Raw genomic sequence first — 144,179 nt, 5'->3', positions numbered from 1 at the left:
TACAGAACTCAGTGGATGAGTAGCTCTACTCATGATGCAATCTCAAGTGTACAGATGGCAGAAGCCAGCCTTCTCAGTTATCACACTGTAGTGCGGCCATGTGTCCAAATATATCCCAAACAGTGCACTTTCTGAAACAGTGGAAGCAATAAAACTCATTATTTATACCCACATTCTTTTGATTAGATGAACATAAGCAGTTTAAGCGCCATAATAAATGCTAACACATGGAAATGCTTGGATTCCAGGATATTTTGTGCCCGGGAATGAAATGAAATGCCAACCAGAATCCGCTGGGAAATCTTGGCTGAGTGGCGAACCCAGGAACAGTGCTGTCAGGAGCTTATTCACAAACCAAATTTGGAGTTTCCATCCTGCAGACAAAGTGCTGCTTGCTCTACAACTGATAAAAATCATCATAAAATGACTGAGTTTGGAAAACATGTATACACACGTTGCAACTATTAACCATGAACAGGAGAGGTTAACGGTGACTGAAGAACAATTTAAACATGCATTAGTTAATTCATTAGTTATCTGTCTGTGTTGTAAAGAACCCTCGACCTTCCAATGACTTACATTCTATAGAAATTATGTAAAAGAAACCCACCCCTTTTCTCAGACCTAGTGTCTCAAACTGCCTTCATTGAGTTTATAGAGCAGCCTAAAGGTGCAGAAGCAGAGAACTGGATTTACAGTTTTTATTAGTACAATAGTAATTTATGACCAAAACATTTACATTTACATTTACTAAGGTTTAATAAGATTAAAAACTGAGGGGAGCTGAGTGGTCCAGTGGTCTAAAGCACTGGTTTGTATAATTTGTTGGTTCAAATCCCGGTCATGCAGCATGCCATCAGCTGCTTGAGCACAATTGGTCTTGCTCTCTCATCACTCCAAGGGTGATGTCGATTAGCACAAGGCATCTGTGAGCTGATGTATCGGAACTGAGTCTCTGCACTTTTGAAAAGAGGCGGTGGATGACTTCACATGTGAGGACTGGACCAAAGGACCAGAGTTCAGCAGATCCAGACCGAGAACAGCTCATTTGGTCGGACCAAGTTCTGTTTCTTTGGTCCAAAACAAGGTACAGTAGATCTGGGCCGAGAACACCTCTTTTGGTCAGACCAAAACCTAGTTCTTTGATCCAGACTGTGGTCCAGTAGATCCGGACCGAGAACACCTCTTTTGGTTGGACCAAACTCTGGTCCTTTGGTCCAGACGGAGGTTCAGTAGATCTGGACTAAGAACATCTCTTTTGGTTGGACCAAATTCTGGTCCTTCAGACCGGATCATGGTTCAGAAGATCTGCCGGGAATACCTATTTTTGTTGGAATTAAACTTTGGTCCTTTGGTCTGGACCGTGGTTCAGTAGATCTGGGCTGAGAACACCTCATTTGGTCGGACCGATTTCTGTTTCTTTGGTCCGCACTGTGGTTCAGTAAATCCGGGCTGAGAACACCTCTTTTGGTCGGACCAAATTCTGGTTCTTTGGTCCGGATCATGGTTCTGTAGTTTCTAATCCTTTGTTTCAGACCATGGTTCAGCAGATCATTGGTTGGACCAAACGATGATCCTTTGGTCCGGACCATAGTTCAATAGATTCAAAGTGAGAACACATCTTTTGGTTGGAATTAAACTTTGGTTCTTTGGTCCAGATCATGGTTTAATAGATTCTAGTCCTTTTTCCAGACCATGATTCAGTAGATCCATGCCGAGAACATCACTCAAGAGTCCAGAACAGCCAAGACAGATGTGAAAACACCTTAATTTATAGCACTGTTGGGACACTGAAGATGTAAAAACAGTTTGGAGATTTAAAAAATATTGGTGTGGCTGTTTTCTCACTGAAAAATATGAGGATGTGCGGAGCTACACATAATTCTTACTGCATACTGGAACCAGCCAGCAGAGGCGCTATATCTGCAATAGTTCACTTTAGAAGAATGATGTTCTGTCCATGCTTTTCTACAGTCCTTTCCACCATCTCTCAGTACACTCATATTTCCCTCCTGCTGTTGAGATCATGCCGTTTACATCATGCACTGGAGGTCTGCTCTTTACCCACTTAATGGCCTGAGTTTCTCTTTTCAGCGCTTTCATTTTCAGGCTGCAGTTCGGTGTAATTTCCATTGGCCTGCTAAACCTACATTAGTCATCATCCCTAAATACGAGATTCCACCAACACCAATGTTTATGTTCAGTAAAGAAAGAAAGAAAACAGAGTTTTCAGAGAATTACAAGCAACAGAGAATTACAAAGCCTGACTTAGCCCAGATTCCCATAAATGACATGATGCATGACATACACTTTAGGGAGGAAATTTGATTTAAACAATGGTTTGGTCAAAAATCAAATTTACATAATTTTCCTCTTACCCTAAATATAGTCGATCAGCTAAGACACATTTGGTTCTGTAGTTTTGCACCAGATCTGTACTCCCAAAGTAGCTGACAAGTAATAAAAGCTTATTATAATGCTTATATATAAAATAATTATATTATATTATACTTGTATTATGCTGCAGCCCTTAGTATGCCCATATATGTGTAATATAGATTTTCAACATCATAAATAAATATGTTCAAAAGCTAATACATTCTGTTCTGTGTACATCCCCTGAATTATGAATTATCATGTATAAGTCATTATATTAATATTGCTACCTGTAAGCCAATAATACTGCATACTGAACTAATGTAGCTCTTATGTAGGGAGCTGTTAACTTGTGGTTTCTGAGGCTGGTAACTCTAAAAAGCTTATCCTGTGCAACAGAGATAACTCTTGCTTTTCCTTTCCTGGAATGTTCCTGATGAGAGCCAGTTTTATCATTATAATGTTTTTTTTTTCTTTTTTAATCTTTATCCAAATTTTCCCCAATTTACAAGGCCAATTACCCAACCCACTATCACTAGTGATGCCTCAACACCAGGAGGGTGAAGACTAGCACACGCCTCCTCCGATACATGTGAAGTCAGACTCCGCCTCTTTTTGAGCTGCTGCTGATGCAGCATTACTGAGTAGCATCACAGTGCTAACGCTCGGAGGAAAGCGCAGCGACTCGGTTCTGATACATCAGCTCACAGACGGCCTGTGCTGATCCACATCACCCTAGGAGTGATGAGGGAAAAGAGCTCTATCTACCCTTCCAGAGAGAGCAAGGACAATTGTGCTCTCTCAGGGCTCTGGCAGCTGATGGCAAGCTACATAACCGGGATTCGAACCAGCGATCTCCATTATAATGTTTTTGATAGTCTTTGTGGTAGTGCACTTGGGGATACTTTGAAAGTTCTTAAAATTCTTCTTTTTTTAGTATTTTCTTTACTTAGTTGAGTAGTTGTTGCATCTCATAACCTGGATTAGAACATTATTCAAATATTCACTATTCACTGTATACCTGTAACTCTACCTCTTCACTACTTTACTTTAACTGATGAGCTCAAACACTTTATTAAGAGAATGAGAAAATTAAGCTGTTAACTTAAAGCCATTCCAGTTGACTCTACCTCATAAAACTGACTGAACTGACTCTCTCTCTCTCTCAAACAGTCTCTCTCACTCTTTCTCTCTTTTTCTCTCTTACTCTCTCTCTTTTTCTCTAATCTCACTCACTCTTTCTCTCTTTTTCTCTCTTACTTTCTCTCTCCTACTCTCTCTCTTTCTCTCTCTCTCACTCACTCTTTCTCTCTTTTTCTCTCTTACTCTCTCTCTTTCTCTCTCTCACTCACTCTTTCTCTCTTTTTGTCTCTTACTTTCTCTCTCTCTTACTCTCTCTTTCTCTTGTGCCATCTCTTTCTCTTTCTCTCTCTCTCTCTCTCTCTCTCTCACTCTCGCCCTCCAGTAATATGCTTAGAATAAAATATGTGTAGTTTAATCAGTTAAAGTAATGCTGTTGTTTTTGTTTTTCAGGCACACTGTCTTTTCCAACAAGATGTAAAAGATGGATCCTCTCACGATAAGAGTAGGAGAGAACCCTGGTTTCAGCATTTAATAAAAGAGCTCGAGCAACATTACAATATTCCAACCCAAAGAATATTAACAAAACATCATTATAATGAAGATTCATTGTTATTAATAAGAAGTTAATAAAGGTAAGGCTATACCACCAACCGCACCGGAAACAAACCATCCCTTGGGTTTTTTTTTTTTTTTTACAGTTTTTATACATTGTTTACAGACAAAATGTGGAACTATGCACACAAATCCAAAAACATGAAGCTCATGTGTCAACATTTTGACTCCAAACTGCTAAAATCTAAACACAATTCTATATGTTCTCACTCAAATATCATTCTAAACCACAGCTTTGCAAATTACTAAACATAAATTGCATCATTTAGAACACCTTGGTCACCTAAGAATCACTGATCTACAAATACATAAATAATAGATACATTTACAGTACAGTAAAAACAGCTAACATTTGTGTCGCATATACATGTAGTACTGTAATGCTATATTGGGGGTCCTACACTGCAGCAAATAAATATAAAGAACAGAAAGCAAACATATTTCCATGGACTTGTATGCATTTGAATTTGTACAGTGGCGTCATGAAGTCAGAAATACAACCAAATACTTCTAATGAAAGTGCTTTGAATTTATCTTGTCAGTGTTTATTTGATAATTTGAAGAGATGAGCATATAAATAGCTGTGTGTTGTTTTGGTGGAAGGAATCAGTTTTACTAGAGATTTGTGGAGTTTCAACAAAGCAGTTAATCATTTTCAGTTTGTGTTTAGAGTTTTAAAAAACGTTTTAAAAAAAGTTTCTAGAAATGCATTTAAACATTTGGGAAAAAACTGTATACTGAGGCGTGAACCGAACCGTGAATTTTCTTTACCATTACATCCCTAATATAAAGTTCCCTTTTAAATTACTGTAAACTTTCTTCCTCAGCGTTTCCCTCGTTACAGTGAGTGTCTCAGTGACGGGAGATCACTTTGCCCTCCGCGTCTCTTTAACTTTCGCCCAAACAGTGATTACCGAGTTAACGAGTACATGCGCAGCGTGTTTGTTCATTAGCGCATCACTCAGCTGCGCCCGAGACTCCACGGCTATAATTTGAGTCAAGACGCTCGGCGGTAATGTCTCTGGATCTCAGGCAGGGGTTACAGTACACATCCTCTGCTTATGAATACCACCCCTGAGTCGGCCTGCGCTTCCGGACACATTTCTAGAGGCTCGTGAGCGCGGGACCCTGTAATTTCCCCAACAATCACCCTGAGAGCTTCTCGTCCACCCTTCCATTCATAAAACTCAACCCGGCTCTTAGTGGTGCAGTGAGTTTATTGAAAGCTTAAATTTGTATCCCAATCTAGATGCGTTATCTTTAGCACTAACTCACATTCTGCTGTGCGTCTTGCATCAACCGGCAATTACAACTTGTTCGCCTCTTGGGTGTGGGAGATTGCAGCTAACCGGGAAGCAAAACCCGATATTTCATTCCTGAAAAAGTCCTGGAACATAAAATTAGTACAGCCCATCTGGTTTTCAAGGCATTGCTAGATATGCAGCACTTTTTCGGTGAGGTCAAAGATGCAGCGCTGAGGTAAATCTGAAGAGAAGGCCGAAGCGACCCTATCAGAGCTTTATTACGAGCGCAGTATAACAGAGTTACGGCCCCGGCGTGAACTTTACGCAAACTCCTACAGAAGCCACTAAAACAGGATGGCATCTGGGTCGTTCGCTTTTTAATACCGTCCATTACCCCGACCTCTAATGAAGGATAGGTTATTACCAAGGAGAACAGCGACCACAACAAGGAGCTCCAGCACACTAACGACTTCAGCAGACCCACATAAGCCTGAGCTGATTACGCATTTCGCTTAGTTCTGCACGTGAACCTAAAAAAAAAAAAAAAAAAAAAGGAGGCCAAAATCAAACAAGCTCAAAATATCTCACAGCCCCTTTAACCCCTAATATCTTTAAACACAGCGAGCTGCACAATATCTTCCTTATTTTACACAGCAACCATCTAAGAGAACACTAAGAGAGTGTTAGAAACCACTGAGGGCAGACGAAAGACACACAAAGAAACATAAAAAATTAAATTAGAGATGATTAAGTGACTATCGTATAAGATAGAAAGAGACGGACAATGGAAATAATGCTGATTTTCACAGTATCTATACAAATATTCCTGATTTAGGGAACAAAGACTGAAAATAGGGCTGAATTATAGTCTGGCATATGAAAAAAAGGCTGAATTAAGAACAGAATTCAATCTCTCGTTGAGAAACACTGAAAGAGAGATTGACACAGTTATGTTATCAGCATCTTATAGTGCTTTCTAGAGTTTTGATTTGCTGCCCAAGCTCGCCCCATAGTCCAACCCGGACCAGGCCCTGTTAAGTTGATGTATGTCTACGTTTTTTAATGCTATTTTTTAAATTTAATCAAGCTATCACATGGCAATCACAAAATAGCAAAGCAACAAATGTCACTGTTATCATAAAAAAAGCTGCAGAAATTAGAATGTCATAATCACGCAGCTCTGGCCTGTACTTTATAATGATGTTAATGAACAGTGCAGCACTGAAGAAGCATAGAGGAAAGAAATATAAAAAAAAAGTTATAGAAAAAAATATATAGGACAATAACTAATTTGGAAAATACATAATACCTAAAGAACAAAAACTTATTTAGGAAACAATATAGAAAAAAAACTGATTTAGGAAAAAATCTAGAACAAAAATTGATTTGGGAAAAAAAATAGAAAAATAAATTCTTATTTTGGTGCTTTTGGTGATTTTTCAGTTTAAACCCAACCAAAATAGCAGCTGTCAAAGGTGCCATTAGCAAAAGGACCAAATCTGGTGCAAAAACAGAGGTGTTCTCTGTCTGGATAAGCTGAACCATGGCCTGATTTGGGTGCAGTGTGAAACTTTTCAGACTTTTAGATCAATTACAGGAAGTTGAGTCAGGCTTTTTTATTTCATTAAACAATAGAAGAAGAATAGAAGAGGAAAGAAGAGAGAAATCCAACTCTTCTTGACCTGCAGGTGCATCATGCAGCAGTACGGGTACAACAGATTACGGAGCTGCCGATTCTGTATCTACTGTAACTGTAGATTAACCATTCACTGTGTATGTAGCTCTTTAATGCACTCTGTCACTAAACTGCAGTGTAAAACCAAAACTAAAAGGAATAAATAGAATACAATGTAACACACACATTAACCTTGATTAGGATTCTGATTCGGATTTTTTCAGGTGTGAAAACACACTAAAAGAGATATTATATTAGCTCAGCTATGCGGGTCTACGCTGCACATTCACCACACAACAGCTTGCAGTTCAGTCGTCTCGGTACAGCAACAGCACTGAACCCGGGGAAAGCAAGCCGTTTCAGTGCTGTTTGTTTTTCACAGTTTTTCTAAAAGCTAAAGAAAGAGTGAAGAAATGAAGAAGTGAACATTAAAAAGGCAGACTCCACCCGCTCCTGCTCTGTCATTACGCTAAATGCTAGCAGCATTTTCAGACGCAGTCCTCCCCTGTGGGTTATAAACAAACAGAGCTGAGAGGAGGCGCGCTCTGCAGGGGACAGACCTGGCAACCCTCTGAGCAGAGTCTGTTCAGATGAACATATTTAACACCTTTTATACACTCTCATATACACTGTATATCCTAATATCTGAGTTCACCCCTTTTTTAACGCTAATGCTAATGCTTTCTGCTGCTAATTAAAGTTACAGGGTATAATTATGAATCACCTCCAGGCTGGAATGCAATCAAATCCTCACAGCAATGGTCAAAAACATACAGCTAAGGCATTGCTAATGGTTGCTAGGTAGTTGCAATCATATCTGAGATGGTTGCTAAGTGTTACTAAGCAGTAGTTAGGGTACTATGGGTAGTTGCAAAGGTGTTGCTAAGTGTTTAATATCATATCTGTTGTGGTTGCTTAGGTGTTGCTCGGCAGTTGCTGAGATAATACTAGGTCTTTGTTAGGTGGTTTCTATTCTATTTAAAGTGGTTGCTAAGGTGTTGCAAGGCAGTGGCTAAGGCCTTATAGATGGTTGCTATCATATCTGTCGTGGTTACTAAGGTGTTGCTAGGCAGTGGTTACATTACATTACTAAGTCTTTGGCTAGGTGGTTGCTATTCTATTCAAAATGTTTGCTAAAGTGTTGCAAGGTGGTGGCTAGGGTATTCCAAGTGGTTGCTACCATATCTGTTGTGGTTATTAAGGTGTTGCTAGGCAGTGGTTGCAAAGACATTACTAAATATTTGCCATGTGGATGCTATTCTATTTAAAGTTTTTGCTAAGGTGTTGCAAGGCAGTGGCTAAGGCATTATAGGTGGTTGCTATCATATCTGTTGTGGTTACTAAGGTGTTGCTAGGCAGTGGTTGCAAAGACATTACTAAGTTTTTGCTGGGCTGTTGCTATTCTAATCAAAGTATTTGCTAAAGTGTTGCAAGGCGGTGGCTAGGGTATTTCAAGTGTTCAGTATCATATCTGTCATGGTTGCTAAGGTGTTGCAAGGCAGTTCTTAAAGTATTACATCTAGGGTATCCCAAGTGGTTGCTATCCTATCTGTTGTGGTTGCTTAGGTGTAGCTAGGCAGTTGCTAAGGTCTTCCAGGTGGATGCAAATATATTACAAGACTTTGCTAGTTGGTTGCTATGCTATTCAAAGTGTTTGCTAAGGTGTTGCGAGTCAGTTGCTAAAGGTATTCCAAGTGGTTGCTTAGGTGTTGCCAGGGGGTTGCTATCCCATTTAAAGAGTTTGCTAAGGTGTTGTAAGTGATTGCTATCATATCTGTTGTGGCATCTAAGACGTAAGAAGTATTCTATTGTGGTTACTAAGGTGTTGCTAGGAAGAGGTTGCAAAGATGTTACTAGGACTTTGCTACATGGTTGCTATCATATTCAAAGTGTTTGTGAAGGTGTTGCAAGGCAATGGCTAGGGTATTCCAATGGTTGCTATCATGTCTGTCATGGTTGCAAGGGAGTTATTATGGTATTCTAGGTGGTTACTAAGGTGTTGCTAGGCAGTGGTTGCAAAGATATTACTAGGTTTTTGCTAGGTGGTTGCTATTTCATTCAAAGTGTTTGCTAAATTGCTGCGAGGCAGTTGCTAAGGTATTTCAGGTGGTTGCTATCATATCTGTTGTGGTTGCTAAGGTGTTGCAAGGCAGCTGTTATGAAATTCTAATTGGTTACTAAGGTGTTACTGGGCAGTGGTTGCAAAAAAATTATGATATAACAAGGTCCTTTCTAGGTTGTTGCCAACATATTCAAAGTTTTTGCTAAGGTGTTGTAAAGCAGTGGCTAAGGTTTTCCAGGTGGTTGCTAAGATATTACTAGGTCTTAGCTAGGTGGTTGCTATACTATTCAAAGTGTTTGCTAAGGTGTTGCAAGGCAGTGGCTAAGGCAGTACAGGTGGTTGCTATCATATCTGTTGTGGTTACTAAGATGTTGCAAGGCAATTGGTTACTAGGCAGTGGTTGCAAAAAAATACGACATTACTAGGTCTTTGCTAGGTTGTTTACTATCCTATTTAAAGTGTTTGCTAAGGTCTTTCATGGCAGTGGCTAAGGCAGTACAGGTGGTTGCTATCATATCTGTTGTGGTTGCTAAGGTGCTGCAATGCAGTTGTTATGGAATTCTAGTTGGTTACTAAGGTGTTACTAGGCAGTGGTTGCAAAAAAATATACGACATTACTAGGTCTTTGCTTGGTGGTTGCTATTCTATTTAAAGTGTTTGCTAAGGTGTTGCAAGGCAGTGGCTAAGGCATTACAGGTGGTTGCTATCATATCTGTTGTGGTTGTTAAGGTGCTGCAAGGCAGTTTTTATGGAATACTAGTTGGTTACTAAGGTGTGCTAAGGTTACTACGCAGTGGTTACAAAAAATGTATGATATAACAAGGTCCTTTCTAGGTCGTTGCCAACATATTCAAAGTGTTTGCTAAGGTGTTGCAAGGCAGTGGATAAGATATTCCAGGTGGATGTTAAGTGGTTGCTATGGTGTTGCTTTGGTTTATCCAATGATCCAGCAAGATTTTGTGGTTGTATGTTAAAAGCTGTGGGATGAGAACCATAAAAAAATGCAGAGAGAATAAGAATAATAAGAAAAATAAGAAGGCTCTTATCTGTCTTGGTTGCTTAGGTGTTGCTAGGTGGTTGCTATTCTATTCAAAGTATTTGCAAAGGTGTTGCAAGACAGTGGCTAAGGCATTACAGGTGGTTGCTACCCTATCTGCCGTGGTTGCTTAGGTGTTGCTAGGTGGTTGCTAACCTATTCAAAGTGTTTGTTAAGGTGTTGCAAGGCAGTTGTTATGGTATTCTTAGTTGTTACTAAGGTGTTACTAGGCAGTGGTTGTAAAAACATTACTAGGTCTTTGCTTGGTGTTTGCTCTCCTGTTTAAAGTGTTTGCTAAGGGGTTGCATGGCAGTGGCTAAGGTAATTTAAGTGGTTGTTATGGTGTTGCTATGGTTAAGCCAGCAAGATTTTGTAGTTGTATGTCGAAAGCTGTGAGATGAGAAACATAAAAAAATGTTGCAGAGAGAATAAGAATAAGAGGAATAATAATAAGAAGGCTGTACTGCAGGTCTTCACTCTCGTCTGCTGCAGTTATCTTCCCACTCGTTACTGCTGGACAATAAAATCCTGCCTCACATTAACGAGCGCAGCCACAGCTCACAGAAATCAAAGCCGGGGACAGAGAGAACTGCATGTTTCACAAGCAGAGGAGCCTCAACAATACCGCTGCAGCATATTTATATTTCATAACTACAGAGTGTGTTCAGACACCACTTAAGAAAATTGCACTTAATTGGGTCTAATTGTGAAACGTGAGGCTGCTGAAGCAGGTCTGATGCTGAGGGAATGGTTAATAACAGCCTGTGTGACACAAATTCTCCATCATCCCGAACACAGGGAACTTCCACACGGCCTCACTGTCTCTTCCCACACCAGCACATCCAGCAGGTCTCCAACCCTTCCACTGTATCTCAGCTCTGCTATATACGTCTAGTGCAGAAATATGCAAGTGTTTACAGTATGTTCTTAATCTGTGTATCCCGATACGACTCAAATAAACACACACTGAAAGATCAAGGGTTTGCTGATGTTTGCAGTTTAAAGAATAAAGATTTACTTTCTGATTCTGAAATATGACTTAAAAATGATTAAAATACAAATCTGTTCCTGAATGACAAAATACAGAATACAAAAAGATTAAAATGCTGATTAAAAAAATAAACATCTAAAGAAATCACTGATTTATAAAAGAAACATTGAAGAAACAGAAAACAAATATCTAAAGAAATCACATATTTAGGAAAGAAATATAAAAACGTGATTTAAGAAAGATTTATATAAAAAACCCTGATTTAGGAAAGAAATATTTTAAAAAATCTGATTTAGGAAAGCAACTTTTAAAAAAAAAAATCAAAGATTTTGAAAAGAAAAAAAAAAACATTAAAAAAATATTTTAGGAAAGAAACATAAAAAAAAAAAAACCTGATTTAGGATACAAGATTATTAGACATATTGAAAAAAATTTGGATTTACGAACAAAAAAACAATGAAAAAATTCTGGTTTTGGGGAAAAACCGTGACAAGATCCCGATTATCTAAAGAAATCATAGATTTATGAAAGAAACTGTTTTTAAGGAAGAAACATTAAAAAACCCTGATTTAGGAGAAAAACTTAAAAAAAAATCACTGATTTTGGAAAGATATATTGAACAAAATCACTGATTTTGGAAAGATATATTGAACAAAATCACTGATTTTGAAAATAAAAAAAAAACAGAAAAAAATCTGATTTTAGGGAAAAACAAAGAAAAAAATATTTTTTCGAGAAAAACTATGAAAAGATCCCAATTTAGGAAACAAACAACAAAAATATTACTAAATGAATGAACACGTTACTATGTTACTAATATTATTAATACCCAGTGGAAATACAGATAAAAAAAAAAAAATGACGCAATAAGGAAGGGAAATATTACTGATGTATAATAGTACAGGATGGAGCTAGAAAGAATTAGGAAACTATAGTATGAAAATATTCCAGAGAATACAGAAAGGAGATTTTACTTATGAAAAGATCACAGGATAAAAATTAAGATGATTTAGGTCATACAATTAATAAATGATGGAAATCATGCTGATTTAGGAAATAAACACTGATGAAAAGGCTGTAACTGTGAGAGTCTGTTGATGACAGGTTATAAAATCCTCTCCTTTATGCTCCTTTATTTCCCAGTAAAGTGATTTGCGCCACCTGGTGGAGATACAAGGTTTTCCCTCAGCTCGGCCCCCTCACTCTGCAGTGGGTGAAGTGGGCGAGTGGAGTCAGATGTGTTTTCCAGAGCAGCTGTTTATATCTTTATTAGCTGTTTCTAGGCTGAGGAACATACACACACAAATACACGAGTAAAGAACTATAAACTACTCGGCCTGAAATAGACGCTTTAATGAAAGCCTCACTATACACACACACACACTCTCTCTCTCACACACACACACTTTCTCTTAACACACACACACACACACACACAGCACAAGCCCAAAAGCCCCTCTCTGTAAGGCACCTGGGCTGAGGAGGGAGGGGCGGCTGAGGTGAGGGAGTTTATTAGAATCAGTGCTGATTGTTCTGATGTAAAGTGTGTGTGATGGAGGAGAAGAGAAGCAGAACCACTGAAGCCCCTCTACTGAACCACTGAAGCCCCTCCACACTAAAACACCCCCCCACCCCACCCCCCCCACCTGTCTGAAGCTCCTACGGGCATTATTTACCTGTCTGTGGGAGGACCTGAAGTGGAGCAGACGGTCAGGAGGCGGGGCGTTTGTTTATCAGATGGCTGGACCAGGATGAAATTGGAAATGTGGGCTGGAGCTCAGCTGCCAATAATACACTTCTGTCTCCTATCGGCCTATTCCTTTCATCCCATAATACTCTCCCAGCTCTGCACACACACAAGCACAACTAAAATGGTACCACTTTAAAATAAGACTACCTTTATAAAGGGTTTATAAATGGTTTAGAATGCGTTTATTAATGGTTACTAATTAGGTTGTAAATGCCTTAAAAATCATTAATAATCAGTTATAACACATACATAGAAAGGGCAATAATATAGACGGCTGTGGGTTCACTATTTGGTAAACAACAGATCATTGTTGCCCTTCCTACGTATGTGTTATAACTGATTATTAATGATTTTAAGGCATTTACAACCTAATTAGTCACCATTTATAAACTCATTGTAAACCATTTATAAACACTTTATAAAGGTAGTCTTATTTTTTTTAAGTCGTACCCTTAAAATACACATAAATTCATATCTTTTTCATTAATAGCTAAAACATGTTCCTATGAAGTAATACACAGACATACCAGTCCTTCTTAAAACTTTTATAAACCTTTCCTAAGCTTCATAAAAACGCTTTTATTGTAGTTATTATAAGCGAAGATGATTTTCTTTGATTTTACCAAATTGAAATCCTCTGGAATATAATCAAGAGGAAGATAAACTGCTTGAATCTTTGCACCAGGATTAAAGCAGCATAAAGTTATCCAAAAGCAGTGTGTAAGACTGGTGGAGGAGAACATGATGCCAAGATGCATGAAAAAAACTGTGATTAAAAACCAACCAGGGTTATTCCACCAAATATTGATTTCTGAACTCTTAAAACTCCTTTATGAATATGAACTTGTTATTTTCTTTGCATTATTTGAGGTCTGAAAGCTCTGCATCTTTTTTTTCTTGTTTCAGCCATTTCTCTTTTTCTGTAAATAAATGCTCTAAATGAGAATATTTTTATGTGTAATTTGGGAGAAATGTTGTCTGTAGTTTATAGAATAAAACAACAATGTTCATTTTACTCAAACATAAACCTATAAATAGTAAAATCAAAGAAACTGATTCAGAAACTAAAGTGCTCTCTTCATTTTTCCAGAGCTGTATAATAAAGGATTTAAGGATATTTTATTGTCATTTCACATCACATGTGGTACATAAGATGAGATGGAACGAAATGGCAATGAGCATTTTAAAATAGATAATAGTTAAAACAAAATAGAATTGAATAAAATAAAAGAAAATAGATATAAAAATAAACACACAAAATATAAAGCTGTAGCAGCATGGATGATTATGAATGGATATCAGTAATATAGCAATGAAGCATCTCACATCTTGATATCAGAGACACACTGCTGCTGCTGCAGCTCAGCCAATCAGCTCTCCTTCCTGCCCCGCCCCTAAACCCATACATCAACCAGTACTTCTACCATTTTTTAGCATTTTTTTTTATTTTTTCAAATTTGAGGTGAGGGTGGAATCAGCTGAAGTCAGGGGGTTTAGTTACTCATTAACTTTCAGTTTGTTTTTATTAATGCATAGAGATATGCACAGAAAAAAACAGCTATATTTTCAACCAAATTAATCACTAAAAATATATTTTATTGAAGTGCTAAACATTTTATACTTTTATACTCATATTATTATTTACTATATACATGTTTATAACTTATATACAGAATATATGTATATGGATATATGTATAGTATTTTACTGTTTGGATTCATGCACACAAACAAAAACAGCTATTTTGTGGTAATATTTTAACCAATTTCATCACTAATACACTCTTACTGAAGTGATAAACATTTTATACTTTATTATATACTACATACATGTTCATAACTTGTTTTAAACGCTGTTGTTAGAGGTTATGATGATATTTTCAACCAAATTCATCCCTAAAAATCTATTTACCCAAGTGCTAAATATTTTAAATAATATACACATGTTTATGACTTATATGCAGTATCTATTTTAATGTTTGGATTCACACAAAATATACAAAAACAGCTCATTTGACAAATTTTAGAATTAGATTAAATTTAATCTAATTCTTCACTAAAATCCTTTTTACTGAAGTGTTAAATATTTGATACTTTATTATATACTATATACATGTTTATAACTTATTGTAAATGCTGTTGTTTTAGTTTTTGATGATGATATTTTAACGGAATTCCTCACAAAAATCTATTTTACTGAAGTGCTAAACTTTTCTTTGTATACTTTTTTACTCATACTTTATTATATACTATATACGTGTTTCTAACTTACATACAGAATATATGTATATGAATATAGGTATAGTATTTTACTGTTTGGATTCATGCAAAAACAGCTAATGATGCTATTTTAACCAAATTCATTACTAAAACTCTTTTTACTCAAGTGCTAAATATTGTTTTTTACTATATACATGTTTATAACTTGTTGTAAACGCTGGTGTTAGAGGTTATAATGACATTTTTAACCTATTTCATCCCTAGAAATCTATTTTACTGAAGTTCTAAATATTTTATACTTTATTATATACTATATACATGTCAATAACGTACTATACTATATACATATCTATAAAAGCTGTTGTTATAAGTTACAATGACATTTTTAATTGAATTCATTACTAAAACACTATTTACCCATGTTCTAAATATTTTATATACTATATACATGTTTATAACTTACATACAGGACAAAAACAGCTCATTTGTGATGATATTGTAAAAAAGTCATCCCTAAAAATCTATTTTACCTGCTTATAACTTGTTTTAAGTGCTGTTGTTATAAGTTGTGATGATTTTTTTTAACTGAATTCATCAGTAAAACACTGTGTTTAACTCACTCAAGGAAAACTTAGTGAAATCTAATCACGGGTCTGAATGCTGAAAAGCAAACAGGCATCCTGAAGCGACACGCCAAGGCTGGGCAGATCAGCCTCCTAATTACAGTGGAGCTGAGCGAGCGGGGGGAGGATCCAGCAGTGTGGTAGGTGCTTTTTTAATGATGCGAGGGCCAGATAGAGTATAAATACCCTCATCAGAGAGCCAGACAGCAGCAGCAGAGGCTCAAACGTGCTCCTACCTTCAGGATATACAGCCGGGGGAGCCGCTGGCACTGACTTCCTTATTTATTTGGACTCTAAGTATGCTGGTATGTGTCCTGCATGTCTCTCACTCTCTCTATTTCTCTTTTTTCTCTTTTTATTTCTTATTTGCTCTATCTATTTCTCTATTTCTTAGTTGCTCTGTTTTGGGTAAAGCTTAAAACAGGCCTAATTGGGTTCAAAACTTTAAGAGAGAGACAGCACTGTGTGGCAGGTGCAGAGTATTGTGCTGTTTAGATGAATATATCTACTGAATATATATTTTTATTACTTTTCTTATATGTTAATGTTAATGTAGCTGGTTTTAGAGGGTTTAAATCTATATGACATTGTGTACCGAGCATGTTTAGAGCATGCAAAGTGATAATGAAAGGTTTTTTATCCAATTTCTGGTACGATAAATGTCTAAAAAATAATTTTAAACGACTTTTGAATGATTTTCTCTTATTTCTAGCTTGGTTTTTCACTTTTTCCACACAGAGAAACACATAAGCTTTATATATATATACACTATATTTTATATACTGCATCCTCTCTAATCATTTTATTCTCCTCCACAGATATAATCTCAGAAAATGGACCTACGAGTAGCGAGCATCCTGTTCCTCCTGGTGGCCCTGGTTGCTGCCCACGGCGAGAGATACGTTGTGAAGAAACTGGTGAAGGCACCTCAGTACCAGCCATACTCAGTCAAGAGCCATGGTGAGTCAGTGTGATCTCAGCTTTCCATTTCTAAGGGAAATAAAGTTAATTTAAGGTTAATTCAGAGCTTTTCTCCTTTAAAAAATGAGTAAAATAACAAAAAACTAGAAGATCTGAGTCATAAAGTGAAGTTTCTGACCAGTGCAGGAGTTTAGAATGGGACATGCATCAATTCAAGCTGCTGCAAGTGCATTGCTGTGATTGGCTGAGGCGCTGCACTGATTCCACCAATGGTGTTAAGCTTCCTGCCTCTGCATTTAAATAAGAGCACAAGTGTCTTTCTGTAATTCAGAGTTCATAGCAATAATATATTTCACTTTCAGATAAGAAGAAGAAGAAGCAGCAATACTAGTATAGTATGTATAATATGTAATGTATTATGGGTTTTTTATATACAAATATGTTTTAAATATATTTCTCCATTAGTTAGTTCTTAAACACAGAACTGCTAAATAAAACTAGTATAAAACTCCATGTTTCTAAAACCAAATCCAACTTTTTGCAGTTGAAGTAACATGTAGCAATTTATGTAGCAATTTTATTTGAACTATACTCTTTGTATACATTGTTTTATATACATATATATTTTTTAATATGTTATATATTTTACATATAGATAGTTTTAAGACTCTCTATGTTAAATACTTCACCATTAGTTAGTTCTTAAACATGAAATGCTTACAAATGTATTTTTCTATTATTCAATGTTTCTAAAACCAAATCCAACTTTTAGCAGTTAAAGGAAAGTGTAGCAATGCATCTATTTTAATAAGCTTATTTGCATTTTTTGAAATATTTTTCAATATGTGTTATATATTTCACCTTTAATTAGTTCTAAGACTTTAGTTCTCTATTCCTCAGATGCATGTTTACACAGAATCAAATGTGTATTTCACACAATATATTCAGATATATTTATGTATATATTAGAATAATCTTGATTCAGAAATGCTTCTTTACTAAAACAGAACATTCTGAATATCCTCAAACAAGGAAAACTATTAAACTGTTAAAAGATTCATTCATTTCTTCCTAATGATTTGCTTAAGCATTAAATAATCAACAAATGTGAATTATATTACAATATTAAAAATTACATTTATATTTTAGAATATTTTGACAACTTCCATTTAAATAATACATTTATATAACACATTTATCTATGAAAATCTATGTTTAGAGCCAAAACTGGCTAAGTAACATGGCTTATGGCTTATAGATCATATATATATTTATTTATTTTTTTTTTTAAATGCGTTCTTTTTCTTAAATATGTTCTTAATGATTTGTATGCCTAAATTAAAGGTCAAAGTTATGATATTAAGTATTCTTTTTACATTTTGTAGACCCAACATGTCTGTAATGCTGCAAAAGCCTTAGAAGTTATTTAGAGTTATTTAACATAGTAAGATACACATATAAGGAATTTATGTGGGTGCACATATATGTGCAATATTAAATGTATTAAAATAAAGATATTAAGATATAAAATTAAAATAAGTTCTAGACAAATACAAACAGACTGAAAATCTCATAAACTCAATTTTCCCTTTGCTATAAGAGCTATAGCTAATCCTAATAGGATGCATTCTCTTCTACACAACACCAGGCCTTTAGAAAAGTACCAAACAAAGTCAGAAACGTGATTGGTTTGGGTGTGTCACAGTGAAAACCAGGCACAGCTGTTTTAGTCAGAATGACCCGGGGGCTGATGGAGTTTACACACCAGCGAGTGTGACCACATCAAGCCTCCCATAAAACAAGGGCCCTCAATTTCATCCTCGGCTGCCGTAAATAGTTTAATACGTTTGACTTTCTTAGAGAAACCTGCAATATCTGACAGAGGGATATACAAGACATATATACAAGACAGAGTTATTGCAAATATGGGAGAAAATCCATTGCAGAGTGTTTAGTAAGCTTACACATAGCATGACTGCGCTGGAATATCATTTTTCATATGTTTTTTTCTTAGGCTTATTTTAATTTTACAGACTATTTGTTCAGCTAGGTTCCTTTTATTAGCTGTGGTTAAATATGTCATCATTTTAAATGAAAAATATCTTAAGAAAAACAGATTTCACACTGTTTTACAGTAGTTTTATAGTAGTTTTAAAGCCTGTCAGGATCATTTGTTTAAAACAGTGTTTCATTTAACCCTTTATGACACAGGAAAATAACACCCAGCACTGATTTACGATTAATTTTATTTTATTAGCTGTATAAAAACACTGTTTTATTGAGTAAACTAAAAACTAAACGTGATTTTTTTTTAAATATTACAATACTTAAAGAGATGTAGAGGTGTAATATCATGCCATAAATTATTAAATTAAGCTTTATTTATGTAGAACCTTAGCAAAAAATATAATAAAATGTCAGTGTTTGCTTTCAAAAAGAATATCAGAGGTATGAAATAGCTTAAAATAACAATAAAATACAATTTGAGCCATTCCAATGAAAAAACACATATCAACCTTTTCTCTCCAAATAAACATAAAACATGCTTATTTGGACTTTTCTTAGATATTTAACCTTTCATGGCACTGATTTAAATTGATTTTAGGAAGTAAAATAATAACTGCCACCACTGTTTTTATGATTATTTCCAACAAAATATTAGCATTAGCTGCATAAAAAAAACTGTTTTATTGAGTAAACTAAAAACTAAACATGATATTTTGAGATATTACAATAAATAAAGAGATGTAGGAGTGTAAATAATCAGTGATAAAAAAGTGTTTGTTTTTTTATCTGAGGGCAACACCATGCCATTAAGGGGTTAAATGATGTTTTATTTATGTAGGACTTTAATTAAAACTAAAACATGCACTAATTTAGACTTTTAGATGGTTCTTAACTCATAAAAGCATTTAAAACAAAGGAGAAATGGTTCATATATGGTTACTCAATGGAAAATCTCAATTATCACAAATAAGTCTGGAACAATATATCATACAGAAATAAAACAGGTATTGTGTCAGGCCTACAGGCATATACATCTTCTTCTGAAGCAACTTCCTTAGTTTTAAAGCTAAGCATGCAGCGAGGTTGAGTACCTCAGTGTGCATTCGCCTTCCCTTAGCATCCATGCTAATGCACTGGTTAGCATGTTGCATAGCAACAGTGAGGAGAGGAAACCTGCTTTTTAACCTCTTATACTGAATAGATAGACATCATCAGGCCACATTTGGGGCTTGAGCCTGAATCCCATTGACATTTAAAGCATCCAACCAGTGATTGTAGGGGGTGAGTTCTTGAAATGGGGCTTAAAACAATCAAATCCAAGCAGTGAAGTTTGTAAAAATGGTGCATGATGGTTCTACCCAACTGGGAACCGAAGTTTGGTCAATGGGTTCCATGTTGGCCCACATATGGATGCCTACCAGGGTCAGAATTGGGCCCTATTAGAGTTGATGGGTGATGGGACCTGGAGCCCAGACCCAGACATTATGCCTATATGGGATAGGTGGTTTTCATTGGGACCACCCAGTTGGGTTTCCCAAATGGCCCCATCATTACAAACCACCTCAATTTAAAATTTAGACCCAATTTGTAGTGTAAAACCAAGATGGAGCCCATGTTTACCCATCTTGGTCCAATCACTGACATCCATATGTAGGGCCAACATGGACTAACCTGTGGTCAAAAGTCTTAGGGTACTAGAGGGGCTACCCATATATAACTTTTATGATTGATTTTAGTTAATCCATTCAGTTTTGCTGTTCTAAAAAGTCTACTTCTAGGTCTTGACTGGGCATCTCAAATCAATGGTCAATTAAAAAAAACTGCCACTGATATCCCTCTCATTTTCTTCCAGTTGTTTCAGTAGCAGGAGAGCCAGGTGCTCCAGGTGAGCCCGGCCCCGAAGGACCCCCTGGACCTCCCGGACCCCAAGGAGAGACTGGTGAAGGAATCCCTGGACCTCAGGGACCACCCGGACCTCCCGGACCTGCTGGCTATTCTGCACCTGGTAAACCAGGCACTCCAGGTGGACCCGGCAAACCAGGCGCAACAGGTTATCCTGGAGCTAAAGGAGACCCTGGTGCACCTGGTCCTCAGGGAGCAAGGGGCGCACCTGGACCTTCCGGCAGCCCCGGGCCTGCTGGCATTTCTGCAGCTGGCAAACCTGGAGCAGCTGGGTTGCCTGGAGCAATGGGACCAAGAGGAGAGCAAGGTCTTAAGGGACACCCAGGTCTGCCTGGAATCCCTGGGCAGAAAGGAGAGAGGGGTGTTGGCTTTCAGGGACCTCAGGGTGAGACCGGCGCAACTGGACCTGCTGGACCTGCAGGGGCACCTGGCCAGCCTGGAGTTGGTAAACCAGGTAAACCTGGATACCCAGGTGAGCCAGGTAAGTCAGGTGCACCTGGTCAGGATGGTACACCAGGTGCTGTAGGACCACAAGGACCAAAAGGTCAGACTGGAGCACCCGGAATTGGAGTTTCAGGCAAGCCAGGTGAAAACGGTGCTCCAGGTATTCCTGGTCCTACCGGCCCCAAAGGTCCCCAGGGAGCAACTGGAGCACCTGGTGCTCCCGGTGTCCCAGGTTATGGCAAGCCAGGTGCAAATGGTCTGAAGGGTGATACAGGACCAGCAGGTAGCCCCGGTACAACAGGTCAGAAAGGTGAGCCAGGTGCTAGGGGAGCCACCGGATATACAGGTGCCACTGGTTCTCAGGGTCCAGCTGGTCCTCAGGGTCCTAGAGGTTTCCCAGGTGAGAGGGGAGCTCAGGGTGATAAGGGAGACACAGGTTCAGCTGGGCCTCAGGGCATTAAGGGACACAAGGGAGAGCAGGGTCCACAAGGTATTGAGGGAAAACAGGGTTACCCAGGTGCACAAGGCCCACAAGGCCCAAGGGGAGCTACTGGTGCCACAGGAAGCAAGGGAGATACTGGTGCCACTGGTGCTCAGGGGGCTCCAGGTATTCCTGGACCTGCTGGACACAAGGGTCTTACAGGACACACTGGCCCAGCTGGTGAGACAGGACCTGCAGGTGCTCCAGGTGCAAGAGGTCCTACTGGACCTTCTGGCCCAGCTGGTGCCACAGGTGCTAAAGGTCATCCTGGTCTTCCTGGGCCTCCTGGCCCCGCAGGTCTTGCTGCTAAAGGAATTCCCGGACCTCAGGGTCCACCTGGACTTCCTGGGTCTGATGGTGCTCCCGGTGTAAATGGACCACCTGGTCCTCCTGGCCCACCTGGTCCCCCTGGCGAGGTTGTCTTTGAGAAATCTGGTGTCCCCGCTGAAATTGTAATGCCTTACGTCAAGACCCCAATGTCTGCATTTACCGTCGCAACTGTGACCCCATATCCTCCATCTGGTAGCCCCATTAAGTTCGAACAGGTGGTTTACAATGCTGAGCACCACTATGACCCCGAGACAGGTCTCTTTACCTGCCAGGTTCCAGGAATCTATTACTTCTCCTACAGCATGCATGTGAACGGAGCCAATGCTTTGGTGGCACTGTACAAGAACAGTGACCCCATCATGTTCACCTATGATGAGTACAACAAGGGATTCCTGGACCAGATGTCTGGCAGTGCTGTCCTTCAGCTTAACGAGCAGGACACAGTTTACGTTCAGATCCCCGATGATGAGGCTAATGGTGTCTTTGCTGCCGACAACGTCCACTGCTCCTTCAGTGGCTTCCTGATCGCCTCAACGTGATAGGGTAGTAGAACCATTCCTTAACTCCTAAACCCTCTTTCTGTTTCCAAAGCGAGAATAACGACCTGCTCGTCTAGAGAGGTTGTTCTTCGGTTTTGAGAAATAGGGGCATCTCAACTTGAAAATACACCAAGCAGTGGGTGCTAGTAAAAGAAGGAACTAATTTATGCAACAGGTTATCAGGGACAGACAGACAGTTATGAACAAAAGTCATGAGCAGTTATCTTTATTTACTTTCGGGGGTGGAGGAAGCATGTGAAGTTTAATTTTATTATTTCATGTCCTGACAATCACTTTTTTGTCTGTTTGTTTTGTTTTTCCTTTTTCTTTCGATCACAGAGGGTGATTTCATTTCTATGTATTTTTTTTACTTGTTATTGTCAACTTTATTTCTTTATTGATAACACACAAAAAGAATGTTTTTGTTTTCCAGACATCCTTGCATCTGACTTGAATATTGTGAAATGGTCAAATTGATCATAAAGTAACACTCAAAGACGTACAAAACACTTTTTCTACGCATTAAAAAAAACTGTGCATTGTAAACCGTATTGACTACAATAAACTATGTGTTAAAGAACTCAAATGCTTGTTTTGATGGTCTTTTGGCTTGTTTTAATGAGTGACAACAAATGCTAAATGCTAAAGCACATACACTGATCGGCCAAAGCATTAGGACCTGGTGTCTTGTGGTATGTGGAACCAAGACCAATATTAGCATTAGACGTCCTGGAAGGTGTGAGATTGGGCCTCTAGAATTAGAATTAATATGCATTTGGTGCCCATAATGGTTACCATTTATTGAAACAATAATGGCAAATGCATTTCAGGAACACCCAACAAGACCTGCTTGATGTTTTGGAGATATTCTCATCCAGTTGTCAAGCCAGTACAATGTTCACTTGCTGCTTAATATACTACATATAAACACATTGACAGGTGCTACCATACACGTACATTCACTTGAAGTGGTATTAATAGTATGGCTATGTTAACCAATGTTAACTAAAATAATTTTTCCAGAATTACTTGCAATAAAATCTCTTTACACTGACTTCGATTGAAAGCTATAGGCATGTATGCCTTCTTCTGTAAAGAAACTCAAAATCTCAATGGCTGCCTCTTTAGGAAAGAACAAAGAAGCTCTGCATAATGTTAAACCTCTAGTAAAACCTTATAAATTGGTGGAATCTTTATACTATGGGAAACCTTTAAAAGGGTCACACTCAAAATTCCTCTTCAATACCTTGTTCTTTAGGAACCCAAAAGAAGTTGGCCTATGTCCTATGAACCCTTTGTGGCAGAAACTTTAGTTAAATAAGTCTTTACAACTTGTCCTCTTTGAGGATGTTTTCAAATTCAGACAATTGGTCAAGTTTATATGCTTGAGAGTCCCTTGGTTGTTCTCTCAGCGAGTACAAACCAACATTTTTGAGCGAAATTTAGAACTGCCACTGAAATCTGAAGTGCAAAGTTGTTGGAAATACCAAAAAAAAAAACTAAAGCCATAAACACAACTACAGAACAATTTGTTTGTGTTGGTTTAAACCAAAGCGAACACCTCCCGTCTCAACCGTGCAGTGCATGTAAACAGTACAAAAAGCCAAGGAAAGGTTGGGAGGGAGTATCCCTCGGTGAGCGTATCCATTATGTCCCACCACCCTTAAAAAATGCTATTGGTTATGTGGGGAGACAAGTCAAACAGAAGCCACTGGGTGGGGTTTAGACTTTAGTCAAGCGACTGGCAGCCACAAGCCACAGGCAGCTGTAGACCCTGCCATCATCTGAGGAGCTTGTGGTTGGTCTTTGGAGTTAAAAGGCTGGATGTGAGTGGAGGTACAGGCTGGAGCTGTTTCTATCTTAGAACAGTAAAGGGTTCCCATCCTTATTGGAGAAAAACACGAGCACCAGCAGAGGTGGAAGCCACAAGCTTGAGGCGACCATCCAAGAAGCATATGCAGTCAGTGCACAGACCAGGAACAGGAATATTGGGTGAAAACACACCCTTTCTGCGGCCGCTAGATTAGTGGTGGGGTTAATCCGGGAGTGTAGAAACGGCGTGGTTTAAAATAGGGTTTAACTACTGTGGTGCACTAAAAACACCCCAGTGGTGTCTGTTATCATCCCATTTATACTTAGAAAGCCAAGGGTTTTCATGGGTTTTGGAAAGGAAACGTCGTCCAGCGTGTTGAGAGCAATATACCCGTCACTTTGAATTATGGCTGGAACTCATGTTTCTTGGGCATTTTAAAGTCCAAATATAAGCCCGAATAACGAAGTGTACAGGAAGCTGGAAGGTCTCTGAATGTTCCTCGGTTGTAAAATGTTGAAAATTAGCTGCTAGTCGCATGTCAGACTGTCTAGAAAAACAAAATCAAGACACTACTTTTTTCTCTTTTTTTGGGGCTGCCATTGACTATAGAGAATAGCCTACAGCATTTAAACAACAGGGATGGTCTTTATTTTATGCTGTTCTATAAAATATGATATCTATTATATTATAGACATCATTTCATGTAGACCCTGACTAGGAAAGGACTTAAGCCTTGCTTGAAGAGCCTTAAGACGTTGATCATATATTTACTAGGGTTTAAAAACTAATGAGAAGGTAAAGGACCTTATGAACATGGCTTGCGACTCATGCTGGGTTAACTAATGCTGCAACAACGATGCTAATGCCAGAATAACATGCTAACATGCATACTAGAGTTCCGATTCTTTGTCCAAGCACAAATCGATGCCCAACTCAAAATTGTGCCGGATCGACTGAGATTTCTCACTAATTTTCTCAGGTCATGTTGGGTCAGGCACAAGAAAATGGTCTGCTTAAAGTGCGCTTTAGTGTAGTTTTTTGTCCAGTGTTATTAAGATGTCCACAATATGTGCATCAATATGCAAATTATTACATTTCCAATATACTTCAAGTGTATTAAAAATGATGTTTAAAAACACACATACAGCTCTGGAAAAAGCTCTGGAGATCACTTAAAAATTACGAGTTTCTTTGATTTTACCAAATTGTAGACCTCTGAAATATAATCAAGAGGAAGATGGATGATCACAAGCCATCAAACCAAACTGAACTGCTATTTTTTTTTTTTTTTGTACCAGGAGTGAGTAGCATAAAGTTATCCAAAAGCAGTGTGTAAGACTGGTGGAGGAGAACATGATGCCAAGATGCATGACAACTGTGATTAAAAACGGGGTTATTCCACCAAATATTGATTTCTGAACTCTTAAAACTTTATGAATATGAACTTGTTCTCTTTGTATTATTTGCATCTGCATCTTTTTAGTTATTTCAGCCATTTCTCATTTTCTGCAAATAAATGCTCTAAATGACAATATTTTTATTTGGAATTTGGGAGAATGTTAATTTTACTCAAACACATACTTATAAATAGCAAATTCAGAGAAACTGATTCAGAAACTAATGTGGTATCTTTATGTTTTCTATAGCTGTACATAAATCTACTAACGTTTGTAGAAGATATACGAAAAAAGCACTCAAAAGCATAACCTATTGCTTTTCTATTGTATTTAAATATAGCTTAACTACTACTGAAACATAAGTTACTTACGTTGCCACAAGTTGTTTCAAAATAGTGTTTTAGTATGTATTTAACTATGTATTAATTTGCTAATGCTAAAAGTATACTTTTAAAATATGTAGGTACTTGAATACACTTTTCTTTTACAAGGCTAGTGCTAGCTATCTTAGCTAAACTTAAAGTCAAACACAGATATAACAATATTTCAGCATTATTAATGGATACTTTTGTGTAGTTTGTATTTTATAATAGAGTATCTAACCAAAACACAACTGTTTAACAATGAGTAGCAGCATTTATGCTGTATTTGTGACATATTTACACATTATATTGAGTCATATTTAGTTAGCCAGTTAGCTAGCAACAGAAATTACCTCAGAACCACAGTTAAAGTCTCCCAGCTGCGCGCGCTGCTAGAGCTCGGCTGTGGGTGCGTCCGTTTCACTACATGTTCCCTTTTCCCTACACCCTATGTAGTGAACACTGTAGGTAACAACAACTTTTACACATAAACTGTACTTTATATTTGATAAATATCCAAGTGGAACAGATTAACAGACTATAAGACTTACATTTATACATTTACTGCATTAGTTTGTGTAAAAATCAAAGTTTGGAATTTAAATGCTTAAGTGGGCACACCTCAAAGCTTTACTGACATCTAGAGGTGCCCACGTGTTAATGTGGTTCAATGTTATCTATAATTTTAAAGTCAATTTTTACACTCATTATTAAGTCGTTTTCAAACCCCTAGAATGTTTTGTTAACTTTTATATTAAACTTGTCAAGTTCTTTATTTACAAACAAAAATTCTGCCTCTAAACCAAAGCTTAAATCACTTCTCAAATACAAATTATTGGATAGTAATAATTCTCCAAACAAAGAAAATTCAAATATTCTTTCTTATGATTTATTTATGTATTTATTTATTCAAATTATTATTTATTGTATTTTATTTCATTTAATTTCTTTGTCTGGAAAATCATGATGTACACTTCAAGTATTATGACGTACACACAAGTATTATGAGAACAGCTATTATAGTTCTGTAAGTGGTATGCTTGTATAATGTCTACATAATAAAACAATGATATGTTTTGAATTTGCATGTAACTCCAAAAGGTACATTTCAATGAAATGTCCTTATTATAATATATTAATTGGGGAAAGTGTGGTAATTATTTATAAATATTGTATCTAAAATAAAGCAAAAGAAGTCTGTTAACTAAATACTGTGATGTGAGCAAAATTAAGTTTTTAAATGTCAAAATACAGCCTGTTGCTGAATTAAGTTTTTATTGGTGGTCTCATATTAATTTTAACTATTATTTTGACCTAAAAAAAAATTAAATAATATATATATATATATAGCTTGTTAAATTAATAAATAAATTGTTTGTTTGTTCATAAATAAGTGTTGAAATTTAGTAAATTTTATTTTTTGTACATATTTAGTTATTACACAATACATATTTTTAAAGTATAATGCATTGAACGCTTTATAATATGATGACACACTTCCATAGTTATAAACTGTTTGCAGTTTATTTCATAATAGAATTTAAATTTTTTAATAATACATTTTAGCATTTAGCCTTTACTACTGAAACATTTAACAATGAAAAACAGAATTATATATTATATATATATATATATATATATATATATATATTTAATACGAAATCATTGATTTTGATGTTAAGTGATTATTTTAAGGATATGTTATTGAGATACACTCATTATGTTGATAGGTGAAGCTGGTAACAGACTGTAAACTGTTTTAGAGCTGCTACTGCTGCAGTGATCCAGTGTCTCTAAAGCTCAGTTTGATTTGCAGATTTACTGAAAGCCACATGGTGGCGCTGTCGTGCAGATATTAACCTGATGAGTAAAACAAAGACACTGATTTAATGCTGACTGTAAACACATTACAGAGCACTTTACCCACACAGGGATTAAGTCTAGTCCCGGAATATATTTTACTATTTAGATTTTGATTAGAAATTACTTTTTAAACCTACAGTATCAATTAAAGTTTAGACACACCTTAAATTCATAGTTTTTAAATTATTTTAACATGTTCTGCATTGTAGATTAATACTAAACTCATCCAAACTTTGAAGAAAAAACATGAAATTATTAAGTAAACTAAAAAAAAGTGTTAAACCAGAATATGTTTTGTATGTATTATATTTTAACTTATCTTTGATAACAGGTTTGCACATCTCTGCATTTTCAGATTTATGATTTATGAAGTAGAGTCACCTGGAATTCAGGCTTTCAGTTAACAGCTGTGCTGAACTCATCAAGAGTTAATATCTTGAATTTCTTGTCTCTTAATAAAGTGTTTGAGAGCATCAGTTAAAGTAAAGTAGTGAAGAGGTAGAGTTACAGGTATACAGTGAATAGTGAATATGAGTAATGTTCGAATCCAGATTATGAGAAGCAAGAAAGTTTACAAAGAAGAATTTCAAGAGTTTTGAAAGTAACCTCAGGTGCAGTCACCACAAAGACCATCAAAATCATTATAATGAAGAAACTGGCACTCATCAGGACCGCCCCAGGAAAGGATAAGAGCAAGAGTTTCCTCTGTTGTACAGGATAAGTTTATCAGAATTACCAGCCTCAGAAAGCACAAGTTAACAAACAGCTCCCCAGATAAGATAATCTAAATACTTCTTCACAGAGTATTTTAGTTTGTTTAACAGTAATTTAAAGTTTCTACATGATTCTTATGTGTTCCTTCATAGTCTGAATCACTTTACTATTCATTTACTATGTAGGGAAAAATTACAAAAATAAAAAGATTGCATGAGAAAGTGTGTCCAAACTTTTGAATGGTACAGTGTATACATGGCTATCTGCACTACTGTCTCAATTAGTAATTCTTCTGTTCTCTGTATTTCTAGGCCTCATTTAATAATAAATTAGTCTCCACTACAGCACGTTACTGTAAATATACAATTCTGCTTTACAGGTTTACAGGTGTGTATCTATCTATTACTGTAAAATGTCAGTGACTGTTCACTGTCAATTAGACATAATTTTCCAGGAAAACACGGCACTGACTTTAGACTTGATAATAAAACACAGTGGATCAACACCAGCAGATGACAGACGTGTCTCTCCAAACCATCACTGATCATCAGTAAATTTTAGATTTCATTTAAAGGAAATTAAGGGAGCAGAGTCTGGAGGAAGAGTGGAGAGACACACAGTCCAAACTGCTCGAGGTCTAGTGTGAAGTTTCCACCAATCATTGATGGTTTGGAGAGACATGTCATCTGCTGGTGTTGATCCACTGTGTTTTATTATCAAGTCTAAAGTCAGTGCAGTTTTGTTTTCCCACAAAATTTTACAGCACTTCATGCTTCCCTCTGCTACTGACAACTTTTATTCTGTGTTCCAGCGTTTTGAGTCAAATAGATATTTATATATATATATATATATATATATTAAAATGACGATATCATTTGTCGCAATAATTTCTGAGATGATTGTGACAGCCTGTTGTGACAGGCCTTATTAATTATGCACAATTTACTATTTAACGTTTGAACCCCTTTTTCCATTATTTGGAGAAACTATCCAAATAATTGCTATTCAAATTCCATCAAAACCTTTTATTTGGATGAATACCTTAAAAAACTGTGGTTTTCTCCCTCCTTTTTTGAAGTATGACTGCTGCCAATTGTGAACTTTATGAGTTTCTTTTTTGTAAGTTTTTTTTTTCTACTGTTTGCTGCTTTTTGTCTCTCTTTTTCATTTCAGAATTTGCATATGATTGCCAAAACCCCAAAAAACAGATTGTTTATTTTTTTTTTTTTTTATTCAGTCAGGTACACTCAACCTGGACTTAATTTAATTAAGCAATTAAATATTCCAAATGTATTTAAAAAATGCAGATTAAGCTCCAAAACTCTCCACAGCCCTGTTTAATTGAAACATTAATAATAAAAACAACAGCTGCTTGTTTTTTTTTAATCCTTTAATTTTTGTTTTCTGTGCCCCTTGAAGTTGAGTTGAATTCATAATTCTGTACGCAAAGTTACATTCCATTTAAAAATCAAGTAGTGACAGAGCTTGTATTTACAGAAAACCATATTCTATCTGATTGCACTGGCAATTTCACATACTTGCACAGCACTGTAAGAGGAAAGAAAGAAAAAAAAAAAAACTGTATTAGTCATCACAGGTCAAAAATTTTCAAAATCTACATTTCACCATTCTGTTAGAAAGGACGTACGTCCAGGTTCGGGGGAGGAAACTTCATCTACAGCACTGAAAAGTTAAAAAAAAAAAAAATAAAAATTAAAAAGACGACATGACAAAGCCTACAAAAACCACACAGTGCTGCTGGATTCGAGCGGTGCAGCTGGTGAAATCTTCTGAGCACCCATTTCTATATGACTCATGTGATGACACAGACGCGAGACAAACAATAATTGGATCTGTGAATCACCCACAATGCCATGCTTCCTTCGCGGCAGCTCCCTTTTTGTTCCCTATAAGCATACACTGGCAGAACCTAACCGTATGGCACCAATTACTTCATCTAAATGTTTTTTTTTTTTCTTTTTTTTCGGATTTTCCTCATGACACTAAAAATGACTTGTAACATGTATGAAAAAACAAAAACGGTACAAAACAAAATAATAAAAAAAAAAATACTGCATCACACACTTATGCACACATCCACACGCAATACTGTAACAAACACTTATGGAGGAATAAAGCATGGTGCCCCTCATTCTCCAATCAAAGCATCCAAACCCTTCCTTTGGGGGAGCACCACGGTGGCAAACTGGATGTAAAAGGAGGATGAGAAGGAAAAGGTGAAGGAGGAGGAAGAGGAGGAGTGGATGGAATGATTGCAGGTAATAAGACAGCTTTGAAAGGTCATTGGTTTTGTACAAATCCTCCGTGGTTGTGCTCCTTATTACTTCATTAAAAAGAGGCTAGACGCCCCCCGTCGTCGCCGTCATCATCACCATCATCATTGTCGCCATTGCCATTGAACCCTGGTTGAACCCTGTTTACTCTGCAGTAGCAGCGGCAGCATCAGCATCGGCAGCAGGAGCATCGGCAGCCGCCACAGCAGCCTGGGCATCCGAACTCTCAGCAGGCGTGGACTCTTCAGCCGCAGCCTCCGCAGGCTTCTCCTCTGCTGCCACTTCTTCAGACGCTGCTGGCACTGCTGCCGCCTTCTTCTCCTCGCCGCCGGTCACCTCCTCTGCTTTTGGTTCCTCGGACGCTGCCCCCGCCACCGCCTCTGCTTTAGCTCCTTCCTCAGTGGCAGGAGCTTCAGCTTCAGGCTTGGCTTCCTCTCCTTCAGCCTTCTTCTCCTTGTCTTCCTCAGCTGCCGGTGCTGCAGCCTCTCCCTCGGGTTCCTTCTTGGCGTTCTTCTTGAAGGAGAAGCCGCTGAGTTTGAACGGCTTCTTGAAGGAGAAGCGCTTCTTCTGCTTGGCGGGTTCTCCGCTTCCTGACGCGGAACCGTTCTCCTCGGACTTGGCCGGCTCTTCTCCGTTGGCTACTGGAGCGTCGCACTCCGCTGCGCTCTTCTCAGCAGCACCATCTTCGGCCTTCGCTGCCGCCGCCGCCCCGTCCTCCTCGGCTGAGTGCTTGCCATTGGCCTGGACCTCCTCACCGGCGGCGTCTGCTGATGGGGAAGCGTTGCCGTTGGTCTTGGCATGGCCGTTCTCCTGAAAGAAGAGGAAAAAATAGGAAATGTGTTAAATTACAGTGCATGATAGGGCTGCACTTTTTTGGAATTAACTTTCCCAAATTAAAAAAAACCCAATTGGATGGATGGATGGATGGATGGATATTCAAACATAAATTTAAACACCGAACAATAGAAAGATAAGGGTGTAAAAAACTTTCTATACAAGGTAAAGAACTGTTATCTGTAAACAGAGCACTGCAGTAGATCAGTAGATGTTACTACCAGTCATTAAATAAAATTAACAGAGCAAAGTGTAAGCTGCAATGATATTGGTTAAAAAACTCAACTTGGACAGAATTAGTTTTACCTGGGAAGTGTAATGTAAGTGAAATGTATGGGCGATGGGAGCGACTACTCGATTTACACTCTGCAACATTTAATCTATATAATCGTGTTCATTATTTAAATTTGTCGACTCCAAATGTTCATCGTCGACTAATCGTTAATTTGTAACTGTACCACATTTCACATAGTGTTGGGGACAGAAGCGCAATGGGAAATGGGTAATGTTGTGCCCATACACAACAGATTAGACATGTACTCACTAACTCACTAAATACTAGTACTTTCCACGTTTAAACAACATCTCAATGCTTAAAAATGGCTTTTAATTCTCCTGTTCTGCTGTTTTTCTATCGCTTTAAGAAATGAAGAATATAGCAGAAATAATCGTTGACTAATCGACTAATAGAAAAAGTAATCATCAGATTATTTGACTAACAAAATAATTATTAGTTGCACCCCTACACTGCTGTTACTTCCAAAAATGTGACGAAAATTTTGCATATTAAAAACTACTTACAGTAATAATTAAGTTTCAGTTTGAAAACTAAGCAGATAAATGTTCATAACTTTTGTGTGAGTGTTGCTTGAGTACTGTACATTATTCAACAACTGGGGTTTGCAATAGGGCTGCAACGATTAGTCGATATAATTGACAATGTCAATTATAAAAATTTGTCGACTCCAAATGTTCATTAGTCAACTAATCATTAAATTGTAGCACTACACAAAGTACAGGGGACACTCACACAATTTATACTCAGCTCGGCCTACGTCTCCAAACGTGCCCGAACACGAGTTTACATATTTCCTTAATAAATATCAGCACTTTCTACGCATTTTCCAAGGACAATACTTTAGACATTTACAGGTCTTAAAATCCCGTATTTAGCAATTTCTATCTTTTTGAAGTGATAGAGAAAGATAGAAACAGGACCCACAGCAAGCAGAGTTTGAGGGCATGGGGAATTACTTGTTGACTAATCAGAAAAATAATCGCCAAGATTAGTCGATTACCAAAATAATCATTAGTTACAGCCCTAGTTTGCAACAGACTTGAATAACTAGAGAGTTATCTTTACCACTCAATACTAAACTACCTGCTTCCTTGAGCGCCTCCATACTTGAGAAAAGCTGTAGCTAACTTATTTTCCCAATTATTTGACAGAAAATGCAGATTTATTCAAGATTGATATAACCTATAGAAGCAGATGGTTCCCCTATGGTGCCATATAGATATAACTATAGAGTCCTGTCTGAACAGATCTTATGATGTAGTATTTTAATGCTATATTTAATACTATATGTTGTCAAAACTATATGTAATCTGCATTGTGAAAGCTCCCCCTGTTGCTGCTCATAAGTAATGCTGGAGATGGATTTTTGGATGTTTTTTTAGATGTTATTCACTGTGTTATCATAAATGAACACTTAGCAATATCTCAATAAAGATAAAGATAAAAATAAAAATAAAAATTAATCGCACAGTCCTAGCTTTCATAGAAACTGGGGTTCGTTTAATGTTTTAATGGTTTTAACCAGACAAAAGAAATCAAATTCAACATTTAGTATGAATTAATGTACAATACAGTCCAAAACACAGCATAACACCAATGCTGCACTGGTTGCAGTGGGTTTGGACAAAGCTCCAGGGCTCTAGATCTCCAGAGCTGCTGCAATTGTTCGCCACGTGGGTGAAGGAAGCTACTTACTTTGTCTGGCTGGAGCTGGAGCTGTCTGGCTTGGCAACCAATGCAACCCAATGCAAGATGGACGGTGAAAGCACAGCAAGTGAGAGCCCTGAATCGACTTTATTTTAAGGACTTGCGGTAAGTTTTAGACCATCTCAAGCCTGTGGCGTGAACTTAAAACCCTTCTTTTTATTTTCTTTCTTTTTTATCTCAAACACTGCCCAATTATTTTCTGGACTAACACATGCTGGTTGATCTCTAACTGAAGTAACGTTATCCAGCCTGCTAAAGGCGTGGTGGTTTCTATTGATAAGCTGGGCTGCTCTCTCTTTCTCCATCTCATGTCTGCAGACTCAATCCATATCGTGATGATCATCTTCTTCTTCATCATCATCATCTTCTTCCGCATGATGCAGTTTGATAATGAATCAATTAATCAATCATACTTTTAGCTAAAACAAACATCTCAAAAAAACAAACTAAAGCTATTTCTGATTGACATTCAAACTCATTTAAACCCAAATAGTAACGATTGAGCATGAAGAAGAAGATGGTGATGATGATGAAGAAGAAGGCCCAATGTTGGGTAGGTCTGAGCAAGAAAGGGGGGTGCACATTGTAGCCAAATCGTGGCGCTGCAAATATTCTGAAATATTTCCCCCCCTTAGTTGTTTTTACTTTTTGCAATTTGCAATTTCCTAAACAACAATTTGCGCGCATCCTACGCTCAACCCAAAGATTAATTCATTAATTAATTTAGCGGCATTTCAAGCGCCTTTGTTTGGTGGGTGAATTTTCATTGTTTCTTTGTATTGTATCTCCATCTGGTCTAGTCTGGTCTGGTCTACCCTTCCCTCGCATTCATGCATTCATCCCTCCATCCACCAATCTACCAATCTTCTAATCTTCAAATCTTTATCTTACCTGCCCGTTCGCCTTCGCTCCGGCTTCAGCTGGGTTTTCCGCAGCAGTTTCGTCTTTTGCGCCGTTTTTAGCGACTTGCGCTCCCATTGCTTTCCCTCTTCCTCCCCAACAAAGAGACTCCCAGCGGCTGGAATGAATGAACAAAGGCGGCGAGGCGCTGCTGCTGCTGCTTCTTCTTCACCGCGGACTCGGTGCGCACGAGCTCCCTGCGCCCAAACAAAAAAGCCGCAAAAATCCGCGAGCGCAAAACTTCCCGCGCGAGTAATGTTTTCCTATTGATAAAATAATTATAGCGGTATGTAGGATAAAGATAATGAAATTGCCTCTTTTGTTAATGAGATGCCATGTACAACGCCCGAAGTTTCGTCACGGCATGGAAAAGCTACTCGAGCCAATCACAAGTCAGAATCACAGGCGGTGGGCGGAGCCTCGCCCTGACTGAGAGATAGAGGAGGGGGGGAGAGATAGAAACAGTAACTAGCAACTGGTGATAAAGCAAAATAAAATAAGAAAATAATAATAAAACCGCTAAAAAAAATACACATACAGCTCTGGATAAAAGTAAGAGACCAATTAAAAATTGGTTATATTTTATTTTGTTTTACCAAATTGAAAACCAAGGAGTGGCATAAAGTTATCCAAAAGCAATGTCTAAGACTGGTGGAGGAAAACATGCCAAAGTGCATGAAAACTGTAATTAAAAAACAGGGTTATTCCACCAAATATTGATTTTTGAACTTTATTTTCTTTGCATTATTTGAGGTCTGAAATCTCTGATTTTTTTTTTTGTTATTTCAGCCATTTCTCATTTTCTGCAAATAAATGCTCTAAATTACAGTATTTTTATTTTGAATTTGGGAGAAATGTTGTCCGTAGTTTTATAAACAAAACAAAACATGTTAATTTTACTCAAACATAAACCTATAAATAGCAAAATCAGAGAAACTGATTCAGAAACTGAACTGTATATGTTGTTTCATTGTTTATTGTTTTATTCTATAAACTACGGACATCATTTCTCCCAAAAAAACAAATAAAAATATTGTCATTTAGAATTGAGCATTTATTTGCAGAAAAAGATGCAGAACTTTCAGACCTCAAATAATATTAATAATAAAAAAGATTATATTTATAAAGTTCAGAGTTCAGAAATATTTCAACATTTGGTGGAATAACCCTGGTTTTTAATCAGTTTTAATGCATCTCGGCATCTTGTTCTCCTCCACCAGTCTTACACACTGCTTTTGGATAACTTTATGCTGCTTTACTCCTGGTGCAAAAATTCAAGCAGTTCAGTTTGGTTTGATGGTTTGTGATCATCCATCTTCCTCTTGATTATATTCCAGAGGTTTTTAATTTGGTAAAATCAGAGAAACTCATCATTTTTAAGTGCTCTCTTATTTTTTTCCAAAGCAGTTTTTATATATAAATACTTTTTAATAGTATTAGTACAATTCGATACATTTTTATAAAATATTTTATGGGCTTCACAATCAAAATGTTAACGTAATTTGTTGCTCAAAAAACTAAAATAATCAGTTTGATCAGTTTCTTAAAAATATGAATCTTTTTTTTTTTTGTTTGAGGGAAGCCGTAAAAAGCCATTATTTCACATTGGCCTATTGAAGATTAAAAATTCTTAATAAGCTTAAAGCTGTTGTTTGTGCTGAAAGTTAAAAAAAAAAATTGTTTATAACAGCATGTTGTTTTTTTCTAGTTCAATTCCTTGAACAGGAAAAAAACTGGCACACACTGATTTTTGCCTTCAGGGACATCAATGTTTTAAATATTCAATATTTGAACTAAATTTTAAGTTACACAATGTTTATAATTAAAATTAAAATAAGCGAATAATAAGGAAAAAGAGACAGACACCACGAACGTTCGGGACACTTTTCATGGGGAGCTGCACAGAGAACACAAACTCTGTTTACAATAAATTATTAGGTAAGGTAAGGTAAGGTAATATTAAGGGGAATATAGCACCATAGCACCAGCATGCTAACCGCTAGCTAAGGCTAGCTCTGAGCTAACTAACCAAATTGTTAGCCAAAACCATATCCCCAAGATAACATACTAATCTAGAGTTTCAGTCACATTGTTTTTTTGTTGTGCCTTCCATATTTTGGACCAAATTTCTGGCTTTGTCAATGATAAAAAAATGAATGTATAAAATAGGTGATTGTACATACCTTATCCACTCGCCTGCATTGTGTTTGGAGATTCTTCTAAGTAGCTCCTCTTGTTTAGATGATCAGTTTTGAACATCTCTGCTGGATTTTTTCAGTCAGCTTTATGAGGTAGAGTCACCTGGAATTCAGGCTTTCAGTTAACAGCTGTGCTGAACTCATCAAGAGTTAATTACTTGAATTTCTTGTCTCTTAATAAAGTGTTTGAGAGCATCAGTTAAAGTAAAGTAGTGAAGAGGTAGAGTTACAGGTATACAGTGAATAGTGAATATTTGAGTAATGATCTAATCCATAAGAAAGAACTACTTAACTAAGTAAAATTTACTATTTAAAAAAATACTTTAAAAATGCAGTCAATCTGTAATGTTTCCCAAGATTTCCCAAGTGATATATATATATATATATATATATATATATATATATATATATATATATATATATATATATATATATATATATATATATATATATATATTTTTTTTTTTTTTTTTTTTTTTTTTTTTTTTGCGATAACATTACTCTTGGTGATATGACAAAACAATGAATAAAAAAAATACTTCAAGAATAAACTACTGCAACAAAATAAAAATTTAATTTTATTATTGCATACAATATGATATTGCACACCCCTAACTGAGATTTAAAAAAAATGCAAGAATTTTTTATCAGATCTGTAACAGAAATCAAGATAAGAGCACCTAAATACTAAATACTTCATTTACAATGTTGGAAAAATACAAATGTTGAATAAGCAGGAGTGACCAAACGTTTGGCATTTCTCTTCACCTATAATTTGCTATAAGTTTTCCCCATTGGTCCTAACAGTGCCCAACAGTAGTCCCCAACACTGGTGCTGGAGACTTACCATCAAGCCCTCTTTCTGTGATTTCCAAGCTCCCAGAGAACCTGACCTGACCCTGTTACAGTCAATACCAAGGCCTTTCTGAATCACAGTGGGTGTGTCCAATGAAGGAAACACAATAAGTGTGCAGGGCAGTGGGTCTCCAGTGAGCCTCCATAACTAGGGCTTTAACTATCATGATTAGGGTTGAGACAAATAGCGATATATTGTACTGTCGTTGCTTGCAATACATTTATATTGACATATGGCATCAATTATGGATATATACATATTTTAACTCTTTAGCTCTAAACTTTCCAAGACTCACTCCCAATTTGGCTTACTTTATTTAAAGTTGCTGCTTCATTCCTCCATGTGAAACTGACACCAGTAAATTCATAATTTCTGATATTTACTTATTTAGGGGTCTCTTATCCTTTTCAGTAACAGATTCTGTGAAGTATCACAGTTAATAGTTAATAGTTGTGCCGTATTTGCTTTTAAAGGGCGAATAAAATAACACTGGGGGCTGTGTAATATATAGAATCACAGTATTGTGATATCGTGATATTGATACCGTGGGCTAGTGGTGGGTGATATGGCCCTAAAATAATACCTATACTAATATTTCATGCCATTTTTTGCGATAAAGATATTCTTGGCGATATGACTAAACACTGAATTACACTAAATTACAATTTTATTTTTTAAGAATACACTACTGCTACAAAATAAAAATGAAATTTTACTATTGCATACGATATGATATGGCACACCCCTAACTAAGATATTAACAAAAAATACAAGAATTTTATCAGATTTGTTACAGAAGCAAATGATCCAGAATTTTACGATACTAATAATAATGCTCTCCAAATATCTCCATATATCCAGGATTAAAGTAAAATAAATGGTACTGGACAGATATAGATAGTACTCGAAATGAAATTTTTTTTCTTTTGCTAAAAACAGTAAAAAAAAAAAGAAAAAAAAAAGAAAATAGTACCCTGATGTGATAATTAGTTTAAAATGTGGGTGATATTATTGCATACGATACGATATGGCCACACCCCTGCCGTGAGCAGCGTATCCTGATATCACACAATGAAAAAGGTCATATTTCTTTAGGACTAGGCTGTATTAGTTAGTTAGGAGTGTCTGATAATTACTGGGATTAGTACTACAATTGGGATGTTGATGGATGAGAGTAATTGTGCTGGAGATTATTATAAACACCTGCAGTTTATAAAGGAACTCTCAAACCCAAACAATCACTGGAACGATGACGCCTGTGTGAGGAGCCCCTTGACCTGGATTCACTAATGGCTTTACTGTCAGCTCTGGACAGACCTGTTTGGAGTCTATATATGCAGTATGATACACTGTGTGTGTGTGTGTGTGTGTGTGTGTTTGTGTTAGAGTGTGTGTGTGTTAGAGTGTGTGCACACATCCACATTATTGCAAATCACCATGGCAACTGCGTGCACCAGCAACACCAACACAGGCTTAGCGAGAGAGAGAGAGATTTCAACAATCCAATAATAAACACAGAAAAATAAGTAGGCCATCCGCTGTCATGCGTGTTCAGTTGTTATTGTATTAGATTTAACCAGCGTACATGATTACTTTGATAAACCGTGAGTTTTATCGATAAACATGGTTCCCACTGGTTGCTAAGATACGCCAGGTGGTTGCTAACGTGTTGCTTAGTCGTTGCTATGGAGATGCTACCCTGTAGGAACATTATTTTGCTAAAATGTTGATCTCTGATGTCTCAGGAGACTTTGGTCCAATCCCAATTCATCCCTTGACCCTACCCCTTCTTTTCGAGTGTACTCCTATCCTCCTTCTGTTCCACCTTAAATGCTGCAGCCTCTGCCATAGGTTGCACCATTTAAGGTGGAACGGAAAAGTTAGCTAGCTAGTTAGTATTTTAATCTCAGTCTCTTCTTGCGGGAGAGTCACCTGGAATAGTTTTTTTAGCGTCTTAAAGGAAGGAGTTCCTGGAGGTGCTGAATTATACCCAGTTGCTGCTTATATTATGGTTTGTTTAACACTTTGTTTAAATAATTATTGTGTTCCTGTATAGCTTAAACATAGTCTTCAATATTACATTATAAAATATCATAGTGTGTATTATAGTTAATTATTTACGCCCATATTTATTCTAACGATATATATTTATACAAGCTTTAAATTAATAGGTCAAGTCAAGTAGTTTCACTGTCAATACTGCATAAGTACAGGACATAAAAAGGATTGAAATTATGTTACTCTCCTTCCCAAAGTTACAACAAGTACAGAAAGATAAAAATAGAAATAAAATGAGAGACACAACATGAACAAAACAACAAGGTCACAGACATAGACATACATGAGACAGGAGACACAAGACAATAGTGCAATAGTGATGGGGAGATTAAAAGGGAATGATGGTACCAGTTTAAACAGAACCTGTAGAAACAGTAGTGCAAATAAAAAGCTCAAGGCTGGTAAAGTGTCAGAATTATCGATAATAAAAAAAATACAAATAAAATATAATTTAATTAGCTGGTGGAGGGTGGTGTTATTAGGCTTTCTCTCCTTTTCTTTCTTAGTCTCTCACTCAAACATATACTTCAAACATATAAACAAACTTTTCTCTATCACATATTTTCTCTTTTCTCGTTCTTTCTTTTATTCACTTTCACTCTCTCTCTCTTTCTTTTTGTTGCTTTCTCTCTCTTTGTCTCTTTTTTTTCGTAATCTATCTTTCTCTATTCTTTTTAAGTCTCTCACTCACACATGTGCCTGAACTCCTCTCTCTTCGTTTCTCCCTCACTCATTTTCTCTCTCTCTCCTTTCTTTCTGTCGCTTTCTCTCTCTCTTTTTTCTTTCTTTATCTATGTCTCTTTTCTTTTTTAATCTCTCACTCACACATATACCTGAACTCCCTCACTCTTTCTTTTTTCTCAGTCATATCTCTCTTTTTCTTTCTCTGTCTATCTCTCTTGTTCTTTACACTTTTATCTCTCTCCATTTCTTTATTAGTCTCTTATTTACACATACCTGAACTACCTCTCTCTCTCATCCTCCTCTTTCTGTCTCACTCTCTCTTTCTGTCTCTTTTTTTCTTTTAGTATTTTGCTTACACATATACCTGAACTCTCTCATTCTTTCTTCCTTTCTCTCTCTCGTTTTTTTCCTTTTTATCCCTATCTCCATTTCTTTCTTAGTCTCACATACACCGTTTTCTCTCTCAATGTCTCTTTCTTTTGTTGCTTTGTCTCTCTCTTTATTTTTTGTTGCTTTCTCTGCCTCTTTCTCTCTCTATTTTCTTTGTTCCTTTCTATCTCTTTCTTTTTGTTGCTTTCTCTCTCTCTTTCTTTGTCAATTTTGTTCTTTCTCCCTTTTACATCTCTCTCCATTTCTTAGTCTCTCACATGTACCAGCTCTTTCTCTCTCTTTCTCTCTTTCCTTTTGTTGCTTCCTCTCTCTCTTTTTGTAGCTTTCTCTCTTTTTCTTTCTTTGTCTCATTTGTTATTTTCTCTTTATCTCTCTCTTTCTCTCCTTTTCTTTCTTAGTCCCTCACTCACTCATAAACCTGAACTTCTCTCTTTCTCTCTTCCTTAACGTGCGCATGCGTGTTTTGTCCCTCGCGTTCATTGGTTGAGACGGTTGCCAATCACCTGCTCGTACTGCTCGCGTAAGCCCCGCCCCTTTTCCTGCCCAGGCTCCTCCCTCCTCCCGCAGCCGCCTCAGCACCGCCATCGTCTGTTGCGTTAGCTGCGCTGCACTGCCTGTAGCGACCGGAGCCTATTGACCGTCCGGATCCGGATACCAGTTACCCTGCCGCCGTTCCGGCCGCCGTTCCCGCACAGTCCCGGAGTAAAGCGGTAAAAGCGGCTCAGGAGCGGCGGATCGAGGCGCGGACCGGCTCGGGAGCGGCTGGCTGCTGATGCTTCCATCCGTAGGCGCGTGACCCGGTCCGGAGCGGTTGTGGTGCGGGCTGCTGGGGCTGGGTAAGCTACGTGTTTATTATTACTACTACTACTGTTATTATTATCATTATTTTATTATTATGATCATTATAATAAATATTATTATGATCCGGCCGTGTGCGCGCGCGCCTGGCGCAGCCGCTTCTCCCCTCGCGCGTCTCTGTAACGTTAAATCCGTGCTGATTAAAATGCAGAGGGCGGACAGGGACGCTTTAGAGCGGAGCAGCGGATCTGCTGGAGCTCAGAAATGGAGGAAAAACAGCCTTAAATCTCCTGTAAAGCCAGAGAGAGCTTTCAGCAGCAGAAGAGAGGAGGAGGAGGAGGGAGAGCAGGAGGTCTGGGTAGAGGACGCGTGGATGCTGAGGCTCTGCAGCAGCAGCAAGAGGAGGAGGATGGATGGATGGAGGGATGCGCAGACAGACAATCGAAAAGAATAAGGCCTCTGTCGCCAAAAATACAAGAAACTGCACGGCCCTGATCATCTGATTCCCACCCTGTGAATCACAGCACAGCCCTGCGAGGCTTTAACAGCGAGACTCGTGTTTTCCCTCGATTTAACCCTCCAAAAAGGCAATAAATGCCCTTAAAATGCTCTAAATGCTGCAATAAAATAAAAAGCCTCCACTGTGTTGCACTGGGGCATTGTGTGGCGCATGCATGTATGCATGCATGCATGTATGTGTGTGTGTGTATGTATGCAGTGTCTGTGTTGTTGACAGGTACTTTTTGTCTGCTGTAATCCACACACTGAACAGACTGGGGCTGTGGGGAGAAATGGAGCACAAAACGACAAATAAGAGACTGTGGGGATGTCTGCAGCTGTCACTAATTGTTAAAAATGGATGTAATGTGCTGCTGGGCCTGTAGCTTAGGGATATAGTATGTTGTGAGGCCGAGGCTTCACTGCATTATTGAAGTGTGTTGGGTCTGTTTTGAGACTAATATGAGAGGAATTGAGTGTGCATTTAGTTATTTTATTAGCTCTGAAGTGTCAGAAACCGTTTAGATTGTGTTTTATGTGTTTTTATGGGTTTTAGCTGTTAAAGATCTGTCTGAAAATGCTTCTTATAAATTATATACTTCTTTTATTCAGATGTAAATTTGTTACATTCTGACATAGTTATTCTTTATATTATTTATATTGTGTCCAAATTGAATCTTATGTATAGTTTGTCTGTATCTGACACTAATTGTTAAATATGTGCTGTTGTTTTGAAGGTAAAAAAAAAAGCTTAGTACAACTGAATTCAAGTGAGTTTAATGTGAATTTATTGTTAGTGGGTATTTTCTTGTTTTTGATGTGTTTAGGAGATAGTAAATTCTTTTTTTTTAGTTTAGGCCATGTGTAGAGCTTTTAGCTGTTATATCTTGAAAGGCCTCATTTTTTATGTTGTTTTTTATGTTGTGTCCAATATAAACATACATTTTCTTATCTCTGGAGAATAGTAGACTGGAAATAACTAATAGTTTACTTTGTGTGTGTGTTTATGTACATAGAGAAGCCTAAAGTATACCTTTATTATATTAATATTGTTGCTTTCATTCAGAAACCGTAGTTTTTAGTTGTTTGTTTATTAAATTTTCGACATTAGTTGTTATTTATGTTGTATTCAAATATAATCTCCTGTATAGTTTGTCTGTATCTGTCACTAATTGTTAAATATGGATGTAATGTGCTGCTGGGCCTGTAGCTTAGGGATATAGTATGTTGTGAGGCCAAGGCTTTAGTGTGTATTATTAAAGTGTATAGGGGCTGGTTGGGTTGTTTTGAGAGTGGAATAGTCTAATATAAGAGATTTAAATGTGAATTTAGTGTTGTTTCTTAAGCTGAACAGATATTTTTATATATTTTTATAGAATTAAAGACCTGTCTAAGGCTTCTTATACATTATATATTGCTTTTATTCAGTTGTCTGTTCTGTTTATTACATTTTGATATAATGCACATCCAGTATTGTTTCTTTTATATTGTGTCCAAATAGAATCTCCTGTATAGTTTGTCTGTATCAGTCACTAATAGTTAAATATGAACGTAATGTGCTGCTCTATGATTGAAGTGTATAGGGGATGTTTGTGCTGTTTTAAGAGTAGAACAGTCTAATATGAGTAAACAGATATTTTCTTAGATCTGGAGGCTTAAAGACAAGAAAAGTCTTTTTAAAGTATTAGAATAACTAATAGTTTAGTTTGTGTGTGTACAGGTTTTATCTGTTTAAGATGCCCCATATAGATGTTTATCATGTTATACAGTATACTGTCACTTTCATTCAGAAACCTCATTTCTCTGTTGTCTGTTTACTATATTTAGTTGATTTAGTTGTTTTTTTATGTTGTGTCCAAATTAAATTTTATTAGTTTATTATTGAAGTATATTGGGCTGTTTGAGCTTTTTGAGCTTTGTTTTAAAAGTGGAAAAAGCTCAATACCAGGGAATTGAATCTAAATTCATTGTTTACAGATAATTTTAGATGTGTTTAGGAGATAGTAAAATATAATTTATGTAGTTTAGGCCATGTGTAGAACGTTTTAGCTGTTGATATCTTGAGAAGCCTCATTTCTCATTTGTTTATTACAATTTGACAAAATCTGAATCCAGCAGTTGTTCTTTATATTGTGTCCAATTAGAATCTCCTATATAGTTTGTCTGTATCTGCCACTAATTGTTAAAAATGGATGTAATGTGCTGCTGGGCCTGTAGCTTAGAGATATAGTATGTTGTGAGGCCGAGGCTTCACTGTGTATTATTGAAGTGTATAGGGGCTGTTTGGGCTGTTTTGAGAGTGGAAAAGTCTAATATAAGATAATTAAATGTGAATTTAGTTATTTTTTTTAGCTCTGGAGGCTTAAGAGACAGTTTAGATTGTGTTTTATGTGTTTTTACAGGTTCTAGCTGTTAAATATCTGTATGAAGAAGCTTCTTATATTTTATATATCGCTTTTATTCAGTTGTCTGTCTGTTTGTTACATTTTGACATAATGTGAATCCAACAGTTGTTCTTTATGTTGTGTCCAAATATATAATCTCCTAAAAAAATTTGTCTGTATCCGTCACAAAGTTAAGTATGAAAGTAACGTGTTGCTCCATTATTGAAGTGTGTTTAGTGTGTTTGGGCTATTAGTGGGTATTTTCTTGTTTTTGATGTGTTTAGGAGATAGTAAATTCTTTTTTTTTTTAGTTTAGGCCATGTGTAGAGCTTTTAGTTGTTATATCTTGAAAGGCCTCATTTTTTTATGTTGTGTCCAATATAAACATACATTTTCTTATCTCTGGAGAATAGTAGACTGGAAATAACTAATAGTTTACTTTGTGTGTGTGTTCATGTACATAGAGAAGCCTAAAGTATACCTTTATTATATTAATATTGTTGCTTTCATTCAGAAACCGTAGTTTTTAGTTGTTTGTTTATTAAATTTTCGACATTAGTTGTTATTTATGTTGTATTCAAATATAATCTACTGTATAGTTTGTCTGTATCTGTCAGTAATTGTTAAATATGGATGTAATGTGCTGCTGGGCCTGTAGCTTAGGGATATAGTATGTTGTGAGGCCGAGGCTTCACTGTGTATTATTGAAGTGTGTTGGGTCTGTTTGGGCTGTTTTGAGAGTGGAATAGTCTAATATAAGGGAATTTAATGTGAATTAAGTGCTGTTTTCAAGCTTAACAGTTATTTTCTTAACTCTGGAGGATTAAAGACTGGATACAACTAATAGTTCAGTTTGTGTGTACAGGTTTGATCAGTTTAAGATGCCTAATACAGATCATCCAACTTTCTGTTTCTTACATTTTGACATAATGTGAATTCAGCAGTTGTTCTATATGTTGTGTCCAAATAGAATCTCCTGTATAGTCTGTCTGTATCTGTCACTAATAGTTAAATATGGATGTAATGTTCTGCTGGGTCTGTAGTCTAGGGAGAGTGGAAGAGTCTAATATGGGTGAATTTAGTGTTGTTTTCCCGCTAAATCAAAATTCAATAGATCTTTATTATATATTGTCGCTTTCTTTCAGAAACTCTATTTCTCAGTTGTCTGTTACATTTTGACTTAATGTAAATCCAGCAGTTGTTCTTTATGTTGTATCTAAATAGATGTAATGTGCTGCTTTATTATTAAAGTGTATATGGGTCTGTAGCTTAGAGATAGAGTATGTTGGAAGTCCAAGACTTCACTGCGTGTTATTGAAGTATATTGGGCTGTTTGAGCTTTGTTTTAAAAGCGGGAAAAGCTTAATACTAGGGTATTTAATGTAAATTCATTATTTACAGATATGTTCTTGTTTTTGATGTGATAAGAAGATTGTAAACTATAATATATTTAGTTTAGGCCACATGTAGAGCTTCTAGATCTTAAGAATCCTCATTTCTCATTTGTTTTAATAGTTATTCTTTATATTGTGTCCAAATTGAATTTCCTGTATAGTTTGTCTGTATCTGTCACTAATAGTTACATATAGATTTAATGTGCTGCTCTATTATTGAAGTGTATCCTCTATACACTTTAATGATAAATCAGTACATTACATCTATATTTAACTAACTGTTTGGGCTGTTTTGAGAGTGATATAGTCCAATATGAGTGAATTTAGAGTGAATTTAGTGGTGTAGCTAAACTGAACATATATTACCTTATCACTGCAGGGTTAATAACTGGAAATAATACATTAGTGTCTGTATGTGTACAATTTTCAAGACAGATTATTGTTATAGTATACAGCTCTGGAACAAAATAAGTGACCACTTGAAAATAATGAGTTTCTTTGATTTTACTAAATTGAAAACCTCTGGAATATAATCAAGAGAACCAAACTGAACTGCTTGAATTTTTGCACCAGGAGTAAAGCAGCATAAAGTTTTCCAAAAGCAGTGTGTAAGACTGGTGGAGGAGAACATGATGCCAAGATGCATGAAAACTGTGATTAAAAACCAGGGTTATTCCACCAAATATTGATTTCTGAACTCTTAAATCTTTATGAATATAACAGGTTTTTGTAATGTGAGATTCAAAGTTTGAATGCTAGGTGTCAGAAACGGGCCAAAGAGTCTAAAAGCGGAGAGAGTGCGCATTTCTAGCGCAGAAAAACAGGCCAAAGAGTCTAAAAGCGGAGAGAGTGTGCATTTCTAGCACAGAAAAACGGACCAAAGAGTCTAAAAGCGGAGAGGGTGCGCATTTCTAGCACAGAAAAACAAGCCAAAGAGTCTAAAAGCGGAGAGAGTGCGCATTTCTAGCACAGAAAAACGGGCCAAAGAGTCTAAAAGCAGAGAGAGTGCGCATTTCTAGCACAGAAAAACAAGCCAAAGAGTCTAAAAGCGGAGAGAGTGCGCATTTCTAGCACAGAAAAACGGGCCAAAGAGTCTAAAAGCGGAGAGAGTGCGCATTTCTAGCACAGAAAAACGGGCCAAAGAGTCTAAAAGCGGAGAGAGTGCGCATTTCTAGCACAGAAAAACGGGCCAAAGAGTCTAAAAGCGGAGAGAGTGCGCATTTCTAGCACAGAAAAACGGGCCAAAGAGTCTAAAAGTTGCCGTAATTAAGGAGTTTAATATTAAGAGACATCATGAAATGAAACATCAATTTGAAAAATCTTAGTTTACACAACACTGTCAAAGATAGATAAAGATAGTAGTCAAGTAAAATGGTGTGTAAATGAAATAATCAGGAAAAATGTATTATTTAAAGTGGTATATTTCATTATTTGTTTTATTACAGAGTCTGTGGCCCGTGACTTCAAATATATTTCTCCTTCTGGCCCCCAACAAAAAAAGTTTGGACACCCCTGTAGTAGACCATATTACCATTATCACATATTATTGAGTTAATTTCTATTTATTGTATTATAAGTTGATAATGTATTAACAAGTAATTCCTTCTAATTGAATACCAATATCAACCATTTCTCCCTTTTGGGGATTAATCAGTTAATACTATGAGTAATTAAACTCTTGTGAACCGCAGTTCCGGATGATGAAGTGTGACAGTGAGATGTTTACTGACTCTGACAGAGTGTAAATTAAATATACAGCAAATGTGCTGTAATTGAGTACGTTTAAGTACCAACAGAGAACATATGGCGCTCTTACTGACCGTAGATTAGTCAGCAAAAGCTTTATAGCTCCAGAAATCCTGAGATTAGAGCTGCATAAACATCTTCAGCATGAGAAGTTAAACAGAGTTAAACATGCAGCTGATTTAAAACAGCGAACGATGGGTTCTGTACTTTAGAATAATGGTATATTTTAAGGTAGAAAGAAACTGACTGTCTTTCTCTCTTCTTTTCTTTTCTTTTCTTCCTCTCCATTCAGGCCTGGATTTGAACGGAGCCAATCATAGATGTTTTCACTCCATCTTTAATTGAATGGAATGCAAATACTCCAGTGTGGTACCCCAGTGCTCCCTGTGGTATGTTTAATAGACATCTGTTTGCATTTTCTTGCTGCGTGTTTTACGTTTCCATCCGCAGGCTTTGGTGCCGTTTAGCCATAGAATAGAAGCGACTGCCTTTTTCTCACAGTAAAGAGGTTGCTGTACTCATTAACCCGGCCGTTCTGTGCTAAAATTCATAACTAGCTTCTATATATATATATATATATATATAGATAATAAAGAATGATGAATATGACAGACTGGTGTTTTGATTTGGCATCGCTCATTTAAACCGGTTAAGTAGTTTGTTCAGACAAGATAATCTGATTATAGTCTGAGATGATGCTGATACTATACACTGATATGCAGTACTATACAGACATCATGGGACAGGAACTAGTATAGTGTCCCATGACTTTTGTCATATTGCACGGAAGCTCAAAAACTGTGGGATGTGTGGGCGGGGTCTTCTGTATTGAATACAGATGTGAAATCTGGATTTCTGCCAGATTCGTTTGTCTATTCACATGGACAATTCTAGACAGACGCCGCTGGTCACCATTATCAGCCCTCACTACAACTCCCATAATTCACCTGCACCCACTATTATTAGACCTCTCTCCAACTCCCACAATTCACCTGCACCCACTATTATCAGCTCTCACTACAATTCCCATAATTCACCTGCACCCACTATTATCAGCCCTCACTACAACTCCCATAATTCACCTGCACCCACTATTATCAGACCCTCACTACAACTCCCATAATTCACCTGCACCCACTATTATCAGCCCTCACTACAACTCTCATAATTCACCTGCACCCACTATTATCAGCCCTCACTACAACTCCCATAATTCACCTGCACCCACTATTATTAGACCTCTCTCCAACTCCCATAATTCACTTGCACCCACTATTATCAGCCCTCACTACAACTCCCACAATTCACCTGCACCCACTATTATCAGCTCTCACTACAATTCCCATAATTCACCTGCACCCACCATTATCAGCCCTCACTACAACTCCCATAATTCACCTGCACCCACCATTATCAGCCCTTACTACAACTGTAATAAAATTAAACAGCACTCAGCGTGGTCAAGGTAAAATAAAAACATTTTAAAAAGGAGTGTAGAAATTGTATCCTCTATATTGTGTAATACATCAAATATTTAAGTTAATTCAACCTTGAATACACTGTGATTTTAGAATATTATTGATTTTAGCAGATAATTGCTTGGCCAGTATTTCTGACTAGTATTTCAAACTTATAGTCAAGCTTATTAAACCCCTGTATTTATTGCAGTACTGTTTTTTTTATTCATTTTACTTTATCTGAAATTTAAATATGTTTTAAAAATGCTTATGTCAAACCGTCAGCCAACAGTATTTATATCACATTTCTATAGAAGTTTGTGTAGAAGTTGAGAATACTTTCATTTTTACACCCCTATTATAAATTCAATGAGCTGTTCTATAATTAATGGTGGTTTGTTTTGTTCTCTTTCACACTCTCAGAATATAGATAATGGGCTGTGTACAATGTAAGGACAAAGAGGCAACCAAACTGACGGACGAGAGAGAGACCAGTATCTCACAGCACACCGGGTACCGCTATGGGGCCGACCCCACGCCCCAGCACTACCCCAGCTTTGGAGTCACCGCCATCCCCAACTACAACAACTTCCACGCCCCCGTCAGCCAGGGGGTGACCGTGTTCGGCGGAGTCAACTCGTCCTCACACTCTGGAACCCTGCGCTCTCGGGGTGGAACAGGTGATTTTTACCATCACAAGCATTTACTCTACATAGTAAATGAATAGTGAAGGGATCCAGACTATGAAGGAACACATAAAGAATCCTGTACATGCAGCTTGCCATCAGCTGCCGGAGCCCTGAGAGAGCACAATTGTCCTTGCTCTCTCGGGATAGGTACAGTAGATGGCACTCTTTCCTCTCATCACTACTAGGGTGATGTGGATCAGCACAAGGCTGCATCTGTGAGCCGATGTATCAGAACCGAGTCGCTGCGCTTTCCTCCGAGCGTTAGCGCTGTGATGCTACTCAGTAATACTGCATCAACAGCAGTTCAAAAAGGAGCTGGTAACTCTAATGAACTTATCCTGTACAACAGAGGAAACTCTTGCTCTTATCCTTTCCTGGGGTGGTCCTGATGAGTGCCAGTTTCATCATTATAACGTTTTTGATGGTCTTTGTGGTGCGACTGCACTTGAGAATACTTTCAAATTTCTTAAAATTCTTCTTTTCTCAGATTAACTTTCCTTCATTTCTCCTTGAAGTATTTAATTTCTTTACTTAGTTGAGTAGTTCCTGCTTCTCATAATCTGGATTAGAACATTACTCAAATATTCACTATTCACTGTATACCTGTAACTCTACCTCTTCACTACTTTACTTTAACTGATGCTCTCAAACACTTTATTAAGAGACAAGAAATTCAAGTAATTAACTCTTGATGAGTTCAGCACAGCTGTTAACTGAAAGCATTTGGTTTTATTGCTTATTTCTGTATGTGTTCCTTTATAGAAGCTGATTCCTTCAACATTAATCTACAATGTAGGAAATTATAACAGTAAAGAGAAAGGGGGGTTCAAATTCTTAAGTGGATTTATGCACCGAAAATGTTGGTAATTTTTACATTACGAAATCCCAGACTATCCCAAAGAATTATGGTTGTCATTGTAACCGTGCCTTTCTGATTGGCTGTATTGTGCTTAATTGCAAAATGCAATTAAAGCTGAAACGCTCTTTACTGATAATCAGTGATGGTTTGGAGAGACATAGCATCTGCTGGTGTTGATCCACTGTGTTTTATTATCAAGTCTAAAGTCAGTGCAGTTTTATTTTCCCACAAAATCTTACAGCACTTCATATCTTACAGCTTCCCTCTGATACTGACAACTTTTATAGAGATGTGGATTTCATTTTCCAGCAGGACTTGGCGCACTGCCCACACTGCCAAAAGAACCAATTGGTCTTATGTAATATTCTAATTGACTTTTGGGTTTTTTGTTGGCTGTAAGCCATAATCATCAACAATAAAAGACGTAAATGTTTAAAATAGATCACTGTGTGTTTAAAACATCTATATAATATATGAGTTTCACATTTTTAACTGAATTACTGAAATAAAGTAACTTTTCAATTAAACTATTTTTTTTTGATGATGCACTAGTATGAGGCGTTTTATTAAAAAAATATATTTACACATATATGAATTAGAACAACTCTAAAACAGACACTCTAATGATGCTTTAGAAGACTCTCCTCACTATATTATTTCAGTGTTGGGTTAATATGGTACAGTTTAGTGTATCTTTGGGGGTATAATGCTCTCCTGTTCTGACTGTGCTCTCTGTGTTCTCCAGGAGTTACACTCTTTGTAGCACTTTATGATTATGAGGCAAGGACAGAGGATGACCTCAGCTTCAGGAAAGGAGAAAAATTCCAGATTCTCAACAGCACGTGAGTATAAACTTATTATCGTGACCTTCCACAACACCGCACCCCATTAACATTAATTTAATCTTCTTTAATGGAAGATCTTTACTAAAGACCTCAAAACACTTAAACAGAAGAGTTTTGTTCTTATTTTTGGAGACTGGATGCATGATTGGATGATTTAAAAGTTAACGGGTGCAGGAGATATATTTGGCACCTGCTTGTTAAGGAAATATTTTTTGGGTTTATTTGACCCACCCCTATTTTCTTCTTCTTTTTTCTTTCTTTTCCTCTTTGTTTTAGTTTTGTTTGCCTTTGTAATACTTTGTACTTTGGCATATTGTTGTTAATATTAGTTTATCACTAATTCTTGATGTACGGCTATGAGGGGTGTCACGATTTCGATATTTCATCAAAATCGATCGAAATTATGTCATGGTCTCGAGCATCGAAGTCAAAAAGAGGATCGACGATCCCTCCCGCAAATGTTAATAGTTTTGGTACCTTAAGGAGCATCTTTCTCTCAGATAAAGTTAATAATATATCTTTATTAAAGAAAACAACTTCTCATTCTCAGGGACCGAGTCTTATTTTTCATGTTTAACTGTTATAGTAGGATAGAGTTCAGTTTGTTAAGGCTCTAATTGTTCTATTATTTTGTACATGACTGTTCCTGTATTTTATTATTATTTATTTTGTTATGTTGCACATTGCTGTTTTAATAGTGCACACTGCTGCTACTAAAAAAAGCCACTAGATAGCATTACATATATATCTTAATTAAATTATTTAAATTTGACCATTAGTGCCTAATCTGGTGTATTACAGATCACTTGTATCACTTTGCATCACTTATATCTTAAATAAGATGTTGTAAATTTGATAAATCAAACCAATGACTGACCATAGACTAATCTAAAACTGGCATAGGCCTCTCTGCTGTAAAAAAAAGAAAAAAGAAAATCGAGAATTGAATCGAATCGTGATCCTAAAATCGGAAATAAAATCGAATCAAGGATTTAGAGAATCGTGACACCCCCAACAGCTATGCATTTGTACTGTGTAAGTTATGAACATACCTATGTTGTAAAAGCCAAGTACTTTAAAAAACTCAATAAATAATGCTTAAAAAAATATGCTGTAACCTAGTTGACTAAATCCAACAATGATCTGATGGCCTTCACCACTTTTATGGCAAGAAGATTAAGATAAGATCTTGCTTAGATGGAAGTCTTAAAGTCTCAGTTTTAATACCTGCAGTTCCAGAATGAGAACGTTTCTTAAGTCTTAACTCATTTTATTTTATTTTCTTAAAAAAAAGTTTTGTTCTTAATATTGGAGACTGGATGCATGATTGGATGATTGGATGATTGAAAGTTAATGGGTGCAGAAGATATTTGGCACTTGCTTGTTAAGGAAATATTTTTTTTGGTTTAGTTGACCTTTTTCCTCCTTTTTTTTTTTTTTTTTTACCTTTTTCAATTTTGTTTTAGTTTTATTAGACTTTGTAATACTTTGTACTTTGGCCTATTGTTATTAATATTAGTTTATCCCTAATTCTTAAGGAGACTGGATGCATAATTGGATGATTGAAAGTTAATGGGAAAGATATTTGGCACTTGCTTGACCTTTTTCCTCCTTTTTTTTTTTTTTTACCTTTTTCACCTTTGTTTCAGTTTTATTAGCTTTTATAGTACTTTATACTTATTGGCCTATTGTTATTAATATTAGTTTATCACTAATTCTTGATGTATGGCTATGCATTTGTACTGTGCAAGTTATGAACATATATGTGTTATAAATTAAATGCCAAGTACTTTAAATAACTCAATAATAAAAAAAACAAATGCTGTAAGCTGCCTCCCTAAAACTGAGGCAGCAGCGGCAGCAGCAGCAGCTACTCGCCTGTTCTTCTCCTCAACAAACCCAGGCTGACAGACGAATTCTCAGGAGCATATACCAATTAGATGCTCTGTGCTTTTATCGATGTGCAGCCTATTTACGCTGCGGCGTTTCTTTCTCCTCTTTGCTGTGTTACAGGGAAGGAGACTGGTGGGAGGCGCGCTCGCTCACTACAGGTGGAACCGGATATATACCCAGTAATTACGTGGCTCCAGTAGATTCCATTCAGGCGGAAGAGTGAGTTCAATTTGTGTGCCCGAATAGACCAAGATAAATAACAAACCCTGGATAGACGGGCAGGGTGTTCCACGCTATTTTCTACTCTAAGATTATACGCTATTTATACGGCCGCCTCGGCTTCCGTCTTTATTTTTGAGCAGTGTTTTTATAGAGGAATGCAGCCTCGGCTGGGGAACTGAACGGTGAATACCTGTGCTTTTTCGTTTCAGTTGGTACTTCGGTAAACTGGGCCGGAAGGATGCGGAGCGGCAGCTGCTGTCTAATGGAAACCCTAGGGGCACTTTTCTCATCAGGGAGAGTGAAACCACTAAAGGTAACCAGCCTGTGCACAAAGGCACACTACAACAGTTCCACTGCGGGAGCTGTAATGATGCAGCTACTGGAGGAATATAACATATTAACACCACTGACAGGAGAAAATAGTAAAAACATTGATTTATGATCGTCTACAGTGGCTCCTGTAAAGGTGTTAATATTAGGGATGTACAATTTATTTATATAGCGGTGTTCAAAATTCTCAAAGAAGTTTTACATACAAAAATGAGGCAAAAATTTAAAGGCAAAAATTACACCAACAATAATAAGGGACAGTCTTTACTTAATTTCAGTAATTCAGTTCGAAATGTGAAACTCATATATTATATAGATGTATTAAACACACAGAATTATCTATTTTAAGCCTTTATTTGACTACAGTGGCTCCTGTAAAGATGTTAATGTTAGGGATGTACAATGCAGAATTTATTATGTTTTTAATTATATAATAATAATAATAACACATTTTATTTATATAGCGCTTTTCAAAATTCTCAAAGACGCTTTAAATACAAAAATAAGGCACAAATTAAAAGGCAAAAATTACAACAACAAGTATAAGGGACAGTCTTTAAATTGAACACAAAAATAATAATATATGCAGTTAAATTACAATTTATATATAATAAAAATATATATATAAATATATATCGTTTCTACGAGTTTTCGAAATTACATTAAAAAAGGCGCTTTTTGACGCGGAACGCCGTAATGTAAGCACCAGGACGAGAGAAAAGTTAGAGATGCACATTTATATAGTAAATGTTCTTGTTATATTTTTGTCTGCTTGATACAAAAGACAAACATTTAGACTGAAATCATTTCCAATCCATACAGGTGCATCTCAAAAAATGAGAATATCATTGAAACGTTTAGACTTTATTTCAGTAATTCAGTTCGAAATGTGAAACTCATATATTATATAGGTGTATTAAACAAACAGAGTGATCTATTTTAAGCGTTTATTTCTTTTATTGTTGATGATTGAGTATGGCTTACAGCCAATGAAAACCCAAAAATTCGAATATTATATAATAAGACCAATTGCTACTTTTGGCAGTGTGGGCAGTGTGCCAAGTCCTGCTGGAAAATGAAATCATCAACAATAAAATAAACAAGTGCTTAAAATAGATCACTCTGTGTTTAATACATCTATATAATATATGAGTTTCAGATTTTGAACTAAAATTACTGAAAAAAGGCAACTTTTCAATGATATTCTAATTTTTTATGCACCTGTATCTTTACTCCAATATTGAATACATAGTGTTGTGAGGGGTGTGAGGTCAATGGATTTTTTACAGCATCAATGCACAGGTCACAGGTTTCCTTTGCTGAGAAGCAAAGAAGAGCTGCACTATTAAAATAGCAATCCGCCAAAGTCAGAGAGCACCTGGCTCTTAAAGGGAATGATGAGGAAGTGAGCCATGCAAGATGTACTTTTCCTGTCGTTACGATAGCAAAGAGACACTGACACGCCCTAAATCAAGCTGCACAGTGCACGGGTCACAGCTTTCCTATAGATAGCTAAAATTAGGCCCACTTGTCTTTCTTGTTTGGTAAAAAAAAAAGGAAGAGCTAAGTTATACAGAGTTCAGACTGCTGTTCTTATGTCCTGTTTTCCCTCCTCTTTTTTTCAGGAGCATACTCTCTGTCCATACAGGACTGGGACGACATTAAAGGAGATCATGTGAAACACTACAAGATCCGCAAGCTGGACAACGGAGGATATTACATCACCACCAGAGCGCAGTTCGAGACGCTACAGCAGCTCGTGCAGCATTATTCCGGTAAATCTGATAAAAAAAAAAAAAAACGAACAATAGAGTAAAACACACAGTATTAAAGGAGAACTCTGATGTAAAATTGACTTTTGGTGTAGTAAAACATGTTAAAAAGTTCTTACCTTACCTTTGTTGAATAGCCCACCTCCGCTCTCCTACAGCTTTCTGAGATCCAGAAATTTTGTTCTTTTGCACTCTGTACATATTTTGCCCCTGTAAATCGCTTTTCCACCGTTATCCAGGTTTAGAGTATCTCCACACCTCCTTGGTAGAATCCTGAAAGCCCTGACATTTAAAACGAGGCGTTAATAACTTAAAAAGTGCTATTAAAAAGACTGTATGTCCTGTGAAGCTAGTTTTTTGCTCCGGGCGCCTCCATCACTGTACTGATGATGACATAGACATATATATACATAGACAACTCCGCACAGCCTGCCTCCTGTTTAGCACCAGCTGCTAAACAGTGTTTTTTAATAAGCTTCTTGTGCACTTTTTAAGTTATTAAAGCCTCGTTTTAAATGTCAGGGCTCTCCAGATTCTAGCAAAGAGGTGTGAAGCTACTTTGAGCAGGATAACGGTGTAAAAATGAATTATTTATTGAGGCAAATTATGCCCCGATATGACGTTGTACAGAGTGCTGGGCAAAAAGAACAAAATGACTGTATCTCGGAATGCTGTTGGAGAGCAGGGGTGAGCTATTCATCAAAGATAAGAACTTTTTATCATGTTTTACTACAACAAAGTTCTCCTTTAACCAATCAGTTAGTGAGCGCTGTTGATGTGTAATGAGGGTTCTTGGTGTTGTGTCTGTCCGCAGCGAGGGCCGCAGGGCTGTGCTGTCGTTTAATAGTCCCCTGCCACAAAGGCATGCCCCGCCTCGCCGACCTGTCCGTCAAAACCAAAGACGTGTGGGAGATCCCGCGGGAGTCGCTGCAGCTGATCAAGCGTCTGGGGAACGGGCAGTTCGGGGAGGTCTGGATGGGTACGTATCGCTTTAACTGTCTGTTAACAGGTTCAGACTGAGCTAAGAGAGATTTACAGCTGAGGACATTAATCCAGCCTCAGGTTTAAACACAGAACACAAAACCACTTAACTCAATCACTTAACGCCTCGGTGCATTAGTGCAGGTAAATCTTCTAACCTTTTAAATTCAATTTAAGTATAAAGTAAGTAAAATCAGGTATGAATTAAGTTTTGTATAAATATGGAATCAATTGTTTGGGCCAATATAAGTATATTACTGTATTTTTTTGCACTATAATGCGCATATATAATACTTCATTTTTCCCAAAAATCATCAGTGCGTCTTACAATGCGCTCTTTGCACAACTGCTTCCGCATTCTCATCAGTGCTGCTCCAGCGTTTCCTGTTTGGCTTTTCCAACACACTCGCTATGGCAGTATTATCAGCTTCTAAATATGAACCTCAACATTGAGGAGATCAGTAAATCCTACCACTAAAAAGCTAGAGAAAGGCTTTAAACTATATGCATCTTCATACCTACACACTACGAAGATTTTTTTCTTATATTTTACGTTAGCCCACACAGCTCAGCATTAGCTAGTATAGCTAACTAGCTTGCTAGGTGCATTACTGATAGTTGTTAGTTTCTCCTGTTTTCAAATGGAAGTCTAATAAAATGCTAGTAATAATAATAATGCCAACTATAATAATTATCATAAAAATAATTAGACAAATGCTAGCTATAATAATAAAAATGCTAGCTATAATAATGCTAACTATAATAATAATGATAGTATAAATAATAATCACTATAAAAATAATCATACACATGCTAGCTATAATAATAATAATAATAAAAATAATAAGAATAAGAATAAAAATAGTAAAAATAATAATATCTAGCTATAATATTAATAATAATAAAAATGCTAGCTATAATATTAGTAAAAATATAAATACAAATGCTAGCTATAATAATAATAATAATAATATTTAGCTATAATAATAATAATAATAAAAATGCTAGCTATAATAATATTTAGCTATAATAATAATAATAAAAAAAAAAAATAATAATAATAATAATAATAAAAATAATATCTAGCTATAATAATAATAATATTAATAATAATAATAAAAATGCTAGCTATAATAATAATAATAAAAAATAATAAGAATAATAATAAAAATAGTAAAAATAATCATATCTACCTATAATATTAATAATAATAAAAATGCTAGCTATAATATTAGTAAAAAATATAAATATAAATGCTAGCTATAATAATAATAATAATAATAATAATAATAATAATAATAATAATAATAATATCTAGCTATAATAATAATAATAATACTAATAATAATAATAATAATAATAATAATAATAATAATATCTAGCTATAATAATAATAATAATACTAATAATAATAATAATAATAATAATAATATCTAGCTATAATAATAATAATAATACAAATTCTAACTATAATAATAATAATATCTAGCTATAATAATAATAATAATAAAAATGCTAGCTATAATAATATTTAGCTATAATAATATTTAGCTATAATAATAATACAAAAAAATAAAAAAAAATAATAATAATAATAATAATAATAATAATAATAATAATAATATTAAAAATGCTAGCTGGTGGATTATTCAGGCAAGTACGTTTAGCTGATCTCCTCTCCCAAACACGTGGAGCCTGGGTGCTGTAACCTTAATTATTCCATTTAAAAAGCAGTGGCACTGCATGCTTTGCCAGTCGTCTCCAAGCTTCTGACGTTTCTGGTTTAACCAGGTAGTCTGGTATGAAATGTTTGCTACAGACCTTTCATACAGCGAAATGGTAAAGTGGTCCCGACTAATGTTCATTAGCCACTGTTTATTAGATCACTCTGAGCAGGGAAGCTATGAACGCCTAAAGCTTCCATAAAACTTAGCAGACGCCGTGCAAAAAGGAACACAGCAGTGCTGAAAACAGCTTGAAAACGTCACGCTGGATACTCATTTTGACCTCTCGCTAGTAAAAAATGTACGTTTTGCCTATACAGGCGAATGTAAACAATACAACCGGAAACGTCCGAGCCGTATTATTTGAAAACGGAAATGCATCAGAGCCGTGAGTGCAAGGAGCCCATCCGGTGCTCCTTATGTATGAATTCTGTCAGTCAGGTATTAAGGAGCAGTAAAGCCTCTCTACTGATGTACAGAGTTATACAGGAGTTTCAGTTTAGTTCTCCAGCAGCATTAGCTCTAACTGCTCTAAGCCTTTGGCCGTCCAGAGGTGAGTATTATCAGCCTGTAGACTGCTGCTAACCCTAGCTCTACTGGAGCAGCATTAGCATTAGCCAATAAAAGTCTATTTTCTGGTCTATTTGCATACATTAAATGCACCGGATTATAAGTCATGTTATGTGACAGGGGTGTCAGCTGTAAAGCTAAGCAAAGCTAAGTAAACTAAACTGCAATTCTAAAAAAAAAAAAAACATTCCAACAGTCCAATATGCTGGATGTTAATCTACACAAATTTCACTCCTGAAAACTGTTTATTTGGGTGAGTAAAGCTCTTCCGTTTATTTAAGATTTCCAGATTTCCACTAAGACATTAGCAATGCCACCCGAAAGAGCGACACTGAGGAACCCTGGGTGTTCTGGTAATCCAGGGCGATATAAGCTAGCGGTTCATCTAACGTAGTTTGTTTTAACACAGTAAACGCGCAGACTACAGTCCCATAATACTCCCCTCTGAACAGCAAAAGAGTTGGCGCTTAGCTCAGTTAGCAGCTAATGCTAATGCTGCTCCAGCTGTAATAGCCGAAGTCAGTATTTTTGTATGTCGATTTTTTTTTGTCTTTTTCTAACCCTAGTTTTTAATAATTAGTTGCATTATATTTTATTGTTTAATAATTTTTGAAAGCATGTTTTTTGCTTTAACTATGTGTTCACACATTTTGTTTTATTTTATTTTATCCCTGTTTATGTAAAACACTGAATTTTCCACTGTGTATGAAAGGTGCTATACAAATAAACCTGCTTCGCCTAGTGTAAATATAACAGTTTTAAACATTTGCTACTATAAATGTTTGTCTATTTCATAAAAAATAAATTTCCAAGAAGATGATTTTCGATGAATTAAGTGTAACAAAAGAACATTATTACAAAAATAAAGTAACGTAGTAACAAAAATTTACCAGCAGCATATTTAGTGCATTATAAATACAATAAATACCTAAAACAAAAAAGCAATCTATTTTGTATATGGAGTTTTTATTTTTTTTACTTATTTTTTTATTATGTCAATATTTTTTTGAGGTATTGCATACGATATGGTATCGGAGAAATTGGTAATGGTAATGAAGAAAATGCTCATTCACTGAATTTAAAACAATTGCAAGAAGTAATAATACTTAAATATGTTTTGTTCAGAAAGTGATGAGTAATAATTAATATTTAAATTTAGGAATAATTGGCCTATTTGCACATTAGTTGAATGGGGCTGTCCAAATTTTGTAGAGTCAGTGTATAATTTTTCTATTTTTAGTAGGGCATTTTTTTGTAATGGATTAAAAGTGCATTAAAATTACTTCCATAGCTCTGTTTCTGCTGAACATTTTTCGTCCCTGTGCATTAAATTTTTGTATTCCTATTATTCTGCAGGTACTTGGAATGGGACGACTAAAGTGGCAGTGAAGACCCTGAAACCCGGCACCATGTCTCCGGAGTCGTTCCTGGAGGAAGCACAGATAATGAAGAAGCTGAGGCATGATAAGTTAGTGCAGCTGTACGCCGTGGTCTCGGAGGAACCCATCTACATCGTCACAGAGTACATGGGCAAAGGTGAGGACGACTAATCTACAGTAATAAATGAAGAGTAAATGGAGTTTAAACTGGGGTTTATAGGGTCTAATCCATATTAGGGCTGCACATTATATTGTTTCACCATTGATATGAAAAATAACTCTCAAAATGTACAGCCATTAATGTCGAAAAACCTCCGGCAACAAAATTGATACGCCCCTAATAGACTACACTCCTAAATGTCCAAATTGAACACTGCTCGTCATTTTCCCTCCAAAATGTCATGTGACTTGTTAGTGTTACTAGGTCTCAGGTGCGTAGGAAGCAGGTGTGTTCAGTTTTTTAGCACAGCTCTCTCATGCTGAGAGTCACTAAAAAGTTCCAACATGGCACCTCATGTCAAAGAACTCTCTTAGGATCTTAAAAGACAAATTGTTGCGCAACACACAAATTGTTGCGCCAACACCCTGAAACTGAGCTGCAGCACAGTGGCCGAGATCATCCAGCGTTTTAAAGGAGCACAGACCTCACGTTGTTCATCCAAAGCAGTTGAGAAGAAAACCTCTTCTGAAGTCTGTAAACAAGAAAGCCAGCAAACAGTTTGCTGAAGACATGTTAACAAAGGACATGGATTACTGGAACCATGTACCATGGTCTGATGAGACTAAGATTCATTTGTTTGGTTCAAAAATGTACATATATTATTACATAAGCTGCACACAGACTACTTTTCATTGTGTTTAAGTGTCATTTTGTCAGTGTTGTTCCATAAAAAGATATACTTAAATCTTAAAAATCTGCAGAAATGAGGAGTGTACTCACTGTTGTGATACACTGTATATAACATATAATACACATAATTCAGTTAAACAACCTCAGAGTTCAGAGCTCCGTTCAACTCCAACTGAAAAGCTATGCTTATTACACGTTATTTTAACCAGAAAATCAAGAAAACCAGAGTAAAACCAAACTGAAGTGATCCACGATTTGTACCAGCGTTCATTCCCAATCAGTTTAAAATTAAATTTAAATTAAAACAGTGACTTAAAAACGAGAATGAGGTCTATAGTTATGGTGAAGCTGTGTCGCATGGATTGTTTTGCTGGTAGAACCAGAAGTTTAGAGTGGAAATAAACCAGCTTTTAGGGACAATTTTGCCTAAAAATGTATGTCTTTTCATTCAGGGGAGATACGCAGCAACTGATTCAGAGCTTCCAGGCCCTATTTTATTAATCTATAGACGAGCTGTAAACCAGCTTGATTTAGGGCATGTCAGTGTGTCTTCGCTATCATAACGACGGGAATAGTACACCTTGCGCAGCTCGAAACGTGCAGATTCTTGTAGATTGATTTGTGCAAATGAATTCTTTTAATGAACCATGGGTGTGGTTAATTTTGGAAGTAATGTTAAATAAATCAGTCAGAGTGTCACTTGCCTTTACCTTTAAAAGTCAGGTGCTCTCTGACTTTTCCTAAATCTTAAATATCTGCAGAAATGAGGGGTGTACTCACTGTTGTGATACACTGTAAATAACATATAATACACATAAACGAGAATGAGGTCTATAGTTATGGTGAAGTTGTGTTGAATGGATTGTTTTGCTGGTAGAACCACAAGTTTATAGTATGAAAAAAACCAGCTTTTAGGGAGAGTTTTGCCTAAAAATGTATGTCTTTTCATTCTTTTCATGTTTGCTTTCATAACCGACCTCCTCTCTGATCTTCTTTTAGGAAGTTTGCTGGATTTCTTAAAGGATGGTGAAGGACGAGGCCTTAAATTACCAAACCTGGTGGACATGGCAGCTCAGGTAATGGCATCTACAGCGCAGAAGCTGAACTACTGTGTGCTTTTCAGAGAACGAGATTATGTTCTTTCATCCAGAATGATTCAGAGTTATTCAGATCTGTGCTCTCTCTCTCTCTCTCTCTCTCTCTTTTTCAGGTTGCTGCAGGAATGGCTTACATCGAAAGGATGAACTACATCCACAGAGACCTGAGATCAGCCAACATCCTCGTGGGCGACAGCTTAGTATGCAAGATCGCCGACTTCGGATTGGCCAGGCTGATAGAGGATAACGAATACACAGCTCGACAAGGTGAGGACTGACTGGATTGTTTTCTGTTTTAGAATAAGACCGTGGCAATGAACACACACACATACAGGGGTTGGACAATGAAACTGAAACACCTGTCGTCATTTTAGTGCGGGATTTTAGGTTTCATGTCTAAATTGGAGCAGCCTGGTGTTCAATCTTCATTAATTGCACATTGCACCAGTAAGAGCAGAGTGTGAAGGTTCAATTAGCAGGGTAAGAGCACAGTTCTGCTCTAAATACTGCAATGCACACAACATTATGGGTGACATACCAGAGTTCAAAAGAGGACAAATTGTTGGTGCACGTCTTGCTGGAGCATCTGTGACCAAGACAGCAAGTCTTTGTGATGCATCAGGAGCCACGGTATCCAGGGTAATGTCAGCATACCACCAAGAAGCACCAACCACATCCAACAGGATTAACTGTGGACGCTGTAAGAGGAAGCTGTCTGAAAGGGATGTTCGGGTGCTAACCCGGATTGTATCCAAAAAACATAAAACCACGGCTGATCAAATCACGCAGAATTCAATGTGCACCTCAACTCTCCTGTTTCCACCAGAACTGTCCGTCACCACAATCAATTATTGTGCTCTAAAACCAGGTGTTTCAGTTTCATTGTCCAACCCCTGTGCATCATATTTTTCGTGGAAAAAAGGCCAGCTGGAGTATAGAGTTATATAGGAGTTTCAGCTAAGTTTCTTCAGAGCTTAAGGCTGAGTGCAGCTGTATTAGCTTTATCCACATTTAGCCAGTAGCATTAGCCGCAGTTAGTGCCAGTAAATGCCGCCCAATAGCATTTGACAGAGGAACCCTGAGCGTTCCGGTAACTGAAGGCGCTATTAGTTAACGGTTTGTCCGACGTAGCTTGTTTTCTGAACAGTGAAAGATCTAGCGCTGCTGTTAGCAGCTAATGCTAATGCTGCTGAACCCAGCCTTAGTGCTGGAGAAACTTCACTGAAGACTCACCCTTTTTTGACAAAATATTGTAAATCTGTAAAGCTGTAAATAAATGGAAGCACTTTACTCACCCAAATAAACAGTTTTCAGAAGAGAAATCTGTGTAGATTAACATCCAGCACTTGTTTGACTTTGTAAGAAGACAACTTTGTCATTTATTTATTTACCATTTTATTTTTGGTTTACTTAGGTGCCTGACATTTTAGTCAACGAACAAAAACGAGACAAAAATGTTTGGCAGCGGCAACATCCAATCAGAACTGATTTAGGTAGGGACCAGTAGAGAGATCCAATCACTACTACAGTAGTGTAGGTGGAGAGGCAGGACAAGCGGGGTAGTCAACCAATCAGTACCCGATAAAATTAGCTCTTTAAAAGCTGTGTTTTTGCGTCTACAGCTCTGTTCAAACTTAACCATCAAATTTAACCATTTAAATCTTTTAATTAAGGGTTTTATGTTCCATACATCTAATTATGGCCTGATTTCTACAATGTTATTTTTGTATAAGTTTATAGTTAATAATTCAAGGAAACTGATGAATAAGCATTCGCATTTACACCCTTTACATTTTAGTCGACTAAAATAACTAGTTTTAGTCGACTATATTCTTTTGAAAATTAGTCGACTAAAACTAGACTAAATCTAAAAACGTTTCAGAAGACTAAATTATGTCTAAAACTAAATGCCATTTTCATCACAAGATTATGACTAAAACTAAATTTAAAAGTAAACAGTAGCTGGAAGGTGTGTCCACAAATATTTTGATGTACAATGCATATTTCTTATTATTTTGACCAGCGTCACTTGTTCTGGAAAGTGTAAGTTCTTAATCCATCCCAGTGTTCACAGAAACTCATGTGGAAATCTGCAGTTGGTCAGAATTCTCACAGCACACCAATAAAAACCTGCAGTCTGTTAGAACAGTGGTTTCCCAACCTAAACACACAGAGACTCAGGAAGAATGTGGAACATGTGTGGCTCTGGTTTGAGAACCGCTGTGTTTCAGAGCAGCTTTATCCTTCTGCAGGCTTATAGTAAACCAGTATCAACATAAGAAAACATAGATCAAGCATAACATTATGACCACATCCTTTTTTCAGCTCCACTGGTCATATAGGACACTTTGTAGTTATCTGATTAATCACCACAATATTCAGTGATTGAATGCAATAAATCGCACTTGTTCTTCTTAAGTTTTTTAGTGAATATTTAAATGTGAATAAAAAAATGAATGTAGAAAATGTAATTATATTAATACTAATGGTGTTAATTAAAATACTAGTATATACTTGTATGTTTGAGGGGAGATAAAGTCAACGTGGGGTGCTGGAATAACGAATGCATGATAAAATAAAGAATAGATGATTTGAGTATTAAAGAGCATTTTCACACCTGTAGTTCGTTTCTATGTTTCGGATCAGTTGTTGAGTTTGTTTACTTGGAGCGTATTATAATAGATATAATAGATAGAGGAGTTCACACTGCAAAGGTGCATCAGCAGCTAATTGTGATTGTACGAGTGCTGGGTGTGTACAGCGCACCTGCGTTGCCAAGATAGCAATGAACATCTAACTGTTGACTGCTGTCATTGTTGTATTCAGTCAGTGGTGCACCTGTGTTTTCTGTTGCTAAGATATCAATACGCCAGAACACACCTCATTTCAAGACCACCACCCATCAGCATAAGTATATAGCTGTGAAAAAAAAGAGACCACTTAAAAATGATGAGTTTCTTTGGTTTTACCAAATTGAAAACCTCTGGAATATAATCAAGAGGAAGATGGATGATCACAAGCCATCAAACCACCAAACTGAACTGCTTGAATTTCTGCACCAGGAGTAAAGCAGCATAAAGTTATCCAAAAGCAGTGTGTAAGACTGGTGGAGGAGAACATGATGCTAAGATGCATGAAAAAAAACTGTGATTAAAAACCAGGGTTATTCCACCAAATATTGATTTCTGAACTCTTAAAACTTTATGAATATGAACTTGTTTTCTTTCTACCCACCACCCAAATAATAGTCCAGAGTATTAAAGAACAGGGTGAAAAGAGGTTAAAAATAAAGGTCATTATGTTATTCTTGATCTGTATGTACTGCAGTGGTGTGCAGCCCTTTTAACCCTTCAGAGAAGGGGTGACAATAGGTGCATGAAAATAATTACATAATATTTAATTACATTACATTACATTTGGCAGACGCTTTTGTCCAAAGCAGCCTACAATAGGCGGCTCACATCAGGAAATACGTATCGTTGTTGTAAATTGTTAACATATGTTCCATAAATTAACTAAAATAAAAAACAGCAAATAATTCAAAGCATTAGTCTGTGTTTTTCAGTTGCTACAGGACTCTTATCTGACTGACAGCTGTTCTAACCAATCAAAACTGCTTGACCCTTCTGCTGATTTTTGAAGGGTGTAGTAATGAGTCTGTTAGCAAAGTTGTAAGACAATCTAACCCAGGGGTGTCCAAACTACGGTATTTTAGAAATAGAATGAAAGTTGGCCCGCTGTTAAGCAGGTTTTTATAATGTGAGATTCAAAGTTTGAACGCTAGGTGTCAGAAACGGGCCAAAGAGTCTAAAAGCGGAGAGAATGCGCATTTCTAGCGCAGAAAACATGTGCCAAAGAGTCTAAAAGCGGAGAGAGTGCGCATTTCTAGCGCAGAAAATCAGGCCAAAGAGTCTAAAAGCGGAGAGGGTGCACATTTCTAGCTCAGAAAAACGGGCCAAAGAGTCTAAAAGCGGAGAGGGTGAGCATTTCTAGCGCAGAAAAACGGACCAAAGAGTCTAAAAGCGGAGAGGGTGCGCATTTCTAGCGCAGAAAATCAGGCCAAAGAGTCTAAAAGCGGAGAGGGTGCACATTTCTAGCGCAGAAAAACGGACCAAAGAGTCTAAAAGCGGAGAGGGTGCACATTTCTAGCTCAGAAAAATGGGCCAAAGAGTCTAAAAGTTGCCGTAATGAAGGAGTTTAATATTAAGAGACATCATGAAATGAAACATCAATTTGAAAAATCTTAGTTTACACAACACTGTCAAAGATAAAGATAGTAAGTCAAGTAAAATGGTGTGTAAATGAAATAATCAGGAAAAAAGTATTATTTAAAGTGGTATATTTCATTATTTGTTTTATTACAGAGTCTGTGGCCCGTGACAAATATATTTCTCCTTCTGCCCCCCAACAAAAAGTTTGGACACCCCTGATCTAACCAATCAAATTCATGATTTTCACTACGGGGGCGGGTCCCTTCTCAGCAGCGTTCTGATGAAGGTGTTACGCATTGGTTACCAGTAAAACTGTGTGTATACTGGCTTATTTCAATAGTTAGCTAGTTAACTATCATGGAATTAAGACTGTAAATCGGACAAATAATTAAAAAGCCTTTTTAAAGGCTGCCCTTCAATGTGACACTAATTCACAATAATAGGCGGCTTGACTGTTGAGTTTTTGTATGTTTTTAATGTTTTGGCTGCTCTGGTGTAATTACTGTAGTCATACAAACGAGTGATATTTGTTGAACAGCTGTACTTGTAGGAACATTAAGCATTGATTGATTGTTGTGGTCTATTGTATATGGTACTTTTGTAGTTTTTAGTTGTATTTGTGGGCTGTTGATGTGTATTAAGTTTATATAACTAAGTCAAGACAGAGAATATGTAGTTATAGTAATAATTATCTATGTGTAGGTCTGAGGGGGTGGACAGAACTGGTGTACTGCCCAGGCCTAGTCTGGCCTAGTCTAAAAGAAAGCCAGGCTTCATACAGGCTGAGTTGGCTGCTAAAACCAGAGTCTGATGACAGGGTAACGTTTTCAGCTGTTTCCTGATTTATTTAGCAGAATCTCGAGCTGTGCAGGAAACGGTATAATCAGCCTCTGCAGCCGCGGGGTTTTATAGCCTCCCTTTATGGCCAGAAAGTCCCAGAAGGCAGAGCTTCCCGTGCCCTGTGTTCAGATTTATCCATCATTTAAACTGTGTTTAATCCAGCGCACGCTCAGGCTCTTCTGCACACCCTGTCCTAAAACTGCTCTGCTTTAGGTGCAAAGTTCCCCATCAAGTGGACGGCGCCGGAAGCTGCTCTGTACGGACGGTTTACCATCAAATCAGACGTGTGGTCGTTTGGAATACTGCTCACAGAGCTGGTGACCAAAGGACGCGTGCCCTATCCAGGTAAGTGAGAGAGTGTAGTTCAGCAGTACTGAAATACTGAGTAGGTTTCATTCAGGTCTGAGCAGAAATGTTTAAAAATGAAAGAAAATTTAAAGCTAATAATGTTACTGGTAACATCCTTAAGACAGGATGTCTCAAATAAGTATTAATTGACACTAGTTAACCTCTTAAGACCCTGCGTCCTCATATGGGGACATTATATTTCTGCTTTATTGCACCATAATGCTTTTTTTTAAACGTTGACCCTTTGTTTCTATAAAAACACCTCCATCCTTAGCTGTAAATTCTAAATAATCGATAAAATCGATTAGTCGGCCAGCCCTAAATGATTTAAAATATATATTTTACATACAGTATATCGGCATCTGATTGTATAATGTATAATAGGTGTGTAAGAAAATATTGATGTATAGAAATATTTAGTTTTGCAATACTGAATTGATTTTCAAAAATACAGTATCAATATTGAATTATTAGCTAAGATGTGGTTCATTTTGTTTTGTGATAAAACCGTGACCACCAAATAGCACTGTTCTGACTGGATGAAAATTCGTGAACTTTCTTTTATTCAAATTTTATAATTGTGTTTTTTTATATTATTACAAATTTAAAAAATTGAAATGATTGTTTACAGTGTTGCAATATACCGCGATATATTGAATCTTATACAACAGTCAGTTCTGACTGGTTGAGAAGTGTTCTAACTGTGCTGATGTGTGTGATAACAGCACAGCCTTCTCACACTAAATCTGTATCACTTCGAGGATGCGTTGCTGAGTAACTGCCTATACACAAAGAAAATTTTGTATCATCTACTCCACCAGACGCAGCATTAGCTTAGCACAGGCTAGGGCCCAGTCAAGGCACGTTCTCTTACAGCTCGCGGCACGTTGTGCTCGCTTGTCAATCCATCAGTCACCCCGGCTGCAGTCTGACAGCAGTAATGGTAACCAGCCAGGCTAGGCTAAGCTACAGCTAATGCTAAGCTAAAGCAAGCTACGCTAACCTAACCACAGTCCTGCATGTGCAGGTAGCCTTCCAGCTAGCTAACCAACACCACCCAGCACACAGGAAGAAATGCTCACAAACTCAGTGTTATTTCACGCTCCTAATATGTTTAGAAAAATATATTTGTAGTTTAAGAAGTTCTCATTGTTTATTTGTTCCAACAAGATCCAAAAGATGAATCTCTCATGATGACAGCAGAAGAGAAATCTGGTTTCAAGATTTAATAAAAGAGCACGAACCCTATTACAGCATTACATCCCAAAAAACTAAACATGATTATAACTGAAGTTAATAAAGGTGAGGCTATACAGAATGCACAGCCTCTTTATTTTATTCACCAAAAAAACTTGAAAACATACAGAAAATACACCAAGGTTTGAACTAAACAGTGAATTCTCTGTACTGTTACACCCCTAATATACTCTAACATCTTCTGGGTCCTTTTTTTTTCCAGGCATGAATAACCGCGAGGTGCTGGAGCAGGTGGAGCGTGGCTACAGGATGCCCTGCCCGCAGGACTGCCCCATCTCCCTGCATGAGCTCATGCTGCAGTGCTGGAAGCGAGACCCCGAGGAGCGGCCCACCTTCGAGTACCTGCAGGCCTTCCTGGAGGACTACTTCACTGCCACTGAGCCACAGTACCAACCAGGAGACAACCTGTAAACCACAGGAGCCCCGCCCGGGACCACAGGACAGACGGACGGACGGATCAGCAGGACGGACCGCCAAAACACCAAGGAGACTGACTGCCCTACACGAGGACGTTGCCACTGATACGATGCACGTACGACCGACGACTAAAGCTTCCAGAAACCTCGCCATCTCCATGATCTCCATGATCTCCATGATCTCCATGATCTCAAACTCTATCTCCATCCAGCTCTCCTCCACACCTTACCGACACTCTTATCTTCCACCGAGAGGACGCGCCACATTTACATATATCAGTAAAGCCAAATAACGATGAATTATTATAATAATAATAATAATAATAGTGTTTGGGGACCCCAGTCCCGGTCTCCAGTAAGCGTTCGGGGAGGGAGGGAGGGATTTGGGGTTGTGGGATTTGGGATGAATAAGGAATTAAGGAGGAATAAGGAATATTGAATATTCAAAAAAATATGGCCTGTTTGTATGTAGTGTAAATATATATGACCGTGTTTACTTACCTCCCTCTCCCCTGTTTTAGGCTTTATTACTTTTTATAATGCTTAATGTTATACATTTTTATTTTTGATTTTTTTTTTTAGTTTGTTTTTTTTTTGTTTGTTTTTTTCCAAGAGGAGATTCATTGCACAGAGAAAAACGTGAGAAAAACGTGTGAAAACATGAAAAACGTGGAAAATTATGAAAAGCATGATGAAAACTGAGGCCAAAAGTAGTAGTAGTAGAACAAAAAAAAAGAAGAATAGCTATTTTTTTTTCACATGAATGGAATAGAAATGATTCTGGAAATCATTTCTATTTAACTCCAGTAAATTCCAGACGAATATTGAATATTGAATATTAAATATTGGATCAGCCTCTTTAAAAAAAAAAAAAAACTACTGGGACTCTGTATTGTCATTATTAAACTGTCTGATTGCTGTTTAATAATTGATAATTATTAATGATTATTAATATTACAGTATCTACATTCCCTTTTTGATTATTTTAAGTTTATTTGTTTAATTTAAGGACTACTGCAGAGCGTAGAGATACAGTAGATATAGAGCTTTATTAAAAACTGACACTCAACATTGTGACCTTCCACTGAGGGAAGGGTAGGGTGTGTCCACTTTTGGCTTTAGTGACTCTGCTGGGCCTTATTATTATTATAATTATTATGATTATGATTATTATTGATTATTATTATTACTATGATTTGCTCCTGCTTTTAGCAAAAGCTCAGTGTCTCCATTTTTTTTCTTGCTACATAAAAAATGATGATAATAATGAGTGCATTTTCTATTTAATCACTTTTTTGGATTAACGATAGAATAATTATGCATCAATATAGTAATCAGGCTGTGTGGGCATTATGCTTGACTATACCTGCATCTCTCTCTCTCTCTCTCTCTCTCTAGCAAAGAATAAAATAAACGGCTAACATCATCACTGTTGTAAGAGGTATAAAATCCAGTTAAATCCATTTAAATGCATTATAACATGCGCTATGAATTAACATGACTCATAGGGGTGGGAATCGATTACTATCTCACGATTCGATTCGATTCCGATTTTGGGGGCCACGATTCGATTCAAAATCGATTTTTGATTCAAAACGATTTGAATTATAAATATTTCTGCTTCTGGCTAATGAATCGTATTGAAAAAAACCCTCCATAATATACACTGGTCCTGGAGCAAGTAATGTGTTACAAAAACAATAAAATGTGCAGGAATGTGGGTCCTCAGTGACAGAGGAATCACTGGGATATCACAATGACGTTAATGAACAATAAATACATAAATAAATAACACTGCTTTATTACCAGGCTACTAGCGGTGGTGTGTAGGTGACGCTGCTGGGCTGATGTGATGATAGCACTGGAGCGCTAAAGTTCAGGAGCAGCTGCTGATTAACTAGTTAATTTAAGGTGGTTGTATTTCTTCAGAAAGGGGGCAGGAGGTGGAGAAATTAATTCATATTGTCCATTCCTTAATTCCTCTGTGATGAGGAGCTGAAATTAGCTCTGATTAGCTTATTGTTATTTTTCCGTTCCGCCTTAAATGCTGCAGCCCGCTGCCACCTGTAGCGTTATTTAAGGTGGAACTGGAAAGTTAGCTAGTTAGCTAGCTAACAGTTACTGAAACTAACTACTAGCGATCTTTTTTATGCTTGTTATGAAGCATTCTGCCATAAAACATTGAAACTACACGTTAATCTAAGGTAATATAGTGCTTGTTCTGCCATCTTACCGGTGATTCTCAAACACCTACGCTCTGTGTGTGTCTGGAAGATCTCCAAAGGGACAAGCGCTATCCCCAGGGTTGCCAGGTCCAACAAAAATACCCAGCCCAAAATCAGTCTAAAACCCGCCCCTCAGAATCGATTTTGGGACATTTTAAATCGATTCTGAATCGTAGTAAATGAGAATCAAGATTCTTATGTGAATCGATTTTTTGGCACACCTCTAATGACTCAAGTAGAGGGAGGGAAAGGGTTAATAAAAAAAGAGGAAAAGAAAAGAAGAACCAAACCTCCGCTGAGCTCGTCTGCTTCGTTTCCAGCCCTCGTTTCCGTCCCCGAGATTAACAGACATCCAGACGACGCAGACTCAGTCTTCATTTCCGGGTCCATCCTCATCCTCCGGACCTCGTCCAGCTCCTCTGAACCCGAAACCGGATCTGAAAACCTGAACTGAAACCCGGAAAACAGCCGAGCTCTTCGTCATCATCCGCCGCCGTTAGCCCAGACCAGGCCGGGAGTTGAACTTTCACCTCGATTTCCTTTTTTTTTTATTATTATAATTTTTTTTATAGACTATCTTCATTCTGAATCACGTTCTGAAGCTCGTTCTAGTGAAAGGTCTTAGATTTGAATAGCGTGCACCACTATAGTAGGCAGTTACGAGTTCGGGCCGTGAGCTCCGCCCCCCCTCTCTCTCCGTGCCGCGTTTGTATGCTCCAACCTCATGATTTTTTTTTTTTCACGTTTTATTTTTGTATCATCTCTTTGGGATTAATTCATAGATATTGTGTTTTATTTAATTGTTTTTTGTTTCCTTTATGCACAAACATTTGTAGAATAAAGACTCATACCCAAGCTCATTTCTTTCAGGTTCTTTTTCCCCTCAAAAACAGCAAAGGAAAAAAAAATCAAATTTGATTCATTTAGGTTGAAATATAAAGCAGGATTAGCCAGCAGACTTCGCCGGAGGGAGGGATCTGTAGCTACTGTCTGTGGCAAGCCAGCAGATGAAGGAGATGCTACTAGTAAGTACTTTCAAATAATGAAATGAAGTTTTAATAAAGCTGTTTCAGTCATTTTTGTTGAGAACCTCAAGAGAGTACAAAGTAAGGATTAGCCAGGAGACTTCATCTGAGGGACGGATCTGTAGCTACTGTCTATCTGCAAGCCAGCACATAAGGGAGAAGCTAGTAAATACTTTCAAATAATGAAACAAAGTTTTAATAATTTGATTTCAATCTCTTTGGTTGAGAACCTCAAGAGAGTAGGATTAGCAGGACAAAGCAGGATTAGCCCGTAGACTTCGTCTGAGGGAGGAATCTGTACCTACTCTTTTGGCAGGTCAACAGCCAGCCCTGGAAAGCCTGCCAATAAGGAAGATACTAGTAGTGAGTACTTTCAAATAATAACATGAAGTTTTAATAAAGCCATTCAGTAATTTTATTTGAGAACCTCAGGAGAGTACAAAGCAGGATTAGCCAGGAGACTTCGTCTGAGGGAGGGATCTGTAGCTACTGTCTGTTTGAAAGCCACCAGATAAGAGAGAAGCTAGTTAGTACTTTCAAATAATGAAAAAGTTTTAATAAAGCCATTTCAGTCATTTGTTTGAGAACCTCAAGAGAGTACAAAGCAAGGATTAGCCAGCAGACTTTGTCTGAGGGAGGCATCTGTAGATACGGTCTGTGGAATGCCAGCAGATAAGGGAAGATACTACTAGTAAGTACTTTCAAATAATGAAATAAAGTTTTAATAACGTCATTTTGTTTAGGAACCTCAGACAGTACACAGTAGGATTGGCCAGTAGACTTCGCCTGAGGGAGGAATCTGCATCTGTGGCAAGTCAGTAGATGAGGGAGATACTAGTAAGTAAGTAAGTAAGTTCAAATAATGAAATAAAGTTTTAATAAAGCCATTTCAGTCATTTTGATTCAGAACCTCAAGAGAGTACAAAACAGGATTAGCTAGGAGACTTTGTCTGAAGGAGGGATCTGTAGATACTGTCAGTGGAAAGCCAGCAAATAAGGGAGATACTACTACTAAGTACTTTCAAATAATAAAATAAAGTTTTAATAAAGCCATTTCAGTCATTGTGGTTGATAACCTTAAGAGAGTACAAAGCACGATTAGCCAGGAGACTTAGTCTAGAATCTGTAGCTACTGTGTGTGAGCACAAGCTAACACTAACCTGTGGTAAACGCTCATCGTAAACATGAAGCGTTGTCCGGCAACAGCTTTTTATTTGCATAAAAGTGTCAGAGCCCTTAAACGGCTCTTTCTAAAAGGAACTAAAACTGGTAAACAATAGTGCTGGTGAGCTCTTTATCTTTATGCGAGAGTGATTTTGTTTAAAGAACTTCATTAACATGTTTTATATAAAACATAGACCTATTCTAACATGTAAAAAAGGTAGTATGCATCCCCTTTAACTCAAACAGATGCTAAGGCTAAATTAGCTTAGCTAACACTACTATCTAATCTCAGCTAGAAAACAGAAACAGACAGTTTGGGGAAAGGTAGTAAACTGCTAAAGTGATGCTTAAGATTTTATTTCGTTTAATTTATGTGAGTAAAGTAAAAAAATGAACTTAAACTTACTATTTGTTGGCTCTTGCTGCCAGCTCTCTCCCTCACTGTATACAGTAGCATTTAGATATCCAGTGCTGCTGGGTGAGGAGAGGGGGCGGAGTTATATGTCTGTTGCCACTGCTGCTGCTGGAAAAAAAATCCTAACATCAGAAGAAATACTGATCAATTTGTCAATGTTTAGTATAAATTATTCCTTCTTTTCACTTATTTGGTTGCCAAATATTCAGTGCATCATTAGTGAACCGTATATAAAACTTAGTACAAATACTTTTTACCTAACTTAAGTAGAAGTGTAAATTGTCTTTACTTTACTGGATTAATTATTTTACATTTTTACACAATTATCTGAACTTTTTATTCCTTACTCATCGTTCAATAAAATCCCTATCTAGATAAATCTCTCCTCCATCCAGATTGTGATTGGATGTAGAGAAGTATAAACATATATAAACTCCAGTCCAACTAAGCTTCTTTCATATATTTACCTTCTTCTGTATGTAAAATACATTCATTTTAATAAGCATATATGCTTTCACTTCTAGTGCCTATACTCCTGTGTTCACAACCCAATTAGTAATGCAGAGCCTTATTTTAAAGTAGCACTAGGACAGGGGTGTCCAAACTTTTTTTGTTGGGGGCCACAGACTCTATAATAAAACAAATAATGAAATATACCACTTTAAATAACACATTTTCCTGATTATTTCATTTACACACCATTTTACTTGACTTACTATCTTTATCTTTGACAGTGTTGTGTAAACTAAGATTTTTCAAATTGATGTTTAATTTCATGATTTCTCTTAATATAAAACTCCTTGATTACGGCAACTTTTAGACTCTTTGGCCCGTTTTTCTGCGCTAGAAATGCGCACCCTCTCCGCTTTTAGACTCTTTGGCCCATTTTTCTGTGCTAGAAATGCGCATCCTCTCCACTTTTAGACCCTTTGCCCCATTTTTCTGCGCTAGAAATGCGCACTCTCTCCGCTTTTAGACTCTTTGGCCCGTTTTTCTGCACTAATGCGCACTCTCTCTGCTTTTAGACTCTTTGGCCCGATTCTGACACCTACCGTTCAAACTTTGAATCTCACATTATAAAAACCTGCTTAACAGCGGACCAACTTTCATTCTATTTCTAAAATACTTCGCGGGTATACGGCCCGCAGGCTGTAGTTTGGACACCCCTGCCTGCACTAGGATAAAAGTAATAATACAGTATGTCCTCAAATCCAGTAAAACCAGTATTAAATCAATGATCTGCATTTAAGATCTCCCATCAGCTCGGTGCCCCCGGCCTGCTCCAGTGTTCAGAACCACAGATCCATATTTTCACTGAAACATCAATTATTTCAGCCCGTCCTGTTTTTTTTTTCCATGGCTGTGTTTTCCAGTAGTGCAGCTCACAGGCAGCAGAGGGCGCACTGCATTCTGGGAGCAGTGCAGGGTGTAATCTGTGCCGGGCTCAGCTTATTGGCTGGCTGGATATAAATAGGTGGTGCAGCTCTGTGAAGTCCCAGATGGAAATGGATCCTGTGAGATTTGATGGAAGAGTGATAAGTGCTAAAAACAGTCTTTAAATAGGATCAGAGATCTGACTGACGTTAATCTGAGCTGGGAGGAGACCGGCCTCTGGGTTACAGCAGTGTAAAAACAGTGGGTTTTAATTCAGATGGGTAGATTGAGGGGGGAAAAAATTACTAAGAAAAATACCCTGCAAAAAATATAATATACAGTAAATCAATATATAAAGACAAACATATGGAATTATTTAGTAAAGAAAAAAAGTGTTAAACAAACCAGAATATGTTTTATATTTATTTGCATTTTCTCAGTCAGTTTTATGAGGTAGAGTCACCTGGAATTCAGGCTTTCAGTTAACAGCTGTGCTGAACTCATCAAGAGTTAATTACTTGAATTTCTTGTCTCTTAATAAAGTGTTTGAGATCATCAGTTAAAGTAAAGTAGTGAAGAGGTAGAGTTACAGGTATACAGAGAATAGTGAATATTTGAGTAATGTTCTAATCCAGGTTATGAGAAGCAAGAATTACTCAACTTAGTATAGAAAAAAATGAAGAATTTTAAGAACTTTGAAAGTAACCTAAATTGCAGTTGCACCACAAAGACCATCAAAAACATAATAATGATGGAACTGGCACTCATCAGGACCGCCCCAGGAAAGGAAGAGCGAGAGTTTCCTCTGTTGTACAGGAGTATTCCCAAAGTATTTTGGTTTGTTTAACACTTTTAAGTTACTACATGATTCCTTATGTGTTCCCTCATAGTCTGGATCAGTTCACTATTCATTTACTATGTAGAAAAAAAAAAAAAAAAAAAATATATATATATATATATATATATTATAGATAAATATAATCAAGTGAAATCCTGTTAAATGTAGTCAAAACACTGTAAATGATATTTATTATGCTTATGTTGTAAGACTATTATAAAATTAGTGAAATACTTACTAACCTAATAATAATAATAATCTTTATTTCTTCATATGTTTGTTATTTTTTTCATACTGATTAGTTATCGGTTTCCTCTACTTGAAAGTAAAAATATATATATATATATATAGTTTTTATTTGTTATATTTTCTATCTGAAAGTATCTTATTGCAATAGCACATTTTCTAATGAATTTAAGCAAGTTGAAAACACTACATCCACATTTACTGCAGGAGACCCCGCCCACATATCCTACAGGCTGTGGTACATGATACTTAATCCTGTCCCATGACATTTGGCATGTGAGTGTATTTCACTGGCAGATTATTTTGCTTGTTTTGAGCTTTATTTCCTGATAAAACTAAATTATCTGCCATACAATAATCAAATACAGTAGCAAAAGTCAAAAGTTTGGTCACGATAATGCCATTTTCTGTCTGCAATGCACACAAAGGACATCTCTCATATTATAATATAAAATCTATATTAACATTAAATCTTATTCACTAAAATAAGTAACTTTGGTCTATTGCATTGGAAGCCTTTGTTTAACATTTTTATTTTAGATTTGATGTTTTTGACTTTTTGTTAACAAGCCATCCCTAAACACAAAATTAAACATGAAGAAAGTGTTCAAAATTATATACAATTAGTAAAAATTAGCTCTTTTAATTATTTGCCTCTTTGGCTCTTGTGTTATTATTATTATTTTTTCCAGTGCAGTGGGTGGGGCTAAGCTGTTGTTTCATTGGTTTATAAACTTTTTTATTGGCTCGTTTAAAGGCTCTTCTAATTCTATTCTAAGAACAGGTCTTTTATGTTATTTGCAAAAAACATAAAAAAATAAAAAATAAAATACATCATGTTCATTGCAATGCAAGCAGGGTCTTAAAGGGTTAAATCTTATTTTGTGTACATGGTAGGGGTGGGCGATATGTCTTTAAAATAATATCACAATATTTTATGGTATTTTCACAATAACGGTACTCTTGCCGTTATAACAAAACGCTAAATTAAGAACATATATATTTCAAAAATACACTACTGCAACAAAAAAAAAAAAATACTAATATTAATAGGGGTGGGCGATATGGCTCTAAAATAATATCACGATATTTCAGGGTATTTTTGCGATAACTATATACTTGGCGATATGGGAAAATTAAAATAATTCATTCATTTCAGGAATATAGTATAAGAGTATAACAGAATAATCATAATGTGGCAAAATAAATAATATAGCATAAAATAATATAATGCAGCAAAAATAATATTGCAGAATATTTAATGCATGCATATAAACTGCAAACTAAAACAATTATACAATAAATACACCTAAAGCTTCACAGTAAATAATAGACTACTTTTAAGACAGAACAGCCCTATTATCACGATATGGATTTTTAATATCATGATATTTCTGTTTCACGATATATTGTATACGATATAATATTGCCGACCCATAAATAATACTAATAATAATCCAAATATCTCCTTATATCCAGGATTAAAGTAAAATAAATGATAATAGACAGATATAATCTCTGTAGTCTCTAGTAGATATATAATAGGAAATGAGAACAGTGTGAATTTTTATTTTGCTTAAAACAGCAAAAAAGTAGTACCCTGATGTGATAATTAGAGATGGGTAATATGGCACAATATTTCAGGGTATAATATAATATTGTTCACGATATTCAAAAATTTTAACAAGCCATCCTTAAACACAAAATTAAACATGAAATTTTATACAATTAGTAAAAAAAATAGCTCTTTTAATTATTTGCTATTTGGCTCTTGTGCTATTTTTATTTTATTTTTTCCAATGCAATGGGCAGGGCTTAGCTGTAGTTTAATTTTGGTTTATAAACTTTTTCTTTGGCTAGTTTATAGGCTATTCTGATTAAGAACAGGTCTCAAATAGTGTTATGTGCAAAAAAAAAAACATTTTTTAAAAATAAGTAATTCCATATAGTATGTGTCTCTTAACTGTTTTTTATACCTTTAATATTAATCTACAGTGTAGAAAATACATTAAATAAAGAAATAAATAAAGCATAAAAACATTGAATTTCCACTAAATTTAGGAAGATTGCACTAATGTTAATATCATTTTTTTGCAGTGTAATGATCCACACTATTACACCTCCTCTACTTTTACAGGGACACGCCCCCCACCGGCCTAAAAAGGCCAGGCCGAGTGCAGCTGGTGGAAACAGCCCCGGCTAAGAATAAACAGGGGCAACTGTGGCTAAAGTTACCCTACAGCCATCCCATGAATTCCGTCCTGCCCTATACCCATGTGAGGCTTCCCCCCCCCGGTTTAAGCCTGGAGCCTCAGTCCCCCTGCCTAGGTCCCCTCCACCATCTCCCCTCACTGCCCTGCACCATGCTCACCAGCCTCGCCCTCTAAACCCCCAAAAATCCACTTTTACACATGATTTAAACCGGTTTCACCTGTGGATTACACACACGGGGGCGAACAGGATCAGCACCATGCCACACTGAGCGGAACCGGCCCAAGCGGACTACACCGGCTACAGGAACTACAGGACCTACAGGACCAGGGGGATCAATTACATGACTGAACCCAAATCAAGGTACTGCCTGTATAATTCAGTGTACAGATATAGAAGCTGTTCTATATGTAGTACAGTATAGAGGTCCAGCTGTTCAGTGATACAGCGTTTAGTGTTACAGGGTTGAGTTTTAAAGAGTTTAAGGGTTTGTGTTACAATGGAAAATACTTGTTTTATTGCTTGTTTTATTCGTGTACTTAGTACTATGGAACAGGGATGAAACAATAAGCTTAACAACCTTGAAAAAACTGCAAAAAATTGGTAAATTGTGAAACAGGTACATCCTGTTAAATGTAATCTAAATGTATTATTTATTTTTTACCCTAACCCTTACCCTAATATTTTAAATTATAAGAATTTTATAGTAATATTACAAGATAAAAGAACTTATATTTAACATATTTTTACTTATTTTAAGTGATTTTCTCTTCTAACCTTCTTTTGCATGATGTTACCTTCCGGCAACAAACCATTTTCTGGTTAGTACACCATTCCAAACCATGCCTTATTTATTTATTTCATGTTTAATATAATGTTACAAGGCATATCGACATCCAATACAATGAGTTTGGACGTGAACACAAAACAAGTATTTTTTTTATTTGTTGCCTTTGAGCAACATTATGTTGATCATTTACTAGAGCCATCATGATAAAGCAGTGGTGATTCAAATAACCTGCTTGTCGTCTAAATATAAATAATAATCTGAAAAACGTCCCCAAAGAAAAAATCTCCCAAATAGCGGTGTATTTTGTTTCTCTGCAAAAATATAATTCATGCCATAAATGGGTTAGAAATTCCTGTACAACAGATTAATTTACTTGGAATAAGACACTGTCAAAAGCACAAATTAAAATTTGAATAGTTGTGCAACATTTTTACCCAATGTAAAAATGAGAAATTAGTGAAATATCAGAACTGCCAAAACAATCTGCTTAAAAAAGGTTTTGACAAATATTATGAAAACTAAAATACAAAAAAAACGTTTTTAAGTGAAAGTTTAGAACTGTTTAAAAGGCGTAAGCATATAAATCCACTTCATTGACCAACTCCTGGCTCGTCTCATCACAATAACCTTTCAATATTAATGGATTATCTTTTTTATGCTTTTCTTAATGACTGTCTATTTATTATCTTGTCTCTTGAAATGTTTCTAAGTGTTGCACCATCTCCTCAGAGAGAGGACAGTAATGAGACAGGAATGGAAGTCATGCAGAATGCTGGATCGGGTTACGCCCACAGTATATCGTTTCAGTGTAGTTATCAATATGTTATCCTAATATACTAAGAAAAACAACTTTTGCTGTTTAATACAAAAGCAAAATCCATAGCTATCATTTTCCATGACATCAAATATTATTATTTAATTATTATTTTACTACATAATATTAATTACATGACACAATATTGTATTCTGGTAAAATCTGGAGAAAATATACAATAAATATCACCACTAACTAGAAAAAGCAGCCGAGTCTAGTTTTATGGAACTGCCATTGGCTGCGAAGTATCACCAATAGCTGTTTTTTATAAAAAAAAAAAGATACTTTGCTATAAAATATGACATCTGTTATATTTCATGTAACATGTTATATGAGCTTGCTTGCTGATGAACTCTAACCTTGCTCTCAGAGCTTTAAGAAGTGTGGTTGGTGTGGCGTAGTGGATAACACCACCGCGTGCTTATGAGCATGAAACATTTGGCCCGTGAGGTTGTTTGAACTATAGTGAACGATAATGAAATAAATAAGTAAATAAAAAAATGCTTCTCTGGTGAGCTTTTGTTTACACACCTCCCCTGTCTCTCTGTTGCGCTCGGTGTAACTTTAAAAAAGTAAAGGTTTCTGCCTATTTTCGTTTTTCCACGCATTCTCTGGCTCTCCTTATCTCCTTATAAAGGTGTTTTTTTTCCTGGCCGTGTCCCAATTCGCTAGCTGGGGCAGCGGTAGTATATTGGAGCGCAACCCTGACGACACGGGTTGTATCCCGCGTGAGGAGCGGTGTGTTTATTTCTTTATTTTTTCCTTTTTTCTTGGGTTTACCTGCTTTGAGATTAGCTATTCTGCAACTGGGTTCAACAACCCTCTGGGCTGGAGAGCTACTAGTCTGTAGCGCTCCATCCCATTACACTAAATTTTCCAAAACAGCCAAACTTAATTGCTAACCCCTGGTCTACACCAATAGGAGTCCTTGGGCAAGACTCCTAACGCTACATGTTACACTAATGTACATGTAAAAGTAGATCATATATTTATTAGTGTTTATATGTGAAGGACCCTGATCACCATAGGCTAGCCATGCTAATATCACATTGCAGCAGCAGTGATGCTAATAGCATTGCAGCAATGCTATCAGCACAGGTAAGGCTGGCAGCCCACTGCTAACATTGCAGTAGTGGCGCTACGAGAGGCCTGAAACCAGCATGATTTAATGTTCCTGCTGTTAAAGATTTATCCATATACAGAGATAACTAGAGCTTAGATTGGACCCAAAAAATCTAGACCTACCTGAGCTACACCTTGCCCAATAAACTTCATTATGATCATTATGATCCCGATTAAAAGTCAACAGTGTTTTAGTAATTGAGAGTTCAATCTGAACTTTTAACTACAGTTCTGAGCTGTTTGAATGAGTGAAACCTGTTCAGAAGGATGTTAATGTACAGTGCAGCACTGAAGAAGCATAGGCTGTGTACTTAATAACACTGTTTATAAGGGGTGTGACGAGATCTCGAGATTCTCGTCAAGCTTTAACCTGTCTCGCGGGAAAAAAAATAGTTTAGTGTGGACTGTTTAAGCGGGATCTGGCAACACAGCAGGAGTGCAACTACTTTCTGGAGTGCAAACATAGTATCGCCCCCGGGGGGGAGGGGCTGGAGGAGATACGTTCTGTCACGTCATTACTAGCCCTCCGCGCTCAGCAAAACCAGCAAGCTGATTGGCTGTTTCTGCTGAGAAAAAAATTATTATGCATCGCTTAGGCTGCATATCCCCTTTTTAAGTTGTATATCTGGCTGGATTTTGGCTCCAGTGGAAACAATAAACGGTAACAGAGTGACCAACAAGACACAAACCATATATAAATACTGTAAGTAAATCGTTTCATAGGCAGTTGGACTAATCCCTTAGCTCTGTACTGTATTTAAAAACATGTTCTGACTCTGTTTCACTTCAAGCATAGTCTTAATATGACTGGTTATGGTTATGAATAGTTAAATTACAAGAGATTTAGGAGAAAAAAACACAAACCCTAGGCTTAATATGACTGGTTGTGGTTTGCACTTATTGTTTGCACTGTATAACCCTGCGTTCACACTGGAACGCGACGAGTCGCTTGTGTCGCCCAGCGTTTGTCGCTTGTGGGCGTGTCAAGCTCAACGCCCGCGTTTATCATGGTCCAGCCTCCGACAAGAAAAAAGGCACAAAAAAGGAATCGCTTGGCCACTTTATTCTCCAGCTATAACTCCCAAACTTGCTGGACTCTTGGGCGTTACTGTGATTTAACTGCGCTGGAAACGCAGCCGTTCCCACAGACTGATGTGGGTCCACCCCGTTCAACAGAATGAACCGGAAAAAGAAACTAGAAATTTAGAGGACGTCGAACCGCCTTGTTTGTGATTGGTCCAAAGAAAAGCTAGGAGCCAATCGGGTTAGAATGTCGCTTCACCGCGTCATAACTCATTTGCATAGAGTTGAGAAAAATTCAGCTCCGTGTCACTTGTCGCTCTGTCGCTTTGTCGCTTGTTGCCTCTCGCGTGTCGCGGCGACAAATCGCGCCCTGCCATAGGAAATGAATGGTCGCCTGTCGCTTTGTCGCTTTCCAGTGTGAACGCAGGGTAAGAACTAGAAAAGTTTTTTTTTTTTTTTTTTTCTTATTTCTATGTCATATAGAATCAATGTGTGAGAGAAACCAGTCTGTTAAGGTTGCGTTATATGATTTTGTCAAATAAAACTTAAAATTTTAAGCCATTTTTCATTTTTGACGTTTTCTTTAAAATTGTATTTTTAAATATCGTCTCGTCTCGTGAGATTAGTGTCTCGTCACACCCCTACTGTTTATTAAGAATAGAGCTCCACAGTGTAATGCGGATGAGTAGAGGAGCTGGCATGAGGCCAGTGCTGAGTGATTATAACATTCTAATGTCTGCAGCTTTTTTAAGATCACACTGTGATTTGTTACTTTGTGACATTGTGATTATCACACCATAGCTTTATATAAAATAAAAGTGGCCCGAGAAAAGTGGTGGGAAATCTCTGCCCGACCAAGACCAAGGGTGCACCATCATCCAGACTATGAAGGAACACATAATGAATCATGTAGTAACTTAAAAACAGTGTTAAACAAACCAAAATACTCTGTGAAGAAGCATTTAGATACTCTTATCTATGGAGCTGTTAACTTTGTCCTGATGAGGGCCCTTTTCATCAGTTGTTTGTCATGTTTGATGGTCCTTGCCGAGACTACACTTGAGGATACTTTCGAAGTTCTTAAAATTCTTCTTTTCGAATCAACTGATCTTCATTTTTTTCTTAAAGTATTTTTTTCTTTATTTAGTTGAGAAGTTCTTGCTTCTCATAATCTGGATTCGAACATTGCTCGAATAGAGCTATTCACTGTATACCTGTACCTCTACCTCTTCACTACTTTACTTTAACTGATGCTCTCAAATTAATATTAAGAGACAAGAAATTCAAGTAATTAACTCTTGATGAGTTCAGCACAGCTGTTAACTGAAAGACTGAATTCCAGGTGACTTTGCACATCCAGCAGAGATGTGCAAAAAACTGATCATCTAAGCAAGAGGTGCTACTTTAAAAAATGTAAAATATAAAGCATGTTCTGGTTTGTTTAACACTTTTTTGTTTATTAAATAATTCCATATGTTTTTCTTCATAGCTTGGATGATTTTATTATTAATCTGCAATGCAGTATATCCAGACTTTTGACAGGTACTGTATATATGTAGCACGTCTAATAATAAGATACTAATACTAGTCAAACTGTTGTAGAAAAATGGAGAAAAAGACAAACACTTAACTGCATTAATATCACATGCCTATATAATGAGAAAGCTTATTCAGAGCAGTTTCTAAGAACAGTGTTTTGCAGTGCTGTGCTAATTCTGACGCTGTAGGAGGTGTTGTGGGGTTTAGCAGCTGGTGTTAAGTGTCGTCTCTGTCTCTGCCAGTCAGCTGTGACTTTTTGGCCACCGTCTGACTTTGACTAATGCAGCTCCACTTGTGTGGCTATATGCTAACATGATCTGCATCTGCATTTGGGAAAACTCAGACTCTCAGCCTTGCAGTAAAGTCTGCATGTCTACATGTATTTAGGCCAAGTAGTGACAATCATTCAACTGTGTAACAAACCTATTTTAACACACGTTTCAATCAACCAACCTTTATTTTCACTCGGGAAAACACTGAGGGTGACCCTCATTTACAATGTTGCCAAGCATTTATAACATCAAATGGATTGAACACATTTAATAACAATTTAGAAATAATAAGAAATAAAATAGTAAAAAAAATTTGACACATAAAAACTAAAAAATGTATAAAATATAAAATAAGTAATTAGATAATAGTAAAAGTAAACTGTTAAAAATGATCAGAAGTGATTAAATCAATAATAGAACTAAGAACAAGAATGAAAATATAAAACATTAAAATAAAATAAAAACATGTTTTTAAATCAGTTAATTTTTTGAGTCTTTAAATGGTAACTAAACCCCTTGATTTTAGCTGCCTCCACCCTCAGCTCAAATTTGAAAAAGGCTAATAAAATAGCCTCGCGTTTGATAAAATAGCTATTTGTCCACTGCCGCGCACCGTAATTACACTTTGAGCGTGCGTTTCCACGAAGATTCACGTAAAAAACACAACAGCGAGTGGAAATGGAGGAGCTACTGAACGCTGTATTGTCACGTGACCGTGAAAAAGACTAAAAACTCACTGTTCCCCCTATTTTTTTTTTTCAATTGCAGTCTGGATGCAGGCGTTTTATCACTGAGTAGAAGTGTGAAATATTTTTCACAGAATACGTCTGCTATTGGTAGAGACTGCACAACTTCTTTGATAAGATATAGGGAAGTTAGAGGGTTAAGTAATTTAAGTGTTTTAAGTGATTGGACCTAATAAAGCAGATAATTCTGCTTAATAAAAATAATAAGCATTTGTCAAGAAATATGTAAAGTCAGAAACAATTAAATGCACAAGTTGATACATACTGCCACTGACCATGCTAAGCGCTACTAGCTCTTTCACCATTCAGAGGTGAGAATATTGGCCGGTAGCCTGCTGCTAACCCCGGCTAGCACTGCTGGCGCAGCATTAGCATTATCTGCTAACCACACTTACTCTTTAGGTAAGTTTTTTCGGACTGTAGTCTGCGTGTTTACCGTGATAAAACAAGCTACGTGGGATGAACCGCTAGCTAATATCACCCTGTGTAGCACTGTCGGGTGTTGGTTAGCCGCTAACCGTTAGTGGTTAGCCAGCCTAATGCTCCAGCCTTAGTGCTGGAGAAATTCGGTAATCTTAAGCTTACTGTAAATAAACAGAAGTGCTTTACTCAGAAATCTGTATAGATTGACATCCAGTGCTCGTTTGACTTTAAAGTATTTTTTTAAAGTAAATAATGCATATTATAAAAATGTGATCATTTTTGTTATTTGTCATTTTATTACAGTAATTAAAATTCTTTTGTATTTCCTACTCTTGCTTTGTTTTAAAAACTGCAAAAAAGAAAGCTTGTTTTATCACCAATACTGTTATAATAATAATAATTATTATTATTATTATTATTATTATTATTATTATTATTATTATTATTATTATTATTATTATTATTATTATTATTAGTGGTTGTTGTTGTTGTTTTAATATTTAGAAAAGAGTAAAGATATATTTACCACTATTTTGAACTGTGTGATGTCACTTCCTCAAAATGATGCCAGCCAATTGTATTTTGTCCTGTAGAAAAACATAATACTGTAGGTTACTGTACTGTACTGTAAGTAACTTAGCTGTATTAAATCCCTGTACATTTCGAATTAAATTAACAAAATATACACAAATATTAAATACAAATCTTAAAATAATTAAGTTTAGTTTAGGTCAGAATGTCACTTTAATATTGGATTGATTGGATTAGTATTGGATTTATTATTGGTACAACTATTGGTACTGTTAGTTTAAATAATGTATGTTTTCTGTATGTCCTGTAGGTGCAGGAGCAGAGTCCACCCCTAACGCCGCTATGGACCCCCAGAATAAAGAGGCCGTGCAGCCAGGCTCTCCTAAAGCCTCCAGCCATGGTTTTATGAGGGTTTTAAACCGTCCCGCTCAGTGGCTGCTCGTCATCACTCTCCTCGTATCGTGGTCAGCGGCTGCCGTCTACATGTTCGACTTTGTGAGCGAAGAGCAGCTGGCCAGTAAGTGTTTTATTAATACTAATAATAAAATAAAATAAAATAAAATAAAATAATATGAGCATGTATCAGTTCCTCTACTGTAGAGACCTCTGAGCTGCTAAAATCAAAGTTTTTTTGTCTGTATTTTTCGCAGATCTTCAGGATATTGGTTCAGATCCTATAGGAGCTGTAAACAGAGCTGTTGAGGACATTACAGAAAGGATAGACCACATAAATGATATATTTAATGATCCTCAAGGTAAGCTCCACCCACACCTACTCTCATAATACTGAACTTGATTATGTTAAATCACTTATTTTAAAAACACACACATTAAAATTAGCCTTTTTATTATTTAGGATTCAAAAGACAATAATAAGATAATAAAATGTAATTTTAGTTTCTTTAAAGGTAAGAAAAATAAAAATAAGAAATGTATTCCACTTTCATGGTCAGCTACTCAAGTTCCATCTTTTTATTTTTCCAAGTTTTAGTTCCAGTTTCTGATGAACTCTCTTTAAAAAACGCTTTTATTGTGGTAATTTTAGATCAACTAATTTCTTTGATTTTCACTCAAAAATAGTTTATTTTACGTTTAAAATGATTGACTGCATGTTCAAATAATTGATATTTATGACAAAACAAATCACTCCTGTTACTGGACCTCACTCCTGTTATTGGCACTCACGTCTGTTGCTGGAACTCACTCCTGTTACTGGCACTCACTCCTGTTACTGGCACTCACTCCTGTTACTGAAACTAACTCCTGTTACTGGAACTCATTCCTGTTACTGGCACTTACTCACTCCTACTACTGGCACTTACTCACTCCTGCTACTGGCACTTACTCACTCCTGTTACTGGAACTCACTCTTGTTACTAGAACTTATTGCTGTTACTGGAACTAACTCCTACTACTGGAGCTCACTCCTGTTACTGGCACTCATTCCTGTTACTGAAACTCACTCCTGTTACTTGAACTCACTCCTGTTACTGGCACTCATTCCTGTTACTGGAACTAACTCCTGTTACTGGAACTCACTCCTGTTACTGGAAATCCCTACTGATACTGAAACTCACTCCTGTTACTTGAACTCACTCCTGTTACTGGCACTCATTCCTGTTACTGGAACTAACTCCTGTTACTGGAACTAACTCCTGTTACTGGAACTCACTCCTGTTACTGGCACTCACTCCTGTTACTGGCACTCACTACTGTTACTGGAACTCATTCCTCTTACTGGCACTTACTCACTCCTACTACTGGAACTCACTCCTGCTACTGGCACTTACTCACTCCTGTTACTGGAACTCACTCCTGTTACTAGAACTCACTCACTCCTGTTACTAGAACTTATTCCTGTTACTGGAACTAACTCCTACTACTGGAGCTCACTCCTGTTACTGGCACTCATTCCTGTTACTGAAACTCACTCCTGTTACTGGCACTCACTCCTGTTACTGAAACTCACTCCTGTTACTGGCACTCACTCCTGTTACTGGCACTCACTCCTGTTACTGGCACTCACTCCTGTTGATGGCACTCACTCCTGTTAATGGCACTCATTCCTGTTACTTTTTATGTTTTGAATAACAGGAATGAAAGTAACAGGAGTGAGATTTTAGCATAAAATTAGCGAAAACATGAAAAATAGCTTAAATGTGGCTAATAGCATGAGGACACTGAGCACATTCTAGTGATTTTTTTTTCAAAATTTGCATTTTAAAAACAAACCAAAAAGATATAAGAATTAATTTAGGTAACAGGACTGAGTGTTGAGATTGAGCTCCTCAGTCAGAGTTACAATAAGATCAAATATACAGAAAACACTAATGAGGAACTTAATTCTAGTCGTCCCATGATCTTCAGAAGAACCAGCTGATGATGTCACTTCCTGTTGTAGATGTGACTTCCTGTTGTAGAATGTTCCAGATGTTTCAGATGGGGTAATTAATGTGTTACAGTAACAGGACTGAGCGAAACCCAGCAGGGACACAACTAAAATGTGTATTTTAACTTAAATATTATGGATTTATTATGAAAAAAATATTTTTTTAAAGCATAGATGGAATTTGGAGTCACACAACAATGCAAAAAAATATATAATAATATATTTTTGAAATAATATATTTCATGGTAAAGTTTATAGTTAGAGAGTGGGGACAGGTAACAAATGCTATTTTTTCAGTGTTCTAGGTAGTTTTTATTAATGTTTTAAGTTACATATCTTGCTTTTGCAATTAGATCAATGTACAAGACACTATGCTTAATAATAAAATGTATTTTAAAGTTATTTTGTGTGCACATTTATACATGTAAATTTCTTGAGGACAGAAATAGAGTTAAATAAGAGCTGGGAATTATATAATTCTGATTTCCTGCCTCTTTTCTCTTTCCTGTATTTATGTAATTTTCTAGAATACATACCGAATGTGATATCTGATCCAGTGGGTACTGTCCAACAGTGGACGGACTCTTCAGCAACGTTTCTCTCGGAAATGCTCAATTCTGGTGTGTATCTACATTTACAGATTATCATATACATTATCATGGCTGCGAAGGGTGGTTAATAATTTGTACATTGATTTTTATACAAATTTTTTATTTAATTTTTTGTGCACAGCAGACAAGGGAGTTACGGGTTACTTTAAGCTGGGTTCTGGAGTGTTAGATGAAGTGAATGATTGGGTTCGGGCTCCAGCTGTCTACCTCTTCCACACATTTGAAGGTAATCTCACAGACACATCGATTTTCTTTTCTTTATACCACATTTAGCTCTGATCTTGCAATTTGATTGGCTGAGAGACTTTCTAGAAGTGCAAGTATTGCACGGTAATGGCACTCTGACCAAAGCTCTTCTAGTACTACTCCATCACATACATACCCAACCTAGCAACACTACAATACAAGTCTGTTTTATGAAAATGTACTGACAAATACTGTGTAAAAACAGAAAAACACATACAAGTGTATATAAAAAAATTGAATTAGAACACACAGAGTGATCTATTTTAAGAGTTTATTTATTTTATTGTTGATTATTTTGGCTTACAGCCAATGAAAACACAAAAATCAGTGTCTCAGAAAATTAGAATATTATACTACTTCATTTAAGACCAACTGGTACTTTTGGCAGTGTGGGCAGTGTGGGACGTCCTGCTGGAAAATGAAATCCACATCTCCATAAAAGTTGTCAGTAGTAGAGGGAAGCTGTAAGATATGAAGTGCTGTAAGATTTTGTGGGAAAACAAAACTGCACTGACTTTAGACTTGATAATAAAACACAGTGGGTCAAGGGAGCAGAGTCTGGAGGAAGAATGGAGAGACACACAGTCCAAGCTGTCAACTTTTATGGAGATGCGGATTTCATTTTCCAGCAGGACTTGGCACACTGCCAACACTGCCAAAAGTACCAATTAAATAATAATTTTCTGAGATACTGATTTTTGGGTTTTCATTGGCTGTTAGCCATAATTATCAACAATAAAATAAATAAACGCTTAAAATAGATCACTCTGTGTTTAATACAACTATATAATATATGAGTTTTACATTTTGAACTGAACTACTGAAATACAAATTTTTTGAGATGCACCTGTAGGTTGGAAAATCAAGAACTGTTTTGTATGTAAAATCTATCCAGACTGACATTCAGAATTGTTAGTTTTTTTTTCATCCCATGGTGTTGCAATGATTTTGCTCCACTGCACAATATATGACTCTTTATATACAGTTATTGGTTGAACTGGTGGACTACTGAAAAAATTGGGGGAATTGTAAAACGTTTGACTGGTATCTATTGATGAAAGTTTCTCTCTATTATTTTTATCTAGATGTGCTGGATTTGGTGATTTTCCAACCTCTGGAAATAATCAGTGGAGCAGTTGAATTAATTGTAGATCTAACAATGACCGTCCTGAACACTGTCTCAGGCCTGTTCAGGAGTGCTGGAGGTAAGTCCAAATACTTTAGACAGTTCAAATCTGCTGTATATTAATATTATCAGCAGTTTAGCTCAATTTAAAAGAAGGGGGCGGGGCAAATTACAGCGGAAGTTGGGCGTAAACTTGGTGGCATAATTAATATTGTTAAAAAGTTAATAATCCTAATTATTATCAGAAATATTAACAAACATTGCTGAAAAAATATATACTTAATTGTACTTAAAACTAATTGAAAAATATCTAAGTATGCTGTAAATATACTAACAGATTTATGTACTAACTTAAAATATATTAAAAGTACATTAATATTATGCTTTCATCAAATGTTTGAAAGTAAACTTTGATAATACTTTTTAAAAAGTACAATATAGTGTATTTTAAAAAAAAATTAACTACTATGAAGTACACTTTTAGTTTTATGTAATTCAATATACTTCTAAAATACTTATTTCCAAATATACTTTTGTACATTTTTAGCAAAGTGTGTTAAAAAAAAAACAAAAAAAAACAACTGTTACAGCAGTTCACTTAAAGTACAATGTATCATGTAACTTTTTAGAAAATAACTTTTTAGAAAGTTATATTACTACTACTAATTTAAAAAAATAAAGTAAATATGTAACATGCAAAAAATTGCATTACAATTATAGGATAGGAAAATATATTTTTATACCCAACAAAGTATACTAGAAGTGCGCTACTTACAGAAGACAGAAACAAAACGGATATTTGTACTCTAATGTAAAAAGATCACATATATTTAACATCAATTCTTTTTTTACATTTCTAATATACCTGGTGTATAATAAATAGTGATACAGTTGTAATATTCGTTCACTAATGTATTATAATTTTACTGTAAGCATATTTAAAATATGGGGTTACATACATGAAGTAGTTTAAATGTTTAAATGTTACTTATTAAGTATATTTAAAATAGTTCCATTTTAGTACAGTTAAATACACTTAGCACAATTTAAGTAAGACCTGTGTACTATTTTCTTACTGTAATTAATGTATAAAAAGTACAAAAAAGTTGTTTTATTTGAGTACTCTTTAAATATACTGATTAATAATAAAGTGGCTACAAGAACACTTTGGTGCACTATAGCATAATAATGCTTAGTATATTTTAATCTACTTTTTTCCACTAGGGAATATAATGCATTACGATATACTGTTTACAAATAAATAAAGAATTATTCAGTAGTATTATTCAGTATTCAGGTTTTACATGAACATTATTAAAATTACCTAATGCTGCTAACAGTGAAAATACTGTAAATTAATCAATTAAAAAAAAAGTTGCAATTGTGATTTTTATTTAATTCAAACTAATCTTTTTAAGATTCCTTTTTTAAGATTCTGTACTGCATTGCTGAAAGTCCAGTGGGAGCTGTTCACTAGTAGACAGACACATTAGCACCATTCTTCTCAAGACTATTCATTTCTACTGTGTATTTGTACAATTTTCAACAAACAGACACATTATTTTTTATTTCCTGTATCACCTGTTTAGTCTCTTTAAAACTTTTTCATGGCTGCAATACGATTATTCTCTATATCATTCTCTGAATGTGGGTAAATTTACATTTTACATTTACATTACAGATTATTTTAAGCTGGGTTCTGGAGCACTAGATGAAGTGAATGATTGGATTCGGGCTCCAGCCGTCTACCTCTTCCATTTATTTGAAGGTGAGCTCACAAAATATGGGATTTTTTTAAAAACAGGGTTTAGAATACTCCTAATGAATCCGGTTTTACTGTCATGTAAGCACTTTTATCCTGTGAATAACCTGAAATAATACAAGTCCAGTGACATGGTGTGATTAATGTGATTAATCTTGTTCCTATGCCTTAATATGTTGTGGCCACACATTGTTTTTCTTAACATGTCACCTTACTGTAGGCCCGGTAGGATTACAAACTATACACTGAGTGATTCTCTAAAACATTCTCTCTATTATTTCTATTAAGGTCTGCTGGATTTGGTGATTCTCCAACCTCTGGAAATAATCAGTGGAGCAGTTGAATTAATTGTAGATCTAACAATGACCGTCCTGAACACTGTCTCAGGCCTGTTCAGGAGTGCTGGAGGTAAGTCAGTTTATTTAACATACTACATTACTTAAATCTGATGTATAAAATCAGTATAACACACCTTAAATTATGTGCTTTTTTATTATTTTAAAATGTTCTGCATTGTAGATTAATAATAAAATCATCCGAAACTATGAAGAAAAACATATAGAATTATTTAGATGATCAGTTTTGAATATCTCTGCTGGATTTTCTCAGTCAGTTTTATGAGGTAGAGTCTCCTGGAATTCAGTTAAGCTTTCAGTTAACAGCTGTGCTGAACTCATCAAGATTTAATTACTTAAATTTCTTGCCTCTTAATAAAGTGTTTGAGAGCATCAGTTAAAGTAAAGTAGTGAAGAGGTAGAGTTACAGGTATACAGTGAATAGTGAATATTTGAGTAATAATCAAATATAATGGTGAAACTGGCACTCATCAGGATTGGCCCAGGAAAAAAATTAAAATAAAAACATAACATAAGAAGGTTTGTCAAAACGTTTGACTGGTACTGTAAATTGTATTTGTATTTATAAGGCAGTGAAATACTTCAATACTAAATCTGATGTATATTCTTCAGCTTGGATCCCTTCTATCGGCCTGAGTCCAGTGGACTTAGCCAGCAGTGCTCTGGAAGGAGCTGGAAACCTCAAAAGTGCCATCTTCACCCACATATCCAGCCTGTTTTCTGGAGATGAAGGTATGCAAAGCTATTGAAAAATGAGATATAAGTTTTAGAATGGCTTTACCTTCATGAGAACTGTATTTTGGTCCCATTTGGATTCTGAGAGTCCACTATAGATTATTTACTAATGATCAAACTGCCTACTGAAGCTGCTGATTATGTATAATATTGGTTTTAGATGGTTGGTTTCATGGGTATTTTTCCCATAATAATACTCTTCAAAAGCCACATTTAAATCACAGTGACTGCGATGCTCATTGCTATCTTACACTCTGCAGACAATCATTTTCACACCTTTCGCTCTTGCATCGTTTAAATAGCAACAATGCTTGTGAATTTACATATATATATCTACGCTGATGGGCGTGGAGGTCTGGAAATGCGGTGTGTTCAGGTAAATTTCTGGCGATGCCATGTCAGAGAATCTCTATAGAGGAGAATACGCACTTAAAGTGAGTCCAACATGAATTGGTTCATATCAAGCAACTCAGTAAAATCAGAGTTTAAAATGTCTGATCAGTTTTATACTGAAATATGTACTTATGTCCTCAACACAGAACTATATAAAAAATTATAGTCTTAAACTTTAGTTATAAACCTTTTAAACATGCTCTACCTCAGGGGTGTCCAAACTTTTTTTGTTGGGGGGCAGAAGGAGAAATATATTTGAAGTCACGGGTCACAGACTCTGTAATAAAACAAATAATGAAATATACCACTTTAAATAATACTTTTTTCCTGATTATTTTATTTACACACCATTTTACTTGACTTACTCTCTTTATCTTTGACAGTGTTGTGTAAACTAAGATTTTTCAAATCGATGTTTAATTTCATGATGTCTCTTAATATTAAACTCCTTCATTACGCCAACTTTTAGACTCTTTGGCCCGTTTTTCTGCGCTAGAAATGCGCACTCTCTCCGCTTTTAGACTCTTTGGCCCGTTTTTCTGCGCTAGAAATGTGCACTCTCTCCGCTTTTAGACTCTTTGGCCCGTTTTTTTGCACTAGAAATGCGCACTCTCTCCGCTTTTAGACTCTTTGGCCCGTTTTTCTACGCTAGAAATGCTCACCCTCTCCGTTTTTAGACTCTTTTGCCCCGTTTTTCTGCGCTAGAAATGTGCACTCTCTCCGCTTTTAGACTCTTTGGCCCATTTTTTTGCACTAGAAATGCGCACCCTCTCCGTTTTTAGACTCTTTGGCCCGTTTTTCTACGCTAGAAATGCGCACCCTCTCCGCTTTTAGACTCTTTTGCCCCGTTTTTCTGCGCTAGAAATGTGCACTCTCTCCGTTTTTAGACTCTTTGGCCCGTTTTTCTACGCTAGAAATGCGCACTCTCTCCGCTTTTCGACTCTTTGGCCCGTTTTTCTGCGCTAGAAATGCGCACTCTCTCCGCTTTTAGACTCTTTGGCCCGTTTTTCTGCGCTAGAAATGCGCACTCTCTCCGCTTTTAGACTCTTTGGCCCGTTTTTCTGCGCTAGAAATGCGAACTCTCTCCGCTTTTAGACTCTTTGCCCCATTTTTCTGCGCTAGAAATGCGCACTCTCTCCGCTTTTAGACTCTTTGACTCTTTCTGACACCTAGTGTTCAAACTTTGAATCTCACATTATAAAAACCTGCTTAACAGCGGGCCAACTTTCATTCTATTTCTAAAATACCTCGCGGGCCGCTCCAAAACAGGAAACACAGTAGCAGTAATGTAGATAAACTGAAATGTATAGGCATGCTTTCTTTGTTTTTTTTAGTACAATACATTATTCTACTTTATAAAATTAAAGAAAATAATCAGAACACGTAGTTTACTGTTATTTTTAATGTAACGTTTTTAGCTTTTAACTCTATTCACCCCTTTATAGAGAACTCACTCGCGGGCTCCCTCTAGAGTTAAACAATCATTTACTGATATAACAGGGGAAGCAGGAAGTGGTCAGACTCTATATAAATGGCTCTGGTAATGCAGTGGGTCTGTTTTGGACCCGTGGTTCTCTCTCCCTTTCTCTGTAATTCCATTGGCAGTATGTGTAGCTGCTGCTTCTGACTCCCAGTCGACGACTGGGTCAGATATCTAGCATGCCAAATATTTGCCAGGCATCTGTGTGAATTAAGTGGCGAGCATCTTTCAGTAGTTCACACTATGTGACTGTGCGAGCACCGAGAGATCCCCAATTTCCCTCCAAGCAAAGTTTTTGTCTGCGATCAATGAAAAACTATCAGCGACTGAAAAAAGGAAATAAAACAAGATACCAAATAAAAAAAACATCCATTGCTGTTCCCGTAAATGACCTGCTTGCACACCTTCACAGCGTGAACGAGCAGGTCAATATTCTCTGCTGAGAAGCGTTTGTTGGGCACGTCCAGGTAGCTGCACCATTAAAATAGCAATCTGCCAAAGTCAGAGCTCACCTGGCTCTTAAAGGGAATTAAAGGCAAGAGACACGCTGATTGGTTTATTTCATGTTAATTAAGAGAATTAGTAGATGCCTTTTGCATGTTGCGAGCCACGTAAAGTGTACTTTTCCTGTTGTTATGATAGCAAAATCAAGCTGTGCATTTCTCATTTTGCAATCCCATTTTTTCCAGGAGGCATTTCCGACATTAACTTCGATCCCATGAAAGTTGTCACAGACACTGTTGAAGAGTTTGCTGACAGGAGAGACATGGTCCTGTCGTATCTCTCAAATATCATGATGAAGGATAAAGGTAGAAAACTGTCTCATTAAAAATTATTACATTCAAATATTATTTGTATTATTTAAGTACTTTCAATATCTGATCTGCTGCTGTTTCCTGTAGAGGAGGTGCCACACGTGATCCGAAGGAAAGGTGCGTTAATATTCATACTAATATAATCACAATATCAAACAGCCATAACATTAAATATTAAAACCACCTGAATAATACTGTGTAGATATGGCTTTTTACACCGAAACAGCTTTATTACTACTTTATCACTGTTAACACCACTTTATTGTATTATACACAATATATGATTGAAAAAAATCAGCAGTTTTCTGTCTAGAAAGCAGTCTATTATATTTCTATGACACTTTAAGCATTCACTATATATTCTGCACCTGCACCTGTATTGTGGTACCATAGATGTTTTGTACCATAGATATTAATATTTATTGGAAAGTCAGGGTTGTTTATTAAAATTTAGAAGTTTACAAATATTTTTTAGTTTAAACTAAACAAAACTTGGTACAACTTTAAAATAAGGCTCCTTTATAAAGGCTTTATAAACAGTCAATAAGGAAGTTTATTAATGGTTAATAATTATGTTGTAAATACTTTAAAAACCAATAATAAGTAGTTACAACACATAAAACGTATCCTACTTTATTTTTCATCACCAGTCAGCATTAAAATATCTAATAAAATAATAATATGGAAAGTCAGTTTAGTTATTTAATGTTATTTTATGTTGATATTCACCCTATTTTGATTATTGGATACATGAATAATCTGGTAGTATATAGTATATGACAAAGTATATATATGTATGTGTTGTAAATGCTTATTATTGGTTTATAAAGTATTTACAACCTAATTAATAACATTAATAAACTATTTATAAACACTTTATAAAGGCGCCTTATTTTAAAGTGCTACCCAAAACTTGTTGCAGTAGTTCAATATGTAATTTAAGTTTTTTTAAAGAAGTTTTAGCAAAATATTTCTCTGAAAATTTATTTAGTTGCCGTACTACAGTACAATCTTACAATTACCAAAATATTTTTAAGTGTATTTTTATATTGGCAATTTCATTATTACAAAGATACCCTACATTATTCTGATACTATTTCAGAGTCATATCGCTACCAATCTGTGAAAAAGTGCTAAAAGTGTTAAAATTCTTACGCTTTTCAACATATAAACTGTGTTTATGTATATCCACTCTGTTAGAGGAGTTCATCTTTTCACCTGTTGCCTGTCAGTGGTTTTATTGTTATGGCTGATTGGTATACAATACTATATATTCTGTATGTTCTACACTGTATAAATGTAATTAATGATATAATGATAAATTGTTACATTTCTACATTTCAAATATTTACAGGAGAATTTCTGCCGCCTATGGAAAAAGGTAAGTCAGCTATATATATTTATATAATATACAGCTCTAAAAAAAATGAAGAGAGCACTTCAGTTTCTGAATCAGTTTCTGAATCAGTTACTCTGATTTTGCTATTTATAGCTTTATGTTTGAGTAAAATGAACATTGTTGTTTTATTCTATAAACTACAGACAACATTTCTCCCAAATTACAAATAAAAATATTGTCATTTAGAGCATTTATTTGTAAAAAATGAGAAATGTCTGAAATAACAAAAAAGATGCAGAGCTTTCAGACCTCAAATAATGCAAAAAAAACAATTTCATATTCATAAAGTTTTAAGAGCTCAGAAATCAACATTTGGTGGAATAACCCTGGTTGGTTTTTAATCACAGTTTTTTTTCATGCATCTTGGCATCATGTTCTCCTCCACCAGTCTTACACACTGCTTTTGGATAACTTTATGCTGCTTTACTCCTGGTGCAAAAATCAAGCAGTTCATCCATCCTTCTCTTGATTATATTCTAGAGGTTTTCAATTTGGCAAAATCAAAGAAACTCATCAATTTTAGTGGTCTCTTATTTTTTTCTAGAGCTGTATATGTTTCATTCACCATACATTTAATGCTAATATGAATAATATTAATAATATTAATAAGAGCAAACCCTCTGAAACACGAAAATTTGGTTGTTCTGACAGATAATGAGCATGCAATATATAATAGCATACTGAAAGTATTTAACCCTCTAAATTATTTCAATAAAACCTTTCTTAACAAACTCCCAGCATGCACCACATCACATAAGGACCCGCCCACTTTCTTGTAGTTTAGTTTGGCCTTGAGACCCCGGTGTGCTTTTATCATCAAAATACAAATTGTATTTTATCCCGATATAAACAAAAATCCATGCAAACAGTGAATGCTGCTAATTGTGCATGAAAAAAATATATATTTACACAAAGTAACAGAAGATCTATGAGAAGATCTGTGATTGTTTTGTACCTCCTGAAATTCTGAATGATCTTTCGTCTTTCTAATATTGTTAAAAAGAAAAATCCTGTCATTCAACCCTGTCTACATTTTTAGTGTGGCATTAAAATATGCAAAATAACTTTGTATTCTATCTAATTCTATTTGTCTGGAATGATTTTACACACTGCATGAAAAATTCACCAAATAAAATAATAAACCCGTGAAATGTCTTGTGTCCCTGAGTTTATATTTCCATTCACATATTTTTTTTCTTCGTTTTTTTAACAAACATCCAGCATGCACCATTAAATCTCAGGTCCGAATACATGCAATATTAATCCCAAAGTCTCTCATCTCAAATTATGTTTGTTTGTTTATTAAAATTAAATATTTGTACTTTTTACAAAAACTTTTGTGGATGTTAAGTGTGAAAAAGTGAACAAATCTTCTAAGATTTGTCTTTTTTGCACATTTTTGCCCACAAATCATAAAAATACAATATTCTGAAGTCAGGATAGTGTATTTCGGATCCACTTGGAGATTTTTAAGAGGAATCAAGTAATAAAGAACGATTAAGTGGCATAAAGAGAATCATAATTGGTCTGACTTTGTGTTTGTTAGACCTACAGTGGTGCTTGAAAGTTTGTGAATCCTTTAGAATTTTCTATATTTCTGCATAAATATGAACTAAAACATCATCAGATTTTCACATCCTAAAAGTAGATAAAAAAAAAACAGTTGAGACAAAAATGTTATACTTGGCCGTTTATGATTTATGAGACCAAAATAGAACTTTCTGGTTTAAATTAAAAGTATTATGATTGCAGAAAGCATAAAAAACCTTATCCCATCTGTGAAACATGGTGGTGGTAGTATCAGCTTGGCTTGCCTTCATTGATGGAACAAGGAATTCTGAATTTTATTAGAAAATACTCAAGGAAAATATCAGGACATCTGTCCATGAACTGAACCTCAAGAGAAAGAAGGTAATGCAGCAGGACAATTACCCTAAGATTGGTTAAAGAAAAATAAAGTTAATAAGGGCGTTTTTTCCTGGCCGTGTCCCAATTCACTAACCGGGGCAGCAGTAGTGTAATGGACCTGGACCGTGATGACAAGGGTTTAATCCCGCCTGAGGAGCAGTGTGTTTATTTATTTATTCTTTTTTTCTTGGGTTTTCCTGCTTTGAGATCAACTGTTCTGCAATTGGGTTCAACAACCCTCTGGGCTGGAGAGCTACTAGTCTGTAGCCCTCCATCCCGTTACACTTCATTTTCATAAACACATTTTTTTTTTTGTGGCCCGTCACATTATGGCTTGGAAAATGTCTGGCTCGCAGCACTTACTTGTTTTAGTTCATATTTATGCAGAAACATAGAAAATTCTAAAGGGTTCACCAACTTTTCAAGCACCACTGTATTAGTGTACTATGTGAGCTGGATTTGCACTCAACCTCTTTCTTTTATAGTGCATCAATTCAGTATAGAACTGTAGATCCATATCAAAAAGTTCTGTCACCCTTAAATGGGTTTTCTTAGGATAGTAAGTCTGCAATTCCTATTTATTAAACAAATAAATAAAAAATATTTTGCACATACAACGTTTTTTTCACACACAGATTGTTTAAATTAACAGTAATTGTGTATTTATATATGCTAGATATGTTTCTGTAGAGAAGCCCTCCAAAGTTTGGGCAATTTTATGCAATTACCAGTTGACCAAATTACTTGCAAACAACTGAAGACAAATTATTATGGATCCTTAAGCTTTTGGTACAATTGTTAGCTGCGTTCCCAAGCCTAGGCTGCACCAGAAAGGTTTGCTTTGATCTAATGTCTTTACTGCAAATACTGCAAGTAAAGTACTACCACTAAGTAAAGTTCATTGTAGCTTTTATATTAGCTTAGTATTTTAGCTTAAAAACCAGCAAGCTTATTTAGTACCATAAATTACATAAGCAATCAACATTCCTCGATTTAAAGTGTCACAGTGTATCAGTAACATTCTATTAAGAGAGTGTTACCACTCAGAGTGGACAGTGCAGTGGGTGATAATAGACCAGTGAAGCGTTCTTTACAATCCACGGGAATTGTGGGTTAATTGGAAGGATACATCAGCTGTGTCCTTGGAATTTCTCAGACTATTGGCTACATTTCTTGCCTGTATATAAAAGAAAATGCAGCTCATCTCAGCTGCAGCCTAGGCTTTGGAAAGTAGCTCTTACCTGTGTTAAATGTACTTTAATTTTAAGACTAAATGCAGAACATGATGTTTAAATGGCTTCATGAAACAGTTGCAGAGGTGTTGGGCAGAACTCGTGAAGCTGCATACCGAGAAATGAGGAGCAGACTTTTGAAGGAAGCTGTTGCTAAACAAGAGGCGAAGGAGGCTGATATGAAAGATGTGGAGGACCAAAGACAAGCAGAAGCTCCTGGAGCAAAAGCTTTAGACCAGATAGATTCACTTGATGAGATGCCTTCTGAAGATATTATGGAAGATTCTGAAGATGATATTGAGGTTATGGATGAGGAGGAATATGCTACAACTGGTGAAGATATTATTGAGGAGGACACTACACCTGGTGAAGATGATATTGAGGAGGACACTACACCTGGTGAAGATGAAATTGAGGAGGACACTACACCTGGTGAAGATGTTATTAATGAGGACACTACACCTGGTGAAGATGTTATTGAAGAGGACACTACACCTGGTGAAGATGTTATTGAGGTTATGGATAAGAAGGAAGACGCTAAACCTGGTGAAGATGTTATTGAGGAGGACACTACACCTGGTGAAGATGTTATTGAGATTATGGATGAGGAGGAAGATGCTAAACCTGGTGAAGATGTTATTAAAGAGGACTCTACACCTGGTGAAGATGTTATTAAAGAGGACACTACACCTGGTGAAGATGTTATTAAAGAGGACACTACACCTGGTGAAGATGTTATTGAAGAGGACACTACACCTGGTGAAGATGTTATTGAGGTTATGGATAAGAAGGAAGACGCTACACCTGGTGAAGATGTTATTGAGGAGGACACTACACCTGGTGAAGATGTTATTGTGATTATGGATGAGGAAGAAGATGCTAAATTTAGTGAAGATGCTATCGAGATTATAGATAAGAAGGAAGATGCTAAACCTGGCGAAGATGTTATTAAGATTATGAATATGGAGGAAGACACTAAACTTGGTGAAGATGATTCTGTGGTCATAACAGACAAAATGAACTCATTACTTGATGTCATATCTAAAGAGGCCATGTCCGAAACTATTGAGGAATTGTCTGAAGTCGTGGGTGAAGTAGGTGAAGTAAAATTACTTGAAATGACTGATGTGATTTTTGATGATGACACAACTGAAACTGTTGGTGTATCTGATGTTCTGGATATTCTAAATGAAGAAGAACCAACAGAATCATCTGAAACCACTACAGAAACCACTGATGGAGGCCACAGTGAAGTGAGCAATGTAGAGGAGCTCACATCTGAAGCTTTTATCGATGATGAGGAACCAATAAAATCTAATGAAACCAGTGCAGACACCACTGTTCAAGATCAAATCCAAATTGTTTCTTTCCCAGAAGCCGTTCTTGAAGAAGAACCTCGTAATGCAACTCTTAATCTTGATGAAACTGAGATTAAAAGTGGTGTGTTGTTTGAGCATCCTGTGAAAGACGACAAAGAAGCCAATTATGAAGACAGTAAAGAATCAAAGGACCAATCAAAGGCACAAGATGGGCAGTTTGCAATCAGGAAAGAAGAAAGCACTGATAAAAATAGCCAAGATAAATGGATGAGAGCTTCAGAAGACACAGAATTCAGTGTTTATAAAGAGAACGTTGAGTTTCTGTTGGGACACTTAAATATTAGAACTGGCTATGATGAAAATAATAACAACAATGAGTGTAAGAGGCGTACAATCAAAAGTGACCATCTACGACAAAGAGCAATGGCCAAAGCTGAAGACAAGAAGCTTCTTGATCAAGCAGATGACCAAGAAGAACATCTTCTTAAAGAGAACGCCAAAGGTATAAAGTATTTCTTTAATCACTGTGGGTTGTTTGACAAATATTACGTGTTCATTCCCAATGTATTTCATTGATTGTCTGAACAAACATCTTTAAAATTTATTGTTAAAAACTAAGTGGACGGTTTCCTAGATGGGGAATAAGCCTAGTCGTAGACTACATTTTTCTTTTAGTGGAAAAATCTCTATTAAAAATGCTGTGCAGTCCAAGACTCAAGACTATGTTTAATCATAGATAGTGTTTATGAGGAGAGTTCTAGTTAGGGCTGCACGATATATCGTTTAAGCATCGTCATGCAATGTCACTTAAGGCATCATTTTTCACACTAGAAGTAGATACACAGTGCTGTGTCTGTGTCTGTGTGAGTGACAGGCTGCCTCTGCCTGAGAAGTGCAAAAAGCATGAGGACTAAACACGAGATAACCTCACGCATGGCCTCCATCCACATGGTTGGGCACGTGCTTGTAAACGTGAGTACGCGTGGAAAGCTGTACATCTCAGTCCAGCACAGTTTTGCGAATTTGAGCAGATATTTCCAGTTACAGCTGAATTCACGCTTTTAATCCCAGAAAAACAAACGCTCTTATTTACCTTTTAAAAAGCCATTTAAATGCCTGATTAAAGGGCCGATTACTGCTGTTTTGCTGTTTTCCTCGGGTTTTGAGTTGAGCTCTGGGCTGACTCAGCTCTTGATTGGTCCGGACGCGAGATAGCGCACGGGTGGGGGCGGGGCTGGTGATGTTATGGGCCCTGCATTGTTTAATATCATGATATATATCGTCGAAAAAAGAACAACTTCAATGTAAAAGTTTCCCAATACCATGCAACACTAGCTCTTGTAATGCTCAACCCCAGCATCCTTCTTAAGAATAAAGTCCCACCAATCAACAAAAAGAGCCAATCAGCTTTCTGCTTATGCTGAGAGAATGGACATACGTGTTCTGGTGAGGAAGCTCCTACTTAAAAAAGGAGATCAGCGCAAGTGCAGTAGCCAGTATGAGCTTAAAAATCATGTTTTATTGTTCATTATGGAGCCAAAGCTACAAACTGATCAGGATTTTTTTCATTAGATTTTATCAAAGATGTAAAATTTGTTGTAGAAATGGTAATAAGACCTTCAGTTTAGAGTATCTTGGTCTCTCCCCATTGAAACTGAGAGAAGGATGGTCTTACGAGTAGAACTGACTTGCTAATAAGGACATTGGCTTAATCCCTGTCTGGAAAACTTTCCGTAAAGGTCTTTGAGTTCCAAAACCATCTTAAATTTATGTTCTTTCCATTAATTTGCTTTTATGTCATACTGTTTATTTTAACAAAATGATAATGCTGTAATTTTGTGTGCTTTAATGTTCTTGTTGTTTTCTTGCACCATTAGCAAGTATGTTGTTGGGATGCATGGATAAAAAAAAAAATAAATAAATAAATAAATTACATTTTTTTCAGCAAAGAAAATAACGCTGTAAAAATGCACAAACAAATCGTTAAAAATGTTTTAGAAATAAGTAGAATAAGTAGAATAAGACGCTGACACTATGCCCAGAGGATCATAAGATAAAACTCCTGGGTCATGCTGGGTCGTTCACCAGCAGCAGCCAGAGTCAGAGAGAGTACAGTTGGCCATGCTCTCTCTGGATAGGTAGAGTAGAGGACAATCTCAAAGCTTAACAGTTGGAGAGGTGTTCTTTTCATAACATTTTGCACATGGGCTCCCAGAATGCATCAGAATGCATGATTTTTGTGTTTTTTATTTGCAGGAAAGGCTTTCATTTGACGACTGTTCTGTAAAGGTCATATTAGTGCAGTTATCGCTGCACTGTAGAACAGTGCTCCACCACTCCAGAGTCTGATCCATAAACTTTTTAAAATTGGTCTTTTAATTAATGCTATCACTTTTACAAAGTGAATGCACACAATTTATATGGAAACTTTAACATCAACTTAAAAAAAAACACGAAAATTCAATCATTAAAATAAAAAAACTAAAAAAAACAATATCATTGTCACTTTAGATTGCCATAAGACTGCTATACTGTATGCCACTGATTAAATTGTAATATAATAGAATAATAATTCACTCAGCTACAGCATTTTAAAGAGCAATGGATATCTAATTATTAAGAGTATTTGGATAATGGAATTTTAATATATACAGCTAATACAATTAAGAGACCACTCCAATTTTTTAATCAGTATTTTGCTATTTATAGGTTTATGTTTGAGTAAAATGAACATTGTTGTTTTATTCTATAAACTACAGACATTTCTCCCAAATTTCAAATTAAAATATTGAAAACTCAAGATTCAGAAATCAATATTTGGTGGAACAACTCTTTATGCCAGTCCTGGTGCAAAAATTCAAGCAGTTCAGTTTGGTGGTTTGATGGATTATGATCAGCAGTCTTTCTCTTGATTATATTCTAGAGGTTTTTAATTTGGTAAAATCAAAGAAACTTCTCATTTTTAAGTAGTCTCTTATTTTTTTCAGAGCTGTATATAAGTGTGAATAAAACAAAACCTCTAGTAGTGAAGTCAACATATTAACTCATTATTGAACTTGCTGTGTCTGGTAAAATCAAACTAAAATATTAAAAAGTCAGCTGATTCATGTCCATATGTTACATTATAGTACAATAAATCAATAATGTTATTATCATGAAAGGCCTATACAAGCATGTTGTTTAAGTGGAGTAACTGTAACGTAAATATCACTCAAAACTTTCAGTTCTAGAGCAAGACAGGATTGCCAGAGAGAAGAAAGCCAGGGAGGAGGTCTTCAGAGTCCTTCAAGGTAATGCATTTATTTCACTCTTTCCCATGTGGGACTCACCTGGGTGGGTTTCAGATGGGTATGGTCTGTAAGGGCCTTGCACAAGCTGCGCTGCAAATCTACTGCAAAACTTTTAAAATGCACAATACGTAAAGTCCTGATTCTCTAACCCCCGCCCCTCTCTTCCTCCAGAACTGAGAGCAGAGAAAACAAAACAGCAGGAACGAAAAGCAAAGAAAGAGAAGAAAACAGAAAAAGAGAAAGACAAAGAAGAGTTGAAGAAGGAAAAGCCTGAAGAGGACATAAGCATACTGCTGAAACCTAAAGGTGAGAATTTTAACCCTGGGTTAACAAAGAGCATCTATTTATTTATTTATTTATTTGTCAGTTTGTCTTTCTGTCTCTCTTTATTTCTGTCTGTCTGCCTATTTGTCTTTTTTCCTGTCTTTCTATCTGTCTGCCTATTTGTCTTTCTGCTTTCTGTCTGTCTGCCTAGTTGTCTTTGTGTCTCTCTTTCTAACTGTAGATTTGTCTTTCTGTGTATCTGTCTATTTGTCTTTCTGTCTTTCTTTCTATCTGTCTGTGTATTGTCTCTTTTCTATCTCTCCTTCTATCCGTTTGCAGATTTGTCTTTCTACCTGTCTGCCTATTTGTGTTTCTGTCCCTCTTTCTATCTGCAGATTTGTCTTTCTTTCTGTTTTTTGTCTCTCTTTCTACCTGTCTGTCTATTTGTCTTTCTGTCACTCTTTCTATCTGTCTGCAGATTTGTCTTTCTATCTTTCTTTCTGTCTGCCTATTTGTCTTTCTGCCTCTCTTTCTACCTGTCTGTCTGTTTGTCCTTCTGTCTCTCTTTCTATCTGTCTGCAGATTTGTCTTTCTATCTCTCTGCTGATCTCTCTTTCTGTCTGCTTTTTTTTTCTCTTTTTCTTTTTGTCTGGTTATGTACCTGTCTGTCTGTTTGTTTTCTGTCTCTCTTTCTATTTGTCTGCCTGTTTGTCTGTATCTTTAGTTTATGATTTGTGAAGTGGATTAAAATGTTTGTTCAGTAAAATTATACATTTTAATGTTCTGTTTCTGCAGAGGCTGAACTGGTGGAAGGCGTGGTTAATGCCACAGTCAAAGGTATTACAGTACATCGTATATACCTTATATATATTTATACCTTATATGCCCTCCCTGTAGAACCTGTCAGAATACACAGACAGCTCATATATTCATATATTGTTCGATATTGGAATTATATTGTAATGAACATATAAATATTATTTCTAATAAAACTAAACTGAGGGGGGTGTCTTGCTTTCTGTGTATTTCAGAGATAAAGGTCATCACAGGGAAAGCTGAACCAGTAAAGAAAGGTAAGAATACACTTTATCTATTTATGTGTGTGGTGTGTGTGTTTGTGTGTGTTTTTGTGAGTGTGTGTGTGTATAAATGTAGAAATACTTTATAAAAGAAACACCTTAATTATTATTTCAGAAGCTGAAGCTCCCAAAAAGAAGGTTAAACCAGCCCCGGTAAAAGGTATGCATGGTTATTAAATTTTGTTAAAGAATCTGAAACATTTCTTAGCAATAACTAGCTTTATTTTGAATGTTTCAGAGGCTGAGATTTTCAAAGAAAAGGCAGAAAGTGTACCAGTTAAGAAAGGTAGGAATGCTTATAAAATGTGCAACTTTTTCTCATGATTTTGTAACTTTACTTAAGTACAACATTTTAGTATCTAACATAAAATTTACTATAAGCTTACTATGAAGCTTACATGTGTAAAAACAAGAAAAACTAGCATTAACAAGGATATTAATACAAAACTTACTCAGAACTCAAAATCATACTCAGAGTATGCAAAAAAAAAAGGTAAAAACGCTCAATATAATTTGAGGGATGTTGGCAATACTTCGCAAACTGAACAGGTTTATGTAAAAACAGTTCGGATTGGAAACAGGTGAGTGTCACCTGTGCAAACAGTTCAGGATTGGGGTTTAGATGGCGGAGTGACCGTGGCTTCATGTAGAGGTGGATTATGGGAGTTGTAGTTGGAAGATTCGATGGAGGCAGAAGAAAAACCCGGAAGCAACAGATGGGCTGGTTTGTTCTTCTGGGATTTTTCAGGACTACAGTCTTTGAAGTTAATTCAATGGAGGAACAAAAGTAAGACATTCACAACCTTGTTTATGGAAGAAGTCAAGAGGTCATCAGAAATTGGACTTGTTAGAGCTGACAGAAATGCTACAGTAACCCTGTGAACAACTGCTGCTGACCGTGTGCATTACTTCATGACCACAGTTTACCATGTTCTAATGGATACATCCAGGAAGATTATGCACCATATCACAGTTCAGAAGACTTTCAAACTCTTTTCAGCACTGGTTCTTCAGATTAACTGGGTCTTATCCAGTAGAACACCTTTAGGATGTTGTAGAAGAGAAGATTTTGGGAAAATCTTGTTACCATGGACCAGAACCTCATTTTGGATAATGGATGATCACAAGGACCCCCAAAAGTCATCCCAAAAGTATTGGATGGAGCTCCATCTTTCCAGAGGCTTTATACCCCTCTAGGACAAAATCAGACAACTGTTTAGACAAGACATCTTTATCTTTGATTGCAGCACGCATTCGCTGTGGCATTGTTTCAATAAACTTCTGCAAAGTCACAAGATTTATTTCAATCCAGTGTTTCACTAATTTTCACCAAGATCTTGCAGCAGCACTGATGATGGTAGAGTCTGACCACTGCACAAAGCAGCTCTTCTCCGTCCAGCACATCCCAAAGATTCTCAATGAGGTTAAGATCTGGACTCTGTGGTGAACTCTCTCAATCCATGTGTGAAAATGAAAATCTCATGCTCCCTTCATCACTCCACTTACAATTCCAGCACCATGAATCCTGCCATTGTCATCTTGGAATCAGGGGAAGAAAAATCCATTGATGGAATAACCTGGTCTTTATTCAGTATATTTAGGTAGTCAGCTGACCTCATTCTTTCAGCACATACTGTTGCTGAACCTAAACCTGCAGACCAACTGCAGCATCAACCAACCAACCCCACATCATTTACTTACTTAAATCCAACTAATCCATCCCACACAAAAGCTAAAGATGAAGAAAGGAAGAACTTCCACAGCTGGATAATGATCTTAAATACCTCACAATTCACAAAGACTACTTAAAACGGTACAAGCTGAAGGTTTTGCCATGACCCTCGCAGTAAATCAGTGGATAGACTTTAAAGGAGCAGAGCAGTAATATAGACAATGACTTTTATAGCACAAGAAGACTTTTGCAGGAATAATTCAGGTAAAAACCAAGAAACCAATCCAAGAACACAAGATCACTCAGTTGTTACAAATTACCGCTATAATTTGGTGTTATCAACCACACAGGGTTTTGAAACCTCTGCTGCAGACCATTCAGGAAATTACTATTTATAACTGTAAAGAATTTAAATAAAACTAGGAGTGTCCAAAGTTGTGCATACTACCGTATATATATACACACATGTATGCTGTATATATATACATGCATGTGTGTGTGTTTACATATATCAATATGGTACAGTGTACCTAAAGAAAAAGTTGGTAATGGTAGTTGCATGGAATGAAGTTGACAAAATGAAATTGTTTATCATTGTATTTACATCTCTTTAAGTAGATAAGGAACTAATTAGGTTTATCCATATGGAGTGTGTTTACATGCACGTTCATAATTGGATGACTGCAGTTAACTGATTACTCAGGAAGTCAAATAAAACATTTACGCTATTTCTTAGATCGGAGAGAGACCATGGAACTGGAAAAAAGCGAGAAGCGTTTAACACAGCCAACACCTTTTAAAGCGAAGCCGAAACTGGTTAGGTTTTATGTGATGTTTATGTCACATCCTATTCTGTGATTTCATTTGCAAAAATCTAATTATTGGCTTGGGAATACAAAGTTCATTGATTGGACTACAAATTGCACTACAAACTCTGGTTTTCCACAGTAATCAGATTATGACGTGCATGTAAACGCACTCATAGATAAATGTGTGAACATTTTCCTAAGATTTGTAAATAATGCAAATGCAAATAAAGCAGACAATGCTTATTAACAGTTATTGATAAGCAATAAGTTTAAAGTTGACTTTAAAGGCAAAAATCCTTAATATTTCACAGAATCTGAACCTGCTCCCAAGAAAAAGGCAAAACCTGAACTTTCTCCCAAAGAAGTGGCAAAACCTCAACTTGTCCCAAAAGAAAAATCAAAACCTGAACCTGTCCCTAAAGAAGTGGCAGAATCTGAAGTTGTTCCTAAAGAAAAATCAAAACCTGAACCTGTTTCTAAAGAAACAACAAAACCAGTTCCAAAGGAAAAGGCAAACACCAAACCTGTTTCAAGAGAAAAAGAAAAACCTGAACCTGTTCCAAAAGAGAGGGCAAAACCAGAACTTGTTCCAAAAGAAAAGGAAAAGCCTGAACCTGTTCCTAAAGAGAGGGCAAAACCAGAACTTGTTTCAAAAGAAAAGAAAAAGCCTGAACCAGATTCAAAAGAAAAGGTGGAAACTGAACTAGCTCCAAAGGAACAGGTCAAACCTGAACCGGCTCCAGAGAAAAAGGAAAAGCCTGAATCAGTTCTAAAGGTAAAGGAAAAACCTGAACCAGCCTTCAAGGAAAAAGTCAAAACTGAACCAGCTCCAAAGGAACAGGTGAAACCTGAACCAATTGTAATGGAAAAGGAGAAACCTGAACCTGTTCCAAAGGAAAAGGCGAAACCTGAACCAGCTCCAAAGGAAAAGGCGAAACCTGAACCAGCTCCAAAGGAAAAGGCGAAACCTGAACCTGTTCCAAAGGTAAAGGTGAAACCTGAACCTGTTCCAAAGGAAAAGGCGAAACCTGAACCTGTTCCAAAGGAAAAGGCAAAACCTGAACCAGCTCTAAAGGAAAAGGCGAAACCTGAACAAGCTCCAAAGGAAAAGAAGAAACCTGAACCTGTTCCAAAGGAAAAGGAGAAACCTGAACTTGTTTCAAAGGAAAAGGTGAAACCTGAACCTGTTCCAAAGGAAAAGGCGAAACCTGAACCTGTTCCAAAGGTAAAGGCAAAACCGGAACCTGTTATAAAGGAAAAGAAGAAACCTGAACTTGTTTCAAAGGAAAAGGCAAAACCTAAACCAGCTACAAAGGAAAAGGTGAAACCTGAACCTGTTACAGAGGTAAAGGCAAAACCGGAACCTATTGCAAAGGAAAAGGTAATATCTGAAAAAGCTCCAAATGACAAGGCAAAGCCTAAACCAATTCCAAAAGAAAAGCCAAAACCTGAACTGACTCCAAAAGAAAAGACAAAACCTGAACCTGTTCCAAAAGAAAAGACAAAACCTGAACCTGTTCCTAAAGAAAAGGTAAAACCTGAACCTGTTCCTAAAGAAAAGGCAAAACCTGAACCTGTCCCTAAAGAAAAGGCAAAACCTGAACCTGTTCCAAAAGAAAAGACAAAACCTGAACCTGTTCCTAAAGAAAAGGCAAAACCTGAACCTGTTCCTAAAGAAAAGGAAAAGCCTGAACCTGTTCCGAAAGAAAAGCCAAAACCTGAACCTGTTCCAAAAGAAAAGGAAAAGCCTGAACCTGTTCCGAAAGAAAAGCCAAAACCTGAACCTGTTCCGAAAGAAAAGGTAAAACCTGAACCTGTTCCAAAAGAAAAGGAAATGCCCGAACCTGTTCCTAAAGAAAAGGCAAAACCTGAACCTGTTCCTAAAGAAAAGGCAAAACCTGAACCTGTTCCTAAAGAAAAGGCAAAGCCTGAACCTGTTCCTAAAGAAAAGGCAAAACCTGAACCTGTTCCAAAAGAAAAGGTAAAACCTGAACCTGTTCCTAAAGAAAAGGAAAAGCCTGAACCTGTTCCTAAAGAAAAGGCAAAACCTGAACCTGTTCCAAAAGAAAAAGCAAAGCCTGAACCTGTTCCAAAAGAAAAGGCTAAACCTGAACCTGTTCCTAAAGAAAAGGAAAAGCCTGAACCTGTTCCTAAAGAAAAGGCAAAACCTGAACCTGTTCCTAAAGAAAAGGTAAAACCTGAACCTGTTCCTAAAGAAAAGGTAAAACCTGAACCTGTTCCTAAAGAAAAGGAAAAGCCTGAACCTGTTCCTAAAGAAAAGGCAAAGCCTGAACCTGTTCCTCAAGAAAAGGCAAAACCTGAACCTGTTCCAAAAGAAAAGGCAAAGCCTGAACCTGTTCCTAAAGAAAAGGCAAAACCTGAACCTGTTCCTAAAGAAAAGGCAAAACCTGAACCTGTTTCAAAAGAAAAGGCAAAGCCTGAACCTGTTCCTAAAGAAAAGGCAAAACCTGAACCTGTTCCAAAAGAAAAGGAAAAGCATGAACCTGTTCCTAAAGAAAAGGCAATACCTGAACCTGTTCCAAAAGAAAAAGCAAAGCCTGAACCTGTTCCAAAAGAAAAGGAAATGCCTGAACCTGTTCCTAAAGAAAAGGCTAAACCTGAACCTGTTCCTAAAGAAAAGGCAAAACCTGAACCTGTTCCAAAAGAAAAGGAAAAGCCTGAACCTGTTCCTAAAGAAAAGGCAAAACCTGAACCTGTTCCAAAAGAAAAGGCAAAGCCTGAACCTGTTCCTAAAGAAAAGGCAAAACCTGAACCTGTTCCTAAAGAAAAGGCAAAGCCTGAACCTGTTCCTAAAGAAAAGGTAAAACCTGAACCTGTTCCTAAAGAAAAGGAAAAGCATGAACCTGTTCCTAAAGAAAAGGCAAAGCCTGAACCTGTTCCAAAAGAAAAGGCAAAGCCTGAACCTGTTCCTAAAGAAAAGGCAAAACCTGAACCTGTTCCAAAAGAAAAAGCAAAGCCTGAACCTGTTCCAAAAGAAAAGGAAAAGCCTGAACCTGTACCTAAAGAAAAGGCAAAGCCTGAACCTGTTCCTAAAGAAAAGGCAAAACCTGAACCTGTTCCAAAAGAAAAGGCAAAGCCTGAACCTGTTCCTAAAGAAAAGGCAAAGCCTGAACCTGTTCCTAAAGAAAAGGCAAAACCTGAACCTGTTCCAAAAGAAAAGGCAAAACCTGAACCTGTTCCAAAAGAAAAGGCAAAGCCTGAACCTGTTCCCAAAGAAAAGGAAAAGCCTAAACCAGCTCCTAAGGAAAAACCTGAACCTGTTCCCAAAGAAAAGGAAAAGCCTGAACCTGTTCCAAAAGAAAAGGCAAAGCCTGAACCTGTTCCAAAGGAAAAGCCTGAACCTGTTCCTAAAGAAAAGGAAAAGCCTGAACCTGTTCCTAAAGAAAAGGAAAAGCCTGAACCTGTTCCAAAAGAAAAGGCAAAACCTGAACCTGTTCCTAAAGAAAAGGCTAAACCTGAACCTGTTCCTAAAGAAAAGGAAAAGCCTGAACCTGTTCCAAAAGAAAAGGCTAAACCTGAACCTGTTCCAAAGGAAAAGGAAAAGCCTAAACCAGCTCCTAAGGCTAAACCTGTACCTGTTCCTAAAGAAAAGGCAAAACCTGAACCGGCTCCAAAAGAAAAGGAAAAGCCTGAATCTGTTCCTAAAGAAAAGGAAAAGCCTGAACCTGTTCCTAAAGAAAAGGCAAAACCTGAACCTGTTCCAAAAGAAAAGGCAAAACCTGAACCTGTTCCTAAAGAAAAGGCAAAACCTGAACCTGTTCCTATAGAAAAGGCGAAACCTGAACCTGTTCCTAAAGAAAAGGCAAAAGCTGAGCCAAAGCAAGGTAGTTTCATTTAATGTTGTATATGCTACCAACCAAGATAACAACTACTTCTAGAAATAAGACAAGAATACGTGTATTAAATGTAAACAGTTATTACTCCTTGATCTAGACAGTTTGATGGCTAAATCTGATTTATTTATTATTTCTGGGGTTATAACATTAAAAGTCAATTGCTGCCCCAAATATTTTCTTTAACTACAGTTCCACCCTTATTTTAGGACTCAAGTTAAATGGGTCTAAGGTAGGCTTGTGTATCTGAGCACTGGGGTGGGACATTTGGACAACAGATGTTGCAGCAAATTATAATAACCCTTTATGGGCATGCATGCAATGCTGGATTATGGATGCCACATATTATGCTCAGAATAAAGACCTGGAGATACAGTTTTAGCATGTATTTACAGAAAATACTTAAAGATCTTTGACCTCAAATGTAAGCAATGTAAAAGGTATAGCTTTAGTGCAATATTAAAGAATTAATTCAAAATCAAAATTTGGATGCTACATACGCCTTGGGTAATAAAGTACATTTGGGGAAGTGAAAACACAAAACAAGGTTTAAATCTTATACTCAGTATTTTATATTCAGTAAAAGTACTTGATGTGTTGCTGAACATTGTTATTCATGAAATGTGTTAATTCTTATTAACTAATTTTTCTAATTAAATTAACAAATAAGTTATTAACTGATACATATTTCAACTGATATATTTCACCTTTTGCAGAACCTGAACCAGTGGTAAAGGAAAAGGTAAAGCCTGAACCTCTTCCTAAAGAAAAGGTGAAACCTGAAACAGTTGTAAAGGAAAAAGCAAAACCTGAACCTGTGCCAAAGGAAAAGGCAAAATCTGAACCTGTTCCTAAAGAGAAGGCCAAACCTGAACCAGTTGTAAAGGAAAAGGCAAAACCAGAACCAACTCCTAAGGAAAAAGCTAAACCTGAGCCAGCTGTAAAGGAAAAGGCAAAACCTGAACCAGTACCAAAGGAAAAGGCAAAACCTGAACCAGTGGTAAAGGCAAAAGCAAAACCTGAACCAGTTCCCAAAGAGAAGGCCAAACCTGAACCAGCTGTAAAGGAAAAGGCAAAACCCAAGCCAGTTATAAAGGAAAAGGCAAAACTTGAACCAGTGGTAAAGGCAAAGGCAAAACCTGAACCAGTTCCCAAAGAGAAGGCCAAACCTGAACCAGCTGTAAAGGAAAAGGCAAAACCCAAGCCAGTTATAAAGGAAAAGGCAAAACCTGAACTACTTCCTAAAGAGAAGGCTAAACCTGAACCAGCTGTAAAGGCAAAAGCAAAACCTGAACCAGAGGCTAAACCTGAACCAGCTGTAAAGGAAAAAGCAAAACCTGAACCTGTTCCCAAAGAGAAGGCCAAACCTGAACCAGCTGTAAAGGCAAAAGCAAAACCTGAACCAGAGGTAAAGGCAAAACCTGAACCTGTTCCCAAAGAGAAGGCCAAACCTGAACCAGCTGTAAAGGAAAAGGCAAAACCTGAACCTGTTCCCAAAGAAAAGGTCAAACCTGAACCTGTTCCCAAAGAAAAGGCCAAACCTGAACCTGTTCCCAAAGAAAAGGCCAAATCTGAACCTGTTCCCAAAGAGAAGGCCAAACCTGAACCAGCTGTAAAGGAAAAGGCAAAACCTGAACCTGTTCCCAAAGAAAAGGTCAAACCTGAACCTGTTCCCAAAGAAAAGGCCAAACCTGAACCTGTTCCCAAAGAAAAGGCGAAACCTGAACCTGTTCCCAAAGAAAAGGCAAAACCTGAACCAGTTGTAAAAGAAAAGGCTAAACCTGAACCTGTTCCCAAAGAGAAGGCCAAACCTGAACCAGCTGTAAAGGAAAAGGCAAAACCTGAACCTGTTCCCAAAGAAAAGGTCAAACCTGAACCTGTTCCCAAAGAAAAGGCAAAACCTGAACCAGTTGTAAAAGAAAAGGCTAAACCTGAACCAGTTGTAAAGGAAAAGGCAAAACCTGAACCTGTGCCAAAGGAAAAGGCGAAACCTGAACCTGTGCCAAAGGAAAAGGTGAAACCTGAACCTGTGATAAAGGAAAAGGTGAAACGTGAACCTGTGCCAAAGGAAAAGGTGAAACCTGAACCTGTGCCAAAGGAAAAGGCGAAACCTGAACCTGTGCCAAAGGAAAAGGCGAAACCTGAACCTGTGCCAAAGGAAAAGGTGAAACCTGTGCCAAAGGAAAAGGTGAAGCCTGAACCTGTGCCAAAGGAAAAGGTGAAACCTGAACCTGTGCCAAAGGAAAAGGTGAAACCTGAACCTGTGCCAAAGGAAAAGGTGAAACCTGAATCTGCGCCAAAGGAAAAGGTGAAGCCTGAACCTGTGCCAAAGGAAAAGGCGAAACCTGAACCTGTGCCAAAGGAAAAGGCGAAACCTGAACCTGTGCCAAAGGAAAAGGCGAAACCTGAACCTGTGCCAAAGGAAAAGGTGAAACCTGAACCTGTGCCAAAGGAAAAGCTGAAGCCTGAACCTGTGTCAAAGGAAAAGGTGAAGCCTGAACCTGGGCCAAAGGAAAAGGTGAAGCCTGAACCTGGGCCAAAGGAAAAGGTGAAACCTGAACCTGTGCCAAAGGAAAAGGTGAAACCTGAACCTGTGCTAAAGGAAAAGGTGAAGCCTGAACCTGTGCCAAAGGAAAAGGTGAAACCTGAACCTGTTCCAAAGGAAAAGGTGAAACCTGAACCTGTGCCAAAGGAAAAGGTGAAACCTGAACCTGTGCCAAAGGAAAAGGTGAAGCCTGAACCTGTGCCAAAGGAAAAGGTGAAACCTGAACCTGTTCCAAAGGAAAAGGTGAAACCTGAACCTGTGCCAAAGGAAAAGGTGAAGCCTGAACCTGTGCCAAAGGAAAAGGTGAAACCTGAACCTGTTCCAAAGGAAAAGCTGAAGCCTGAACCTGTGTCAAAGGAAAAGGTGAAGCCTGAACCTGGGCCAAAGGAAAAGGTGAAGCCTGAACCTGGGCCAAAGGAAAAGGTGAAACCTGAACCTGTGCCAAAGGAAAAGGTGAAACCTGAATCTGCGCCAAAGGAAAAGGTAAAGCCTGAACCTGTGCCAAAGGAAAAGGCGAAACCTGAACCTGTGCCAAAGGAAAAGGTGAAACCTGAACCTGTTCTAAAGGCGAAGCCGAAACCTGAACCTGTGCCAAAGGAAAAGGTGAAGCCTGAACCTGTGCCAAAGGAAAAGGTGAAGCCTGAACCTGTGCCAAAGGAAAAGGTGAAACCTGAACCTGTGCCAAAGGAAAAGGTGAAACCTGAACCTGTTCCAAAGGAAAAGGTGAAGCCTGAACCTGTGCCAAAGGAAAAGGTGAAGCCTGAACCTGTGCCAAAGGAAAAGGTGAAACCTGAACCTGTGCCAAAGGAAAAGGTGAAACCTGAACCTGTGCCAAAGGAAAAGGTGAAACCTGAACCTGTTCTAAAGGCGAAGCCGAAACCTGAACCAGCTCCAAAGAAAGGTACTTTTGAGTTCATGGCAGTGTTTCCATTCTTGTTGATAACCAACTTCACAAATATGTGTACAATCAGTACCTCCCTGGTACTTAAAACATATTGAGAAATGTCTAAGTATGCTGTAAATATTCTCACAGATGTATGTACTTACTTAAAATATATTAAAAGCACATTAATATTATGCTTTCATCAAATAAAAACAAAAAAGTACAATATAGTGTATTTTAAATAAATAGACTATGATATGTAATTAAATTTTGTAAATACATAATGTAATTCAATATAGTTCTAAAATTCTTATTTACAAATATACTTTTGTACATTTTTACAGTAGTACAGTAGTTCACATAAAGTACTATGTATGATGTAAAAATATATTTAGGTATTACATTAATATACCAATTAAAATGTATTTTGATGCTCTGTAATTATAATCAGGAACATGTAAATATACGCAAATTATAGAATACAGTGTTAAATAACATTTAAATGTGAAATATTACATAAAGTACATTTGTAACACGCTAAAAATTGTACAGTATACTAAAATATATTTTTATACTAGATAGAAGTGTGCTACTTACAAAAGACAGAAACAAGAAGCATATTTGTACTCTAATGTAAATATATTTAACATACATTTTTAGTACATTTCTAATATATCTGGTGTATAATAAATAGTGATACAGTTGCAATACTCATTAAATGTATTATAATTTTACTGTAAGCTTATTTAAAATATGGGGTTACATACATGAAGTAGATTAAATGTTTAAATGTTACTTATTAAGTATATTTAAAATACTTCCATTTTAGGACAGTTAAATACACTTAGCACAATTTAAGTACGACTTTTGTACTATTCTTATACAATTAAAGTATAATAAGCACAAAAAAAAAATTGTTCTATTTTAGCACTGTTTAAATATACTGATTAATAATAATGTGGCTACAAGAACACTTTAGTGCACTATAGCATAATAATGCTTAATATACATTAATCTAATTTTTAACATTTTGCAGAACCTGAACCTGCTCCAAAAGAAAAGGCAAAACCTGAACCTACACCAAAGAAAGGTATTTCGGACTATTTCTTTAATAATATTCATTATTTTATTATAATATATTATTATAATCACATTGTGTAGATTATTGCAAAATAAAATAGTCCAAACAAAATTTAAATAAAATTAATATAGATCTTAATCATTAAAAAAATAATTTATATAGATTATTTATATTTTCTGCACTGGGGCTTTTAATTTATGTATTAATAAAATAAAGCAGCCCTGCTTAAAACACTTGAAAATTAGTTGCAGATATTAACAGAATTTAGATATTTCACCATATTTTGATGAATAGTTTACTTAGTAAAGTCTGAATAACGTAAAATAGTCCAAACTAAATAAAAATTATATTTTAGTATAGCTCTTTTTTATTTCTATTTTCTGGTCCTGGAACTTTTAATTTGAAGCCCAAAATGATGGATTAGCCAATCAGCTAACTGGCCATGCTAACTGTTTTCTGAGCTGAATTAATGGCTGATATATATGATTCTGTTTGTGTTTTCCACATCACAGGGCTATCTTATATCCATTAGTCTTTTAGCTCCATTAAAAATCATTTTCTGATATAAAGTGAGCTGATGAAGGGGTTAAAGCCAGAGCCCAGCTTCGTGAAATGACGTTAAAAGAATAGTTTATCATACAGTCAAGCTGCAGAACCAGCCAGAAACAATCCTGAATATATAATATGTCAATTATTCTGTTTTCTGTTTAGCTTTATATATATATATAGCTGGCTATGTATATATATATATATATATATATATATATATATATATATATATATATATATATATATATATATATACATAGCCAGCTAGCTTTATGGACTTTATGGCTGTTTTACTGCCCAAAAATGCTAACGCTAACTGCTAGCTAATCTAGCAAGCTAACAGGCTAAACACCTCAGAACAGAGCACTAAAACACAGCTCAGAGGGTTAAATCACATTTTGAAGTTAAATCCTGTTATCTGAGAGCACACTGTCGAGTGAATGGTATTAGGAATATTTCCGGCTGTTTTGAGGAGCATCTTGTAGGCTGTTTATTCAGATTTTCAGTTTTTCTGTCGTTTAAATTTAGCATGTCGCTAAAGATGCAGGAAGAGTCAGCATTTCCCGCCCTTTTTCTATTTTCCCCTTAAGCTAAACTACTAAAAACTAATTCATACCAGTTTCTAACTACTCACTATTCTTTTAATAAAAAAAAGTAGAATAAAGTATTTTGCAATAAAAAGGCAACAGTAAACAGCATTATTTCTACTGTGAGCTGATTATGGAGTTACAGCCAGAGCATGTTTAAAAGGTTTAGAACTGGAATTTTAAAGGTTTAAAAATTATGTCTGCAGTACCGAAATAATTATTTAATATTATTTTAGGTTTATACTGTGTTCAGTACAGAAATGATCAAAAGTTTAAAAATTATGATATTTCTGGAAAGCTGCATATTAACTAATTTATTCTAAACTCTGAAGACTTTTGCTTGTTCAAAGCTTTTGGTTTAAATGCAAGTAAATTGTCTGCATTTTAGTCCTAATAAAAAATAATAATAATAATAATAATAATTTCTAAAAATAATAATCGATTCACTTTATTTTTTGCAGTTTTTAAAACAATTGTTATATTATGGTAAAGTTAAAATCATTTAAAATATAAAACTCAAATAATAAAAATGAGAAATAAGACAAAGACCATTAAACATAAACGATAAAAAGATTAAAGAAACATCAGGTACTCATTTTTTTGGCATTATCAATGTTCATATCAGGTTTTTAATTAAAAAAAAAATAATAATAAGATTTTCCACTCTGGGGCATCTTAAATGCATAGAAAGTCATATATGAGTTAATTTGGCCATGTGCTAAATAGACCCAAAAATCACTTACTTTTTTTATATTATTTTATTTTATTAAGTACCGTTCTCATATTTAGATATTGTCATAATGTTTAAATATCACACTATACTATACTAAATTATTTAAATATACTTGACTATCTATGTATATAAGCAAGTCATGTATTATTTTTATTATTAATGTATTATTAAAGTAAATATTTTTTACATAATAATGTGTTTTTCTTTTCCAGAGCCAAAGGTTGCCAAAGAAGCACCGATCCCTGTAGTGCATCCCGCCCCCAAAGGTAAGATGCCCAATATATGTTTAATTTTTTTATTTTATATTTAAGATGCTTTTACAATATTTCTAAATACATAATAAACCTGTAGTATTACAGTGTCACATTTCTTTAAGTGATTAGATTAGAACTTGCAGCATAAAGGGTTTTATTGTATTGCCGTTTATTAGTACTTTGTCTATTTAAATCTGAGATTGTTGAATTTTTATCGGTAAACAGTCGTCAAAAACTCTTATTTTCCAGATTTGGGTGTGGAGCTAGAGCTGCTGAAAGCCATCAACCAAAAACTGTCTATCCTGGATCTGCTGAGGAAAGATATCGGTGAAATAAGGTCTGACCTGGAGGTCACACAGAGCCAGATCGATCAGTTAAAGATGGACAATAGAACCATCAAAGGTATATCAACACTCCGATACATACTGGATTAAAATCACTCTACAACTATACCACTCAAACTGTAAAAGTGATAGACATTGCTGATTCATACTGGATTAAAATCAATCCACAACTATAACTCTCAGATTGTGAAAACTACATAAACTGCAGATTCATCCTGGATTAAAATTACTCAACACTAATAATTTTCAGACTATAAAAATGATAGACATTGCTGATTCATACTGGATTAAAACCAATCCACAATTATAACTCTCACACTGTGAAAACCACGTTCAATGCAGATTCATACTGGATTAAAATCCCTTCACGTTTACTACTGTCTAAATGTGAAATGCACACACTAAGATAAATACTGGATTAAATAAATCCACAATTATAACTCTCACACTGTGTAAACTATGTGCACTGCAGATTCATACCGGATTAGACTACATAGAAGACTGCAGATTCATACTGGATTAAAATCACTCCACAACTATAACTATCAGAGACTGAGAAAACTACACATATTGCACATATTATACTGGATTACACCTTAAAAACAATACACACTACATATTCATACTGGATTAAAATCCTTCCCACGGTTTTTTTTTTTAACAATTTTTAAAACAGTGTTTGGATAATGTTGATGTTAAAAACATGTAAGATGTAAAACAAAAGCAATTTGGAGTACTTTACATAAGTTAAATTTTAAATAAGACAAAAATCAAACAAATTAAAATAAAATTAATTTTAATGTATCGTCTTTATTCATAGATACTGTCAAAAATTTTAAATATCACGGTACACTAAACTATACTATACTATGTAATTTTACATATAATTGACTATTTAAAGTGGTTGGTGTGGCGCAGTGGATAACACCACTACCTGCTAGTGAGCTATCACATCATGTGGGAGATTTATTATAACAATTATTACTGTTCTGGTAAATTGCAAAAATACATACTGGATTACAGAATCACTCAATTATTATAATAATCAGACTTTAAAAACTATACACTTCATATTTATACTGGATTATAGTCATGCTACAAATACTGCTGTCAACGTCTAGTCTCAGACTGTAGAAACTGCACACAGTGCAGATTCATACTGGATTAAAACCCCAAATCTTCAGTGCAATGGATAAGATTAACTATAACTCCTTAAGTAGAACTAATCCGGCTCATATAAGGCTTAAGGTGCAGTTAACCCAGATAACCCAACTGTTGGAAATGCAGATGACCAAACTGTTGAACCAATCATTTAATTAAATATTGTAAAGTAGTTTTTTTACAGTAGATTTTAAAGTATTATTTGTGTAAATCAGCTGAATGTCAGTTACGTCTAGTATCCACTATACATTTAATACATAAATCATATTTCACTCTAAACACTTTTTTCCTTATGATGTTCTGAACATATTTTTTTGTCTGTTTCAGAGCCCCAGGAGATCAAAGAGAAAGCGACAAAGAAAGGTTTGCTATTCATCTACTTATCCATTCAAACAATGGAAACACTTAACAAAGCTTTATATCAGTTTACTAATTATGATAAATGCCTTTGCAGGTTGGAAACTAAGGCAATAGACAAAGGAAACATGTTGTAGAAAAGCTAGCTAACTAGATTTAATACTCGACAAGGGAACAGAGCAAACTGATGGGTATTTATAATAGACTGGCCAGGTGAAAAGAATCAGTAACTGGGAGATTGGGAACACTGTAGCATCACGGTGTGAGTGCATGCTATGAATTGGAGTCTACTGGAGTAGTTCAGAGCCAGTACATGTCGTTAGCAACCACCTAGCAACACCATAGCAACCATTTAGCAATTTAGCAACACCATCACAATCACTAAACAGCACAATAATAACCATCTGAAATACCATAAGGACCAACTAGCAACATCAAAGCAATGCTCTAACAACCATTTACCAACAACACCTTAGCAACAACACCATATCAACCACTTAGACTACAATAACATCCACTTGGGACACTATAGGAACAAGACCATAAAAATCACTATAGCATCTAGCTGAAATGACATAAAATATACATGTTAATCACAGAATTAAAAGGGGTAAAATGTCCAGAATGGTTTGATTGTCCTGCTTTAGGATTTCTGAAATTAAATTTGGTTATCAGCCGGTATTTCAGGCCTCCATACTCTCTCTCACTGTGGCCCAGAACAACCTTCTGACATTTATTCCCTCAGACTGAGGAGAGGAAAAGGTTACGCCTCATTACGAATTCATCTGCATGGTTTCTGCAGCTAAGGAACCAGATTTATTTGTCTGGGGAGTCGAGTTAAACCAGTGCACTGAGTACGTCTACCAGTAATACAACTCAAAACATATAAATATATAATAATATAAAAATATTATACGTCTTTTACAGAGCTGGTTGTTCTATAATTGGCACTGCCTTCAAAATTCAACAAATACCAGACTAACTAGCAGTCTGAGATCATGCAAATACCTTACAACACTATAGCAACCACTAAACGATGCCTTAGCAACTACCTAAAATTTCATTAAGCTATTAACATAGCAATAAACTAGCAATAAAATTGCAACCACAGAGCTACAGCATGGCAACTGCCAAGCAATACGATTGCAACCACAGAGCAACACCGTAGCAACAGCCTAGCAATAAAATTGTAACTACAGATCAACAGCATAGCAACTGCCTAGCAGCACAATTGCAACCACAGGGTAAAAGCATAGCAACTGCCTAGCAATACAATTGTAACTACAGATCAACAGCATAGCAACTGCCTAGCAATACAATTGCAACCACAGAGAAACACCATAGCAACTGCTTGAAAAACAGTTGCAACCACAGAGTAAAGGGGTAGCAACATCCTAGCAATACAATGGTAACTACAGAACAACACTACAGCATCACAATTCGAACCACAGTGCAATAATATAGCAACAGCCTAGCAATAAAATGGTAATTACAGAGAAACACCATAGCAACAGCCTAGCAGTGCAATTGTAACCACAGAGAAACACCATGGCAACAGCGTAGCAGTGCAATTGTAACCACAGAGAAACACCATGGCAACAGCGTAGCAGTGCAATTGCAACCACAGAGCAACACAATATCAACAGTGTAGCAAATCAATGGTAACTACAGAGCAACACCATAGCAACAGACTAGAAATTCAATTGCAACCACAAAGCAATACTACAGCAACACAATTTGAACCACAGTGCAATAGTATAGCAACAGCCTAGCAACACAATTGCAACTGCAGAACAATACCATAGCAACCACTAAGTAACACCATAGCAGCAACAAACATAGAAAGAGAAACCATTTTATAGCACAACCATTCAGGAAATGTGCTTTTTGAGTTCGCTGACTGTAATTTTTCATGCTTTAATTCTACATAAAGTTACTTGAGATTTTTATTATTATTATTATTATTATTATTATTATTATTATTATTATTATTATTATTATTATTATTATTAATAATGCTGTATTTATCCCTACATTAAAACAGGACCCGCTCCTTTGAAAGAGAAGCTTAAAGTCTCCACTGTAGTAAAAGGTAAAAATACATTAACCAGTATCTCACTTATACACTCATCCTGTTTGCTTTTTTTAGCTGTATATAAATGTATGAATTATGTGTGAATTATTTGTTTCTTTCAGGACGCGAGGCTCTGAAAAACATCACTAAAGCAGCGGCTGTGAAGAAAGGTATCAGTACAGAGTGAAATAAATGATCTATCAGTGAATTCCAGCGAACTGCAGCTCAGTCTGTACTGATAATACATCCTCTCCAATTTACAGAACGACCTCTGAGAAATGTCACCAAACCAGCCGTATCCAAGAAAGGTGACTCAGATTCTGCCATTTCTTTTCATTCTGTGAACAGTTTTAACATATTAAAGCAGCAGTTCTTAATAAATGCTCTCTACAGTTTTGACAGTATTTTTTAACAACACAGCCTGTAGAATTCACAACGACAAAACTAGCAAAACTATAGCAACAGCCTAACCACACCATAGCAACAGCCTAGCAATTCATTTGTACAGTTGTGGTCAAAAGTTTACATACACTTGTAAAAAACATAATGTTATGGCTGTCTTAAGTTTTCAATAAGTTCTACAACTCTTATTTTTCTGTGATAGAGTGATCGGAACACATACATGTTTGTCACAAAAAACAGTCATAAAATTTGGTTCTTTCATAAATTTATTATGGGTCTGCTGAAAATGTCACCAAATCTGCTGGGTCAAAAATATACATACAGCAACATTAGTATTTGGTTACATGTCCCTTGGCCATTTTCACGGCAACTAGGCGCTTTTGGTAGCCATCCACAAGCTCCTGGCAAGCTTCAGGTCGAATGTTTGACCACTCTTCTTGACAGAATTGGTGCAGTTCAGCTAAATGTGATGGTTTTCTTGCATGAACCCGTTTCTTTAGCACTGTCCACATGTTCTCAATGGGGTTCAAGTCAGGACTTTGGGAAGGCCATTCTAAAACCTTAATTCTAGCCTGGTTTAGCCATTCCTTTACCACTTTTGATGTGTGTTTTGGGTCATTGTCTTGTTGGAACACCCAACTGCGCCCAAGACCCAACCTTCGGGCTGATGGTTTTAAGTTTTCCTGCAGAATTTGGAGGTAATCCTCCTTCTTCATTATCCCATTTACTTTCTGCAAAGAACCAGTTCCACTGGCAGCAAAACATCCCCAGAGCATAATACTACCACCACCATGCTTGACAGTAGGCATGGTGTTCCTGGGATTAAAGGCCTCACCTTTTCTCCTCCAAACATATTGCTGGGTGTTGTGGCCAAACAGCTCAATTTTTGTTTCGTCTGACCAGAGAACTTTCCTCCAGAAGGTTTTATCTTTGTCCATGTGATCAGCAGCAAACTTCAGCCGAGTCTTAAGGTGCCTTTTCTGGAGCAAGGGCTTCTTTCTTGCACGGCAGCCTCTCAGTCCATGGCGATGTAAAACACGCTTGACTGTGGAGACTGACACCTGTGTTCCATCAGCTTCCAAATCCTTGCAGACCTGCTTCTTGGTGATTCTTGGTTGACTCTTGACCATCCTGACCAATCTCCTCTCGGCAGCATGTGATAGCTTGCGTTTTCTTCCTGATCGTGGCAGTGACACAACTGTTCCATGCACTTTATACTTGCGTATAATTGTCTGCACAGTTGCTCTTGGGACCTGTAGCTGCTTTGAAATGGCTCCAAGTGACTTCCCTGACTTGTTCAAGTCAATAATTCGCTTTTTCAGATCCACACTGAGTTCCTTTGACTTTCCCATTGTAGCTTTTGTAGCTGAGTCTAATCACTGGGTCAAATGAGCCCTATTTAAATGGGCTCATGAGAAGTCAACAGCTGTAGTCAATCAGAATCACTTACAAGAAGTGAAGAGGCCATGACATGAAGCTAATTTGATTGACACAACTCGCTACATCACCAAAATTGACAAATTTTGTTGCTGTATGTATATTTTTGACCCAGCAGATTTGGTGACATTTTCAGCAGACCCATAATAAATTTATGAAAGAACCAAATTTTATGACTGTTTTTTGTGACAAACATGTATGTGTTCTGATCACTCTATCACAGAAAAATAAGAGTTGTAGAACTTATTGAAAACTCAAGACAGCCATAACATTATGTTTTTTTACAAGTGTATGTAAACTTTTGACCACAACTGTAACTACAGAGCAACACTATAGCAACCGCCTAGCAACATAATCGGAATTACAGAGCAACACCATAGCAACAGATAGCAACCACCTAGCAATACAATTGCAACCACAGAGCAACAGAATAGCAACTATCTAGCAATACAATTGCAACCACAGGGTAAAACCATAGCAACAGCCTAGAAACACAATAGCAACAATCTAGCAATTCAATTGTAACTACAGAGCAACACCATAGCAATGGCCTAGGAATACAATTGTAACTACAGGGCAACACCATAGCAACTGCCTAGCAGTTCAATTGGAACCACAATGCAAAACTATACCAGCAGCCTAGCAAACAAAATAGCTAGTCTCTAGCAATACCATTGCAACCACAGAGCAATACTATAGCAACAGCCTAGCAATTAAATTGTAACTAGAGAGCAACACCATAGCAACAGCCTAGTAACACAATTGAAACCACATTGCAACATTATACCAGCAGTCTAGCGGCACAATTGCAACCACAGAGCAATACTATAGCAACAGCCTAGCAACACCATAGCAAGAGCCTAGCAATTCAATTGTCACTACAGAGCATCATCATAGCAACTGCCTAGCAACACAATTGGAATCACAGTGCAACACCATAGCAACGGCCTAGCAACACAATTGCAACCACAGTGCAACACCATAGCAACAGCCTAGCAATTCAATTGTAACTACAGAGCAATACCGTATCAACAGCCTAGCAATATGATTGTAACTACAGAGCAACACCATAGCAACCACCTAGCAACACAATTGAAACCACAGAGCAACACTATAGCAACCACCTAGCAACACATTTTTATGTATTATAAGTACTCTTCCAGATGATATGTGCAATTATACATTCCCACCACATTATCAAAACCTACAGACTGTTGCTTTAAAGATGAAGAGTTTTTTGTGTAAATCTTACATGATTTTTTTCCATTCTAGAAGAGGTTCCAAAGGAAAAGATCAAACCAGAACCTAAGAAGAAAGGTATACCTAGTATTACACACACAATTATGTTCATGCTAACATGTTAACATCAATTAAACCAGGGGTTTTTAACCTTCTTAAACGAGAGTGATGTTCCACAATGGTTCACGTGGCTACCTTAAAACCTTCCGTCTGCATCGATTAAATAGCAACAGTGGTTTTGAATATATCTACACTGATGGGCGTGGTGGTCTGGAAATGAGGTGTGTTCAGGTAACTTTCTGGAGTATTGCTATCTTGGCAACGGAAAACACAGGTGCGCCACTGACTGAATCCAACCTAGACAGATGCCAACAGTCAGACGTTCATTGCTATCTTGACAGTGAATTGTCAGCACATGCACACCCAACTTTTACATCAACAATAAACAGAATAGACGAGCAGGTCAGTTTCCTCTGCTAAGAAGCGTCATACACGTCCAGGTTGCTGCGCTGTTAAAATAGCAATCTGCCAAAGTCAGAGCGGAGTTGTCTGGTAGGTTTGTTGGATGTAATTGCTGTCTACATATTGACAGTATTTAACGAATGAACAAAACAATATTGTACTTACAGTATTTGACACAGAAATGTATTTACAGTAACCTGTATTAAAAGTACTCTTCCAGAAGCTCTGTACAATTACACATTTTCACCAGAGAGGTCACTAAATCCCCACACATCATCAAAACCTACAGACTTTAGCTTTAAAGATGATACATGTTTTTTAAGTAAATCTTACATTAATCTTTTGTCATTCTTGAAGAAGACAGCAATACACCAGAAATGTACCTGAACACACCTCATTTCCAGATCACCTTCAATATTTCACATTACGCCCAAAATTCACCACACCCATGATTAATCAAGATAATAAGTACACACCTTTTGCATGGTTTCAGGCATAGTATTGTATAATATTAAAAAGAGATCACAGCAAAAAAGGTTAAAAACCCCTGAATTAAGCTGTTCCTAAGACTTCAGTGGAAGCTTTGGTTTCCCTGCACCACAACACTGTACACAGTACATCTGTAAAATGATGTGTTAAATTTGTTTTCTTCAACAAGAAATCATAAAAGAAGAAGTCACTCTAGGTAAGAAACCGGATTATGTGGTCAGGAGGCCAAAATATAAATTAGTGTAATATTAGAAATACAGCTCTGGAAAAAATAAGATACCACTTAAAAATTATGAGTTTCTTTGATTTCACCAGAGTAAAAACCTCTGGAATAAAATCAAGAGGAAGATGGATGATCACAAACCATCAAACCACCAAGCTGAACTGCTTGAATGTTTTGCACCAGGAGTAAAGCAGCATAAAGTTATCCAAAAGCAGTGTGTAAGACTGGTGGAGGAGAGGAGAACATAATGACAAGATGCATGAATTAAAACTGTGATTAAAAAACAGGGTTATTCCACCAAATATTGATTATTTCTGAACTCTTAAAACTTTATGAATATGAACTGGTTTTCTTTGCATTATTTGAGGTCTGAAAGCTCTGCACCTTTTTTTGTTATTTCAGTCATTTCTCATTTTCTGTAAATAAATGCTCTAAATGAGAATATTTGTATTTGGAATTTGGGAGAAATGTTGTCTGTAGTTTATAGAATAAAAACAACAATGTTCATTTTACTCAAACATAAACCTATAAATAGCAAAATCAGAGAAACTGATTCAGAAACTGAAGTGGTCGCTTAATTTGTCCCAGAGCTGTAGTCATCATGGCAATTTTATTCAGAACAAAATTATTTTTCTGTCAATCCTTAAATGTTTTATGAATATCGGCCAACTGTTTATTGTTTATCCTAAAAAAAATAATAAGAATCATTTATATTCTTGCTTGCTAATGTCAGATTTTTTTAATTTGCTTTAGAACCAGAGGCAGTCAAAGAGGAAGGTAATAAAAATGATTTGTTTAATGTGTACTGTTGGTTAAAGTGTTGGTTTCATGTTAAATCATCTGGAAATAAAACGATATCAATATAATTCATGTCTACAACATTTATCAATAAACAGATCTACCAACATTCCTCACTTCAGTTAAAACAGGAATGATTATAATTGATTACTAATGATTTTTAATTTTTTTAATCGCCAATAAGCACATTTTAGCCTATTATTAACCTTAACATTATTTTATAATGGTAAAAAGACAAAAATGATTTACTATGAATACTATAACCTGGTCCATGTGTAATTAAGCTTTTTCTCTTTTCCATCATAGAAAAACCCACAGAAAAGGTCGTGACCAAAGAGAAGGAAGTAAAAGGTAAATTATATAATGTAAATAATAAAAGGGTTCAGAATGTTTTTCAGTGAATTGATTGGTTAGTTTATGAATTTTAAACTTAATCTTCTAAATCATCTTCTCATTTTGAACCAGAAGAACCTGTGGTGATCAAGGAGGAACCAGTGGAAGAAGAAGGTCAGTCACAGTGAATCCCCCTTTTTTTTTTTTTAGATAATTTGGATTTGAACATGTTTAGCGTAATATCCAGGGTTTAAACAATAGATGTGTGAGTGCTGCCAGCATTGCTGTAGAGGTTGAAGTAGGAGGTCCAACTGCAGTGCTCAGATCATGCACTCTGCACTCACTGAGGCATCAACTCTGTCTGCATGGCACTGTCCTAAAAGAAAGCCTCTGCTGAAGCTGATGCACAAGAAAGCCTGCAAACAGTTTACTAAAGACAAGAGGTCCTGGAGCTTTGATTATTGGAACCATGTCCTCTGCTTTGGAGAGGGTGTCCAACATGTGTGGTGGTGCCCTGGTGAGGCGAACCAAGACAACTGTCCTCCACTTAAAGTCGAGCATGGTGGGGAAAGCATCATGGTTCGGGGTTGTTATTTTGAGGGCACAACAAATTTACACTGTTATACTGTAGCTGTACACTGACTACTTTACACTGTATCAAAGTGTCATATCTTGGGATGCAAGGGATACAGGGATTCAGTTAATGCTAATGCTGCTCCAACAGTGCTAGCTGGGGTTAGCAGCAGGCTACAGGCTGATAATACTCACCTCTGAACAGTGAAAGAGCTAGCGCTAAGCGCTTAGCGTGGTTAGTGGCTAATGCTGTTCCAGTCTTGAGTCTCGGTGCTGGAGAACTAAACTGAAACTCCTGTATAACTCTGTACTTCAGCAGAGTGACTTTAACAGGGTTTTTGTACCATTTTAAAAGTCAAAATTAATGCTTTTAAAGACCTCTATAGATATAATTTAAGACCCAAAAATGTAGTCCTGTCTGAAAATGTAATTTAAGACATATCAAGTCTTTTTAAGGACCTGCAGGAATCCTGTTTACTGCTCCTTAATACCTGACTGGTAGAATTCATACATAAGGTGCACTAATGATTTTTGGGAGAATTAAAGGTTTTTAGTGCGCCTTATATGGTGCAAATTGGATGAGTGTCAATTCATGTGTGTATTTTTGTTCAATAAATACCAAAAACAAATTATATAAGCATGAAAGAGGCAACATCTCTCAAAAATCCTTTAGGCTCCACTGTAAACTCAATGCAGGCAGTCTGAGACACTGATAACCTTAGTTTGTAAGTTCCTTATTTTGATAGGGTGCTTAATCTCAATGTGCTCCACTGTTTTCTATCAAAATCTAGAAATCAAAATAATGGTTTAAAAGGAGTTTCCTGCATAATCCTTTTAAAACGTATGTTGTATCAGTGATTTAATGGATTATGTAGTTAAATATGTGACAAAAACAAGTGGTAAAATTGTAAGAATTAAATAAGTGAGCTGTTCACGTTGCTCTTCAAAGCCCACAAACACCCTTTAACCCTTGTGTGGTGTTCGGGTCTGTGGGACCCGTTTTCATTTTTCATCAAATGATACTAAAAATATATTTGTTCTAACTCAAACTCATTGGCATTGGCTCAGTTTTTGTGAAAAACATATATCAAAACACATTTTCGATAAACACACACTGTACACCCCCCCCCACCCCCCCCCCCCACACACACACACACATTTATATTACATACAGTATGTTTGGCCAAGGGCTAATAAACATTGCTTCATTTGTAAATTTTAAACTAAACAAATTTTCTACTCATATCTTGAGTTTAATTCATTTTCTTTTACATTTTATTAAAAAAACTAATAAAAAAAGAGTAGCACTTTTTAAAAGAAATGTAACATAAGAAAGGTAAAGGGTAAATATTAACCATGTAAGCTGTTTATATTGCTTGCAGTTTAGGTGAAGCGAGCATGTGTAAAGCATTTTAATGTAGAATTGCTTAATTTACAATACAAGTAACAAAGTAAACGTGTAACAAAAATATGAACACCAAACAAGGGTTAAATAGGGTCACGGCACCATTTGAGCTTAATTTAAGACATTTTAAGACTTTTTAAGGACCTGCAGGAACCCTGTTTACTGCTCCTTAATACCTGACTGGTAGAATTCATAAATAAGGCGCACTGAGACATAAAACTGGAGTTTTTAATAAAAAAATAATCTGTAAAATGTTGGTTTGGGCCTACAGTAGGGTATTATTGTGTTTGTAGAGTGTAAGTAAGTTGCAGTAAAAGTTCTCCTGTTGTGTTACACTCTATTTTTCAGAAGACGTGCCGTACTTCCAGTGTTTCTACGTGGACGAATACGATATGCAGTATCCCTTCTTCCCTTTCTCTCCTCCCTATTTATGACTGCCGCTGCCCAACTGAACACACTGAGCGACAGCGACAGCTACCGCTTCACCTGGTGGCATCATCTGCTGCTGCCATGGCGGTGTCTGGTCCTCTATCTCCACGTGACGGAGTGGAGTGTTGAGGAAAGTTAATTTTAACCCCTGAGACGAGCTTTCACACACAGAGCACAAGAAACCTGATTCCTTTCCCTCTTAAATAGCCAGTGTTTGAGTATGTTTAGTGTCCTGAAGGCCTCGAGCCTCGTGTAGAGTTCCTCACAGGGTTCAGGTGCATTCAGAGCTTCTCCCTGGAGCTTTTAAACCAGTGCCCTCGCTCCGGGAACATCTACAGTTTCTGCTGAGGTAAAATTTCCTTTTGTTTATATTGTGTCCTGTATGTTTTAAAGCTGTGTGTCCAAAAAGGAAAGGAAACTAACAGTGTGTATGTGTTTCCATGAAAGCTCTGACAGGTTTAAGACAAGGTTTCAACAACAAAGCCAAGGTTTTACGCAACGACCAATAACCTTCAACCTTCAAAGTTCCTCATTTTGATAGAGTGCTTAATCTCAAAGCGCTCCACTGTTTTCTATCAAAATCTAGAAACAAAATGATGGTTAAAAAGGAGTTTCCTATATAATCCTTTTATAATCCTTGATTTTATGGATTATGTAGTCGAATATGTGACAAAAACCAGTGGTAATATTCTTTTAGGCTCCACTGTAAACTCAATGAAGGCAGTCTGAGACACTAGTCTCACTGTCCGATAACCTTGATTCGTAAGTTCCTCATTTTGATAGGGTGCTTAATCTCAAAGCACCTCACTGTTTTCTATCAAAATCTAGTATCAAAATGATGGTTTAAAAGGAGTTTCCTATATAATCCTTGATTTAAAGAATTATGTAGTCGAATATGTGACAAAAAACAGTGGTAATATTGTCAGAATTAAATTCGTGAGCTGTTCACGTTGCTCTTCAAAGCCTTCAAACACCCTTTAAATAGGGTCACGGCACCACTTGAAGATGCTAAAACTGAACATTGCTCCAATAATCTTAGTGTTAGTGTCAATTTATGTGTATTTTTGTTCAACAAATACCAAAAATGATATATATTAGCATAGACAGTGATGAAAAAAATGCAATGTCTCTCAAAAATGCACTGTAAACTCAATGAAGGCAGTCTGAGACACACATCTCAATGACCCATAACCTTGCTTCATAAGTTCCTTATTTTGATAGAGTGCTGAACCTCAAAGTGCTCCACTGTTTTCTATCAAAATGATGGTTTAAAAGGAGTTTCCTGCATAATCCTTTTAAAACAGATGTTGTATCAGTGATGTAATGGATTATGTAGTCGAATATGTGACAAAAACCAGTGATAATATTGTAAAAATGAAATTAGTGAGCTGTTCACGTTGCTCTTCAAAGCCTTCAAAACCCCTTTAAAAAGGGTCACGGTACCATTTGAAGATGCTAAAACTGAACATTGCTCCTATTGCTCCAATATTCTTAGTGTTATTCTCAATTTATGTGTATTTTTTCTTCAATAAATGCCAAAAACTATATATAAACATGAACAGCAATGTCCAAAAGATGCAACATCTCTCAAAAATCCTTTACGCTCCACTGTAAACTCAATGAAGGCAGTCTGAGACTCTAGTGCTCCACTGTTTTCTATCAAAATGATGGTTTAAAAGGAGTTTCCTGCATAATCCTTTTAAAAAAGATGTTGTATCAGTGATTTAATGGATTAATTAGTCGAATATATGAAAAAATACAGTGGTAATATTGTAAGAAGGAAATTAGTGAGCTGTTCATGTTGATCTTCAAAGCCTTCAAACACTCTTTAAAGAGGGTCACGGCACCACTTGAAGATGCTAAAACTGAACGTTGCTCCAATAATCTCAATTTTAGAATCAATTTATATATGTTTTGGTCAATACATACCAAAAACTCTCTTTATACGCGTGGACAGTGACTTTTCAAAGGTGCAACGTCTCTCAAAAAGGAAGCCACCACTGGTTTAGCACCTCTGAAGCGCAGTAGCTTCGGTTTGTCACAGCGGTTAATAGAGTAAACAGAGCTGAGTGATGGTAATGTAATTTGTTTTATTTGAGGGAAATGGAAATGTTTTGGTGATAAAAACATGTACTGCTCTTTTACTTTTGGGAAATTAATTACATTAACTGGACAAACCTGATCAAATATGCTGTGCTTCTGATTCTTTAGGCTACACTGTAAACTCAATGAAGGCAGTCTGAGACGCTAGTGAAGGTGATTGAAACCACAGAGTCCATGTTCATATATAGTCATTGGTTTGAACGTATCAGCACAGCCAAAGACTGATGTTTATGAGGAATGAGGGCGTGGCCAGAACAAGACTCCCATCAGTTTGAGTCTAAGGTCTTAACCTATCATTGATTTCTTCAACCCTGCATTGACCAAACTATCGTTTTAATATTTAATCTGAAGTGAAAGGCGATAGCAGTGAAGGAGGAACATAGAGGTAAAGATGTAATGAAGTGATAAGGTGATGTGCATCTCTACGTTTTTTTGTTTTTTTTTTGCAGAAATGAATACCTGTTCTAAATAAATACCAGTTGCAAAGGTAACTGAGCCCTTTGGAATTACCTGAATTTATTCCTATTAGTTCATTACTAAAAAATAAATCCTTAAAAAATCTTATAATTAACAATTATAGGTGAACACAATCTAACTACACTGTATTTCCATGCTTTGTATTGAGTGCATTGTGAAAACTAAGTAAATATCCACATTGCAGGCTAGAAAAAGTAAGTGAATCTTTTAATTCATTAACCTGTAGACTCTCTGGCAATGTTTTCTGATTTTCACAATGTAATCAGTGTAGAAATTCAAATAATTACAAAGGGTCTAATTACTTTTATTGCAGCTATATACATATGTTATGGTACATACATATATATTATATTATATATATTATTGTATAAATATGACATTTCATAATTATTATTATGACATACAGTAAGAGTCAAACGCTTGGACATAGTGAAGTGATCTATCCGATTATGAAGGAACACATAAGGAATCATGTAGTAACTTAAAAACAGTGTTAAACAAACCAAAATACTCTGTGAAGAAGCTTTTAGATGCTCTTATCTAAGGAGCTGTTTGTTAACTTTTGGTTTCTGAGGCTGGTAACTCTGATTAACTTATCCTGTACAACAGAGCAAACTCTTGCTCTTCCTTTCCTGGGGTGGTCCTGATGAGTGCCGGTTTCATCACTTGACGATACTTTCAAAGTTCTTGCTATAATATGGATTAGAACATTACTCACATTGTCTAATACTTTGACTGGTACTGTGTGTTTATGGTGATTTATAATAATGGCATATAATAATTATTAATTGACAGATCTGATAAGAGATTTGTTTTGGTTTTTTTTGGGGTTTTTTTTATTATTTTTATTTATTTTGCTATTTTTTGGGGAAAAGAACTGGCAGACAGTGCAGGTCTGGAATTAGACGCAGTGATGTTTTATAATATACAGTAATGAATGTCATGTTCACTTTAATGCAGTGTTTTTTTTTTTCAGCATGAACCAAAGAAAACTGTTCCAGCAGAGAAAAACACGCTTTAATGCTTTAAACTACCTGGGATTTGTCAGCATTTCCCTTTTAGCGTGTACTGTTTACACGACTCAGTCAAGAAAGTCACATTTAGTGGCTTAACTGATCATTTATTGCTCATAAACGTTGAATATTTACACAGATCGAGTGAAACAGGAAGGAACTGATCTAATGGAAAGTATCAGTGTTTATTTAAAATGAGCTGAAGATTGCGTAACACACTTGAAAGTGGGAGATAGTTGAGAATTATTAGAATTAAAGGCCGTAACGGTGTTTTATACAGATCCAGCTGCAGATCTGGACACACACTGTTTAATAAACTGGCCTGTTTATGGAGAACATATTGAACAGAAATGCATGAGAGGTGTTTTAAAGCTGCTTATGAAATGTAATAGTTTTGTGTAAATCTGTAGTTTAATGCATCTGAGCTCATAGACTGAGTGTTAAAACTGTTTAGAGTGTAAAATGACAGAGAGAAAGGCTTAAAAACAGTTAATTTAATTGTAAAAAAATAACAATTATTCTTTAATTCTGGTCTGACATCTTTATTGTTCAGAATTTTAATACAGAATACGTCCCTAAAGGATTTAAGTGTAATAAGTTGTTAAATAATGTACTGATTTTAATCAATATAATTTTTGTCATGTATAAAAATGGCTAAAGTTTTGAGTTGGACACATTTTGGACAGTTTGATCATTCTATCATGTATAGAATGATCATGTAAACCATTGATAGAGTTGATATATTGAGTATTTGACTCCATTTACATCTTCAGAATCCTGATTGCAATATATTGTCTATAATTTGCATATAGAGCTTTTACAGCCCTGAAACTGTAATAAACTGTAAATTCTGCTTGATGTCTGCCTTCAATAAATATGCAAATGATACTGATAAGTTCTCATTTTTACATTATTACAGTATTGTCATGATCAGAGGTGGAAAAAGTACTGAAAAATTGTAATGAAGTAAAAGTATCTTTACTTTGCTTAAATTCTACTCAAGTAAAAGTAAAAGTACCCATCTAAAAATCTACTCGAGTAAAAGTAAAAAAGTACTCGATTTAAAATTTACTTTGAGTAAAAGTTACATAGTTACTTTTAATTATTTGACCTAAAAAAGTACAACAAACCATAAATTAAATCGTTTTAAATGAACTAATAATCCACATAATAATTTGGACCTTTCAGGCAGTTTTTGTTCAGACCAGCCCATAAAACATAAAACAAGAATTTTTTTTTTCTTTATTGTTAAAAAGTTATGGTCATATATGTGACTATAAACTGTATTTTTATAGTTTTACAGTTCATTATTTTGACCAATTTTTTATTTTATTTTAGACAATTGTGTTTTTTCCCCCAGCAATTTATTTTGTACTCAGTAACGGGGAGTTTTCCAATGTAGCGAAGTAACTTTCTTGTGTCAAAATGTACTCGAGTAAAAGTAAAATGACCTATTTTAAAAACTTCTTTAAAAATTACAAATTACTCATACAATCTACTAAATGTAATCCATTACTTTCCATCTCTGGTCATGATCACTCAAAAACCATGTATTGAAGAAGGAACTTAGGTACCAATACTTTTGCAAACATATTATACATACACTATCAATCAAAAATATTAGAAAACCCACGTTTTTCACTTTATTTTTGCCAGTTAAGCTCGTCAGGTCCATTTAATAACTGGAAATGGTACAAAATCCAATGTACAAAATGGTGCAGTAAATTGTCAGAGCCTTTAAAAATGATAAATTAACTGAAATATACTATAGTAAAAGTATATTTTAAAATACTTGAATTGTTTTTAAAAAAGAGAGGGTGATTTTAGGGAAAATTCAGCTTACAGTTAGTAAGAAATATTAGAAATAATCTTAGTTTTGAAAATGATTTTAAAAAGCAAGGCTGGAACAGATGCTGTTTTTCAGGAAATTAATCCAGCAGAGAGAATTACATCACTGCAGATCTCAGCCAGCAAGAATTCTTAACACTCTAAAGTAAAGTAAATGGTAACTTGCTCTTATGGCCTACAACATTGTAACCAGGCAGTTCTATAAAATGTTATAAAAATATATAACTGCTAATTGCTATCTTACACTCTACCAACAGAATATATTTTATGTGGTAAGCAAGTCTGCATCATTTAAATAGCAACAGAGCTTCTAAATATATCTACACTGATGGGCGTGGTGGTCTGGTTATGAAATGAGGTGTGTTCAGGTAAATTTCTGGAGTTTTGTTTGTTTATCTTGGTAACAAAAAACACAGGAGCTCCACTGACTGAATACAACCTAGACAGGCGCCAACAGTCAGACGTTCATCGCTATCTTGGCAACACATTGAATACACCACCACTTATTACACACGCATGGACATGCAGCAGCTGTTACTCTCTACTGCAGCATTCTCTTACAGCACATTCACACTTTCATCATAATAATAACTAGAAAAAGACACAGAAACACAGAGAACTCTGTAACTAAGACTGTTGGAAACTGGAGAAAAAAAACTGCTACAGGAAGAGTCACGTCTGGCTGACCCACATGAAACAGCAGCTTTAGCCTTTAGCTCAGATTAAGGATGCTCAGATGATTAAGGACTGCTAAGGAATGTTCTAAAATTATATATATATACAGCTCTGGAAAATAAAAATAAGAGAGCACTTAAAAATAACAAGTTTCTTTGATTTTACCAAATTGAAAACCTCTGGAATATAATCAAGAGGAAGATGGATGATCACAAACCATCAAACCAAACTAAACTACTTGAATTTTTGCACCAGGATTAAAGCAGCATAAAGTTATCCAAAAGCAGTGTGTAAGACTGGTGGAGGAGGAGAACATGATGCCAAGATGCATGAAAAAAACTGTGATTAAAAAACAACCAGGATTATTCCACCAAATATTGATTATTTCTGAACTCTTAAAACTTTATGAATATGAACTTGTTTTCTTTGCATTATTTGAGGTCTGAAAGTTCTGCTTCTTTTTGTTATTTCAGCCATTTCTCATTTTCTGTAAATAAATGCTCTAAATGAAAATATTTTTATTTGGAATTTGGGAGAAATGTTGTCTGTAGTTTATAGAATAAAACAACAATGTTCATTTTACTCAAACATAAACCTATAAATAGCAAAATCAGAGAAACTGATTCAGAAACTGAAGTGCTCTCTTGTGATTTTATTTAATAATCACACACTGAATCAAAGTGATTTTATGGACGTTTTGATCATTATATCATGTATACACACTGTAAAAGGAAGCTGCTGTATTTAAATAATCAAATAATCCAACATATTGAGTTGATATATTAAGTATTTGACTCCAATTACTTCTTTAGAATCCTGATCGCAATATATTGTGTATGATTTGTGTATATAGAGCTTTTATTACAGCTTTTACAGCCAGTTTTAGATCAGGGGATTAATGTGGAGGACAAACACTTTTTTTACTGTTTATTACATGATTCTATATGTGTCTTTTAATAATTTCCATGTCTTTAATATTAATTTACAATATAGAAAATACATTAAATAAAGAAATAAAGCATAAAAACTTAGAATGTGAAGGTGTGTCCAAACTTTTGACTCTAATCTTCTTTTAAAACTTTTAAACCAACATGTAATCAACCCTTTCTACCAGAAGGGGGGAGTGTAGGAGTGAAAATGAGATTTTAAGCAGGCCCATCTTTAGTCTTTCAACATCTCTAAACTCTAAAACTAACCCTAATAAAACAACTACAGCTGATTTTTACAATAAAACTAAAGATTCTATTTCAAAATATTCAAAAGTGTAAGAACTCTTAAGTCCACTATTTATTAAAAACTCTTTTTCTCTATATGTCTGTGCAGGAGGAGCGGTGTCAGGGCTGAGGTATGTGATTTGGTCTATTGGTATTCACTGCAGGGAGGGTGAAAGTGTCGAGGCTCTGTAAATAGTCTCACACTCCATAAAGAAAAGCAAAAGCTCTGACTTTAATAAAAGCAGAACTGAAGCTGGGCTGAAAATACCCTTTTAATTAAACACAGGATTTATTAAAACACAAATTTAGCTTCATACAGAGCTAAAAATGTGTTTAATCCTGAAGGATTACACAGCTGAGCCGAAGGAAACGGGCCGCAAATGGCCCGCGGCCCGTAGTTTGGACACCCTTGATATAGACGCACCTTAAAACAAAGAACAAGCCAATAAAAGAGAGCAGAGAACTAAAAAGAGAATTCAGCTTTTTTAGATTTATAAACTGTTAAAAGAAGAGAATCACTTATTAAAACTGCTTTTGAAGCTGATCATTGTAATCTAAACCCTCACTCACCATCACTGTGCAGTAGAGGTGCTCCACTGACTGAATACAACCTAGACAGACAACAACAGTGAGACATTCATTGCTATCTTGGCAGCACAGGTTTGCCTCACACACTCAGCATGCATACACCCCCGCTATTGTGCACAAACAACTTTTACATTAGCAATAAACAGAATGAATAAGTGTGAACGAGCAGCTCAGGGCACGTCCAGGTAGCTGCACTGTTAAAATAGCAATCCGCCAATAGCAAGTCAGAGCTCACCTGCTTCTTAAAGGGAATGATGAGCAAGTGACACTCTGATTTATTTGGTTTATTTGACGTTGCGCCTAAAATTAAACACACCAATGGTTAATTCATAGAATTAGTACATGCCTTTTGCGTTTTTTGATGCGTGCAAGGTGTACTTTTCCTGTCGTTACGATAGCAAAGACACACTTTGATACGCCCTAAATCAAACAGCACGATGCGCAATTGACTGGTGCGCTATAGATCACTAAAATAGGGCCCAATGAGTATGCCTTACAACTATTGCTTATTCACTAATGGGTAGCTTGTGTTTGTGTTTCTTAATGCAGTATAATTTAATAAAAATGCATTTTTTTACTTTGTCCAGTCAATTTATCAGGAAATTAATCCAGCAGAGAGAATTACATCACTGCAGATCTCAGCCAGCAAGAATTCTTAACACTCTAAAGTAAAGTAAATGGTAACTTGCTCTTATGGCCTACAACATTGTAACCAGGCAGTTCTATAAAATGTTATAAAAATATATAACTGCTAATTGCTATCTTACACTCTACCAACAGACTATATTTTATGTGGTAAGCAAGTCTGCATCATTTAAATAGCAACAGAGCTTCTAAATATATCTACACTGATGGGCGTGGTGGTCTGGTTATGAAATGAGGTGTGTTCAGGTAAATTTCTGGAGTTTTGTTTGTTTATCTTGGTAACAAAAAACACAGGAGCTCCACTGACTGAATACAACCTAGACAGGCGCCAACAGTCAGACGTTCATCGCTATCTTGGCAACACATTGAATACACCACCGCTTATTACACACGCATGGACATGCAGCAGTGCACAAACCCAACTTTTACATCAGAAATAAATAGAATGAACAAGCCAGAACAAGCAGGTCAGTTTCCTTTACTGAGAAGTATTGGACACATCCGGGTAGCTGCGCCGTTAAAATAGCAATCTGCCAAAGTCAGGGTGTACCTGCTGACTCTTAAAGGAAATGGCAGGAGACACTCTGATTGTTTTTTTTTCACATTACTTTATTAATAGAATTAGTACATGACTTTTTTGCATGTTTCGAGCCACGCAAGGCATACTTTTCCCGTCGTTACGATAGCAAAGACACACTTTAATATGCCCTAAATAATAAAAATAGGGCTTTTACACATTCTTCTCACTCTCTTTAGATTGTTCAGCTGCAGAAATGTTCACAATGTGCACAATTCTGCTTTGCACACAATTTTTTGCACAATCGCTACTTGTGTTCTCGTACTGTGAGAGAATATATATATACAGATACAGTACTGATACAGTATTTAACCTGAAGGCCGGGGTTAAATTGGTTCACACTCCCCTGTGTTAGTAATAGTCAGTGCGCTGGTGTGAATGCAGTGCTGCGAGACAATAGCTTTCGTATTACATCATTATCATTATGTCATTAATCACTGTGGGGTTTGATGTTGTAATAAGTGTCACTACACTGGAGCCTCTCCCATTGGTCCTATTGGTGGGCCACATTGTGGTCCTGGACCGCTGCCTGATTACAATCTGCCCATTGTCCGCTGGAATATTTCTCCTGCGCTGTTGGTAGTTCCCATGGCGAGCGCGGAGGAGGCTCCCGTCTTTCCCAGACCTTCGCTGCCTCTTTTCTTTTCACACAGAACAAAAGGCCTCGTTCCTTTCATGATACTTGGCAAGGGCATCATCTGACAGTGATGTCACTCCAACTCTCCAAGGCTATTGGGCGGCGGGGAACGGACTACCCTCACTCCATAAAGGCCGGCCGAAATCGGCTTAAAGTTAGACCTGGATCTCAGCGGGAAGCTAAAAAGAAGTTAAAAAAAAGAGCAATTGGAGCATTCATGCTGGGTGACAAACTGCTACAGAAGCCAGAAAGCCTCAGATTGGCCCAAAATAGGAGTTGCCCAATCATACAGATCACACACAATACACAAAAATATGCAGCCAAAAGCTGTGAAAATTGGTAGAACCAAGCGCACGACTCTTACAGCCAACAACACTGTGACCAAGCAGTTACACAGTATATAAAACATAACTACCGGTACGCATTAAAACTCTAAAATAGAGCCCTATGAGTATGCTAAACTATTGCTTATTCACCTGACAGTTAGCTTGTGTTTGTGTTTTTTTAATACAGTATAATATAATAAAAAATAAAAATGCCCTTCTTCACTTTGTCCAGAGAATTTATCAGCACATTAATCTAGCAGAGAATTATATAATTGCAGATCTCAGCCAGCACGAACTCTTTACACTCTTTAACTACAGTAAAAGTACAGTAAATGGTAACTTGCTAATTGCTAAAATCTTAAAGTTAGACCTGGATCTCAGCGGGAAGCTAAAAAGAAGTAAAAAAAAAGAGCAATTGGAGCATTCACGCTGGGTGACAAACTGCTACAGAAGCCAGAAAGCCTCAGATGGGCCAAAAATAGGAGTTGCCCAATCATACAAATCACACACAATACCCAAAAATATGCAGCAAAAAGCTGTGAAAATTGGTAAAACCAAGCGCATGATTCTTACGGCCAACAACACTGTGGCCAAGCAGTCAAACAATATGTAAAATATAACTAAATACATAAGGGACGGTGCTGTACAACTGGTGGGCAAGGCTACACACTGATATATTGGTGATATATTATGCTAATAGGAGCATACCGTATTTTTTGTACTATAAAATGCACCGGATTATAAGGTGCACTATTAATAAACGTCCATTTTCTGGTTTATTTTCATACTTAAGGCTCACCGGATTTCAGGACGCATTTTATGTGACACTAGTAAGGAACAGGGGTGTTGCCATGTTTTCCTTCTAATTCAGCAGGTCTCGTCGCTGGGCAGTGGTAAGTTAACTAAAGCTAAGCTAAGTAAAGAAAGCTGTAATTCTTAAAAAAAATCTTACTAAAGTCGAACCAGCACAGATTTCCCCTTTAAAAACCTTTATTTGGGTGAATAAAGCACTTCCGTTTATTTACAGTAAGCTTAGGTTCACAAATTTCTCCAGCACTAAGGCTGGAGCATTAGCATTAGCGGCACAAAAATCACACACAATACACAAAAATATGCAGCCAAAAGAAAATTGGTAGAACCAACCGCATGACTTTTATGGCCAACAACACTGTCCAGGCAGTCAAACAGTATATCATATATAACTAAATACATAAGGGAAGGTACTGTACTGTACTGGTTGGCAAGGCTACACACTGATATATTGGTGATATATTATGCTAATAGGAGCATACTGTAATTTTAACTATACTATAAGGTACACTCAATAAACATCTATTTTTTTCTGGTCTATTTTAATTTTCTATTTTTCAAGGCTCACTGGATTATAAGGCACATTTTAAGTGACACTAGTAAGGAATAGGGGTGTCGCCATGCTTCACTTCTAATTCGTGCTAGAACAATATGGTCCGATATACTCGCCTCTGAACAAAGAAAGAGATAGTAGAAAGCGAGGTTAGCGGCTAATGTTAATGCTGCTCTAGCAGTGCTAGCCAGGGTTACAGCAGGCTACAGGCCAATAATACTTACCTCTGAATGGTGAAAGAGCTTTGCAAATAAACTCTGAAAAACTCAACCACCTTGAATTAAGAAGTTTTTTCTAATTTATATAATTACCTAAAATTAAAATTTGCAAAACTTGGTAGGATCAAGCGCTTGAATGGGCGGCACAAGGCCGTGTAAAGAACCGATTGGCTAAAGCTTGGGAAGCACTTCCTAATGAGGATTAATATGCAGAGTCCGACGCCACATTGACACCAATTCAATTCTAAAGACTCATCAGGACATCGCTAAGAAGACACCAAGGCGACAACAAAGATTACATAACAGCTCATGTGGAGGGAAGAAGCTGCACGGAATTAAAAGTGTCCCATCAGATGCATTGATGGAACTTCAAGCCATTTCATTTATTTGTTAATATGCATAAATTTCTGCATAACACAAAAAAAAATTAACGTTGGGACGTTAAAGCATTCCCTATTGCACAATATTGCCTTTGCTTCTCACTAAACATAATAAAGGTTGTTTAGGCACTGAGGACACCTAGGGCCCTATTTTAATGATCCATAGCGCACAGGTCAATTATGCACTGTGCAGCTGAATTTAGGGTGCCGACTGGGCGGCTGACTGTTGACTGTTGTCAGGGTTTTAATCAGTCAGTGGAGCACCTGTATTTTCCTCCGCCAAAATAGAAACACAGCAGAAATTTACCTGAACACACCACACCTCACAGGCAGGCTAGTCCAGTACCTTTACCCTCTTCTACTTTCACAGCCATACCCTTGTAATAATGTGTGCAGCATGCAGTTGTGCATTGTCTTGTTGAAAAATGCATAAGTGTCCCTGTAAAAGGGTGGTCTTTGTCTTGAAGGCAACATATAGCATGTTGCGCTAAGATCTCAACACTGAAAAATCTATTGGAAAAAACTATACAAAATATATGTAAATTAAGTTGTAAATGCTTAAATTAAGCAAACCAATCTGCCAGTGGGGTGAGCAATATTTTCTTAGTAAGATTTCTAAAAATAAGCAATCACAAAGTCTCAAAATGAGTGAAATAAGACTTAAATCAAGCAAAAATCCCTTATTTCGTGGCTTAAATGTGTAAACAAGAAGCAGAGTGTCTTTTTGTGCTTACTTTGAGTTCAAATTACTTAAAAATAAGGTGAAAAGTCTGAGTAAGATAATTATTTCTAAAATAAGTAAAAAAAATCTTACATATACAATACTTAGTAAGACAAAAATTTCTTATCAGAAAAAAAAATAAGAATTATTTTTCATTACTTGAAATGAGATCATTTTACTCGTTAAGATTGAATTGTTTGCAGTGAATGATCTCAAATTAATTCTGCATCACAGAACTGAGAACTGAGAACTGAGACACCTTTAAACCATTACAGAACCTGCCTTTAGGACTTGTTGCTGAGAACAGTCTGGATGG

General features: G+C 36.3%; 4 protein-coding genes across 54 annotated transcripts; 3 read left to right on the top strand and 1 right to left on the bottom strand.

Annotated features, from left to right (window-relative positions):
- Nucleotides 1-15,866: 15,866 nt before the first annotated feature.
- col10a1a (collagen, type X, alpha 1a) lies at nt 15,867-22,881 on the top strand. The gene is made up of 3 exons (XM_007233650.3): nt 15,867-15,976; nt 16,490-16,631; nt 20,452-22,881. The coding sequence occupies exons 2-3, from the start codon at nt 16,505-16,507 to the stop codon at nt 22,293-22,295; spliced, it is 1,971 nt and encodes a 656-aa protein (XP_007233712.3). The 5' UTR covers nt 15,867-15,976; nt 16,490-16,504; the 3' UTR covers nt 22,296-22,881.
- Nucleotides 22,882-29,816: 6,935 nt separating this feature from the next.
- Nucleotides 29,817-34,842, bottom strand: marcksb (myristoylated alanine-rich protein kinase C substrate b). Its single transcript, XM_022673294.2, has 2 exons — nt 34,469-34,842; nt 29,817-31,548 (listed from the first exon to the last, which is right to left on the bottom strand). Exons 1-2 carry the CDS (start codon nt 34,553-34,555, stop codon nt 30,883-30,885), a joined length of 753 nt encoding a protein of 250 aa, XP_022529015.2. The 5' UTR covers nt 34,556-34,842; the 3' UTR covers nt 29,817-30,882.
- On the top strand, nt 33,580-70,728 carry fyna (FYN proto-oncogene, Src family tyrosine kinase a). Of its 2 annotated transcripts, none has more exons than XM_022673293.2 (13): nt 33,580-33,682; nt 47,776-47,872; nt 49,364-49,620; nt 51,234-51,330; nt 53,347-53,445; nt 53,658-53,761; nt 55,404-55,553; nt 56,365-56,529; nt 60,182-60,361; nt 62,054-62,130; nt 62,265-62,418; nt 67,416-67,547; nt 69,010-70,728. In XM_022673293.2, exons 3-13 carry the CDS (start codon nt 49,374-49,376, stop codon nt 69,216-69,218), a joined length of 1,614 nt encoding a protein of 537 aa, XP_022529014.1. In that variant the 5' UTR covers nt 33,580-33,682; nt 47,776-47,872; nt 49,364-49,373; the 3' UTR covers nt 69,219-70,728. The 2 variants fall into 2 exon arrangements, with proteins under 2 accessions (XP_022529014.1, XP_022529013.1); XM_022673292.2 differs by lacking the exon at nt 33,580-33,682 and adding an exon at nt 41,229-41,499.
- Nucleotides 70,729-78,823: 8,095 nt separating this feature from the next.
- On the top strand, nt 78,824-135,559 carry si:ch211-266g18.10 (titin). Of its 50 annotated transcripts, none has more exons than XM_049463423.1 (44): nt 78,824-79,084; nt 83,960-84,012; nt 86,292-86,498; nt 86,632-86,736; nt 88,898-88,990; nt 89,103-89,207; nt 90,313-90,432; nt 92,035-92,121; nt 92,404-92,523; nt 93,084-93,203; nt 95,769-95,888; nt 95,982-96,011; nt 97,249-97,275; nt 100,512-102,254; nt 104,977-105,042; nt 105,214-105,348; nt 106,102-106,143; nt 106,338-106,379; nt 106,501-106,545; nt 106,624-106,671; nt 109,178-109,954; nt 110,075-110,620; nt 110,651-111,087; nt 111,298-111,400; nt 111,431-111,730; nt 111,911-112,711; nt 113,437-113,859; nt 113,950-115,298; nt 115,329-115,388; nt 115,899-115,928; nt 115,989-116,166; nt 117,185-117,238; nt 119,311-119,364; nt 119,602-119,754; nt 121,185-121,220; nt 123,259-123,306; nt 123,411-123,458; nt 123,552-123,596; nt 126,400-126,444; nt 127,487-127,513; nt 128,294-128,317; nt 128,645-128,689; nt 128,804-128,845; nt 130,998-135,559. In XM_049463423.1, exons 1-44 carry the CDS (start codon nt 79,065-79,067, stop codon nt 131,081-131,083), a joined length of 9,039 nt encoding a protein of 3,012 aa, XP_049319380.1. In that variant the 5' UTR covers nt 78,824-79,064; the 3' UTR covers nt 131,084-135,559. The 50 variants fall into 50 exon arrangements, with proteins under 50 accessions (XP_049319380.1, XP_049319379.1, XP_049319378.1 ...); XM_049463422.1 differs by lacking the exon at nt 115,899-115,928 and adding an exon at nt 115,539-115,568; XM_049463421.1 differs by lacking the exon at nt 115,899-115,928 and adding an exon at nt 115,449-115,478.
- The last annotated feature ends 8,620 nt before the right edge of the window (nt 135,560-144,179 follow it).

Source organism: Astyanax mexicanus, chromosome 14 (assembly GCF_023375975.1).
Source record: "Astyanax mexicanus isolate ESR-SI-001 chromosome 14, AstMex3_surface, whole genome shotgun sequence".
In the NCBI taxonomy this organism is placed as follows: Eukaryota; Metazoa; Chordata; class Actinopteri; order Characiformes; family Acestrorhamphidae; genus Astyanax; species Astyanax mexicanus.
The sequence above is the reverse complement of the archived record's forward strand: the minus strand, read 5'-3'. Positions and strand labels throughout refer to the sequence as shown.

Bases quoted from the DNA above. Each gene is read 5' to 3' on its own strand.
- fyna (XM_022673293.2), top strand. From the start codon at position 49,374: ATGGGCTGTGTACAATGTAAGGACAAAGAGGCAACCAAACTGACGGAC. The intron at 49,621-51,233 runs GTGATTTTTACC...TGTGTTCTCCAG, and splicing joins GCGCTCTCGGGGTGGAACAG to GAGTTACACTCTTTGTAGCA. The intron at 67,548-69,009 runs GTAAGTGAGAGA...TTTTTTTTCCAG, and splicing joins AGGACGCGTGCCCTATCCAG to GCATGAATAACCGCGAGGTG.
- si:ch211-266g18.10 (XM_049463368.1), top strand. From the start codon at position 79,065: ATGACTGAACCCAAATCAAG. The intron at 79,085-83,959 runs GTACTGCCTGTA...TTTTCTTCATAG, and splicing joins ATGACTGAACCCAAATCAAG to CTTGGATGATTTTATTATTA. The intron at 96,012-97,248 runs GTGCGTTAATAT...AAATATTTACAG, and splicing joins ACACGTGATCCGAAGGAAAG to GAGAATTTCTGCCGCCTATG.
- marcksb (XM_022673294.2), bottom strand. From the start codon at position 34,555: ATGGGAGCGCAAGTCGCTAAAAACGGCGCAAAAGACGAAACTGCTGCG. The intron at 31,549-34,468 runs GTAAGATAAAGA...CTCTTCTTTCAG, and splicing joins GAGCGAAGGCGAACGGGCAG to GAGAACGGCCATGCCAAGAC.
- col10a1a (XM_007233650.3), top strand. From the start codon at position 16,505: ATGGACCTACGAGTAGCGAGCATCCTGTTCCTCCTGGTGGCCCTGGTT. The intron at 16,632-20,451 runs GTGAGTCAGTGT...ATTTTCTTCCAG, and splicing joins ATACTCAGTCAAGAGCCATG to TTGTTTCAGTAGCAGGAGAG.